At 36.8% G+C, this 144,179-nt stretch overlaps 1 protein-coding gene across 1 annotated transcript; it reads left to right on the forward strand.

Moving 5' to 3' along the window:
* The first annotated feature begins 26,848 nt into the window (after positions 1-26,848).
* On the forward strand, positions 26,849-95,706 carry GNAT3 (G protein subunit alpha transducin 3). Its single transcript, XM_060108838.1, is given in 15 exon segments — positions 26,849-26,975; positions 29,429-29,530; positions 29,957-30,036; positions 37,538-37,603; positions 37,710-37,827; positions 59,860-59,902; positions 61,587-61,711; positions 62,756-62,799; positions 79,600-79,757; positions 84,193-84,321; positions 93,308-93,354; positions 93,357-93,436; positions 93,633-93,786; positions 95,523-95,669; positions 95,672-95,706. Coding segments are annotated over 15 exon segments (1,455 nt in total).
* The last annotated feature ends 48,473 nt before the right edge of the window (positions 95,707-144,179 follow it).

The following is a 144,179-nucleotide window of genomic DNA, read 5'->3' on the forward strand; positions in this document are numbered from 1 at the left end:
TCTAACTGGGAAACACAATAGAAGAAAAGTACCAACAAAAACAAACTGAGAACAATTAGGAAAATGGTAATAGGAACATACACATCTATAATTACCTCAAACTAGAATGGATTAAATGCTCCAACAAAAAGACAGAGGCTTGCTGAATGGATACAAAAACAAGACCCATATATATGCTGTCTCAAGAGACTCACTTCAGACCTAGGGACACATACAGACTGAAAGTTGAGGGGATGGAAAAAGATATTCCATGCAAATTGAAAATCAAAAGAAAGCTGGAGTAGCAATACTCATATCAGATAAAATAGACTTTAAAATAAAGAATGTTATAAGAGACAAGGAAGGACACTACAAAATGATCAAGGGATCAATCCAAGAAGAAGACATAACAATTATAAATATATATGCATCCAACATAGAAGCACCTCAATACATAAAGAAACTGCTAACAGCTATAAATGAGGAAATTGACAGTAGCACAAAAATAGTGGGGGACTTTAACACCTCACTTACACCAATGGACAGATTATCCAAACAGAAAATTAATAAGGAAACACAAGCTTTAAATGACACAACAGACCACATAGGTTTAATTGATATTTATAGGACATTCCATCCAAAAACAGCAGATTACACATTCTTCTCAAGTGTGCATGGAACATTCTCCAGGATAGATCACATCTTGGGTCAAAAATCAAGGCTTGGTGAATTTAAGAAAATTGAAATCATATCAAGCATCCTTTCTGACCACAATGCTATGAGATTAGAAATGAATTACAGGGAAAAAAAACGTAAAACACACACAAAAAAGGAGGCTAAACAATACATTACTAAATAACCAAGAGATCACTGAAGAAATCAGAGAGGAAATCTAAAAATACCTAGAGACAAATGACAATGAAAACATGACAATCCCAAACCTATGGGATGCAGCAAAAGCAGTTATAAGAGGGAAGTTTATAGCAATATGATCCTACCCCAAGAAAGAAGAAAAATCTCAAATAAACAATCTCACCTTACACCTAAAGGAACTAGAGAAAGAAGAACAAACAAAACCCAAAGTTAGCAGAGGTAAAGAAGTCATAAAGATCAGAGCAGAAATAAATGAAATAGAAACAAAGGAAACAATAGCAAAGGTCAATAAAACTAAAAGCTGGTTCTTTGAGAAGATAAAAAAAATTGATAACCCATTAGCCAGACTCATCAAGAAAAAGAGGGAGAGGACTGAAATCAATAAAATTAGAAATGAAAAACGAGAAGTTACAACAGACACCAAAGAAATATGAAGTATCCTGAGAGACTACAAGCGTCTCTATGACAATAAAATGTACAACCTGGAAGAAATGGACAAATTCTTAGAAAAGTATACCCTTCCAAGACTGAACCATGAAGAAATAGAAAATATGAACAGACAAATCACAAGTAATGAAATTGATACTGTGATTTAAAAACTTCCAACAGGGCTTCCCTGGTGGCGCAGTGGTTGAGAGTCCGCCTGCCGATGCAGGGGACACGGGTTCGTGCCCCGATCCCGGAGGATCCCACATGCCGCGGAGCGGCTGGGCCCGCGAGCCATGACCGCGGAGCCTGTGTGTCCGGAGCCTGTGCTCCGCAACGGGAGAGGCCACAGCAGTGAGAGGCCCGCGTACAGCAAAAAAAAAAAACAAAAACAAAAACAAAAAACAAAAAAAACTTCCAACAAACAGAAGTCCAGGACCAGCTTGCTTCACAGGTGAATTCTCTCCAACATTAGAGAAGAGCTAACACCCATCCTTCTCAAATTCTTCTCAAAAAGTGCAGGGGAAGGAACACTCCCAACCTCATTCTATGAGGCCACCATCACCCTGATACCAAAACCAGACAAAGATACTCCAAAAAAAGAAAATAATAGACCAATATCACTGATGAATATAGATACAAATATCCTCAATGAAATACTAGCAAACAGAATCCAACAACACGTTAAAAGGATGATACACCATGATCAAGTGGGATTTATCCCAGGGATGCCAGGATTCTTCAATATATGCAAATCAATCAACATGATACACCATATTAACAAATTGAAGAATAAAAACCATAAGATCATCTCAGTAGATGCAGAAAAAGCTTTTGACAAAAATCAACACCCATTTATGACAAAAACTCTCCAGAAAGTGGGCATAGAGGGAGCCTACCTCAACACAATAAAGACCGTATACAACAAAACCCGCAGCAAACATCACTCTCAATGGTGAAAAACTGAAAGCATTTCCTCTAAGATCAGGAACAAGACAAGGATGGCCACTCTCACCACTATTATTCAACATAGTTTTGGAAGTCCTAGCCATGGCAATCAGAGAAGAAAAAGAAATAAAAGGAATCCAAATTGGAAAAGAATAAGAAAAACGGTCACTGTTTGCAGACAACATGATACTATACATAGATAATGCTAAAGAGGCCACCAGAAAACTATTAGATCTAATCAATGAATTTGGTAAAGTTGCAGGATCCAACATTAATGCACAGAAATCTCTTGCATTCCTATACACTAATGATGAAAAATCTTAAAGAGAAATTAAGCAAACACTTCCATTTACCATTGCAACAAACAGAATAAAATATCTAGGAATAAACTTATCTAGGGACACAAAAGACCCGAATGCAGAAAACCATAAGACACTGATGAAAGAAATTAAAAATGATACAAACAGATTGAGAGATATACCATGTTCTTGGATTGGAGGAATCCATATTGTGAAAATGACCATACTACTCAAAGCAATCTACAGATTCAATGCAATCCCTATCAAATTACCAATGGCATTTTTCACAGAACTAGGACAAAGAATTTTAAAGTTTTTATGGAGACATAAAAGACCCCGAATGGCCAAAGCAGTCTTGGGGGGAAAAAATGCAGTTGGAGGAATCAGGTTCTCTGACTTCAGACTATACCACAAAGCTACAGTAATCAAGACAATATGGTACTGGCACAAAAACAGAAATATAGATCAATGGAACATGATAGAAAGCCCAGAGAGAAAGCCACACACCTATGGTCAACTAATCTATGACAAAGGTGGTAAGGATATACAATGCAGAAAAGAGAGTCTCTTCAATAAGTGGTGCTGGGTAAACTGGACAGCTACATGTAAAAGAATGAAATTAGAACACTCCCTAACACCATACACAAAAGTAATACTCAAAATGGATTAGGGACATAAAAATGTAAGGCCAGACACTATAAAACTCTTAGAGGAAAATATAGGAAGAACACTCTTTGACATATATCACAGCAAGATCTTTTTTTAATCCACTCTAAGAGTAATGGAAATCAAAACAAAAATAAACAAATGGGACCTAGTGAAACTTAAAAGCTTTTGCAAAGCAAAGGAAACTACAAAGAAGACAAAAAAGCAACCCTCAGAATGGGAGAAAATATTTGCAAACGAATCAATGGACAAAGGATTAATCTCCAAAATATGTAAACAGCTCATGCAGCTCAATATTAAAAAAACAAACAACCCAATCCCAAAACGGGCAGAAGACCTAAATAGACATTTCTCCAAAGAAGACATACAGATGGCCAAGAAGCACATGAAAAGCTGCTCAACATCACTAATTATTAGAGAAATGCAAATCAAAACTACAATGAGGTATCACCTCACACCAGTTAGAATGGGCATCATCAGAAAATCTACAAACAACAAATGCTGGAGAGGGTTTGGAGAAAAAGGAACCCTCTTTCACTGTGGGTGGGAATGTAAACTGATACAGCCACTATGGAGAACAGTATGGAGGTTCCTTAAAAAACTAAAAATAGAATTACCATATGACTCAGCAATCCCACTACTGGACATATACCCAGAGAAAACCATAATTCAAAAAGACACATGCACCCCAATGTTCACTGCAGCCCTATTTACAATATCCAGGTCATGGAAGCAACCTCAATGCCCATCGACACATGAATGGATAAAGAAGTTGTGGTACATATATACAATGAAATATTACTCAGCCATGAGAAGGAATGAAACTGGGTCATTTGTAGAGACATGGATGAATCTAGAGACTATCATACAGAGTGAAATAAGTCAGAAAGAGAAAAACAAATATCCTATATTAACACATATATGTGGAACCTAGGAAAATGGTACAGATGAACTGGTTTGCAGGGCAGAAATTGAGACACAGATGTAGAGAACAAACGTATGGACACCAAGGGGGAAAAGTGGCAGGGGTGGTGGTGTGATGAACTGGGAGATTGGGATTGACATATATACACTAATATGTATAAAATGGGTAACTATTAAAAACCTGCTGTATAAAAAAATAAATAAAATAAAATTCAAAAATTCAAAAAAAAGAATAGATGATATTACATGCCAAACATTATTCTAAAATACTTCAATGTATTACAACTTATAAAGTTGATACTTCCATCTTTATTTTCCAGAGGCACTGAAGGTTAATAAGCCAAAGCTCATCCAGCTAATAAGTGGTGAAGCAAGGATTTGAACCCAGACTCTACACTTTTAGCCACAACATTATGCTCACTGCACATACAATTGTGGAGGAACTGCAATGAAAACTAAAACTAGAAATAGTTTAAAGAGGTCATTTCAGAGAAATGGGACTGGGGCTAGGCAGAAATGGGACATAGATTGCACTTTTTCTTTTTAGAGGTTCTATATCTTTAAACATTTGCAAATACTACTTAAAAGTAAAGAAACAAATTTTTTTTTTTTTTTTGCTGTATGCGGGCCTCTCACTGTCGTGGCCTCTCCCATTGCAGAGCACAGGCTCCAGATGCGCAGGCTCAGCGTCCATGGCTCACGGGCCCAGCCGCTCCGCGGCATGTGGGATCCTCCTGGACCGGGGCACGTACCCGTGTCCCCTGCATCAGCATGCAGACTCTCAACCACTGTGCCACCAGGGAAGCCCAAGAAACAAAATTTTTTTAAAAAGAAGTAAAACCAAGGGTTCTAAAAGCATTAAATGGTATTGAGTAATGTGAATATATTCAGAGTGCCCTAACATAGAGCACATGAAGAGTTTTCTCTGTTTTTCAGTTTCCATGCTAGGATCCTAAGGATCAACAAAAACAACAACAACTTCATATATCAAGAGACTTATATTTTCAAACTTCAAATAGTTCTATGGCCACCCCTGTAATATTTAAAAGTGTACAAGGACCTACTGTATATAGCACAGGGAAGTCTACTCAATACTATATAAGAGCCTGTATGGGAGAAGAATCTAAAAAAGAGTGGATATACATATATGTATAACAGATTCACTTTGCTGTACACCTGAAACTAACACAACATTTTAAATCAACTATAACACCAATAAATTTTTTAAAAATAAATGAATAAAAGTGTATAAGGAAGAAAAAGCCTAAGCCTAAAGAGCTATAACTTAATAATACAGAGTCGATATAATCCAAACCCTCCATAAGAGTTATTTATTTTTCCCATGTGAACTTAGATTCTAAGAGTGAAATTTGGAAAAAAGTCCATTACATAAGATAACCATCACCAGGAACTGATGATCTTACTGTGTGAAGGCCACAGAGTCTTAGAAAGAGAGACCATAATTATTTAAAAATAAGAATAATTAGTTAATTGAGATGTATATTATTTTCTTAGGTCCTAGGCCATCATCTCAATAGATATCTCATGAGCATGAGTAAAGCAGGAAAATACAATCAAAATAGAGCTTTGAAAGAGATGGTTTAAGACAAAGAGAAACTTAATTGACTTTAACAAGTTTTCAACCCAATAGAGCAAAAATCAGCTGTGGAGTTTATTAAAAGTTCAGATGGCTGGACCAGTGCTTGCAAATTCTGTTTACTTGGGTAAATGTGCAGCAGAGATACTGGAAAAAACAAAAAACAAACAAAAAAACACAACATGTCCACAGTCAGATGCTAAAAGCCCTGAGCTAGTTAATAGAATATCTATGTTTAGGATAGATTACTTCCATTTGAAATAATCTTGTGACTCAGCTGGAAACAATCTATCCTAAACATAGAAAAAATGGATTATACAGCCAAAAATAGTTAAGGATAATTGGGGCTGGGAATTCTCTTTATTTTTGTTATTCCCATCAATTCCAAGGGAAATAAAGCACCAAAGAGGACAAATGGAATACGCATTAACGAGTGTCTTCAGAATATTTCCTCAAACAAAACAAAAATATGTGGTTATTAACCTGGTCCTTCTCTACTGTCATACATTACAGCCATATTTTTCAAAAACCATATGGATGACAATGGAATACCTTGGACTTAACAAAGTGGCTCCATTTACGGCTGCAATGTGGATGTGTTATTTTTACTGGAACACGTCAACGCAACCTACGGCACTTAGTATGTATCTATTGATCTCACAAATATATTTTTTCCATCCCCATCAATAAAGAGAATTTTAAAAATCAGTCTGCCTTTACATGGTAATGGCAGCAATAAGCATTTACAGTCATGGTCCTAGGCTTTGTTAAAGTGCTTGCTCTCTGTCGTAATACAGTACATGGGATGCTTCACATTCTGCACAATGTCACTCTGGTTCTATATATAGAGAGAAAATGACATACAAATTGGAACTGGTGAATATAAAGCCCAAGTACTCTGGATGGCCTTGTTAGACACTTTTGAACTAGAGGGTGGAAGATAAACCTACCAAGATTCATGGGCCAGATCAGCAGAGAGGGTCTTAGGAGCCTAATGATTTTTAGGATACCCCCTTAAAGGAAAAGAGCAGCTTATTATACCTTGTATATGCTACCTCTAAGAAAGAAGTACATAGTTTGGTTAGTCTATTTGGATTTCGGAAGCAGCATATATGACATTTGAGAATACTGCTCCAACGAATTTATCAGGTGACTTAGAAGGCTGCCAGCGTTGAGTAGAGTCCAGGACATGAGAGAGCTCTGGAGAATGTCCAGGCTAAGAGCTGAGGAACCTGCACAGAGGTTCACAGACTAAAGACTTATCCAGAGGTCACACCTATGATTCCAAACCAATAAAAAGAGTAGACATAAAAATAATTCTGATTTCATAATTTATATAATACTATTATGTTCTATATATCAATAGTATTCTGGTTTGTGCTTATATAGATGTAGGTAATGAATACCACTATGAATCAGATTCCTGCTTTATTCAAAAAGAGCATGTAATAATATAGTTTACCGTGAATACATTCACAATTAACTAGCTTCACTGGTGCACTTTACCACTTTAGACTATCATATTAAAAATAAGAGAGTGATATAACTGGAATAGCATTTTCTTTATTTTGTGCATGTATATGAGACTGCATACAGAAGTGAAAACATTTTTAAACATTTTGTTAGAAGTGAATTATACTTAATTCAGTAAAAAAAAGAGTCAGTAAAAGCATAGTTGTTGTCCATCTGATCTTTTAGACATCTTTATAAATGTACACACACCGCTTAAGAGCATTGTCTCTGAAGTCAAATATATGTGGGTTTATACTTTGCACTACCACTAACTATTCGATATTTTATTCATATTCATTTTCCTAATAGTACAATCAATGTTTGTAGAAATTTTATAGTTTATGGAACTACGTTATTCTTAAACAGAACACTTCAGTGCCTAGCACTGTGTCTAGAACGTAATAAAAGTTTAACACATGTTAGCTATAATTATCATTACTATTATTATCTTGCATATATATACACATAAACACATTTTATATATGATCTTATATTTGTATATATATGACATATATACATATATATGAACTCTCGTAGTCTAAAATATATGCATACAAACACACACACACACACACACACACACACTCAATAGGAGAGATTCTTTTAGCATAATGTGGGATGGTCATTTAAATTCTCCACTTGTATTCATTTAATAAATAATTGCTGTCCTAAGGCTAGGAATAAACCAGACCTGGTCTCCATCTAAAGGAGCCTACCTTCTATTTCAGAACAAGGAAGAAGCATAACTATACCTATAAGCATCCTCATGATTTCATCTTTTATTGTATGTACTTTTACTTTTCCTCTTCCAAAGGATACTCGGAATGCATACAAAACATACATGCCCCAGTTTGCGATTAGTTACTAAGAATCAATCACTACTTTATGCTTAGCTCCAGAGTTCCTGCATCTAATACACCAACACTGTGTCACCTGGAATGACTGCTCCACACAGTTTCAGATGCATACCTGAGCCAAAGAGTCGAATCGTCTCAATATCTCCATTATCTCTTTACATCCAGTTAGAACGACACTTATTAGGAAATAAAAATTGAAAACCTTTTCATATTACAACCACCAGGTAACATAAATAACAGGCCAAGCACTACCTCCAAGTCCACCAAGTGCCACATTCAAAGGAACACACTCCAAAAACTCAAATCATTTAAAGCAATGCGTATCTATAACTGCATCTCCCAAAACATCAAAGGTAGATCCAATCCATAATTCCCAGCACTGAGGTGCCATTCCTTAATAATTCATTCCCCTTCCTGTTTTTGTGCTTAAACCCTTCTTTCCCACACCAAAATTATCCTTGAGTTCCAGACTACATAGACCCTTCTTCAATTATTTATCTTATATTATACATTTACCAGTTATTTAGGGAAGTAACTTGGAACAAGCCAAAGCCCCATGAGGACTAGATAGATGCTTAACAGTTCATTCTAAAGAGACACATATTTTCTTAAGGTTCCCATAATTTTCTTGGAAATCAAACATGGTCATTTGATAACCAAAAAGATGCTCCATATAAAACTCCTGACTGATTCTAGAAACATTTCTTTTTCACTGAAGGTTTTCCAACTATTACCATATTTATGCATTTATTATTAGTAGTATTTATTTGATGATGATAATAATTATATAAATAATTCTAATATTAGCATCTACGGCCTTTTAAATGTGATAAATTCATATGACTAGTTCGTAAATTTATATGACTAGGTCACCAGAGTTCAACTAAGAATCAGAATTAAGGGATACTATACGTTATGAAAATCAAATGTTCGCATTACTTTTGTATTACCTAAGTACTCTGTAAATTTTGAGAAATTGACATGCAAATTTAAGCCCTTATTCATCCAGGAACTTACTTCTCTGTGAACTCTTTTCTTTCATAAAAATTTAAATCAAAAGTTATATAAGACCACTGTAAAGCAATTATGCTCCAATAAAGATATTAAAAAAAAAGTTACATAAGGTATTCTGTTAATAGTCAACTCTCAGAGGAAAAAAGAAAAAATAGTAATAGCTCCTCAGCCTTTCTTGACCAGAGTTTTCACAATATGGTTTTGAGTTCAATACTTGGACTACATTTATCTGGGGGTTTCCATCTGTAAAACTAGAATTCACTCAACAAATATCACTCATTGTGTGCCAGGCACTGTTCATGAACTAGAGGACAACTAAGTTTTTACTTAACATTTTCTATATATTAGTTTATTTAATCTATACAGCAAATTTTGTGGCAGATATTCTTATCTTTGTTTTTACAGCTGAGAAAAATAATTTTCAGCAAGATTGAGGAATCTTTCACGAATATATAGCTAATATATGGCATAGGTGAGATTTAGCCCTAAATTATATCTGACTTCTAAGTTCTTTCCAGCTACACAAAATGTTTTCACAGAAGAAAGGAATATTAACAAAAACCACATTGCTAAAAATAACAATTCAGTGTATCTAAGATGGTAAATGAGAACAACATGTAAATAAAAATACAGGCATTTAGGCATTGAAGGTACTTATTACTTTTACACAATAGGAAAAAGGAATGTTTGAGGAAGCAACATAAATCAAAATCAGTATGTTTGTGTCTGGTAGGACAAGATTATGCTTTTCACATGGGAAAAATACTAGAGTGATCATAATTTAAACAAGTTTATTCTCCCTCTAATTTCACAGTAGCAGGGATCCAGGAGACTTCTATCTTATTACTGTTTGGTTGTGGCTTCTGGTCTCATGAAACGAACAATAAATCTCAGAATTCCTGCTGAAGCTTCAGCCATGGCCCCTGCCTTCCATCTATCGGGGTGGAGGGGTGGAAGAGGAGCATACATTTGTTCCTTAATGACATTTCTTGGAAACTAAACTTAGCATTTCATTTACTTCCTACTGTCCAGAATTTTGTCACATTTCAACACCTGTTTGCAAGAGAAGCTGGAAAATGTATTCTTTACTCTAGACAACCAGGTCATAGTTAAAAATAGGAAGGAAATTGATTGTGGAAGGAGAGGAAAATGGACATGACATCCAGAGTTTCTGCTTCAGTATCCAAACCAAACTCATTATCATTCTCCGTGGCTAGTTTTTCCTATTGTCATTCTTAATAGCATCATCCCTTTTTCCTTCATTAAGACTCAAAATCTCCTTGTAAATGCATTTTAGGGAGGTAAGGTAGAAAAGTGAGAGCTTGTAGAATCAAACTATAGGACTGGACTTGCAAGATAGTCTTCTACTTGCAAGTTCTCTTTATCCATAAAAGTGTTCTAATTTCTTTCTGCCTCAATTTCTTCTTTTTAAAAATAGGAAAACCAATGGCATGTGACTTTGAGAATCACAAACATATAATTTAAGATATTTAGCATTGTGCTTGACACAGAGTTAGTTTTCATTAAATAGCAGCTTATTATTATTCCCTTCTTAATTTTGCCTCTTCTTTCCCTTCATGATCCACACCAAGTCAGTTGCCACATCCTTGAAAGTTAACTAAAATTGTATTAGCAAATGTGCTCCTTGTCCTTCACCATGTCCTGCACTCAGTTTTCTTTCATTAGCACTCACATAGCTCTCATACCTAGCCCTCTAAACTGACCTCCATGCTTCCATTCTTTCTTCCCTGAAAGCCATTCAACCCAACATGCTAGAAATTCTTTCCAAATAGTACCTCGGAAGAAAAAAAAATCTCTGTTATCTACAGAAAAAGTTCAGAACATCTTACATAAAATAATACAGATGAGAACATGCAGCATAGGGATTTACACAAAAGAAGTTATATCCCTTCTCTCCCCAGCATCCCATTACACATGTTCTTGAGCTTGATGTTCATATGATCCAAATGCAAGTTATATGATAACCTTGGTTTCTCTTTTGTCCCTTTATCCTCTTATGTCTTCTTCTTAAGCAATCCCTGAGTGACTTTACTCCAGTGCCTTTCTTTATAAAGTTTCTTTTAATTAAAATGTCTACCCTGGCTTTTCCACCATCAAAATCTAATTTTTTTAAGCAAATATGGTAAAAGTTAATAATAGTTGAATCTAAGGGATTGGGTATGTAGGTTTCACTATACTGTCCTTTCTGACTTCCATAATTTTGAAATTTTGATAATAAATGGTAAAAAAAAAATTTTAATCTAATTTGTTCCTCAAGGGTAAAACAACTCCTCAAGCTGGAAATATTCTTTCTCTTTTCTTTTCTTTTCTTCTTTATATGGCAGATGGGATGTAGCTCTCATACTATCACTTAATTTTCAGTTTGTATTGTAGCAGCTGGTATATGTATTCTGATTTCTGCTCTAGGTTGTAAGCTCCATGTGGGCTTAGTGCACACCTCACTCATCTATGCATACAATATAAACAACTCAAAAAAAGAACACTCAGGAGATAAACCCTAATATCTTAGTCAGTTCATAATGCTATAAAAATATCATAGACTGGGTGGTTTAAACAACAATTATTTCTCACAGTTTTGGATGCTGGAAGTCAAGATCAGCATGGTCAGGTTCTTGGTGAGGCCTCTCTTCCTGGTTTATAGACAGCTCCCTTCTTGCAAGGAAAACAAGCTCTGGTCCCTCCATCTTCTTTTAAGGGTATTAATCCCATCACAGGGACTCTGCCCTCATGATCTCATCTAAACCTAATTACCTCCCCAAGGTCCCATCACTAAATACCAACACATTGGGAATTAATGTTTCTACATATTAAATTTTGGTAGGACACATTCAGTCCATAGCACCTAATGTCTCTCATACTTTAATTGAATTAAAAAGAGAGATATGTATCTAGTACATATATTTGGTGAGTAGAACTGGCTTCATAAAAAATTAGTGAAGAAAAATAAAACAAATAAACAGCAAAAGCAACAATAAAACACTATACATAAATATTTTCAACATGATAAACTAGTGAAAAATTTGGAAAAGAAAATTAAAATTCCCCATAAATTATTGACAATTTTTTAGATGATCAGAAAAATTCTGATGATTAGGATCATTCCCTATCAGATCATTTTTTACATCCAAAAAGTATCTATTAAGACTTGAACCTGAGTTTCAGTCAAGTGAAATCAACATTTATTTATCCCCACACTCCATAGCCACACATATTACATGTTCAAACTTGTGCATATCATAGGATTCTGAGTCATAAGAGGAAAATTAAAGGTCATAACATTTGGTAAATTAAGCAGAAAATGTTTTTTAGAGATGTGGAAATTGGCTAAACAGAAGAGATACTGACTCATCAAAAAAGGAATGAATTACTAAGTATATAAGAATATATTCAGTCTCATAAATAAATGTTATCATTGATGAGCACCTGGAAGTTGTTAGAACTTTCCAGTTTCTCAGCATGCATGATAAGTATTCCTAAGTTAGTTCTCAAATATCTTACTTCACACTAAATGTTTAGTCATTCTCAACAGATAATTTTGACTCCTTCAGTTATTCGCAAGTTAGACATGCTGTGACAGCTACCTTCATTCAAGGATTTGTGGCCCAGAGATAGTAAAAGCAAGAAAAACAGAAACCTTACTATATCTTCTGGATGTCTTATAAATTATAAATGTAAGTTCTATGTCCTGATAAATTACTTAGCCAGATTTAAAGCATGCAACTATTCAAAGTAACCATTTTAGAGTAGTATCTTGAGAAATATCATTATAAGTAGTCCTAATTTCCACAGCAACTCTGCAGGAGAAATTCTAATTGATTTATTCTTGCTGGAAAAACTTATAATCAGGAAAGGTTACCTCTGGGTCATTAGGATGAAGGCTAACACTGAGAGATAGGAACAGTGACGGAAGCTCTGCGTATACCACTGACTGAAAGGCAGGAAGTTGCAGGATGACTTTTCCTCTTGACTTTTATCCCAGTAATTACATGCTTATAATACATTAATTAAAGAGGCACAGGGGTCTCTTGACCTAGATAAGCAGGTATATGTATACTAGCAAAGATGAAAATAAAATCTCAAAGTAGTCCCCCCCCCCCAATTTCTTCCTGACTTATGGATTCTTGCCTAAAACATCTATTTATTTCCATCTGGTTTTGCTTTTACAAAGAACACGTGATACATCAAAAAGGGAAATGAAATTATTTTCTGTCAGACTTTTTTTTATGGAGAGATAAGCTTTCCTTCCTCACAGCAATCACGCTGTTTGGTTCTAGCATCATATTCACCAAAAAATGCATTTCTTCAATACAAATTCACACAGTCACTTAAAAGAGCCTATCTTAATCCTTTAAGAGTCATTTGAGGTATTCCTAGTCACCATTAAAAACTTCAAACTAAAATTAAGAAAGTCTTTGTGACTAATTGAGACAAATGTGCCATGCCTACTGATTACTGAGAAGCTGCAGGAGAAAAACTTTCTGGTTTTCACTAGGAAAGATTGGATGGTTTTACTTTAAACTAGAGTAACTTTCCTCCTCTTAGCATGGAGATGAAAGATGGAATCAGAGGGAGAATGGGTAGGAGAGCCAGAAAGCAACAAACCTAAGACAAAAGTAGGACTTGAAAAAAGGAGTAGCATCCAGTAAACACAAAATGGAATGAAAGACCCCATGTGTAGAGCAGAATTCAGGCAAGTGTTTCTCCCATAAACATGATAAGCATCTCTATAACTTGGCACGTGTGCTAAGGCTCAGTTCTCCCTCATATTTATATTCCATACACTGGGAACTCCACGTGGTGTGGGAAGTACTGAAGCAACTTCAGGAGAGGCAGCTTACAAACTTGGGCTTTGGAGTTCGAGATTTTGGCTTCTATACTTCATAAAATTGGGCCAGTTACTTAAACTCTTAAGCTTCAATTTTCTCAACATTTAAATATTAACCTTATGGGACAATTCTATTAGGTAACATGTAAATATAAACATTATATTTTATAGGTATTATATTAAATAATACTTAACACATATAGATATTACCATGTGGCCATCATTATTCTAAGTGCTTTCATTTACCAGCTCTTCACAACAGCACAAAGAGGTAAACACCATTACTAACCGCTGTTATACATGAGAAAATGCTAATAAATTAGGGATAACATGTGCAAATTTCTTGCCCCCATGTTTCATACACAAATGGAGCTCAATAAACAAAAATCATTGCTACTTAAAATATCACCAACGTATTTTATATTGTGGGGGAAAAAAACAGTTTCTTAAAGGATGAAGTTTTGTAATTGCTGAAACTATCAAGAAAGAGAATGTAACCCATAACAAAAATATTTGATAGAAAGGAAATATCTCAACAAATAATTAAGGAAAACTATAATGATATCTACCTGAGGAGTTAATGAATTAGAAGTCAATATAAATTTGTCAAGTCTTCCTTAAAAGAGAGAGAAAGAGAGAGAGACTCAGTTATTCAATAAAATAGTATAATCATTGTGGAAAGGTAAAACTTTAGATTTAGAATATTTTTCCCCTCTAAGGTTTAAGACTGAGAATTTTGGTTTTTAATTCTGAAGTCAATAAAATGTCAAATCATTAAGTGTGAACACTACAGGGAATAAATATCTATCTAGGCAATTCCATTTCACATATGACCAGGATGAAGCAGTTGATATGTAATACTTTTTGGTTTTCCTTTTATAAAAACAAAAATGGGTAAAATTCTTAGATCTATGGATTTTCACAAGCACTTGTTTCTTTCTTTTCCCATGAAGCAGGAGAAATAGCTCAGAAAAAGCAGTGGGTTTTTAATCATTCTCTCTATTTCCCCTTTAACTTTTTACATCTTGATAATTGTTCATAAAATATTTTGCAAAACAAGTCCCAGTTTTTTTGACAGCTACATAGTGCTGCATCAATTCTAAGTTGTCTTCTCATAATTGTTTTTTCTTTCTCAGGTGAAATGTCAAATAGTTCTTTAACACAAGATATCTTGCTCCAAAATTGAGCTGTAAGTCCTGTGAACAGTTTTGGATTGCTATTTGGCCCTTTGGCTCCAATCTTAGAAACAGTTGGCCTCCACCTGGTAGAAATACTTGCCAAACTGCTCTTTGGAGTCAACTTGATTGGAAATTCGCATGTTAAGGCTGCCATCTGGAACCTGATTATAATTGGGGAAATGGAGGAGGATATCACTCCCATTGTACAATGGAGACAAAAAGTGTTTATTTCCTCTCATGCTGACTTAATTTTAAAGGGAAAGGTTAAGGTGGAGAATATGAAAAACAGAACTTTGTTCCCATATGTTCTCATTGCCTTCTCATGTAAATTTGAAGGCACTGTGAACTGGCAGCTCCTAAGACTGCCAATAGCAGGAACTGAAACAATCTAAAATTATATGTTAATGGGAAAAGACTCTGGGGATGTTCAAAAATGTTCTTTTGTTTGTTTTCTTTTGTCTCATTAAGTAAATGTTGTAAATCATAGGTCAAAGTTTCTGGAATAATTCCAAAAGCCAACTCCCTTTTACACTGAGCACAAATACCAAGAGAATTATAGAAAAATAAGAGGAATTCACTATGAAAGAGAAAAACACTCATAGTATAACAATAAATTAGTTAAACAAAAGACAAAACCACTAATTAAGATACTCAAACTATGATAAGGATTAGATAATAAAAAACAACAGATGAGAAATTAATGAAAAAATACTTACGACATGCACCATTTTGAGGGAGAGCAAGAAAGAGAGCAAGAGCTAGAGAAAGAGAGAGAGACAGAGAGAACTAAGACCTCCAGTCAGTCCTTGCCTGTGGAGAAAATCCCTAGCCTTCAATCATAAATGCAACTTTGACTTGCCATCAATTTGATGAAGCCATTCCAAAAACTACTCCCCAATCCCAGGAGAACTAATAAACCCACCCACGGCAGTCCTACTGCATGGGTGGTATAGTTGTATTTCATATTTATGTCATTATGCCTTGTACTATAGGAAAGTGTACACATGCCATTCAACTATGGGTATCACAAATATTCATTGATCACATTCTATTTACCAGAGAAATTTCCCAAGGTCTTGGTAGATGCTGGTGAATGGTCCTGCCACTGGGGATTTTACTGGCTACTGAGGGAGACAGACAATAAACAAACAGTTAAGTAAATCTGTGAAGAAATGGTCAGAAATGTATTAATTTGACAAACTAGTGCAGCATTCTACATAGAGAGAGCAGACGGCAAAGACGTGTGACTGAGAGTGAAGAGGGTAGTACAGAGCTGGTGAAGAGTTGGTGATGGACACCACACCAAAGCTACGACCTGATTCTGGGGGACTTGAATGCCAGGCTGAGGAGTTTAGGCTTGATTTTCTAGTCCAGAATCTCAATTGGTAGGGACTCAGAAATGTAGATTTTAACAAGCTTCCAGGACGATTCTTGCTAAATCATCCAGCCTAATCAGATAAATAACCTTTAACATTATCAGAGATCATTAACATAGCTGATATATTATTTTTCCAATACTATATACAATTATTATCTTTTCATAGTCTTAGAATGATACATTATTGAATTTATGTCAGTGATTTTTCAATTGAAACACGAAATTGCTATCTCTATAGGTGAAAAATGTTCAAATATCAGGTAGTTACATATAATTCCACCTATTTACTAAAATTTCAAGAGTATTTAAGAAAATAATATCAAATATTTCAGGGCTTATATATCTTGGACCTTATTATTAACACAGAAGCTTTACCACAAACCCTTCAAAAATTGTCTTAATGAATCAATGTATTCAGTACACATTCATGTATCCCACAAATACTAGTTGAGTGCCTAATATCGACAGGCATTGTTTTTGACCGTAGAGACACCATAATGAAACAGATAAAAATCTTTGTTCTCAACGAGTTTATATTAATAACATGAATAACTTTTTTAATGGCTTCAAGCAGAAAAACCTGTATTGTAACTTTGTGTTGGCCCTGAACCGGCTGAATTACTTTGAGAAAAATATCCAGGGCTCTATTTCATGACATTAAAACTTTTTTTTTTTTTGCGGGCCTCTCACTGTTGTGGCCTCCCCCGTTGCGGAGTACAGGCTCCGGACGCGCAGGCTCCGGACGCGCAGGCTCAGCGGCCATGGCTCACGGGCCCAGCCGCTCCGCGGCATATGGGATCCTCCCAGACTGGGGCACAAACCCGTATCCCCTGCATCGGCAGGCGGACTCTCAACCACTTGCGCCACCAGGGAGGCCCTAAAACTTTTTATTATATAATCTCTACATATCACCCACCATGAAATTCCAAGTTTCTGTTTTCACCCAGATTTCATAAACTCCCATACTTTTCTCAGATTTTTATGTCAATAATTTCTTAATATCCTACTTTATAATACTCTGTATTTGCATTATGCTTACTCTCTTTGAGTTCCATTTGGTTTACTACTTCCTTTTCACTTTCTTTTTTATTTTTTGTACCTCTGACAGGTATATTTTCACTCCTTTAATTTCTTTTTATCATCACAGAGTCATAGAACTGGTATGAGACAGCAGGCAAAATAAAGCATTTGGCCCAATTGTCATTAAGGATAACAGGTTCTTGACATTACCTTTTTGAAAAGCCTTATAGGAAAAGATAAAGAACCACAAGAAAGCAGACTATATTCCCTCTGAGGAATACCTCCTTGACCTGAGCAAATTGTGTTTTCCTTGGGCTTAGTGTTTCCAAAATACAAAGAAAAGGAGAGAAAACAAGAAAAAAACAACTATATTGGTTTCAAATATTTACAAAGGCACACTAGTTTTACATGTTTTTTTGTTTTCATCTTAAATTTGAGGCCTTTAAAATAACAAGTATAGCAGGCTACAAACCAAAACAGTGTTAAGATTTATTTTTTAAAAGGCAAAATATAATGAAGAATAAGCTAATTACAATGACCGTCCTCTTAAAATAACTTGAAAGAATAGAGGAAGGGCAAGGAAGGTAGTAAAGTATCTGTATTAATAAATATGATTATTCACTGCTTTTCTTTCATTTACACAGACATTTAGTCAGTACAGCAGTCAGAAAATCAATACATAAGTTTTAAGGGTCTTCTATGCCCCAGGGACTCTAAGGGAGACAAAAATAAAAGAATAAATAAACCATGTTCCCTGCTTAGAAAGATCTTCCATGTAGGTTCCCGATTTCCATAGTTTGTCCTCCAGGAAACTGAGGAGGAAGCAGTAAACTTTTGGGGTCTATGAGGAGACAGGAGGAGGTGGGGCAGGTGAGGTTCAAATAAGGATTACAGATCCTCAGGACAACATAATAAGTTTTCAAAAATTTTAAGTCCCCAAATTTTCTACTCCATACATTTTTCTAGGTGGGACTTTAACACGAATAACTTTGTGCATGGAAACGGTTTCTCCTGAGTGCAGAAAAGGCTGAATGAGCCGCTACATTCTGTGTGTGCCTTGAAATTCCTTTTGGCTGGTTGTCAAGATGAGTCAATAGGTAGAAAGCCTCAAAATCAGGCTCTACGCAAATTGCAGATGTAATCAAGGAAGTAAATTCTTTTAGAGATTCTTATCAATCCATTGATGCCCCGTATCCTCCTCTATACTTACACTGCCTCCAAGAGAGTAAACCTTTCCTAAGCAAGATTGTGGGAATAATTATAATGGAATTCGGTGGCTTCCACTACCACTTACCTTTCAACTTAATTAGAGAAAAAAAAAATCTCTGGAAGATTTTGAAATAAGTGAATAAAATGAGGATTAAGAAATATATGCATCTGAGGCTTCCCTGGTGGCGCAGTGGTTGAGAATCTGCCTGCTAATGCAGGGGACACGGGTTTGAGCCCTAGTCTGGGAGGATCCCACATGCCGCAGAGCAACTAGGACCATGAGCCACAACTACTGAGCCTGCGCGTCTGGAGCCTGTGCTCCACAACAAGAAAGGCCACGATAGTGAGAGGCCCACACACCACGATGAAGAGTGGCCCCCACTTGCCACAACTAGAGAAAGCCCTTGCACAGAAATGAAGAACCAACACAGCAAAAATAAATTAATTAATAAACTCCTACCCCCAACATCTTCTTAAAAAAAAAAAAAGAAATATATGCATCCTCCTTAACAGAAGAAAAGATGTATTCATAAGTCACAGAAGGATAGTTTTCCTTGACCCTTTCTGATGTTGCCTTGATTAATAATTCTTATGGAAGATGGTGGAGGAGGAGGACATGCGCTCACTCCCTCTTGCGAGAGCAGCATAATCACAACAAACTCCTGAACAATCATTGACATGAAGACACTGGAACTCACCAAAAGAGATACCCCATATACAAAGACAAAGCAGAAGCCACAGTGAGATGGTAGGAGGGGCACAATCACAATAAAATCAAATGCCATAACTGCTGGGTGGGTGACTCACAAACTGGAGAACACTTATACCACCAAAGTCCACAAACTGGAGTGAAGGTTCTGAGCACCACAGCAGGCTTCCCAACCCGGGGGTCTGGCAATGGGAGGAGGAATTCCCAGAGAATCAGATTTTGAAGGCTAGTGGGATTTGACTGCAGAACTTAGACAGGACTGGGGGAAGCAGAGACTCCACCCTTGGAGGGCACACACAAAGCAGTGTGCACATCGGGACCCAGGGGAAGGAGCAGTGACCGCATAGGAGACTGAACCAGACCTACATGCTAGTGTTGGAGGGTATCCTGCAGAGACAGAGGGTGGCTGCGGGACAAGGACACTGGCAGCAGAAGTTCTGAGAAATACCCCTTGATGTGAGCCCTCCCAGAGTCCACCATTAGTCCCACCAAAGAACCTGTAGCTACCAGTGCTGGGTGACCTCAGGCCAAACAACCAACAGGGAGGGAACTCAGCCCCATCGATCAGCAGACAAGCAGATCAAAGCTTTACTAAGCTCTGTCCACCAGAGCAACAACCAGCTCTATCCACCAACAGTCCCTCCCATCAGGAAACTTGCACAAGCCTCTTAGATAGCCTCATCCACCAGAGGGCAGACTGCAGAAGCAAGAACTACAATCCTGCAGCCTGTGGAATGAAAACCACATTCACAGAATGATAGACAAAATGAAAAGGCAGAGGATTTTGTATCAGATGAAGAAACAAGATAAAACCCCAGAAAAACAACGAAATGAAGTGGAGATAGACAACCTTACAAAAAAAGAATTCAGAATAATGAGAATGAAGATGATCCAGGACCTAAGAAAAAGAATGGAAGCAAAGGTCGAGAAGATGCAAGAAATGTTTAACAAAGACCTAGAAAAATTAAAAAACAAACACCTAGAAGAATTAAAGAACAAACAAACAGATGAACAATACAATAACTGAAAGGAAAAATACACTAGAAAGGATCAATAGCAGAATAACGGAGGCAGAAGAATGTGGTTAAGTGACCTGGAAGACAGAATGATGGAATTCACTGCCATGGAATAGAATAAAGAACAAAGAATGACAAGAAATGAAGACAGCCTAAGAGGCCTCTGGGACAACATTAAACACAACAACATTCACATTATAAGGGTTCCAGAATGAGAAGAGAGAGAGAAAGGACCTGAGAAAATACCTGAAGTGATAATAGTCAAAAACTTCCCTAACATGGGAAAGGAAATAGCCACCCAAGTCCAGGAAGCGCAGAGTCCCATACAGGAAAAACCCAAGGAGAAACACAGTAATCAAACTGGCAAAAATTAAAGACAAAGAAAAGTTACTGAAAGCAGCAAGGGAGAAATGACAAATAATACACAAGGGAACTCCCATAAGGTTAACAGCTGATTTCTCAGCAGAAACTCTACACGTCAGAAGGGAGTGGCATGATATATTTGAAATGATGAAAGGGAAGAACCCAGCAAGGATCTCATTCAGATTCGATGGAGAAATCAAAAGCTTTACAGACAAGCAAAAGCAAAGAGAATTCAGCACCACCAAACCAGCTTTACAACAAATGCTAAAGGAACTTCTCTAAGTGGGAAACACAAGAGAAGAAAACAACCAACAAAAACCCAAACAAGTAAGAAACTGTTAATAGGAACATACATATCAATAATTACCCTAAATGTGAATGGATTAAATGCTCCAAACCAAAAGACACAGGCTCGATGAATGGTTACAAAAACAAGACCAGTACATATGCTGTCTACAAGAGATCCACTTCAGACCTAGGGACACATACAGACTGAAAGTGAGGGGATGGAAAAAGATATTCCATGCAAATGGAAATCAAGAGAAACCTGGAGTAACAATGCTCATATCAGATAAAATAGACTTTAAAATAAAGACTATTACAAGAGACAAAGAAGGACACTACAAAATGATAAAGGGATCAATCCAAGAATAAGATATAACAATTGTAAATATATATGCACTCAACATGGGGCACCTCAATATATAAGGGAAATGCCAACAGCTATAAAAGGGGAAATCGACTGTGACACAATCATAGTAGGGGACTTAAACACCCCACTCTCACCAATGGACAGATCATCCATAATGAAAATAAATAAGGAAACAAAGCTTTAAATGATACATTAAACAAGATGGACTTAACTGATATTTACAGGACATTCCATCCAGAAACAACAGAATACACTTTCTTCTCAAGTGCTCATGGAACATTCTCCAGGATAGATCACATCTTGGGTCACAAATCAAGCCATAGTAAATTTAAGAAAACTGAAATCATATCAAGTATCTTTTCCAACCACAATGCTATGAGACTACATATCAATTACAGGAAAAAAAACCTGTAAAAAATACAAACACATGGAGGCTAAACAATACATGACTAAATAACCAAGAGATCACTGAAGAAATCAAAGAGGAAATCAGAAAACACCTAGAAACAAATGACAATGAAAACAAGAGGACCCAAAACCTATGGGATGCAGCAAAAGCAGTTCTAAGAGGGAAGTTTATAGCAATACAATCCTACCTCAAGAAACAACAAACATCTCAAATAAACAACCTAATCTTAAACCTAAATCAATTAGAGAAGGAAGAACAAAAAAACCCCAAAGTTAACAGAAGGAAAGAAATCATAAAGATCAGATGAGAAATAAATGAAAAAGAAATGAAGGAAACGATAGCAAAGACCAATAAAACTAAAAGCTGGTTCTCTGAGAAGATAAAAAAAATTGATAAAATATTAGCCAGACTCATCAAGAAAAAAAGGGAGAAGACTCAAATCAACAGAATTAGAAATGAAAAACGTGAAGTAACAACTGACACTGCAGAAATGCAAAGGATCATGAGACATTACTACAATCAACTATATGCCAACAAAATGGACCACCTGGAAGAAATGGACAAATTCTTAGAAAAGCACAACCTTCTGAGACTGAACCAGGAAGAAATGGAAAATATAAATAGACCAATCACAAGTACCAATCACAAGAAATTGAGACTGTGATTAGAAAACTTCCAACAAACAAAAGCCCAGGAACAGATGGCTTCACAGGCAAATTCTATCAAACATTATAGAAGAGCTAACACCTATCCTTCTCAAACTCTACCAAAATATAGCAGAGGGAGGAACACTCCCAAACTCATTCTATGAGGCCACCATCACCCTGATACCAAAAGCAGACAAATATACTACGAAAAAAGAAAATTACACACCAACATCTCTGATGAATATAGATGCAAAAATCCTCAACAAAATACTAGCAAACAGAATCCAACAGCACATTAAAAGGATCATACACCATGATCAAGTGGGGTTTATCCCAGGAATGCAAGGATTCTTCAATACATGCAAATCAATCAATGTTATAAAACATATTAACAAACTGAAGGAGAAAAACCATATGATAATCTCCATAGATGCAGAAAAAGCTTCTGACAAAATTTAACACCCATTTATGGTAAAAACTCTCCAGAAAATAGGCATAGAGGGAACCTACCTCAACATAATAAAGGCCATATATGACAAACCCACAGCCAACATCGTTCTCAATGGTGAAAAACTGGAACCATTTCCTCTAAGATCAGGAACAAGATAAGGTTGTCTATTCTTGCCACTATTATTCAACATAATTTTGAAAGATTTATCCACAGAAGTCAGAGACGTAAAAGAAATAAAAGGAATCCAAATAGGAAAAGAAAAAGTAAAGCTGTCACTGTTTGCAGATGACCTGATACTATACTTAAGAGAATCCTAAAGATGCTACCAGAAAACTACCAGAGCTATCAATGAATTTGGTAAAGTAGCAGGATACAAAAGTAATGCACAGAAATTTCTTGCATTCCTATACACTAATGATGAAATATCTGAAAGAGAAATTAATGAAACACTCCCATTTCAACAAAAAGAATAAAATACCTAGGAATAAAACTGCCTCAGGAGACAAAAGACCTGTATGCAGAAAAGTATAAGACACTGATGAAAGAAATTAAAGATGATACAAACAGATGGGGAGATATACCATGTCTGGGATTGGAAGAAGCAACATTGTGAAAATGACTGCAATACCCAAAGCAATCTACAGATTCAATGCAATACCTATCAAACCATCTATGGCATTTTTCACAGAACTAGAACAAAAAAATTCACAATTTGTATGGAAATACAAAAGACCCCAAATAGCCAAAGCAATCTTGAGAAAGAAAAACGGAGCTGGTGCAATCAGGCTCCTGGACTTCAGACTATACTACAAAGCTACAGTAATCAACACAGTATGGTACTGACACAAAAACAGAAATATAGGTCAATGGAACAGGATAGAAATCCCAGAGAGAAACTCACACACATATGGTCACCTTATTGTTGATAAAGGAATCAAGAACATACAGTGGAGAAAAGACAACCTCTTCAATAAGTGGTGCTGGGAAAACTGGACAGCTACATGTAGAAGGATGAAATTAGAACACTCCCTAACACCATACACACAAATAAACTCAAAATGTATTAAAGACATAAATGTAAGGGCAGACACTACACTATCCTCTTAGAGGATAACATAGGCAGAACACTCTATGACATAAATCACAGCAAGATGCTTTTTGACCCACCTCCTAGAGAAATGGAAATAAAAACAAAAATAAACAAATGGGACCTAATGAAATTAAAAGCTTTTGCACAGCAAAGGAAACCATAAACAAGTTGAAATGACAACCCTCAGAATGGAAGAAAATACTTTCAAATGAAGCAACTGACAAAGGATTAATCTCCAAATTTACAAGCATCTTATGCAGCTCAATGTTAGAAGCACAAACAACTCAATCCAAAAATGGGCAGAACACCTCAATAGACATTTCTCCAAAGAAGATATACAGATTGCCAACAAACACATGAAAGGATGCTCAACATCACTAATCATTAGAGAAATGCAAATCAAAACTACGATGAGGTGTCACCTCATAGCAGTCAGAATGGCTATCATCAAAACATCTAGAAACAATACATGCTAGAGAGGGTGTGGAGAAAAGGGAACCCTCTTGCACTGTTGGTGGGAATGTGAATTGATACAGCCACTATGGAGAACAGTATGGAGGTTCCTTAGAAAACTAAAAATAGAATTACCATACGACCCAGCAATCCCACTACTGGGCATATACCCTGAGAAAACTATAATTCAAATAGAGTCATGTAGTACAATGTTCATTGCAGCTCTATTTGCAATAGCCAGGACATGGAAGCAAACTTAGTGTCCACTGACTGATGAATGGATAGAGAAATGTGGCACATATATACAATGGAATATTACTCAGCCATGAAAAGAAATGAAATTGAGTTATTTGTAGTGAGGTGGATGGACCTTGAGACTGTCATACAGAGTGAAGTAAGTCAGAAAGAGAAAAACAAATACTGTATGTTAACACATATATATGGAATCTAAAAAAAATGGTTTTTGAAGAACGTGGGGACAGCACAGGAATAAAGACGCAGCCGTAGAGAATGGACTTGAGGACATGGGGAGGCGTAGGGGAAGCTGGGACGAAGTGAGACAGTGGCAAGGCCATATACACACGACCAAATGTAAAACAGAGAGCTAGTGGGAAGCAGCCGCATAGCACAGGGAGATCAGCTCGGTGCTTTGTGACCATCTAGAGGGGTGGGATATGGAGGATGGAAGGGAGACGCAAGAGGGAGGAGATATGGGGATATATGTATATGTATAGCTGATTCACTTTGTTATAAAGCAGAAAATAACACACCATTGTAAAGCAATTATACTCCAATAAAGATGTTTAAAAAAAAAAACTCACAAGGTGGTGTCATCCCAGTCTTAGATTTCTTTCCCATACTTCTAAAATAACCTTCATTTTCAAAATAAAATAATTGTGTCTCTCTTGAGTACTAATCATGTATTTTCAAATGTCTATTATATGTTGCCTAAAGGAGACCCGCTGTTATAGCAAATCAGGCAAATAAAATGTTAGTCCTCTTATTTTCTCTTTCAAATACGTTGTTTTTTTCAGCTATCTTGTTCTTACTTTCTATTTCAAACCCTGTTTATTGATGCTATCATAATCTCAATTCAGAATTTAAACTGCCTTAGTACCCTGTCATATTATAATCACACAGCAAATTCAATGGTATCACTATTCTTATTTTACAGATTAACTAACTGAGGTTCATGGAGATTGGGTATATGATTAAATTGACAGAAAGAGTGAAGGCAGGTTTTTGAGCCCAACTCTCTGACTCCAAAAAAAGGTATTCCTTTCACTGCATCGAGCTTTCATTTTATGCTTCTCTTTTCATCAAGCGTCTATAAGCTTTTTCTAGATACTAGTTCCTATGTTTGTACATTATTTTAAAATTACTTTTCCACATTTAATACACTAATTCTCATCCTTATTTTCTAATGTTTTAATTACTGTAAGAGACTCCTGACTTGATCATCTATTTCTATTCCCTTTCTTCCAAGCCAGCTGACATGGTACTGGTGGGTTTACATTCTTAAGACGTCACTTCTACTTGGTTACTCCCTTACTCAAAAATATTTATTGGCTCCTTCCAATCTTTATAGTAAACTTTCTACCTTGGAATACAATTCCCTTCACCATCTTGTTTCAATCTATTTTTCTAAGTATATCTCCCATTTTTCCCAAATACACACAGTCCTTGAGCCAAACTGATCTGTTCATGGCAACCCACCACGCCGTCTCTTAAACCTACCTGTGTCTATAGGGATTCCTGCCTCTGGTTCTCAGGACATGCAATTTTCTTCATCTGGAAAAGCTATAAATGCTACTCTGTACTGAATTCCTATGATCCTCCAGGAACCATGCTTGGAGTTTTACAGATATTATTTCTAATCTTCAACAGAACACTGTAAACAAAAAACAAACAACCCAAATGAAAAATGGGCATAAGATCTAAACAGACATTTCTCCAAAGAAGAAATACAGATGGCCAATAGGCACATGAAAAAGATGTTCAACATCACTAATTATTAGAGAAATGCAAATCAAAAGTACAATGAGGTACCACCTCACACTGGTCAGAACGGCCATCATGAAAAATTCTACAAATAACAAATGCTGGAGAGGGTGTGGAGAAAAGGCAACTCTCCTACACTGTTGGTGGGAATATAAGTTGATGCAGCCACTGTGGAAAACAGTGTGGAGGTTCTTCAGAAAAGTAAAAGAATTATCATATTATCCAGCAATCCTACTCTTGGACATACATCCAGACAAAACTATAACTTAAAAAGATGCATGCACTCCTAAGTTCATAGCAGCACTATTCACAATAGCCCAAACATGGAAACATGTATCGAACTACATTAAACATAGGAAGAAAGGAAGAATCAGAAATGGCTCAGATTTCAAGTGTGAGGGATGAAGAGAATGATGCTGCTGCTCAAGGGAATGGGGGAGGGTTCATCAGGAACTACGGTGAGTTCACTTTCAAACACTTTCACTCTGAAGTGCTGTAGGACTAGCCACAAACTGAAATGGGGGTGGTCTATGTGGAGGTAAACATTTGGGGTAAACAACTTCATCTCGTGATGGTGGAACCTAAATGTCCACCGACAGATGAATGGGTAAAGAAGATGTGGTATATATGTATACAGTGGAATACTACTCAGCCATAAAAAGAATAAAATAATGCCATTTGCAGCAACAGGGATGCAACTAGAGATAATCACACTAAGTGAAGTAAGTCAGAAGGAGAAAGACAAATACCATATGATATATCACTTACATGTGGAATCTAAAATATGACACAAATGAACCTACCCATGAAACAGAAACAGACTCACGGACCTAGAGAACAGACTGGCGGTTGCCAAGGGGGAGGGGGTTGGGAGAGGAATGGAGTGGGAATTTGGGGTTAGCAGATGTAAGCTTTTACATATAGAATGGATAAACAGCAAGGTCCTACCGTACAGCACAGAGAACTATATTCAGTATCCTATGATAAATCATAATGGAAAGAATATTTTTAAAAAGAATGTATATTTATGTATAACTGAATCACTTCACTATACAGCAGAAATTAACACAATATTGTAAATCAACTATACTTCAATAAAAAAATTAAAACTGAAAAAAAAACAACACTAAGCCTCTCAGTCCTTAACTACTAAGGAATTTATACAAGATGACACAATTACTAAGAAAATGGCATGTCTGCCTACAAATCACATGTCCTTTCAGTATTCTACACTGTGTTCTGAATGCCTTTTTTATCTTAAATTTTATCTATAATTAAAAGTAGAGCTAAAATCATAACTTCTTCATATCACATTTCTTATATATAAAAGCATGTAAAAACTTTAGAGGTCTCTCCTCTGAACTCCTTAAATCTTGTGTGTGTGTATGTGTGTGTGTGTGTACAATTCTTTTGACATTAACTACAAACCTCATGTACCATAGTTCTCTTTTCATGTATAGCTGTAGTGTTGCCCTAACTATATTTTATATTCTTAAAGAGTATCATTTTTCATTGTGACTACAGTTCGGAACTTCGGTAGAAATGTAAGTAGGGCTGAATAGGCAGAGAAATCACTTGACGATTTGCCAGGGAAAGGATAATTCAATGAAGCCGTGAAATTATTCTTTAGCTAGCACAATGAAGGGCTAGATAAATGCACAGTCATTGAAACAGGTTCATTTCTCTTCCTGCTCGCACAGGCAGCCAGTAATGTCTCTCGTTAACCCATACGTGGGTAGAATATAGAAATGACAACAAACAAGAGTGAAAATACAGGGACAGGGGTTAGCGTTTTTGTGACAGCTTTCAGGCTTTCACGTGCTCCACGTGGTACGGGAAAAGGAGGAAATAACCAGATTAGGATTCACGTAGCATGAGTCATAGAAAGGGGGTCAAAGTTGGTACATACAGTGAAGTTCTGCAATGGCTGGGTGAGGTCTGAATCTTAAAGCAGCGTTCACAGCAAGGGTTTGCATGGGGTGAGTTGAATGGATTTTGCAGAAGGAAGTACCCCAGGAAATCTTAGAGTCCATATGCAGGCCGAACATGTAATATCGAAAAGCCACTTGCAGTTATTTAAATAAAAATGATTAAAATTAAATAAAATATAAAACTTAGTTCCTTAGTTGTACTAGCCATACTTCAAGTGTTCAGTAGCCACACGCAGCTAGGGGATGCTGAACTGGTCTGTGCAGATACGGAACATTTCCTTTCACTGCAGATGAGTTCTGACTAAAGTACCAATAACATATAGTATTTCAGATTTTTGTTTCCAAAGCCTACAGCGTGTCAATTAGTATGAGTAATAAGTTGGATAATTTAAGTAAATTGCAATAAGTTCAATTAGTACTATAAAAGTGGTGCCAGTAAAATTTTCTATTTTTCACAGAATATTACTTTCAAGTTAGGATGGAGTTGAAAGTACTCGATGCAGTTGCGTTTGAATTCGGCATTAACATATTTTTTAAGTTGAGAAAGGGCTACGTGGCAACAGGAATAGCCCAAGGTTAATGATGAAAGGCATGAAGTTTCACAAAATGTGTGGGAAATAGTACGTGATTCTTTTTGATTAGGATTTAGAATAAACATAGGAAAGAAATGTAAAATTTAGGAGAAAAGTGGATTGAGATCAACTAGTGTAGGCTTAAAAGTTTGTCTTAAATTTAAACAATGGATGTGTCATAAGAGACATTTGCTGCTTGGGAATATAAATCTTCCAGCCCCATGATGCCAGATTGAATAAGTGTGTCATTAAAAGAAAAGAGGAAGTAAGATTCTTTAAGGGACTGCTCCAATAATCAGGGAGAGAGAGGGAACTATGTGTCTGGATAAGGGAGTTGGCAAAGGAAGTGGAAAGGGAGAAAAGGATTTGAAAGCGCTTTTGAGTGCTATCGCACTACATTAAACATAGGAAGAAAGGAAGAATCAGAAATGGCTCAGATTTCAAGTGTGAGGGATGAAGAGAATGATGCTGCTGCTCAAGGGAATGGGGGAGGGTTCATCAGGAACTACGGTGAGTTCACTTTCAAACACTTTCACTCTGAAGTGCTGTAGGACTAGCCACAAACTGAAATGGGGGTGGTCTATGTGGAGGTAAACATTTGGGGTAAACAACTTCATCTCGTGATGGTGGAACCCTAAAGAGGAAACGAGGTTGCCTGGAGAAGGAACAGGGGATTTAAAAGACAGAAACATGAAAAAACCTGGCTTTAGAAATGAGTAAGAGAGAAAGAATTTAGTGAAGACAAGGTGTGAAGGCAGAAAAGGAGAATAGCCCTAGCATGAAAGCCCTAGTGAGAGAGGCTTCAGAGGAATGAGTGGTTAGTAATCTCCAGATTTGCAAAGAACTCAAGGACAACTCCTAAAAGAAAAAGGATTGGATGATCTCCCTTCTCAAGTACAAGTTTGAAGAATCATTCCAGTTACCGACTCCCCAAAGGATCAGTTGAAGCCGCTGTTACAACTGCATATAGTTCACCCTTTCCTACTGCCGAGTTCTGTCTCCCTCCGTCCATACAGGTATATCTGCCAAAGGTGTTCTCCACCTCTCTTCTTCATGCAAATCTGCCTCAGAGTCTGTTTCCAGGAAACTTAATCTGAGAGAGTTGGTACCAGGAGTGGTCCCTTAGAAGCAGACTGTAAATGGGATATTGGAACTAGATTACCCACCGCCCACTCTCAACCTTCAGCCAGCAGGGCAATTAGGGCCCCATTACTGGTGGTAGGTTTATGACTGATAGCCCCCGGCTTGCAATAGCAGTTAAGTTTTTTTTTAATTTCACTGGTAGTAATCTGAGATTGGAGATCAGTGAGAGACGATATATAAGTAAGAAAAATCTCAGTGTTTGAAAGAGTTAGGGCAAGTAGAAATTATAAGGACAGTAGCATCATGGCTGTTGCTGGGAGCTATTAATTCACTGAAAAATGACAATGGAAGGCCAAGGGTGATTAATCAGAAACTTAATGCAAAGTCCAAAAGTCAGAGGATCTCCTGTAGAGATGAAGGTGGGAAAAGTAATGATCAGGCATAGGACTTAATTATAAAGATAGGAGAGTCCAACAGAAGATTGAATTTTCAACCTTGGCAAGACTGTAACATCAAAGTCAAGGTCTTCATGGAAAGGAATGGGACCTAGATAATTAGAATAGGGACGCCTGAGTTGATGCATCAAAAAATCTTGAATCCTTAGATTCTACTTGGACCTTCTGAGCTGGCAAAAGTGTTACACAATTCCCTTTTAAAGATAACACCCCCTCTTGCATGAAGACAATGCAGAGTCCTTTGTCTTATAAGGTAATATTCAATCTAATGAGGATCTATATCCACTGCTTCAGGAGACCAGGTTAATAACTATAATCTACTTATGACATAACCTGACCAGGGAAGTTCTGGACCTGCTACCAGAAGAGAGAGCCCACAAACCAAAAGAGCTCCAGAAACTAACCAACATGTACTTGCAGGAGCTAGATGAGTGTATATGTATATTTATATACATACCTATATATATTTGGATTTTAAAGGTACTAGATCAAAGGAAGGTGGAACATCAAGTTGGATAAAGGCCCTTTCCTATGATATATGATGCCAACCCCCTAGGAAACAGTACCAACATATTTTCTAGGATGGCTCTTAGAAGCCTAGATAAAGTGTTGTCCCAGGGCAAATGGTAGAGGAAGGTAACAAAAGGCTCAGAGAAGTTGGCTTCCTAGACTGGAAAGATAATCAGACTTTAGGAAATGATCAAACAGATTTCCATGTATTAAAATAGTAAGGAATGCACTGGTGTGGGGAGGAATTTCAGCATTATTGAGATGGTTCTCTATAGGCAGGGGTTGATGACAGAAAATGCAATTACAGACCTCGGTTTCCTCAAAGCAATGGGAATTATAAGACCCCAAAATAATAGAAACCAGGTACCAGCATTTAATTATGAGCACCAAAGCAGGTGTAATATTATAAAGAGAGTAAAGTTCAGAGTGACAGCCAGCAGAGCCTGATATGCAGAGACCTATGGAAATAGTTAATAGAACAGAGTGTTCTTAAGACCAAAATAAGTGAACAGGCCATATGAGTACTGCTGAATTTAAACAACCCCGAGTCAAGGATAATTATTAGAGGAATAATGTCAAAAAATGTCTTGATCCCTTATCCTGTTTCCAGAACTGAGCTATTTCTCAGAGCCAGATCCCAGATACTGAAAGATCCTCATGAAGGAGAAATCTTCAACACCATGACAAATGTATAGAATGAAGATTCACTAAACATATCCTAGGAGGTCTGATTGGACTTTGATACGTGGGGACCAGCAGTAGCATTGTGACCCTCATGTTAGAGAGACATATGGGAACCAGGTAATAAGTGTATCCTGGACCACATCAATGTCACAGTGGGCCCAGTGGATTCACAGACCTAGCCAGTAGTTATTCCTCAATTCCCTGAATGTATAATTGGAATGAGTATATATCGCAGTTGGAATGAATATACATGGCAGACTCCCCATTTTGCTTTTTCTGGCTTGTACAGTAAGAGTTAGCATAGTGAGGAGCATCAGATGGGAGCCTCTGTTACTGCCCCACCCAGTCCCCAGCTGTCATGGTCCTTAAATGGAGTGGAGTGCACCAGTCTTTGTGCTCCACTTGAGTAAAAATCTGAAGGACCATCTCAGCTTTGAAGCTCCCCAGAGGGCTGGCTAAGTTCCCTGTTGCAACTCCACTGCACTCCAATTTCTCCCTTTGCCAATATTGCTTCCCTCACTCACTTACGTGGAGTATTCCAAAGAACACTTTCCAGTAAACTTTCTGCATGCCTTTTTCATATAAAAGGCAGTTTTTATGGAACTTGACCTAAAACAATTACCTTTTCAGGTTGGTCTTTCTTGGATGTATTACATAAAATTCAAATCGCTCATCCTTACCACTACCCCCATACTCCTTATGTCCATTCTCTGTTTTCTTTTTTAAACAGTTGTCACCATCTATAATTCTATATCCTTGAAATATTTAGTGTGTTTATTGTCTGTGTGAACACCCCTATGCACTCACACACTAGAATTTGAGCTCTGTGAGAGGAGGCATCTGATTTGTTTACTGCTGAATCTCCCTATGCCTGGTACGTAACAATGGTTAAATATATCAATTGTTGAATAAATGGATCCCTGCCATTCTAGAGGTAATATTTCACATTTGCAATCATTTGGGAAGGAGAATTGTACATTTCCAAGATGGAGCAAAGAGCTGTCAAATAGCATATATCTACTGATCACTCACTATTGACTGATTAGTTCAATAAACAAGATTTACTTCTATGTACTCTCAGTTTGGAGCTTACAAACAGAAGAGAGGTACAAGAGGGCATGGTCACTGCAAAATACTCTGCCTAGTTAATGAGGATGGACAAACTGATCGGCAACAGATTCCTCTTAGGGATTTGAAAAGTAAAGAATCACCTCATGGGGGATAGTAGATGTGAAGCATATTGGAGAATATACAGATTAGGTTCTCTCTTAAAGGATGATTATATGAGAAAAAGTCAGCCATGGAAGATCAAGATATTCTTAGTGAGAAAAAAAGCATGAGTGAAAGCTAAGTTGGGACACCTTATTAGGAAGGAGGTAAAAGCCCAGATCTAATAGAGAATGTGTTATGAGAAGTCATGGGAAGTACATTTGGAGAGTTGGGTGGTGCTGACTCTATCACTGAGTGCATGGTGGTAGGATTCATATAGGAGACAGTGATAAATAAGAAGTTCTTTTCCAACACGGAAAGTAGTATGATGCAACTTGAATTTGAGGTCATTTAACATGGCACAAGCAGACAGGTTAGACTGGGATAGGGTAGAGACTAGAATCAGGAAAGCTAAATAAGAGGTGGTTGCAAATCATCAGGACTGAAGTTACTGAGGAGTAAGATTAAGCGAGTATGTAGTGGAAATGTTGCATTAAAGAAGTATAAAAGTTTTTTTTTTTAAGAGACAGAATTTGGGACAGGAAGAGCTCCCACAGGAAATAATTATCTACTTTGTCAGTTAGGCTTGTAACATTTTTTATTTCCAATAATCATTGTATATAATTACAACCTAATCCATAAAGAGGAGTATGTAGAAAAATAAAGGTAGAAATCAACTGCAATGAATAAAAATATGTATTTGCACTACCTCTTAAGATATAAGAGCTGCTTAAGGCTGGCACTGTAAACTTATTGCACCATCTGAATGTGCTAACTTGAAACACCAAGTTTTGCCCTATTCTCTCAAGATGGAAAGACTGCTCTCAGGAAGTCCCCAAAGACATGAGATATCTGGAGGAAATACCATGCACAGAGCTCCCAGAAGTGCACATCTGAGTACAATTAGCAAAGAAGAGATAGTTTGCCTCAAATATCATGGGAATACACAAGGATAGAGGTCATTGCTAAGGGAGCCAGGACTCAAACCACCCAGGGACCCAATGCCTGAAGTCAACACCTCCTATTAGATATGGAAACAAAATAAATAATACAGATGGCAACCTGGTTTGACAATTTTCAGAAGGAGCTGAGCCACTGAAGCCACTTATTGAAGTCAGCCACATGTCACAATCTCAGGGGAAATCCATCTTGATGACTATTTTAGATCCGGCAATACCGGCAAAAGAGACATCTCTAAAAACGTAGGTTGACATCTCAATACTAAAAGCAAATGGTAAATAATCGCACATTATCTCAAGCTAGATGTTGAAATATAAATGTAAAATGGTGATTATTCAAACTGTTTAAAGGCTAATGTCCCAGTCTGAAGATTCAGAGAACCTGACCAAAAACAGACAGAGGAAAAATTATGACACCATATAAGCTTGCAGTATTTCAGTGACCTTTAGCGCTGAGGACTCACTCTCTGTATTTTACCTCCTCAATTTTCTTTCTTGCACAGCCTGTTGCCCAAAGAAGATGTTGCCAATCAGGTTTGTGATTTTTTTTTTATAAAGGCAACAATGTTCTTAGAAGTCATTTTTGAATGACTATTTTAAAAGACCATGAGGCTCCAACAGTGTGTTTTGCTTTGTGTGTGTGTTTGGGTTGTGCATGCACATAGGTGTGTATCTATGTGTGTACACAAAGTAATCTGCCTTTTTTAGCTGGTCAATACATAAAACTCTAACATGATATGGTCTTGAATAGCTTTATGTTTCTGTTTTAAAGAACAAAATTTATGGCCACATTTTTCCTTGAACAAAAACATCAAATTTAGTTACCTTTTCCTATTGTCATTGTCTATCAATTTTCCCTCACTATGGAGCAGGGTTTAACAATAGAAAGGAAGTGTGCTGGTGTTATTTTTAAGGCTGAGAAAAAAAAAAGGGGGGGTAAATATTGAGTTAACAGTTGTCATTGTATCAATAGATACTGACATAATTTGTGACTAAAATTGGGCTTTTATGTTGATTTTTTGAGTCACTCTAAAATTTCTAGGGTGTTGAGATAGACCCACTATGATGTTGAACCTTGGAAAGAAATGCTAAACATACTGTCACCTCAGCAGAGCACACACAAAAAAAGGCCCCGGGTCTCTATCAATTTTTTAAAAAGAAATAATTTTTGAACATTTCCTCTGGTTAGCACTGTGCCAAATACTGTGGAGGACATCCAAGCTAATAATATGCTGTGCTCACTCTAGCAGAATTTACTGTTTTATTGTCGTCATTTTCTTGGGTCCAGAAAGCCATAATCCCAAGTGAAGCAACATGGATTAATAGCTGTATTAACCTCAGCTCATTTTTGAAGTTGTGTCCCAGGCACCCAGGGGAGAGGGATGGGAAAGAAGTCTTTCTCTTTTCTCTGGCTTTCTCCAGCCTCCCTCCCTTAAATATAGACACATCCTGAATTTTATGTCGAGATTATTTTAGTCACTGATGAAAAAAATCACATAATAATCTCATAAAGTTGATGACCAAACATTCTGGGTTACACAGAAAAGTGGAAATTCATAATTTTATACAGTGCAGAAAATGCACAACTCTATTCCTGAAAGAGCTGGTCCGTTTTTGTCAGTAACCCACTTAGGAAGTCCTACTAAAATGCATACCCTTTCAAAGCCAGGGTATGTCCCCACCAAAAAGCTATGAGGTATATTTACCTGAATGCAATTATACAAAGTACCTTATCCGTTCATAATTGCTATGGAACATACAAGAGTCTTTTATATTCAAGGTCCTTTACATTCAATTTTTATGTAAAAACAAAAGGCAAAAAGATTTTAACTGGGGCTTCCCTGGTGGCACAGTGGTTGAGAATCCGCCTGCCAGTGCAAGGGACATGGGTTCGAGCCCTGGTCCGAGAAGACCCCACATGCCGCAGAGCAACTAAGCCCGTGCACCACAACTACTGAGCCTGTGCTCTAGAGCCCGCGAGTCACAACTACTGAGCCCACGTGCTCCAACTACTGAAGCCCATGCACCTAGAACCCATGCTCCGCAACAAGAGAAGCCACCACAGTGAGAAGCCCGCACACTGCAACTAGGAGTAGCCCCCACCCACCGCAACTAGAGAAAACCTGCACGCAGCAAGGAAGACCCAATGCAGCCAAAAATAAATAAATAAAATAAATTTATAAGAAAAATAAATAAAAGATCTTAACGTTTGTGATCTTGTGTTGCGGTTAGCATCGACTCTGTGTTCGTGGGTGAGTATAAATAAAGCAGTCATTGTAAATCTTGTTCCCTTGGGGCAGGCCCTTTGCATTGCAGAAGCAACACCACATGATTTGCATGGACCCTCACATACCTACCTTTCCACATCCTTACACTATCATACAATGGCTTTGGATGGATGAAATCCAGAAAGTTTTGACTACACTTATGTATTGACAGCCTAATATTTTATGTGACAAAGTAAACAAAGCAGGACTATGTATTGAATTTGACAGCCTATTTTCTTGTTCTATGAATATGCAAAACTCCACCTGTTCAGACTTTGCCCATGGTCCCACAAGAACAGCACCAACATGCTGATGGACTGACTATATTCTAACGTTTCCCAGTTAGGCTGTTCACAAGTCTCAAAATGTGCACTGAGAGATTTACCTGCTGCCAAAGGTAGCCAACTCTGTTTATAAGGAAAGCATCACTTGACTACCTAAGCACTTTATGCTTCATATGACCAAAAAATTATACAACAGAATTTCTGTCCCCAAGCTTGCAGCTCGTCAAGAAGGACATGGCATCTATTGGGGTAGTCAAAAGGCATGGAACATATTTAGGTGTATTTACTCTTCTTACTTTTCAGGAGAAACCAAATGACCTACTGTTACAAAGAATACTGCTTTTTATTCCCTCAGTACCAAATCAATCAAAGTCCTTCCAGCACAGCAGCTGTTGCTTAATGGCCCCAAAGAGTTAATGTATTGCTTGAATCAAACACATTTCAGTGTCTCCACCAAGCGGATCCTCAATTAATGTTGATGGGTTGACTTTCTCACAAGCAGTAAAAGCTCAATTTATAGAAATCGATCCTAAGAGATGAAAATAAATAATTTAAGAGCACTGTGTGTTGAATTCTATGTTTGGCAACACAGTGATGTGTATAGATGTAAGAATTACATGTATTTATTTCCATTTTTTTAAATAAAAAGCTGTTTTCTAGTTGGCTGACAGATACTAAGTCTCGGTTATTTTGAGTCATAATCTAAGCATAGCAAGGCTATAAATTTGGGTGATTCAATATAAATATTCTGATAGTGGTATTAGAGTGATTATGAAGAATTTCAAGACGTATATCTAAAGACAAGACACAAGCTTGTTCATTAGTAATTATAATTTTAAATCATGTAATAAAGATTGCTTATTAGTGAGAAACATTCTATTTGAACTGTTCATTTCAGGTTATCTTTAGTGTACAGATTTTGACAACTTTCTACATTATTGTATGCTATTCTTTAAGGAAGAAGAGCAGGTTTGAAGATGTGTCAGAAGTAACCATTTAATCTGAAAGCATAAAGAATTTTCTCTTTAGCTTCCATAGGGTTGTATGGTTTTTACCCTTTGATCAGGTGACAGCTCGAAAGCATCTCCTTAGTCAAAACAGAGTCTTAGAAAATGAGGGAATGGGCAATTGGGTATTTCAGCAGAGCATTGCTTTTACATCCTATGTCCAAACCAGAGCTGTGCTCTACATTTCAAAAAGTTTGAGCAAATAAACTGACAAGTATCAAACACTACAAGATAGGAAGTGGAATTAGTTCAGAGAGCAAGGAGTCAGCCAAAAGATCAAAAGAACTGGAGAAAAAGCTTCAGGAAGATGCTGAGCGAGATGCAAGAACTGTAAAGTTGCTGTTATTAGGTAATACCTTTTTTTTTTTTTGCTTTTGCTTTTAAAACCCTGATTTTTTTTCAATTGTGATTTATTTATTTTTCTCAAACTTTAATTTCAAGGGTATTACCATATGGGAGATTTATTTTCAAAATGTGTTTGGAACTTGACTTTGTGTGCTCTATAAATATTTACTTATTTGTTTAGCATTTTATTACATGTCTTTTGTTAAGCACAGAGACAAATATTTACTAGATGGTTCAATTTCTCTACGTCAATAATCTTTTATTATTTTTTAAAAAACTTTATATTTTTTAAAAAATGGACATTTATTATGTTATTGTAGCCTAGTCATTTCTTGAATACCAACTTCTTATATGGAAAACAACCCTTTAATTACAAGTTATAAAGATTTATGTCATTTTGTTTGAAAATATGTTGAGTTGTTTGATATCAACACTAATATGTTATTTAATTACTTGTACTGTTAAAACCAATTAGTCTCAAGTTATTTGGAGAGTAATGATAAAGTACTTTAAATTATACTAATAATATTTAGGCTTCTGAATACTGCCTGTAATATTGTCTGTATGGTTGAAAAATACTCCATTTAAATCCTTTTAGGATATTTAAATATTCATTCAGGTCAGGAGTTACATCTCTTCTATCTTTTATTCCCTCAAAATTCAGCACAATATTTTACCACAACTATAAACTTCATAAATGTTTAATGAATTGAAAGAATGAAAATAATCTAGATGTCACACATTTTTCTAAAAATTTTTAACATGTCACTAGAAGATAAATATATTTTTGAAATAAAATAAAGACCTATGAAAAGAATACAAAACAGCTTTAATTTAATCATAGCTGTATGTTTCTCCTACTCCTAGTTATACACAAAAGGACTTCATTTTATTTCAGAATTGTGAATCTTTCACACAACAAAATGCTATCATTTGTGTGTATGTGTGTGTGTCTGCATGTCCCTTTACTGTGTCTAATTTGCTCCTAGTAGCAAGAGTATCTCAGAAACGAACTACAGCATTCCCAGCACTTGCTCCTCCAAGGAAAGGAAACGTTTTCTCCCTTTATGCCCAAGTCCTGAGGCCTCACACTTGCCCACAGCACTTGCAAGTAACCACCAAGGTAGGCTGATAAGTTGGAAAGATGTAGGGGTCAGCTCTTATGAAACCAGAAAAGAGACCTTCCCTAACACTCCAGAGTATTCTCCGAGGCTTTGATCAAGAGTCAAAGTAATAAGTGGACATAGAGAAAACAAAAGATGAGAGGGAAAACCAAGCATTCCTGCAAATGCATCCTGTGTCCTTCTTATACTAAGAACAGTGGCATAGGAATAGGGATACAGAACATTAAAAATCCCTATGTTTGAAGAAAATTTCAAAAGAATAGACATTTTCAATATACCAATTATTTTTAGATTAAAGTGGTGGGCTAGATAAAGAGGAAAGGGTAACATTTTAAAAGAAATATAAGAGTAGCCCCCGCTCGCCACAACTAGAGAGAGCCCACGTGCAGCAATGAAGACCCAACACAGCCAAAAATAAATTAAATAAAGAAATACATTTAAAAAAAGAGATATCGAAGAATCTTAGTGGTATTATTACATCTTTCACTTTCCTAAAACAATCACAATTGCACAAATTCATTTCCAATGTTACCATACAATAAGCTTGGATTCATCTGGTTCCAACAATATGTCACCAAATTTTTCTGTCACATCTTATTTACACAAAATGAATCAAATTCTCTTTAGCTTTTCACATTTCAATGTCCAAACACTTGACTAAATTTTCCCTTCTGGACTCTATATGAGTTCTATATCTAATGATTAAGTTGTCAAAGTTCAAAACAATAAAGTTTTGTAACAACTCTGCTTCAATTCTCATGTTTTGAATTGAAAGCAAATTCTCTAACCTACAATCTTTATATTCAATTTGGCGTCATTCAAATATCATAAAAGCATTCAGTGGAACTAAACAAAACCTTCCCACCCTCAAATCCCCTAACTAATGAAATCTATCTAATTTCTCCCATCATTGAGACAATGTTTCTCACTCATCAGTCTGGTCTGAACAACTGTTTTTAAGTTTATCAGTGAGCAGACATCATGTGGGACTAACCAGGTAAGCGTTGGGAGTAATCAGTCCCTGAGTCTAGCTCTATTTTTATAAAAATTAAAAATCTGAAAAACATTTTCAACAGAATTCATTCTTTATGTTGATCCTCTTGTTATCCAATGAATTTCTAGGTGCTTTAACACAACTTTCCAGATTTAACAGGTGCTGTAAAGTAGATGTACCATTTGGTATTACTGAATACAAGGTTTCACTTAATCTGAAGACCTATCTATATCAAAGTGCACTTTACAACTAAAGGATCGCCTTGCAGACAGATTCCCTTTTATTGTACCTTTCAGACATTCAGTAAAATTATAGAAGAGATGCAAAATCTGTTCCTAGAAGCAGGCTTCTAGGAAACACTGGAGATGACATACATTCCTGGCTCATTTGATGACTGCTATCAAGACAATAATGTCACATACTTTAAAAAAAAAATTAGCCTGTAAAGGTGCCCCAGGAAGAGTGCATTTTAATAAGAAAAACAAATGTTAATGAATAAGCTGTTCTCTTTTGTAAACTTCCTGTTACTTTTTTTTAAATCTTAATTTACAAATGTTTGATTAAACTTGTATTCTATTCAAAAGAAATACATGTCATTTGATTGTGAAATCAATGTGGATCATGTTTCTGTTTATCCTGTCCCCTTTCTTTATATTTATTATTTCAAATTTCAGTTCAAATTTATTTATTTACCACATTACTTTTTTTTTTTTTTTTTTTACTTTTACAAATTTCTATCACAGAGCTAGTTAGATTCAAAGCTGCGAAGTACAGGGAAAAAATTAGTTTCGTTCTTTCTTCATATCTGAAACCTTGCCTCATTCACTCTACAATTTTTAGTTATGATATTGTAATGAGCTTTTAGCCAGTGATTCCCAACATTGTCATGGACTGTTCATCACTGGTGTTCTATTCCTTTAGTTCTAAAACCATTTATTTTTTATTTTTTTATATGCTATCTTGTAAGCATCACACTATCATTTTTTTAATGGTGCCATCTGAGTTTTATCATTTTAAAATATTATTCTAGTCACCTGGCTCTTAGAAACATGAACCTGGATGGAGTCTAAAATTTCTTAATCTACTTTAACTATGTTTATATTTACTTACTAATCAACATCAAATTTTCCAAATTGGTCCACTTATTCAACAAGTGGATGTTTTAGAAGATGTTCCATTGTTTTAGTATGACAGTAGGAGAATTATAATAATTCTGACACCGTGTAAAAGCCTGTTAGAAATTAATTGATAAAATAAAACTTGCAAAGCAGAATTAGCTAAATAGGTTTATCCACCTGGGAGAGTGGAGAGAATACAATTTACAATTCTGGTAGAAGAGAATGCGTTTTAAAGCCATTTGAGGTAAAACTGATTTGTTAATATTTTCATCAAGTGTTATGCTTTTTTCACTTCTCTGAATGACCTCAGCTAGACACATAACCTCAGAGAAATGATGGGTATCAAAGCATTTGGTGAATTGTAAAAATCCAGACAAACGTGGTTTACTCTTACTGTATAACAGATTACTAGATCTGAAATAAATTGAATGTCAGTAAATGTATACAGGTTTTCTTCCTCTTATGTACATCAGAAGGAAAGAGGACATAAGATTCATATCAAAGTTGTTATTTTATTGTATTTGTTTAAATAGGTCTTTATTTTTAAAAAGTATTTCTATATATGAATGGGAGTGGATGCAGAAAACTGGAGGTGTCCCTGAGTCACTGGCTAGAGTATAAATTCAACAAGTGTAAGAAGTTCTGTTTTGAATTTCTATTACACCAACAGAGTCAATGCCTGTCTGTGGATGTGATCACATACACAGATCCCCTGGAATAATTATGCTACACTTAAAACTTGCAAAGCAGAATTAGAAAGAAAAAAAATTCTTTCTCATCACTAGGGATAAGAATCTTGTGAACAACATGTAGAACTTATTTCTGAATAAGGTTTCCATTTTTTTAATTGAAGTCATTCTTTCCTTTCTGTAATATCAATACATTTTTGTTTCAAAATATTTTACAATATTTTATTTTGTTTCTAAAGATATCAATCTTGAGAGTGCACAAATATTTTTAATACAAATGTTTAAAATGGCTTTTCAGTAAATGGAGAGAAAACAGGCAGAAAAGGTCTACTTGGAGAATTTCAAATCGTCTCAAAGCAATGAACTATTTGCCCCATAACAATTTGAAAGTTCCAGAGGAAAAGCCAAATATTTGCAGTTGTATTCATTTATAAAGAATGGCAGTTGGCAGCATCTAATAGCTTTGTACAATGTCCCTTTTTTCTAATAGGAAAAAAGCACTTAGATGAATGTTTTGCATATATTTGGTTGTTTGTTTTAGATTAATTTATCTCAAATAATCAGGACACATTAACCATAGGCTCGTAAGTCTCTCACATAAAAGATGCAAACCATTCATTAAGGCATTCCATATTTACCCAAATGATGGTATTTGTTAATGAGATTAAATATCCTGTCTTGCTGAGAATAGCTCCCGTTAACTATAATTTAACAGAACCTCTCTAGTTATATCACAGAGCATTTTTATATTCATTTGTTTTATTCAAACCTGAATTATTGACTCAAGAGCAATACTGTACCTTTAAAAACATTCATATAAGCAACATGGGCAGTTAACAAAAATCGTTTACCCCTCCACTGTGTTAGAAAGGAATGAGGGTAGTGAAACATTTGATGGTGTAAAGGCTCCGTGATATATTTTACATAAAATAAAATATACTTCCAGTTAAGATTTAGATTCAAATTCAGAATCCATCTCCTTATTTAAGTTTCCTCCAAATACATCAATGTAGAATTTGCACCTAAGGAGGCAGAATTCAAGGAGAAACTGAGGGTGAAATTAATCAAGATATGAAAATCTCCATTCTGTTTACTAGATTCTGATGCTAATAAAGTAGAACTCGAGGGTTTAATTCCTGCCTCAATATTTTATATTCAAATAGAACAAATTTGCTATTTAGAATTGTTCCTCTTTTAAGATATCTGGAAATTTCACTCTCTGACCAGCATGCGATTCTTTACTATCTCATACTTGTTCACAGTTACTGAATGTCCTTTAATTTCATATATTTTCCTTCAAAGTCAGCCATTATACCTGTGCTCCTCCTAAAACTCTGAAATATTCTGTCTCCTTATCTTCTACCTTAACTGGCATTCACAACCTCAAACCTGGATAATTCCTCAAAGTTCTCCATTTATTATTGTTTTAATACACTGTTCCCAACCGATTTCCTCCAAAGTGATGTTATTTAACATCTTTTCAGCCCTCAGTGCTCATCCTGGTCCCCATGTAAACTTCTAATTTCCTTCATTCCCAGATGTTTTAGAATAAAACGATTTATCATTGTCAGTTTCCTGGCTGACAACTTCCTGGTTTTAACTTTGGCTGGGCTAATAATTGTTTTACTTATTCCTACTTTTCTACTAAAATATTCCAAAAGGCAGCTCTTTCTACATATCCAACATCATTTTCTTCTAGAACCTCCTCTCTTCCCACCTCACCCTAGATGACCACCCCTGTGTAAGACAGTCATCACTCATCATCTCCAAACTCATTAACTTTCATTTATTCTCTTCTACTTCAACTAGTTTTAAGGAATTGGTGGTATTCCATTTTCATTTAAGGCTAACTTCAGCCTTTGTGCTACAGATTCCATCCCCTTCAGTATCTTAAGAATTTTGCTTTATGAATTATTTTATCTCTTTGCCATTTTCAAAATTCTTCTCTGCTAGCTCCTTCCACTTGGCATATAATATTTCTCTCCATTTGCCTAAAAAGCTTTTACTCTTTTCTTTGACTCCCTTTGAATTCACCTTACAGAGTTATCTTTTAAAATGTTATTATATTGAAATGCTTATAGAAATAGTCTATGGTCACTGCTTCTATTTCTATAACCTCTACATTCTCTTCAGTTAATTGCAAAATAACTTGTATATCCTTCTCTCTACTAAAAAATGATCTCTCAAGATCCCTGATAACCTGCAAATTCACAAAACTGAGACCTCAATAACTGAATCTCTCTTCTTTTTTAACTCCTGTAACACTGAAATACCTTCTCATTTTTTATATCCCTTTACTCCCCACTTCACTGAAGCTTGCTTCTTTTCTCTCCATTTGTAAGTGGTTTCACTCACCAAAATTTGTCCTTGGGCCTTTGTGTTTTTCAGTCTGTACTCTCTCAGGGACCTCATATCAGGACTTAAATATCACTTCTAGAAGAATGACTATGATTTGTCCAATTTCTTGATCCATATTTGCAAATTTCTGTTATTTATCAATAACCTGATTGTACTTTGGGAGACGTCAAAATTATTTTCCAAGTTTACCTTGTTTCCAATCATCTTCAAACTTTATTTTTTAAATGAGATCCCTCATTATATTCTTTCCCATTAGATCAACTTGATATTTCAATCTTCTTTAGCTCCTTTCTTTGTAATCATTCTCTATCCATTGTCCAAAGCCTGTTACAAAGTTTAGTTTTAGCTCTTCTCTGATAGAATGGGTCTCACATTTCTCTTTTTTCCACTACTTCTGTTACTGTTTTCAATCTACGAGGAACCCCTATGAAAAAGTATTTTCATTATATAGAGAAGAAAATGAGAACTTATTAAGGTAATTCAATTTCTAGGATGACAAATGAGTTTACAGGAGAACAGAGCCTTTTCTTTCTATAAACATCTTTATTGGAGTATAATTGCTTTACAATGGTGTGTTAGTTTCTGCTATATAACAAAGTGAATCAGCTATACATATACATATATCCCCATATCCCCTCCCTCTTGCGTCTCCCTCCCACCCTCCCTATCCCACCCATCTAGATGGACACAAAGCACTGAGCTGATCTCCCTATGCAATGCGGCTCCTTCCCATTAGCTATTTAGTTTACATTTGGTAGTGTATATATGTCCATGTCCCTCTCTCACTTCGTCCCAGCTTACCCATCCCCCTCCCGGGGCCTTAAGTCCATTCTCTACGTCTGTGTCTTTATTCCTGTCCTTCCCCTAGATTCTTAAGAACTTTTTTTTTTTTTAGATTCCATATACATGTGTTAGCATATGGTATTTGTTTTTCTCTTTCTGACTTACTTCACTCTGTATGACAGTCTCTAGGTCCATTCACCTCACTGCAAATAACTCAATTTCATTTCTTTTTATGGCTGAGTAATATTCCTTTGTATATATGTGCCACATCTTCTTTATCCATTAATCTGTTGATGGACACTTAGGTTGCTTCCATGTCTTGGTCATCGTAAATAGTGCTGCAAAGAACATTTTGGGACATGACTCTTTTTGAATTACGGTTTTCTCAGGGTATATGCCCAGTAGTGGGATTGCTGGGTCATATGGTAGTCCCATTTTTAGTTTTTTAAGGAACCTCCATACTGTTCTCCATAGTGGCTGCATCAATTTACATTCCCACCAACAGTGCAAGAGGGTTCCCTTTTCTCCACACCCTCTCCAGCATTTGTTGTTTGTAGATTTTCTGATGAAGCCCATTCTAACTGGTGTGAGGTAATACTTCCTTGTAGTTTTGATTTGCATTTCTCTAATAATTAGTGATGTTGAGCAGCTTTTCATGTGCTTCTTGGCCATTTGTATGCCTTCTTTGGAGAAATATCTATTTAGGTCCTCTGCCCATTTTTGGATTGGGTTGTTTGTTTTTTTAATATTGAGCTGCATGAGCTGTTTATATATTTTGGAGATTAATCCTTTGTCTGATGATTCATTTGCAAATACTTTCTCCCATTCTGAAGGTTGTCTTTTCATCTTGTTTATGGTTTTCTTTGCTGTGCAAAAGGTTTTAAGTTTCATTAGGTCCCATTTGTTTATTTTTATTTTTATTTCCATTACTCTAGGAGCTGGATCAAAAAATACCTTGTGGTCAAAGAGTGTTCTTCCTATGTTTTCCTCTAAGAGTTTTACAGTTCCTGGTCTTACATTTAGGTCTCTAATCCACTTTGAGTTTATTTTTGTGTATGGTGTTAGGGGGTGCTCTAATTTAATTTTTTTACATGTAGCTGTCCAGTTATCTCAGCAACACTTACTGAAGAGGCTGTCTTTTCTCCACTGTATAGCCTTGCTTCCTTTGTCATAGGTTAGTTGACCATAGGTGCATGGGTTTATCTCTGGGATTTCTATCCTGTTCCATTGCTCTATATTTCTGTTTTTGTTCCAGAACCATATTGTATTGACTACTGTAGCTTTATAGTATAGTCTGTAGTCAGGGAGTCTAATTCCTCCAGCTGCATTTTTTTCCTCCAAGACTGCTTTTGCTATTCGGGGTCTTTTGTGTCTCCATACAAATTTTAAGATTTTTTTGTGCTAGTTCTGTAAAAAATGGCATTGGTAATTTGAAAGGGATTGCATTGAATCTGTAGATTGCTTTGGGTAGTATAGTCATTTTCACAATATTGATTCTTCCAATCCAGAACATGGTATATCTCTGCATCTGCTGGTATCTTCTTTGATTTCTTTCATCAGCATCTTATAGTTTTCTGCATACAGGCCTTCTGTCTCCCTAGGTAGGTTTATTCCTAGGCATTTTATTCTTTTTGTTGCAGTGGTAAATGGGAGTGTTTCCTTAATTTCTCTTTCAGATTTTTCATCATTAGTGTATAGGAATGCAAGAGATTTGTGTGCATTAATTTTGTATCCTGCAACTTTACCAAATTCATTGATTAACTCTAGTAGTTTTCTGGTGACCTCTTTAGGATTCTCTATGTATAGTATCATGTCATCTGCAAACAGTGACAGTTTTACTTCTTCTTTTCCAATTTGGATTCCTTTTATTTCTTTTTCTTCTCTGATTGCCAAGGCTAGGACTTCAAAAACTATGTTGAATAATAGTGGTGAGAGTTGCCATTCTTGTCTTGTTCCTTATCTTAGAGGAAATGCTTTCAGTTTTTCACCATTGAGAATGATGTTTCATATATGGCCTTTATTATGTTGAGGTAGGTTCCCTCTATGCCCACTTTCTGGAGAGTTTTTATCATAAATGGATGTTGAATTTTGTCAAAAGCTTTTTCTGCATCTATTGAGATGATCACATGGTTTTTATTCTTCAGTTTGTTAATATGGTGTATCACATTGATTGATTTGAGTATACTGAAGAATCCTTGCATCCCTGGGATAAATCCCACTTGATCATGGTGTATGATCATTTTAATGTGTTGTTGCATTCTGTTTGCTAGTATTTTGTTGAGGATTTTTGCATCTATATTCATCAGTGATATTGGTCTGTTATTTTCTTTTTTTGGAGTATCTTTGTCTGATTTTCGTATCAGGGTGATGATGGCCTCATAGAAGGAGGTTGGGTGTGTTCCTTCCTGTGCAATTTACTGGAAGAGTTTGAGAAGGTTGGGTGTTAGCTCTTCTCTAAATGTTTGATAGAATTCACCTTTGAAGCCATCTGGACCTGGACTTTTGTTTGTTGGAAGATTTTTAATCACAGTTTCAATTTCATTATTTGTGATTGGTCTGTTCATATTTTCTATTTCTTCCTAATTCAGTCTTAGAAGGTTATACCTTTCTAAGAATTTGTCCATTTCTTCCAGGTTGTCCATTTTATTGGCATAGATATGCTTGTAGTAGTCTCTTAGAATACTTTGTATTTCTGTGGTGCCTGTTGTAACATCTCCTTTTCATTTCTCATTTTATTGATTTGAGTCCTCTTCTTCTTTTTCTTCATGAGTCTGGCTAATGGTTTATCAATTTTGTTTATCTTCTCAAAGAACTAGCTTTTAGCTTTATTGATCTTTGCTATTGTTTTCTTTGTTTCTATTTCATTTATTTCTGCTCTGATCTTTATGATTTCTTGCCTTCTGCTAAGTTTGGGTTTTGTTTGTTCTTCTTTCTCTAGTTCCTTTATGTGTAACGTTACATTGTTTGAGATATTTCTTGTTCCTGAGGTAGGCTTGTATAGCTATAATCTTCCCTCTTAGAACCGCTTTTGTTGCATCCCATAGGTTTTGGATCATCGTGTTTTCATTGTCATTTGTCTCTAGGTATTTTTTGATTTCCTCTTTGATTTCTTAAGTGATCTCTTGGTTATTTAGTAATGTATTGTTTAGCCTCCATGTGTTTGTGTTTTTTATGTTTTTTTCCCTGTAATTCATTTCTAATCTCATAGTGTTGTGGTCAGAAAAGATGCTTGATCTGATTTCAATTTTCTTAAATGTCCTGGGATTTGACTTGTGACCCAAGATGTGACCTTCCTGGAGAATGTTCTGTGTGCACTGGAGAAGAAAGTGTAATCTGCTGTTTTTGATGGAATGTCCTATAAATATCAATTAAATCTATCTGGTCTACTGTACGTTTTAAAGCTTGTTTTTCCTTGTTTGGATGATCTGTCCATTGGTGTAAGTGAGGTGTTAAACTCTCCCACTATTATTGTGTTACTGTTGATTTCCTCTTTTATAGCTGTTAGCAGTTGCCTTATATATTGAGGTGCTCCTATGTTGGGCGCATATATATCTATAATTATTGTATCTACTTTTTGGATTGATCCCTTGATCATTATGTAGTTTTCTTCCTTGTCTCTTGTAACATTTTTTATTTTAAAGTCTATTTTATCTGATATGAGTATTGCTACTCCAGCTTTCTTTTGATTTCCATTTGCATGGAATATATTTTTCCATCCCCTCACTTTCAGTCTGTATGTGTCCCTAGGTCTGAAGTGGGTCTCTTGTCGACAGCATATATATGGGTCTTGTTTTTGGATCAATTTAGCAAGCCTCTGTCTTTTCGTTGGAGCATTTAATCCATTCATGTTTAAGGTAATTATTGATATGTATGTTCCTATTACCATTTTCTTAATTGTTTTGGGTTTGTTTTTGTAGGCTCTTTTCTTCTCTTGTGTTTCCCATTTAGAGAAGTTCCTTTAGTATTTGTTGTAGAGCTGGTTTGGTGGTAGTGCTGAATTCTCTTAGCTTTTGCTTGTCTATAAAGCTTTTGATTTCTCCATCAAATCTGAATGAGATACTTGATGAGTAGAGTAATCTTGGCTGTAGGTTCTTCCCTTTCATCACTTTAAGTATATCATGCCACTCCTGGTTTGTAGAGTTACTGCTAAGAAATCTGCTGTTAACCTTATGGGAGTTCCCTTGTGTGTTATTTGTCGTTTTTCCCTTACTGCTTTCAATAATTTTTCTTTGTCTTTAATTTGTGCCAATTTGATTACTATGTGTCTCAGCATGTTTCTCCTTGGGTTTATCCTGTATGGGACTCGCTGTGTTTCTTTGACTTGGGTGGCTATTTCCTTTCCCATGTTAGGGAAGTTTTCGACTACAATCTCTTCAAACATTTTCTCGGGTCCTTTCTCTCTCTCTTCTCATTCTGGGACCCCTGTAATGCGAATGTTATTGCATTTAATGTTGTCCCAGAAGTCTCTTAGGCTGTCTTCATTTCTTTTCATTCTTTTTTCTTTATTCTGTTCTGCAGCAGTGAATTCCACCATTGTTTCTTCCAGTTCACTTATCTGTTCTTCTGCCTCAGTTTTTCTTCTAGTGTATTTTTCATTTCAGTTATTGTATTGTTCATCTCTTTTTGCTCTTTAATTCTTCTAGATCTTTCTTAAACATTTCTTGCATCTTCTCTATCTTTGCCTCCATTCTTTTTCCAAGGTCCTGGATCATCTTCACTATCATTATTCTGAGTTCTTTTTCTGGAAGGTTGCCTATCTCCACTTCATTTAGTTGTTTTTCTTGGGTTTTATCTTGTTCCTTCATCTGGTATATTGCCCTCTGCCTTTTCATGTCTATCTTTCTGTTAATGTGGTTTTTGTTCCACAGGCTGCAGGACTGTAGTTCTTCTTGTTTTTGCTGTCTGCCCTCTGGTGGATGACAGGAGTTTGTTTTTTAAGTCAATGAAGATTTTGATAGGTTTTATTAATGTAAATGAGAATAATAATACTTGGATTTTTTGTCAAAGACTATCTTGGCTCTATTATGAGACAAAGATTTCATGAGGGTGGTTAAGGTAGGTAGGCCATTTAGGAAATTGTCACTTCCTTGCAAACACTTGATGAGGTTGTAAATTAAGGCAGAAATTATAAGTTTGAAAGTGAGATTTGAAGGACATTAAGAGACAAAAATCAATAGAACTTAGTGACTTGACTGCTTGTGATTGTTTAATAAGAGCAATGATTAAGAGCAGAATTGGGAATAGTGATTATTTTATTCATCAGTATGTGAAAGAGAGGACAAAGTTTAGGTTAGGGAAGAAATGAAAGGAGTGATAATTTGAGACATTCAAATTTGTAATGTTTCTAGAACAATCAAGTTGAGATATCTATTAAATAGATGAATATATGGGTCTGGAAAGCAGGAGGGATAAACTCAAGTGAGAGCTGTCAATTTGATATATTCAATCCTCTGTTCTCCCTTTCCCAGATATACAGTGTGTAAAGGCCAAACTTTACACACTGTATAATTAACCAAGGCCTTTTTCTGAAGCATTAATTTATAAAAATGTGTGTGCATAAACGCTCCCACAATTAAGGAACACTTAGATAAATTCTATCAATCCATGTTTCTATCTATCTATCATCGATGTTTCTATTTAAAGCAGGCCTGTGTGGGAAAAAAAATCACAGAATTCTATATTTCAGGGTTTTCTCCCCCTTTTTTAGCCTAAGAAGTATATTAAAAAGATACGAAAGATCACATATCTGTTAAAATACTTCAAAATCTAAGAAGGCTTATGTAAATAATGTTTTAAATATAATATTATCAGATATTTTTAGAACAACTATAAAATTGAAAGTATTTAAATAAAATTGCATTAGAAAGAAAAGATTACACAGCCACAACATTCTTTCTCACAAATGGAATATGCTTGTTTGGGTGATGACATATTTTATAGTTTCATAATGCTTATCATTACTGTATTACAGAAATAGGTACTTGGACATACTAATAGTAATAGAAATATATCTGACACCATATGACTACTGATGTGATTCATTAAAAAAAGACAATATTACTTACATCATATTTATGCTAAAATATTTACATTGGATCTAACCATCAAATATAGAATATTGGACATTTTATAATAAATTGTCCTAGGCTTTAGAAAAATGCCAATGTCACGAAAACAAAATAACAACAACAATATAACAAGGGAAATATTCTAAATTAAGAGTTTAAATATTATAGCATAATATACAAAGGAAAAGTGTAAGCGTTGATTGGATCTTGGGGCCAAGTCATATGAAATGCATGAAAAACATAAGTTGGAACAATCAGATAAATTTGAATATGGAGTATATATTAGATAACATTTTGGATTTATACATCTCAATCGTGAAAATAGTATTCTGATTTTCTGGGAAAATGGCCTATTCTTATGAGATGCATTCTGAAGTATTATGGGTGAAGTGTCTGATTGCTTTCAAGAGGTTCAGCAAATCAAAGCATAAATATGTGTATATATATATCTATATACATACACACACATGTGTAAATTTATATATATATATAAATTTATATTATATATATATATATGAAACAAGACAAATGACAAAGTGGTAAGGTGAAGGGTATAAAAGGTATAAAATATAGGTTTCTAATGTATTATTTTCTCAAATTTCCATAGGTTTATAAGATTATTAAAACTAAAATTTGGGAAAAATAAGTGCATTTTTTTGGCAAAAGAATATATACAAATGTATATGTAAATTCATGTACATTTCCTTACAAATGAATTCTATATGATATCTCATGAGCATATCACTTTAAAATCACATAAACTTTTTAAGGAAATTCTTCTCAATGCATTATTTGATAAGCTTGACAACAAAATTTGGCCAATCTCCTTGACAAACAGAGATCCAAAAACCAAACCAAAATATTAGCAAACTGATTCCAACAATGTATAAAATGTACTAAAAAAAAAAAAGAGCCAGAGGTGGGAAGGGTGTTATCTCAAGAATGCCTTGTTGAAATACTATTAGAAGATTAATATATTCACATTATCAAAGGAGAAAGATCATGCTTATGACAGGAGATACACGCATGCGTGCATGTATGCATGCGCACACACAATAAACTTCTTTTTATCCATTCCAGATAAAAATTTTTATCACACTAGGAATAGAAGGCAATTCCTTAAACAGGATAAATAGTATGTACAAAAACCTGCAGTAATTGTCATATTTAATGGGGAACATTTAGCATCATTAACTACAGACAGTGAATAAGGACTTATGATGATGAATGAGCCTGACAGCTTCCTGTCCTTGACCTTCTCCTCTTCAATGCTCTTATCAGGGATTTGGGTAAAGATAGATAAGGCAACATTTCACACTTGAGTAAGATTCAGAATTTGGAAGGATATAGTGACAGGAAAATCAATATTCCAAGTGATCTCAACTAGCAGAAATGCTTGGCCCAAATGAGCAAAATGGAATTTAAAAGCTATCTTCAACTGAGGCTCAAAATCAACTATAGTCATGCAGTATACACATGTAGTATGAGGGAGAATCTGTTTGCTAAGAGGTGATGTGAAAAGAGTAGCAACAAATTAACTGCTACAAGCTCAATACAGGTAAAAAAAAAAAAAAAAAAGAAAGAAAAGTAGTAAAGCTACAAAAAAAACCCAACAAACAAAAAAGAAAAGAAGAAGAAAAGAGACAAACTAATCATGGTCTCTATTAAGAAAAATGTTCTATTTAGAAATAAGTACCAGGATTGAGGGAGTCCTATGTTGCACCCCTATCTTACTACATCAGAATATCAGTGCTCTCAATAAAATCACCCGATATCTATGGCACCATTTTCAGTAGGACAGTGTTTCAAAAGGACATTGGCTCTTGCATGGAGTGTGGTTCAGAGGGTAAGGAATCTAAAACTCATGTTCCATGAGGAAGGGTTAAAGGAGTGGAACATATTATACTTGAAAAGTCTCTTGGAAAAAAGGTGGGGCATGCTTAAAATAATAGAGAATGTTGAGAGCTCACTGTAAGTTAGAGTATGCACCAGGTACTTTATATATTAATCTACCCAAACCCTAAGAGGTAGATATTAATAAGTCAATTTTATGAAAGAGGATACTCTCAGAAATTAATTTTGATCAAGACACCCAAAGTCAGCAATGAGTACACACTCACTTTTATTTAATTCCAAAGCATGAGTTTGCTTATTACATTGTTCTACCCCGTCTAGCCTATTTGAAGGGTTGTAATGTGAAAGAGACAGGTAAGTTTGTTGTTGCTCAATGAGAAAGAGGAATAGTGAGTGTAATAAAATCAAGTCACTTCAAAAAGTGTTACCCTAAAAATCTTTTATGCCAACAGTCCACCAACAGATGACAAGCAGACACTGCAAACCCATATGTCTATGAAAGTTCACTTCTTCCATATTAACTTAAAATAAGTGATTTTAAAATAACTTATGTCTTGACATCATTTTGATATTGACATTACCAGTGCATACCTAAAAAGAAAGCAACAGGGCTTTCCTGGTGGTGCAGTGGTTAAGAATCCACCTGCCAATGCAGGGGACATGGGTTCGAGCCCTGGTCCAGGAAGATCCCACACACTGTGGAGCAACTAAGCCCATGCACCACAACTACTGAGCCTGCGTTCTAGAGCCCGCAAGCCACAACTACTGAGCCCACATGTCACAACTACCGAAGCCCACATGCCTAGAGCCCGTGCTCCGCAACAAGAGAAGCCACTGCAATGAGAAGCCCACGCACCACAACGAAGACTAGTCCCTGCTCGCCACAACTAGAGAAAGCCCGCGTGCAGCAGTGAAGACCCAACACAGCCAAAAATAAATAAATAAAATAATTTTTTTTAAAAAGAAAGCAACATTATAGCATTAATATGCGAGTCAGGAGACTTAATCTCTTTGTTTTAAAGTAGGTCTGGGACTTTGGATGAGTATCATAATCTCTACTAGACTCATTTTTCTCATGCATAGAAGGAAGACAAGTGCACAGCTGGTTGATTTCTAACGTTTCATTCTTCTGCACAATTATGTGATTTTAAGACCACCTACAAAAAAGCTTCTGCATGATTGATTATAAGTCACAGTTTATTTTCATTTTGCCTGTTTTAACAAGTTGTATGAAATGAGTGAGCAGGCCTCAAGTGTGTTCAGGTGAAATTCAGTTACAGGTATAAATATCATGTAGCTTTAAAAATTTTTTGGTATTTGCAAATGAAAATGTGGAATAAAATCTCTAATTTATACCTATTAAGAATAAAATAATTTGTATCAAAGTATGAATTAAGTATAAATTTAAATATTTAATTATTTGAAACCCTTTCTACTTCTAAGAAATAAATGCATATCTCGTTAAAATTCCCTTGATACCCCTTGACCCCTTACTGACGACCACAAATAGGAAGGAAGAGATTATTTCAGGATGCCCTTGGCCTGTGTAAACACGCTATTGTTATGTCTATATTTGGCTCTCTAACACGGTCTAATCTTACAAGAATGGAATGATTATTGTGAACTAAGACGTAGAAACGTTGTGAGAATGGTACTCAATAATTTATTAACTTTGCAGTGGGGTTCCAAATAATAGATGAGATTTTGGACAGATGGGCTTTTCTTCAGGAATTTTCTGGTTAATGTTGTAGTTGCCTATACTGGACCTTCATATGGAAGACTGAAGTCGCCATATAGAGGAAGAAATGATCCAGGTGCCTTTTTTTAAAGTTTTCCAAAATAAAATATTAATGTTTCATACGGAGTTTCATTGGTGAGTACATACTATTTTTCAAAAGTGATTATTTGACACACATCATGAAAGATTAGTTACCAACAATCTTTGGATAATACCATACCCACTAGTGTCAGAAATAATTCTGGAAACTTGCCAGGTCTTAGTGTCATCAGTATGATTACCAACTGGCCATATTTATGAAGTATAAAAGACCATTTTAAATGTATATTAACTCTCTCAGTCTAAAAATCACTTTTTTTCCAAATTTGTAATAATTTTTTGACTAAGTAATACAGAGTTAATATAATGAAATTTGGTTGTGATTATTTAAAAATTTTGTGTGTGTCCAATAGTGGTTCTTAATTGATACTGTATTTGTCCATGATACATATGCTGGTACAATTCTGAAAAATTCTTTACACACTTTTTATATTATTCTCATGGTAGATAACTAAAATTAAATGAAAATTATCTAAACTATTTTTACTTCATTGTAGAAATCATAGATATTATAGCATTATGTAAGGAAATGTAATTGATAGTCAGAAATGAGACATTCTTTTCTCATTCTCACATTTTCTCCAAAGTGTTTTCCCCAATATTTCCACTCTAGTTGAAGAAAATGCAGTATTAAATACACCTGAATGGACAAGTACCGGAATTCCTATTGGGCCTATTGGTTTTCCTCCCACTTCGCCATAACTCTGAAATTTTCCATACAGAAAAATTAAAAACATATATTTAGAGAAGATATTCTACAAATCTTTCAGCTGTGTAGGATGATGCTACAATTTCTAATGTCCACTTCTACTGTTGGAGTTTTTTAAAAAAGTACCAAGAACAGTTTTGTAATCTTATTGGCCAACTTTTCTTTCAAAGTGATGCACAGCCTGGAGCAAAATAGCAAATTATATAAAGCCAGCAAACCAAGATACTGTGCAAAGCTCCTTGATTTACTCTTGTCACTGTCACAAACAAATAACGCTCAGCCACTCAAAATAATATAGCCAGTTGTCTTCCAAAAACATGAAGTGAGATTTTAATATGATTTTCATTTTAATCTCAAATGTTTCATTCTTGGACATGGCAGCCTCTGTTAAATGAAACAGTTATGCCCAATCTGTGAGTTCCTGTTTGATTACATTAAAAGTCTATGAAGAAAGATTAGCAAATTGCTGAGACTGATTTTGCATTTATCAACTTTGTTGCCGAATTTCACACTGTGTGGTGTGGACCACACTAGCCTAAAACCATGAAGCCAAGTATGCTGGAGGTTTACCCAAGAGGAGGAATCGATAAATCATCACTGGCAATAAAATCTTATTTTCCATAGCTTCACCATTCTGATTCCCTCAATATCCTGTAAGGTGGGCAGCTCTTTCAGATAAGTGCAGAAACTGGACATATTTAAATATGCCTAAGAAAAAAAAATTTGCTGTGAAGTATAATTAGATTGAGGGGTTGTTATATCTGTTCATCACAGCTTAAGAAAACATGGAGTCAGGCAGAAATGATTCTATGTGAAGAAACTGATACAAAACACAGGGGACAAAATTTTATTTTTCAAGCATTCAATATGAGTTTAAAGAACGTATTTATTTCATTGAGATTCTACTATTAGGCACTGTTCTAGGTGCTTCAGATATGTAAGTGAACAAAACAGGCTAATTTCCCTGCCCTTGTTGAATTTACCTTGCAGTTTTGGAAGATAGACAGGAAAAGTTAAAAACAACATGTGAATAATTTGTAACTTTGTAGAATGAGGTAAGTACTAGGAAAAAAGTGGGGTAAGGAAAGGAAGATAATGGGTGACAGTGGGGTTAGAAGTTTAAATAGGGTAGTCAGGGTCCTCTGATTCAATATGGATTTTCATGTAATTTGAATAAAATTCTGAGATTCAGGGTTACCAGAAGTCATATTATTTTTGCTTTCATAAAGTCATACTAGGGGCTTCCCTGGTGGTGCAGTGGTTGAGAATCTGTCTGCTAATGCAGGGGACACGGGTTTGAGCCCTGGTCTGGGAAGATCCCACATGCCGCGGAGCAACTAGGCCCGTGAGCCACAACTACTGAGCCTGCGCATCTGGAGCCTGTGCTCCACAAGAGAGGCCGCGATAGTGAGAGGCCCATGCATCGCGATGAAGAGTGGCCCCCCTTGCCACAACTAGAGAAAGCCCTCGCGCAGAAACAAAGACCCAACACAGCCAAAAATTAATTAATTAATTAATTAATTAATTAAAGTCATACTAGTTTTGGTAAAACAAGGCAGTTGATTGCCATGCTGGTAAGGGATATGTTTATGTCTGTTAATTAGTTTTCCTGAATTTGGGTTTCTCCTGGAAATTCTTTAAATTGCTTTAGTTGTGCTACTTTGAAATTTGTCCAAAATTAACAAGCATACAGACTTTGAAGATGTCCTGTAACCCAATTTCACAATAATATTTCAAGGCCTTTGCTTCTCTTAAGGATACAGAAATTAGTATAAGACTAAAAATTTACTCATTGGCATGTTATATCAGGTCCTTGGTCAATATCATATTTCAATGATATTCACATATTTCACATATTTCATTGATGAATGGTAATTATAACCTGAGGATACATTTTAAAAGATATGATTTCATATCAATTATAAAACACTGAGTTTTCCTCAATGCTTCAGAGTTTAGTGATTCTATATAAAACTTTTATGAACACATTTGTATTATCAGGTTTTACCAATTCTTGGTGACTCCCTGATTTTCTCCCATCTATAAAACCAGAACATACAAACTTCAAGAAACTGCCTGACATCACTAAAAAGTCTACAAATAACAAATGCTGGAGAGGGTGTGGAGAAAAGGGAGCCCTTCTACACTGTAGGTGTAGTTGGTGCAGCCACGGTGGAAAACAGCATGAAGGTTCCTCGGAAAACTAAAAATAGAATTACCATATGATCCAGCAATCCCATTCCTGGGCATATATTCAGACAAAACTCTAATTCCAAAAGATACATGTACCCTTATGTTCATAGCAGCACTGTTCACAGTAGCCAAGACATGGAAACAACGTAACTGTCCATCGACAGATGAATGGATAAAGAAGATGTGGCACATATATACAATGGATATTACTCAGCCATAAAAGAGAATGAAATAATGCCATTTGCAGCAACATGGATGCAACTAGAGATGATCATACTAAGTGAAGTAAGTCAGAAAGAGAAAGACAAATACCATATGATATCACTTATGTGTGGAATCTAAAATACGACACAAATGAACCTATCTATGAAACAGAAACAGAATCAGGGACATAGGGAACAGACTGGTGGCTACCAAGGGGATGGGGGTGGGAGAGGGATGGATTGGGAGTTTGGGATTAGCAGATGCAAACTATTATATTTAGAATGGATAAACAACAAGGTCCTACCGTATAGCACAGGGAACTATATTCAGTATCCTGTGATAAACCATAATGGAAAAGAATATGTAAAAGGATGTGTGTGTGTATATATGTGTGTGTGTGTGTGTGTGTGTGTATATATATATATATAAATGAGTCACTTTGTTCTACAAAAATAATTAACACAACACTGTAAATCAACTATACTTCAATAAAAAAAAAAAGTTGCCTGAATTTGCTCCTTCCCCACCCACATCCCTTACATGTTTAGGACTCATAGATGAGTAAAAAAATTGAAAGACTGTTTTTACAGTCTATCCATACCCTACATATTATAGTAGTTTTAATCAAATTCTCTCATCATTTCCACTCTCAAGAGTCATATTCCTTTTTAGTCTCTTTTCATACAGTTGTCATTTTTATTCTATTAATCATTTTGAACATCCTTATATGAATTCTCCTGAGTCCCATTGCATTTATCCTTACAAATCACTTCAAATTAATTTTGGCTTGTTGTCATTTCAGAGTCAATGTTCTTTTTCCACATGGACATTCAGTTGCTCCCACATCATTTGTGTAATACATGTAGGGTGTCTTCAGACTGTTTTGTTTTACAAAACACTGCAATGTTTCTTATGACCTTGATTCTCAAATAACATCACTTTATGTTTTATTTTGTGTTGTAGTTTGCAAACGATTTCATGCGTATTATGTCATCATGGTCTTCTAATAATCTTGAGGTAAGTATTCTCAGTTTATAGATGAGGAAACTAAGAGGTTAAAGGATTTACTGAAGATCTCTCTCACACACGCACACATGTACGTACACACACACACACACACACAAGCACACATACAAGCACAGAGCCAAATCCTCAAATCTAAGTCATCACACTTTATTTCAGTACTTCTTGGTCTTCACTTCCCAAATAAATACGCCTTACAGGTAAAGGAGACTCAAGAAATATTCTCAAAAGGCCTTGAGGCATAGCCTGAAATAATCACTGATCTTTTCATTAAAGGTTCATGTTTTAAATTTTTTAAATCATGTGAATTTTGTATCCTTCTACATGTTTGCCAACTATACCAAAATAAAGTTGTACATTGCATATCATCAACTAAATAGATGTCCCAGATAAATGCAACTGGTTCTCTATGACATTACCACCACCCCGCCCCTCCCCCAGGAATGTGTAATCCATTTTGAGACATTCCTATATCACTGTTATCCCACATGCTCTTTAGGTTTGCTTAGTATTATTAACAACTTTCCTATGCTTAAATCAAAGAGAAAGTGCCTGTATAACAAGGTAAACATGATGACAAAAACAAGAGCCCCTCCTTCAATCAAAATAGTCTTTGAACTCTTCTGGAAATAAAAGATTATTGTCTCAGGTTTTTATTTTCCTTGCTGTTTAATCAAATAGGATATAGGAGGAGACATTCTGGGAGAATGAGTGTGATCTAGAGACTATGAAGTTGGGACCATTTTGGGGGAGAGTTGCAAACACAGGAGATAGAAGCGTTCCAAATTATGTTCGAATGCAATAGAATTTTTTCCTGATGGTATACACTTCTTGTTTTAGAAAATACTCTCTACCTTGGAGCCAGACCTATATCTGAATCTAATATCAAAACAGAGGGGTTGCTACTATCATTGAAAGTAAACAACTAATAATACCTTTCAAAACTTGCCAGATTACTCTCCTTCTTTACATTGGAGAGGTGTCTGTAAAAGATTTACCCACAAGAAAGTGATAGTCACAGGTTTTAATATCTATATGAACTTGGTGTATCAGTTGATAACACTCCCATCTTTCTGTTGCAGGAGGAGGAGAATCTGGAAAAAGTACCATTGTGAAAGAAATGAAGTAGGTATTTTAAACGTTGAATATTTGATTTCTGTCTGTCCGTGTATTTGCCCATTACTAAAATAAATACTTTTGGAAAATCTGATGGATAGTCTCTAAATCACACGTAGTGGTAGAGCTGTCACATTTCCTGTGCAAATATTCCTCCTATACTTTAGCAGAAAGCATAACAAGTGAGTAATATTGTAATTTCCATTTTTCTTTTGCATTTTGCCTCTCAAACTTAGTAGCAATTATGTTTCAAATATATTAGTATAGGTATGATTTATGGTCAATATTGTGAACATAAGCCATAAACATTTCAAAATATGTCAGTGATCCATTTGAATTTAGGAGGAAACAATATTTTTAACCTAATTGGCAGTTTGTATACCTGGGAATGAAATGCATATTTAAAGTTTTTACCATCACGGATTTCAATTTATTTTTCATTTATTTTCTCTACATTTTTTTTCTCTTTCTAATAAAATACACAGACCTGAATTTCTTAATAAGGACATAACACAAAAATGCTGTAATTCAAGAATGTGATGTCTAAATGAGTAAAATGGCATTGATAAGGGGAGATGAATACATGAAATCTCATGGCTCTGTCACTGCTGGAGAATTTTAAAGGAACATTATTGATATAGGAGAAGAAGATAATGAAAAGCTCAACTTCATTGATTAGCTCTAGTAGTTTTCTGGTAGCATCTTTAGGATTCTCTATGTATAGTATCATGTCATCTGCAAACAGTGACAGCATTACTTCTCCTTTTCCGATTTGGATTCCTTTTATTTCCTTTTCTTCTCTGATTGCTGTGGCTAAAACTTCTAAAACTATGTTGAATAAGCATGGTGAGAGAGGGCAAGCTTGTCTTGTTCCTTATCTTAGTGGAAATGCTTTCATTTTTTCAAATGGAATATTACTCAGCCATAAAAAGAAACGAAATTGAGCTATTTGTAATGAGGTGGATAGACCTAGAGTCTGTCATACAGAGTGAAGTAAGTCAGAAAGAGAAAGACAAATACAGTATGCTAACACATATATACGGAATTTAAGGAAAAAAATGTCATGAAGAACCTAGGGGTAAGACAGGAATAAAGACAAAGACCTACTAGAGAATGGACTTGAGGATATGGGGAGCAGGAAGGGTAAGCTGTGACAAAGCGAGAGAGAGGCATGGACATATGTACACTACCAAACGTAAGGTAGATAGCTAGTGGGAAGCAGCCGCATAGCACTGGGAGATCAGCTCGGTGCTTTGTGACCGCCTGGAGGGGTGGGATAGGGAGGGTGGGAGGGAGGGAGACACAAGAGGGAAGAGATATGGGAACATATGTTTATGTATAACTGATTCACTTTGTTATAAAGCAGAAACTAACACACCATTGTAAAGCAATATACTCCAATAAAGATGTAAAAAAAATAAAGTAAAATAAAAAAAATGTATGAATGATAAAAAAAAAGAAAAGTAAGCTCAAAAATGATTATGTTTGAGGATCTTGTTCTTTGGAACATATCCTGTGAGGGGATGATCCTAGTTAATGATGAAATTATCTGTTTGTAATCTAAACCAGGTTTTTTTTGTTCTTCCTAGGTAATAATGTAAGTTCCATAACAACCAGTATCTAAGTCCCACTTTTGAAATCTTCTGTCACCTCTATCTGCAACAAATTTTTGACTTTTTTCCTGTCTTTGAAGAACAGGACTTCTTGATCATGGTCCCCGATCACACTGCTTTGGGGGCTTCAGCTCCATCCTGCCCCCAGGTCATCTCACATTCTCTTATAACATCACGGCTGTGTTCACCTGTTCTTTTCCTTCAGGTTGTAATCATGCTTGGATCCCTCTTACCCTTCTTACCTCTCTATTCTCTATGGGGTTAAATGCAGTTAAAACAACAACCACAACTATTTAGCTATAAAAAAATTAAAACAAAGAAAAAATAGAAAACTAGAAAAATATCTATAATAGATATGATAAATGATGAATATACAGATTAAGAACAACAATAAGCTGCCCAATATATAGAAATAGGATGAGGCTATGAATGAATAGTTCAAAGACAAAATTTCAAATATCTATTAAATATATATATTTTTTTAGTTGAACTTCACTAATAAAAAATGAATAAAAATTAAAGCAATAACAATTTATTTTTCATCTTAGTAAATCAGTGAATAATTTAAAAATAATATTACCCAATAGGGTGAAGTTTTGAGAAGTGAATATTTCTCATGACTACCTGTAAAATTATATGCTACAGAAAAGTTGTAGAAATAATTTTTCTAATATACAAAGTAAGCTGGGAAAATAATTATTGATCTTCCAAATATATTTCTGATCATTTTAATAATGAAATAATTTAAATGTTAAAATGTATAAAAATAAAAGAATGTAAATATGAAAATATGGAAATTTATGTACAAAGATATTTATATCAGTCTTATTTAAAATAATTAAATATGGGAAAGAATAAAGTACCTTAAAATAAAACACAACAAATAGATTGTGAAATTATAGGACTATTTACCCTTCAATTAATATTTTACATTCATTACAAGCTATATGTCGGTGAGAAACTCCTAATAAAAGAAAATACTTACGTTAAGTGAAAAACCAAGATACAAGATTGCATAGAAATCTTTATCTTATCTATTTATGATCAAATAGATAATTTTTTAAAGTGGGAAAACACATACCGATATTGAAAAAATTTTCTGTCAGTAGTAGGATTTAAAGTAACATTTCACTTTTATTTTGAATATTGCTGAGCTTTTCACATTTTCTACAATGAGCAAATATTACTTCTATTATTAAAAAAAGCATCATTCTCCTCATTCTGCCCCATCCCTCTTTTCTTTTCTCAGCAGAGCCTCCATTAAGAATAGTCAACACGGAAGATGGCGGAAGAGTAAGACACGGAGGTCACCCTCCTCCCCACAGATACATCAGAAATACATCTACACGTGGAACTGCTCCTACAGAACACCTACTGAACGCTGACAGAAGACCTCAGACACGCCAAAAGACAAAAAAGTCCCCACGTACCTGGGTAGGGCAAAAGAAAAAAGAATAAACAGAGACAAAAGAATAGGGACGGGACCTGTACCAGTGGGAGGGAGGTTTGAAGGAAAAAAGGTTTCCACACACTAGGAAGCCCCTTCGTGGGCAGAGACTGTGGGTGGTGGAGAGGGAAAGCTTTAGAGGTGTGGAGGAGAGCACAACAGGGGTGTGGAGGGCAAAGCGGAGAGATTCCTGCACAGAGGATCAGTGCCAACCAGCACTCACCAGCCCAAGAGGCTTGTCTGCTCACCCGCCGGGGCAGGCGGGGCTGGGAGCTCAGGCTCGGGCTTCAGAGGTCAGATCCCAGGGAGAGGACTGGGGTTGGCGGCGTGAACACAGCCTGCAGGGGGCTAGTGCACCACGGCTGGCCGGAAGGGAGTCCGGGAAAAAGTCTGGAGCTGCCAAAGAGGCAAGAGACTTTTTCCTGTCTCTTTGTTTCCTGGTGCGCAAGGAGAGGGGATTAAGAGCACTGCTTAAAGGAGCTCCAGAGACGGGCACGAGCCGCGGCTATCAGCACGGACCCCAGAGACGGGCATGAGATGCTAAGGCTGCTGCTGGCGCCACCAAGAAGCCTGTGAGTGAGCTCAGGTCACTCTCCACAACTCCCCTCCCGAGAGCATATGCAGCCCGCCACTGCCAGGGTCCCAGGATTCAGGGCCAACTTCCCCAGGAGAACACACGGAGCGCCTCAGGCTGCTGCAACATCACACTGGCCTCTGCCGCTGCAGGCTTGCCCCGCATTCTGTACCCCTCCCTCTCCCGGCCCGAGTGAGCCAGGGCCCCCTAGTCAGCTGCTCCTTTAACCCCGTCCTGTCTGAGCGAAGAACAGACGCCCTCAGGTGACCTACACACAGAGGCGGAGCCAAATCTAAAGCTGAGCCCCGGGAGCTGCGCGAACAAAGAAGAGAAAGGGACATCTCTCCCAGAAGCCTCAGAAGCAGCAGATTAAAGCTCCACAATCAACTTAATGTACCCTGCATTTGTGGAATACTTGAATAGACAACGAATCATCCCAAATTAAGGAGGTGGATTTTGGGAGCACGATATACTATTTTTACCCCTTTTCCTCTTTTTGTGAGTGTGTATGAGTATGCTTCTGTGTGAGATTTTGTCTGTATAGTTTTGCTTTCACTATTTGTCCTAGGATCTGTCCGTCCATTCTTTTTTCTTTTTTTTTTTACTATAAAAATTTTTTCATGATAATTATTTTTTATTTTAATAAATTTATTTTATCTTACTTTATTTTATTTTTTCCTCTTTCTTTCTATTTTCTCTCCATTTTATTCTGAGCTGTGTGGCTGAAAGGCTCTTGGTGCTCCAGCCAGGAGTCAGTGCTGTGCCTCTGAGGTGGGAGAGCCAACTTCAGGACACTGGTCCACAAGAGACCTCCCAGCTCCACATAATAGCAAATGGCGAAAATCTCCCAGAGATCTCCATCTCAACACCAACACCCAGCTTCACTCAATGACCAGCAAGCTACAGTGCTGGATACCCTATGCCAAACAACTAGCAGAACAGGAAAACAGACCCACCCATTAGCAGAGAGGCTGCATAAAATCAAAATAAGGTCACAGACACCCTAAAACACACCACCAGATGTGGAACTGCCCACCAGAAAGACAAGAACCACCCTCATCCACCAGAACACAGGCACTAGTCCCCTCCACCAGGAAGCCTACACAACCCACTGAATCAACCTTAGCCACTGGGGACAGATACCAAAAACAACGGGAACTACGAACCTGCAGCTTGAGAAAAGGAGACCACAAACACAGTACGATAAGCAAAATGGGAAGACAGAAAAACACACAGCAGATGAAGGAGCAAGCTTAAAAGCCAACAGACCTAACAAATGAAGAGGAAATAGACAGTCTACCTTAAAAAGAATTCAGAATAATGTTAGTAAAGATGATCCAAAATCTTGGAAATAGAATAGAGAAAATGCAAGAAACAGTTAACAAGGACCTAGAAGAACTAAAGATGAATCAAGCAACGATGAGCAACACAATAAATGAAATTAAAAATACTCTAGATGGATCAATAGCAGAATAACTGAGGCAGAAGAACGGAGAAGTGACCTGGAAGACAAAACAGTGGAAATAACTACTGCAGAGCAGAATTTTAAAAAAAGAATGAAAGAACTGAGGACAGTCTCAGAGACCTCTGGGACAACATTAAACGCACCAATATTCAAATTTTAGAGGTTCCAGAAGAAGAAGACAAAAAGAAAGGGACTGAGAAAATATTTGAAGAGATTAGAGTTGAAAACTTCCCTAATATGGGAAAGGAAATAGTTAATCAAGTACAGGAGGCACAGAGAGTCCCACACAGGATAAATCCAAGGAGAAACACGGCAAGACACATATTAATCAAACTGTCAAAAATTAAATACAAAGAAAACATATTAAAAGCAGCAAGGGAAAAACAACAAATAACACACAAGGGAATCCCCATAAGGTTAAGAGCTGATCTTTCAGCAGAAACTCTGCAAGCCAGAAGGGATTGGCAGGATATATTTAAAGTGATGAAGGAGTAAAACCTACAACCAAGATTACTCTAACCAGCAAGGATCTCATTCAGATTTGATGGAGAAATTAAAGCCTTTACAGACAAACAAAAGGTGAAGTTCAGCAACACCAAACCAGCTTTACAACAAATGCTAAAGGAACTTTGCTAGGCAAGAAACACAAGAGAAAGAAAAGACCTACAATAACAAACTGAAAACAATTAAGAAAATTGGAATAGGAACATACACTTCGATAATTACCTTAAATGTAAATGGATTAAATGCTTCCAGGAAAAGACACAGACTGGCTGAATGGATACAAAAACAAGACCCATATATATGCTGTCTACAAGACACCCACTTCAGACCTAGGGACACATACAGACTGAAAGTGAGGGGATGGAAAAAGATATTCCATGCAAATGGAAACCAAAAGAAAGCTGAAGTAGCAATCCTCATATGAGACAAAACAGACTTTTAAATAAGGACTGTTACAAGAGACAAAGAAGGACACTACATAATGATCAAGGGATCGAGCCAAAAGAAGATATAACAATTGTAAATATTTATGCACCCAACATAGGAGCAACTCAATACATAAGGAAAATACTGACAGCCATAAAAGGGGAAATCGACAGTAACACACTCATAGTAGGGGACTTTAACACGCCACTTTCACCAATGGACAGATCATCCAAAATGAAAATAAATAAGGAAACACAAGCTTTAAATGATACATTAAACAAGATGGACTTGATTGATATTTATAGGACATACCATCCAAAAACAACAGAATACACAATTTTCTCAAGTGCCCATGGAATATTCTCCAGGATAGACCATATCTTGGGTCACAAATCAAGCCTTGGTAAATGTAAGAAAATTGAAATTGTTTCAAGTATCTTTTCCGATCACAATGCTATGAGACTAGATATGAATTATAGGGAAAGATCCATAAAAAATACAAATGCATGGAGGCTAAACAATACACTACTTAATAACCAAGAGATAACTGAAGAAGTCAAAGAGGAAATAAAAAAAATACCTTGGAATAAATGACAATGAAAACACAATGAACCAAAACCTGTGGGATGCAGCAAAAGCAGTTCTAAGAGGGAAGTTTATAGCAATACAATCCTACCTTAAGAAACAGGAAACATTTTGAATAAACAACCTAACCTTGCACCTAAAGGAATTAGAGAAAGAAGAAAAAAAAAAAAACCCCAAAGTTAGCAGAGGGAACGAAATCATAAAGATCAGATCAGAAATAAATGAAAAAGAAATGAAGGAAATAAGAGCAAAGATCAATAAAACTAAAAGCTGGTTCTCTGAGAAGATAAACAAAATTGATAAACCATTAGCCCGACTCATCAAAAAAAAAAAAGGGAGAACACTCAAATCACTAGAACTAGAATTGAAAAAGGAGCAATAACAACTGACACTGCAGAAATACAAAGGATCATGAGAGATTACTACAAGCAACTCTATGCCAATAAAATGGACAACCTGGAAGAAATGGACAAATTCTTAGAAATGCACAACCTGCCAAGACTGACTCAGGAAGAAATAGAAAATATAAATAGACCAATCACAAGCACTGAAATTGAAACTGTGATTAAAAATCTTCCAACAAACAAAAGCCCAGGACCAGATGGGTTCACAGGCGAATTCTATCAAACATTTAGAGAAGAGCTAACACCTATCCTTCTCAAACTCTTCCAAAATATAGCAGAGGGAGGAACACTCCCAAACTCATTCTACGAGGCCACCATCACCCTGACACCAAAACCAGACAAGGATGTTGCAAAGGCAGAAAACTACAGGCCAATATCACTGATGAACATAGATGCAAAAATCCTCAACAAAATACTAGCAAACAGAATCCAACAGCACATTAAAAGGATCATACACCATGATCAAGTGGGGTTTATTCCAGGAATGCAAGGATTCTTCAGTATACACAAATCAATCAATGTTTTACACCATATTAACAAATTGAAGGAGAAAAACCATATGATGATCTCAATAGATGCAGAAAATTAGTTCAACAATATTAAACATCGATTTATGAAAAAAACCCTGCAGAAAGTAGGCATAGAGGGAACTTTCCTCAACGTAATAAAGGCCATATATTACAAACCCACAGCCAGCATCGTCCTGAATTGTGAAAAACTGAAACCATTTCCACTAAGATCAGGAACAAGACAAGGCTGCCCACTCTCACCACTCTTATTCAACATAGTTTTGGAAGCTTTAGCCACAGCAATCAGAGAAGAAAAGGAAATAAAAGGAATCCAAATTGGAAAAGAATAAGTAAAGCTGTCATTGTTTGCAGATGACATGGTACTACACATAGAGAATCCTAAAGATGCTACCAGAAAACTACTAGAGTTAATCAATGAATTTGGTAAAGTAGCAGGATACAAAATTAATGCACAGAAATCTCTGGCATTCCTATACACTAACGATGAAAAATCTGAAAGAGAAATTAAGAAAACACTCCCATTTACCATTGCAATGAAAAGAATAAAATATCTAGAAATAAACCTGCCTAAGGAGACAGAAAACCTGTATGTAGCAAATTATAAGACACTGATGAAAGAAATTAAAGATGATACCAATAGATGGAGAGATATACCATGTTCTTGGATTGGAAGAATCAACATTGTGAAAATGACTCTACTACCCAAAGCAATCTACAGATTCAACGCAATCCCTATCAAACTACCACTGGCATTTTTCACAGAACTAGTTCAAAAAATTTCACAATTTGTATGGAAACACAAATAGCTGAATAGCCAAAGCAATCTTGAGAATGAACAATGGAGCTGGAGGAATCAGGCTCTCTGACTTCAGACTATACTACAAAGCTACAGTAATCAAGACAGTATGGTACTAACACAAAAACAGAAATGTAGATCAATGGAACAGGATAGAAAGCCCAGAGATAAACCCATCCACATATGCTTACATTATATTTGATAAAGGAGGCAAGAATATACAGTGGAGAAAAGACAGCCTCTTCAATAAGTGGTGCCGGGAAAATGGGACAGGTACATGTAAAAGTATGAAATTAGAACAGTCCCTAACACCATACACAAAAATAAACTCAAAATGGATTAAAGACTTAAATGTAAGGCCAGACATTATCAAACTCTTAGAGGAAAACATAGGAAGAACACTCTTTGACATAAATCACAGCGAGATCCTTTTTGACCCACCTCCTAGAGAAATGAAAATAAAAACAAAAATAAACAAATCAGACCTAATGAAACTTAAAAGCTTTTGCACAGCAAAGAAAACTATAAACAAGACCAAAAGACAACCCTCAGAATGGGAGAAAATATTTGCAGATGAAACAACTGACAAAAGATTATTCTCCAAAATTTACAAGCAGCTCATGCAGCTCAATAACAAAAAAACAAACAACCCAATCCAAAAATGGGCAGAAGACCTAAACAGACATTTCTCCAAAGAAGATATACAGATTGCCAACAAACTCATGAAAGAATGCTCAACATCACTAATCATTAGAGAAATGCAAATCAAAAGTACAATGAGATATCATCTCACACTGGTCAGAATGGCCATCATCAAAAAATCTAGAAACAATAAATGCTGGAGAGCGTGTGGAGAAAAGGGAACCCTCTTGCACTGTTGGTGGGAATGTAAATTGATACAGCCACTATGGAGAACAGTATGGAGGTTCCTTAAAAAACTAAAAATAGAATTACCACATGACCCAGCAATCCCACTACTGGGCATAAATCCTGAGAAAACCATAATTCAAAAAGAGTCATGTACCAAAATGTTCATTGCAGCTCTATTTACAAGAGCCAGGACATGGAAGCTACCTAAGTGTCCATCAACAGATGAATGGATAAAGAAGATGTGGCACATATATACAATGGAATATTACTCAGCCATAAAAAGAAATGAAACTGAGTGATTTGTAGTGAGGTGGATGGACCTAGAGTCTGTCATACAGAGTGAAGTAAGTCAGAAAGAGAAAAACAAATACCGTATGCTAGCACATATATATGGAATCTAAGGGAAAAAAAGGTCATGAAGAACCTAGGGGTAAGATGGGAATAAATACACAGACCTACTAGAGAATGGACTTGAGGATATGGGGAGGGGGAAGGGTAAGCTGTTACAAAGTGAGAGAGAGGCATGGACATATATACACTACCAAACGTAAAATAGATAGCTAATGGTAGCAGCCACATAGCACAGGGAGATCAGCTCGGTGCTTTATGACCACCTAGAGGGGTGGGATAGGGAGGGTGGGAGGGAGACGCAACAGGGAGGAGATATGGGGATATATGTATATGTATAACTGATTCACTTTGTTATAAAGCAGAAACTAACACACCATTTTAAAGCAATTATACTCCAATAAAAATGTTAAAAAAAAAACCAAAACAGTGAGCACTAGCTCTCTTCTTCCACTTTCCATCTGTCCTTCAACCATTTCCATTGCTCTTGCCTCTGGCATGTCACAGAAATTGCCCTTATAAATGTCAGTTATAATTTCCTAATTGCCATTTTTTAGGAATTAATCATGAGTCCTTATTTTAATTCCACTTGACTTCATTGAGCTTTTCCCTCCTAAAACTTTACCCTGGCTTCTAGGATCACTCCCTTTCCCAGTTCACCTCCAAACTCTACTATCCTCCCCGATTCTTTGACTACATCTTCACTGTTGGTGTCTCTACTGTATCAGGTCCTCTTCTCTGCTTACTCTATGCCTCCATCACATGAAAATCGCTTAAGTCCACCGATTTTCACAATCATCTTCACGGGGACTGTACCAGAATATTTCTTCCAAACTCAGACACTTTGTCTGAACTAGGGAAGCAGATAATATCTACCTCTATATTCTGTGGATAGGTCTACATCAGAATAAACAACATTAAACTTATCTGTCCATCTGGGCTGTAGTCCCCTACAATGAATCACAGCAACAGCAGCCTCTAAAGAAATAAATCTAGGTGTAGTTATACTGACCCCTCACTCTCTTACCAAGTTATGCTACATCTACGTAAGGTATGTTTCCCAACATGTCACTTAACTCTACTGTCACTGCCTTAGTTCAAAACCTCAGCATTTCTGACCTGGATTAATAACGGCATCTTGCTGTGTTGTTTCTACTTCCCCCTCTCTTCCTTCCACTGCATTATCCACACTGCCACCAACTGATCTCTGAAAAAATGATTGTATCTCCTTTATAAATTGAATGCTTCACCTATGCTATCAAGATGAAACTCCGAGACGTGGTAAATCAACAGTTCAGAATGCAGCTCTTGCCTATCTCTTCATCCTAACATCCCATAATTTCCCCCTTCCTACTTCCTGCTTCAGAAATGCAGGACTAAAACAGTTCTGTGGACTACCATGCTATGGGTGGCAATACAGCTTAGTGGCTAAGATCACAGGCTCTAAAAGCAAACTGTGTTTGTTGAACAGCTGTACTACACACTAACATTTTAAGTCAGGGATAGTGTCTTAATGTATCTATGCCTATGTTTCTTACCTGTAAAATGTAGGTGATAATTTTACCTACTTTAAATTAAGGCTTATTGTAAGAAATAAGACATAGAAAGCACTTAAAACAATGTTTGGCACATACTGAAAGCTTGATGATTGTCAGCATCTATTTGGTCACACAGATCCTTCTGCCTAAAATGTTCTTTTTCCTTTTGACTCTGGAAATAACTATTTATCCTTGAAAAAATCAGCTGATCATCACTGCTGCCAGGCAGTCTCCCTGATCCCTTACAACCACTCCCAATAGAGTTGATCACTTTTTCTAGTTCATCATACCACCTGCCAGGATTTTTGCTAAACATAATCACACTGTACAAAAACAGGATTTCATGCCCTACCTTCCTGTAATCTACTACTCTCCAATAGAACTTTCTGGGGGTGACAGGAACGTTACATCTGTGCTCTCCATATGTGGCTAGTGTGATTGAGGAACTAAACTTTTAATTTTACTTAATTAACATGTCTGGTGGCTACTGTATGGGGCAATGGAGCACTAGTCTGTTTCTAGGGAGGAGGGACTTTTATAATTCATTCTCTTCAGTGCATGAAATATGTTACTGAAAATGCCCAGTAAATGCTTTTTAATTTGAACAGATCTAGGAATGAACTTCCAGGCAGAGAGCTGTCTCGCATCAATTGCAGCCCTTAAAAAGCAATATTGCTTAAGTCCCACTACAGCTGGATTTTGTTAACTGTGCTTTTGTCAATTTGCTTGGTGAAAGATATTTCCTCATCCTATGAGAAAAGTATAGCAATCAGAATCTGTTCCAGGAAGAAAACTTAAATGCCCCCAAGTTTATTTATAATTGCCATTTAAATATAATAATTAAAGTAATATTCTAATTTCAATTTTTGACAGAGAACTGGGATTTCTTTAATGAACTTATTCCTGATCTATCCATAAAGACATTTTACTGTTTTTTTTCTACAGCCTTTAATTGACTATTTTATTCACTTATTTAAGTTATTTAATTGCTTGCTACAGCAGGACAAACATAGCCATTTTTGAAGTAGAAATACAGCCATTATTGGCAATCAAATATTGAAAACAATAAATAATAGGTATTCGTACTGCCTTTACTCCTTTCACTAAGAGTCCTTGTATTTGAAGGTTCTAATATCTTGGGAGGCATTTGTGTTGTTTTTTCCCCCTATGCTAAAGCCTCTATGTGTATGGATGCAACACAAATCCTTAGTAATATGTCATTCAAATGATGCCTGATGAACACACAAGCACTTTTAAAAGCAATAAGAAAAAAGAAAAAAAACAGAAAGGAACAAGAACATATTATGCAAAAAAGTGATTAGCATACACAAAGACCTTAACTTTCAATAGGTGTATATTCCAAAACTAGTAGTAAAACTTTGATCTCTGATTGAATGAGTGCAAGGGAAAGAAGAGCTCAGCCAAATTAAATGTCTAGGCATTTCAACTTTAAGAACTCAGTGGCAGGTACACACCATGGAACAGTGACAATGGATTTAACAGAGGGTAATTACCGCCATTAAAGAGAATGCCTTTGTTACTGTTATAAATAGAAAGTAGGCACTCCTATTTTCTAGTGTGTTTTAAGTAATAGGACAAGACGTGAATGTTTTGCTAAATTACTTCATTTCCTCTAGACATCATGTTATAAACACTACAAAAAGTTTCAGAACTCTGTGTGTATCTTTGTCCTCAGAATATTGAAATCTTTCTCTTGAAAAGAAATAACCTTGCTAAGTAAAAAGCTAATGACTGACCCTTAAGAGACAACCAGTATAATCCCCTTATTTAAAGATGTAAAAAAAAAAAAAAAGAAGGGCCAGAGAGGATTAGCAAGTTGACCTGCATTAAATAGCCAGAGTTTAGGGGAAAACCCACTTCTCCTGGCTTCCATTATAGTGCTTTTCCCCTATACAAGGATTTTTGTAAAAATATTTTTAACAATTAGCATTATTTCTTTTATTTTCTTCCTTCTAAGCAATAATAGTTCCTCAGACAGGTTTGCCTTCTGCAATCCTTTGAGGATGATTTAGCAATGTTTGAATTTGCATGTGTAATATTCCATTTATTTGCATCACAACCTTGCCCACTGCTACTTAAATGTATTTTTTGTTTCATGCAGCCCAATGTTTGCAAATTAGTGATGCCAGTCGTCACTAAATACCTGAAATGTGTTGGTTAAGAGTCTTAATGATCTGGCATGCAGGTGGAGTGAAAACAGACTGTACATTGCTACCATTATGCTAACTACAAAATAGAAATAAATGTTATTTATTCAAACCCTACATTAAATGGTGTAAACAGAGTAACTTAAGCGGCACTAAGCAATTGACATAACTTCTTAGGAGTACTTATGTCCTCAAGTATCAAGCATCAGAGTTGTCAGGTACTATATAGCTCACATTTTGATTTCGATTAATGTAGATTATAGCAGTTTTAATCACATTCTTCAGTATTTGATTTTAAGATTAATACACTCTCTACCTGGCTTAAACTGTTTATTCAACAGATAATTGCTAAGCATTTTGCTTATGTGTGGCTTTCAGAGATCTGGTGTCCTATGGCTTTCAATTTATCTTTCAATTTACTTATACAGTTTACATGTTTCGATTTATTTTATACAGTTTGTACATCATCACACAGATTGCCATTCAAAGAGAGAAAGTATCCTAACTGAAAATATACATGAGCTTTATTAGTCACTGGTTCGGTAAGTCTGGACAAGTTACTTAGGTTTCAGATTTTTCATCCACTCAGTGTTAGTGCTTTCATCATTAAATTACAATGACTATTACAGGAGGAAGCAAAACCATAAGAAACCCACATAAACACAAAGTATTGAAGAACGTAAGCCCCCAGTAAATATTAGGTATTTTTACTTTCCAATAATCGCATTGAATGTAGGCTCATTAACACTTATGTATGGAAGTCTACATATCCAATACCATTTGAAAAAGTTTTTTTTCATTACACTATTATTTATATGGCAGACATCTGACTGGACACTAGGAATATACTGAGGAATCAGCAGTAAATGAGATGGAAATAGTATTTGCCCTCTAGAGAAGAAAGATTGGTGTTGAATAAATAATTACAAAGCATGAGCTATTTCAAAAGAGCAGCATAGCTAGATATGGAACTAAATCCTCCTCATGTGTAGAGAGAATTACTGAGAAAGGGAAGACTATCACTAATGAGGATGGGGCGGAACTAATAAATTTCCCTTTGGAAATGCTGAGTTTGTAATTCTGTGAGCCATCCACATGTATGAACAGTTGAAAATGTGCATTTGAAGTTCAAAGGGGATATTTGGTTAGAGACTTAAGTCTCAGTGTTACTGCCATACCCTTACACTAAGGCATATAACTGACATTAAGGAAGGGGATGGGATGGAAGAGATCAAGTGCTTAGATTGAGAAGAGAAGGGCACTAAGGAGAATGGAGATGTAGGTAACAATGTTGAAAAACTCCAACGTTTTCCGGTCATTTGAGAGGAATTGGAAACTTTGGAGAAAATGATGGAACAGTAAGAGGAAAACCAGGAGAATATGGAATCATGGAATTTGAGTGAAGTGTTCCAAAGCAAGGTGATCTAAATTGAAAGGTCTTAAGAGGTCAAGAAGGTAGTATATTTCAAAGAATCTAATGGATTTAATAATGTAGAGATTATGGGAGAGGATTCAGAAAAGTTGTGAATGCAGAATCCAAAGAAGTGTGTTCAGAAATGAGTAGAACAGAGAACAGAGTTTAAAGAACTATCGCTGAGGAGTATGAGAGAGAGAGAGAATCTGTAGTTGAAGGGGAATACAGCTAAAGGGGAGTCATTCTTGTTTCTTTTGGTTTAATGTTTGATAAACTAATTTCATGAGTATATAACTTTTAAAGAGGGTAAAGTTGAAGAAACACGAGGGGGAAATAATAAAGGCATTCACTCTCTCTGAATATTCCTATATTCCATTTTAGAGCATCTAAAGCAATCACTAGACCAACATAAAAGAATGCTGAAAATTAACACTTTAATTACACATTTTGGGTGTTGTGACCATCTTTGACATAGCACCCTATGAAGTGAATCCTATAATTTCAACTAAAGAACACTGATTCCTCAAGATGTTCTATGATAAAAGTTCTGTAATCAAATAAGTTTGGGATACATATGTACTATAACAACTTATTGGAAATTTACCAACAGTATTTGTAAGCAAAGGCTCTGAAAATCCTATAGTTAAAACGTGGTATTCTGAACCTGACAGTTCTGCAAATTATTAGGCTATGATATCCTTTCCTTCCATTGATAAATCAATATTTTTTTCCACAACCTTTTGAAATATGATTCTAGGGTTCAGAATGAGTTCCACAAGGTTCTAGGATCATCTGAGGTCCCTAATATTGATGAAAAAAGTCTGAGTAACTTGTTGAGGAAACATATATTTAAGTTTCTATGCAACATAATTCTAGAACTATCCAACATTAAGAAAATGAGCTATTCTAGAACCACCATAATTCCCAAGCTTTTCCAAATACATGATAGGGAAAAAAAATTTCTTTAGGATGCCACTCATACCCACTGTGAATTATTTGAAACTTTTGGAAAATTATTACACATCCCTTAAAATTTCTCTAGAACATGAGGTCTGAGCTAATTAGTATATTCATTTTACTGATTCATCCATTCAACAATATTTCAGGGACATGTACTATGTGTTAGGTTCTGTTCTTGGTTTTAAGGATGTAGAAATGAACAAAACAATAAAATCTCTGCCTTCATATGCTTATAGTCTAATATAAAAGATATAAAGAACTGTGTACTATATAGGTAGCAGTAAGTGCTATGAAGAAAAATCAAGGAGGTTAAGGGGCTAGAAAGTGATGAAAGAATGAAAAAAAGGGTGGTAGGGAAGGCATTCTCGAGGAGGTGGTATTTGGGAAGAGATGAAGATTTGGGAAGATTTCAATGAAGTAGGAAGTGAGCCACAGTAAACACACGAAGAGATCAGCCATTCTCAAAAGCTCTGAAATGGGGGCTTGGAGAGTTCAAGGAATAGTAAGGAGTCCAGTGTGTCTTGAGGAAAGAGGGACAAAAGTGCAGGGGTAGGGGGGAGGCAGGAAATAAAATTAGAAAGGAAGACGTGGCTAAAACTGTAGAGCCTTGTGAGTCACAGTAAGGAATTTGGAATTTTATTGGAGTTTGATGGGAAATTACTGGAGTTTTTCTTTTTTTTTTTTAATCTGGAAGATAATAGGTAGGAGTTTGATGTTCAATCAATTTGGCTGTTATATAGAAGACTGTTCATAATAGCTGCTAATTTTGGTGTGATGTATTTCAAAAATTCAAATTTCATTGGTGGGCCCAATCCCTTAAACAATATCAATTTGGACTCTAATTATCATCAACCCTTTGATAACTGTAGAAGAACTTCAAGAATTGAATTGCAGTATGTCTAATACGATATTATTTATGGTTAAAAAAAAATATGTTGCCAGTTTTCTCAACTCAGGCTGCACATTTGAGACACCTGGGAGATTTTTAAAACTACCTTTGCAGACCGTGACACCTAGAGATTCAGACTCATTTTGTTTGGGTTGGGGTCCTGGTATCGATATATTTTTTAAAAGTACCCCACATGTTTACAATGTGCAGCCTGGTTTGAAAATCACCACCATCAACTTTACCTCTGCATGCAGTACACTAAAATATAAAAGGTCTTGAAAGACAAAACCAAACTGATAGGATGGCTTGCCCTTGGGGAAGCTAATAATAAATGATGATCAAAGAGGACTTCATGGGCTTCCCTGGTGGCGCAGTGGTTGAGAGTCCGCCTGCCGATGCAGGGGACACGGGTTCGTGCCCCGGTCCGGGAAGATCTCACATGCCGCGGAGCGGCTGGGCCCGTGAGCCATGGCCGCTGAGCCTGTGCGTCCGGAGCCTGTGCTCCGCAACGGGAGAGGCCACAACAGTGAGAGGCCCGTGTACCGCAAAAAGAAAAAAAAAAGAGGACTTCATGACATTTAAATGCTCAAGGTGAGACTATATTCTTGATACCTCTACAAATAAAGTATATGTAAATTTAAAATGGTAACTATTTAAAAGAATGAAAGAGTATATAATAGCTTGTTTTGTAAAGCTTACAAGGCATGTGATTTTTTTCCCTTTAGGGACAACACTGTTTGAGCAGCTGTTGTACTGCATCATTTGTCCTAAATGGCACTTTAGTGTGGAAGGAAGCAAATAGGATGATGCCAGCAAAGTGATCGGATCATATTTCACTAATTTGTATTTCCTATCACATCAAACTAATCGGGAAGAAGGATTTTAAAGTTCACCTTTTGTTGATGCAATAAAATAGGATCAAAGCCCTTGATTTGGGCCAGTTAAAGTTTGTTGCCTAGTGGTCATCTGATCAGTTTGGTTTGGCAATAAAATCCGATTGTAAAGAAAGATGAAATAAGGTTTTTAGTCTCAACAGAGCCTCTCTTTAACAATGAGAGTTATACCCTAGGTTCTTCATGCAAAGAGCAGATTTTTAGTAAAATGGTGACAGAAGCCTGTCATAGATTTCAAATAATAATAAATTGAATTATATCAGAAAGTCATCAGGTTCTTATTGGACATACTTCACTGGTATCTACCTGATTTTGCAGAAAATACGTTTGGGTTTGACTCTTTAATGCTTATTGTCTTCATTGATTTGGTAAATTTACCTCTAAGTTTTAGATTCATCATTTGTAAGACAGAGAAAATATTGTGTCTATGTGACTACTGTTGTCAGGACTATGTAAAATATTACAAGTGCTAAATGTCATGTGAGTTGTTATAATAATACACACTCAAAAGAGTTTGAGCAAGAAAGAGAATGAGATTTGGAGTCTGACAACCAAGATTTGGGCCCAGATTTCTTCATTTGCTTGGTCTAGCATCATGGTCAATAACGGAATTAGTCTGAAATCCACATTCTTTGTTTTGTTTGTTTGTTTCTTGTGGTACGCGGGCCTCTCACTGTTGTGGCCTCTCCCGTTGCGGAGCACAGGCTCCAGACGCGCAGGCTCAGCGGCCATAGCTCACGGGCCCAGCCGCTCCACAGCATGTGGGATCTTCCCGGACCGGGGCACGAACCCGTGTCCCCTGCATCGGCAGGAGGATTCTCAACCACTGCGCCACCAGGGAAGCCCTGAAATCCACATTGTTAATCAAAAATTTTTTGTCATAAACCAGTTGTTGAGTATTAGTTTAAGTAAACTGTGGACTACATTATTGACTCAAACTTTTATTGCCTTCTGCTCTTGTCACTTCCAAATATCCCATCAGGAGTAACACAATGCTTGCTTTTTCTTTTCTCCTTTTCCTCTTTTTACTTTACTTCCTTCCCATCTCTTTTCCTAATGAAGTCTCAACTCTGCCCTATCGATTTGCCCCAAAGGCACGTAAGTGACAACACCTACAAGGATGTTCAAAAACTGGGTGGATCAAAATGTTTACCATTGCTGGGCTTCCCTGGTGGCACAGTGGTTGAGAATCCACCTGCCAATGCAGGTGCAGGGGACACAGCTTGGAGCCCTGGTCTGGGAAGATCCCACATGTCACAGAGCAACTAAGCCCATGCACCACAACTTCTGAGCCCGTGTGCTGCAACTACTGAAGCCTGCTCACCTAGAGGCTGTGCTCTGCAACAGAAGAAGCCACCGCAATGAGAAGCCCACGCACCACAACGAAGAGTAGCCCCCACTCGCTGAAACTAGAGAAAGCCCGCTTGCAGCATGAAGATGCAACGCAGCCAAAAATAAAATTAACTAATTAAATAAAAAAGTTTACCATTGCTAATTTTTATGATTACAAAGAGGTATGTGATGGCAAATAATACTGTATATCAATACATTTTTTTTTTTTTTTTTTTTTTTTTGCGGTATGCGGGCCTCTCACTGTTGTGGCCTCCCCCGTTGCGGAGCACAGGCTCCGGACGCGCAGGCTCCGGACGCGCAGGCTCAGCGGCCATGGCTCACGGGCCCAGCCGCTCCGCGGCATATGGGATCCTCCCAGACCGGGGCACGAACCCGTATCCCCTGCATCAGCAGGCGGACTCTCAACCACTTGCGCCACCAGGGAGGCCCTATCAATACATTTTTAAACTATAATTTTAGAGTACTCAGTTTTAATTTCCTTTTTTACTCTAATTCTTACTTGGTATTTTTGTTTCCTGGAAAATATATGGCCATAATCAAAGGAAGACAATGTGTCTGACTAGATCAGGTTCATTATCCTTTGACACTAGCATTTTGGTTGTCTAGAAGCTCAGTGGACTCACACTAAAATACTGTTATCCCTTTTTACATCACATTTAGAAGTCAGTGATATATACCAAAATATCCTAATTTCTCCATGTAACAGTTCACAGTTTTTGCAATGAAAAACTTTTCTGGACATGAGCCAATCATTATAAGGAACTTGAGTTCTAATGTGTTAACCTAAAAATATAGTGACTAGATGCTCAATGAAATTATTACTGAATGAAATAAGAATCACCAAATTGAAATGCTCTATTGGAAAAAAAAGAATATGTGGTCCCAAATAACAATGTATTTTTATCCTTCTCACAAAAACAATGCTATAGGAAGACCAAAGACAACTTTATGCGATAACAAATACCTTGGAAGATGGCAGCATGATGCCTGAATTGGCTGAGGTAATAAAACGACTGTGGAGAGATCCAGGAATTCAGGCCTGCTTTAAAAGGGCATCTGAATATCAGCTCAAAGACTCAGCAGCTTAGTAAGTGAATGCATTTTGACAGGAACTGTAGCTGAAATATTTACATTTAAGAATTGTAACTCTGTATGCTCTACATTTGTAATCACAAATGATGAAAGTAAATGGCTTTACATTTTATCATACTAAAAAGCAAGTGAAGAGAAAGAAAAAAAAGATCAAGATGCTGTAAAGAAGATGCAAAAAACATAACCACAGGAGCATTTTAAATAACTAATTTTGAACCTATATGTCTGAGACGATATATATGTTGTAAATATTTTCTCCCAATTAAAAAGATTTAATCCTTACACACTAAGTTCAACATGAACACAGACTGGTAACATGCACACTGAGGTCTTGGGCTATTCACTTCATCTCTATTCAAGTTACCAAAATCATCTTCTAAAATAACCTTATTAATGATACATGCTTTGGCTCCATTGGTTTGATGGGCATGATATAGCATTTTAGAAGAAAGTTATGTATTGATCTGAAAAACATTTGTATATTGTGGGATTCTTTTTGAGTCTCAAGCAAGATTACATAATTTTCACAACTAACATCAACCAGTTAGCAATGTTTAGCCATAAGGAAATTAGGATGTTGTAACAATGTTTATAATTTCATTATCAAAATGATTTTAAATTTCCATTTTAGTAAGTGTTCCTTGACCTATCCCATGGTTAAATGCTTATAAGCATGTGTGCACATGCATGTAAATATAATGTAAATACTTATTCTATATTGCTGTCCATGCATATGAATGTGTAAAAGGGTATAAATAGCAGTTCTTCTGAGGCTCCCAACAGAACATGCTAGCAGTACTTTAAAAAACGGTTAAGTAAAAGTTAAACAAATGAAAGATTATTTGAGGACAGAACAGTAAGACTTGCATGATTCTTCAGATTTTTAAGCATAACGAGTAGGAGGATTATGGAGAGAAAACAAACCATACAAATTCTAGGAAAACATAACAACAGTCTTCTGTGATTGCTCATTCGTTTTCATTTTAAATTCCAAAATCCAATGGACATATTGCCCTTGGAGGAAAGTCCTGCTCTTATCTCTCTGATGACCTAGAGAATGGATATCATCCTGTGATTACATCAACAATGTTTTAATACTACGCTATAGTATAAACATTGCTTTTTCAGCCGCATAGCACAGGGAGATCGGCTCGGTGCTTTGTGACCGCCTGGAGGGGTGGGATAGGGAGGGTGGGAGGGAGGGAGACACAAGAGGGAAGAGATATGGGGATATATGTATATGTATAACTGATTCACTTTGTTACAAAGCAGAAACTAACACACCACTGTAAAGCAATTATACTCCAATAAAGATGTAAAAAAAAAAAAAAGGAAAACATTGCTTTTTGATATGAATCATTGATAAAGGCAGTCACAATCAGAAACTGAATTATGGAATATTCTCATAAAATGTTGCTTAGCAATGTTCTGGGGAGAGAAGAGAAGGATAGTTCAATACTCGTAATGCATACATTTAGTTTCAGATACACATTACTGGTTAAACGTTTTCCCTTAAAATAATGTAACTTGTATTTGCAATTATATTATCATTATGTTTACCAAATTCTTTGCTCTTTGATAACAAAAAAATTTTACAGATTGTATACCCCAAATGGGCAAATAGAATGACATTTTATTGTTTTTCCTAGACTTTCTAACCTTTAATTTTAGCTTTTTTCTTTGTTTTGACACATAAAATATATTTTATACTGGGACTATCACATTTCAGATTCATATTAAAAGCATTTGTCTGTTCTTCAAGTTTAACAAAGGTACACAATATCTATTTGCATCCATTTTTGTGAACCTCGCCAGTAATGTAATGATTTTTAACCACCCACATCGATTTGCAAAGAGCCGTAGAATAACGACAGGAAAAAGAAAGTTTTCGTTTAAAATTTAAAAATTTAAATGTTAACTTTCTTTTCCCTTAGGGATTCTTAAAGGGAAGATTAAGCAAAAGCTTGCTAAGAAAAATAGTTGAATGGCCTTTGCTTTCTTCCAAAAATTAACAGCCGATTTTTTTCTTTCAAATACTTAATTACATTCACGTTTTAAAACTAAATACACTATCAGATTGATAACACATCCATTTTATTTCATATGCATTATATAGGGCAGGGGTCTTTCTTTTCCTTCTCCTCTCTTCCTCTCTACCTCCCCTCCTTCTTTTCCTTTCCTTCCTTCCTTCTGTCTATTTATTCATCCACCCGTCCATCCATCCATTTTTTTGTGTGAAAGTGAGATATTTGTTATTCTCTCAAACCTAGAAACCCTTTAAGTTGAGGCCAGCAAAGAGGTGAGTCCTAATCAGAGAATGTTGTTTGTTGGCAACATAACACGTCTCCCCTAATCAGTACTAGCAAACTGAAAGAAAAGGGTCATGACAGTGGGAAAAATTTTAACTAATACTTCATGGTTTGCTGATTGGACTGTCCAGTGTGTGACTTAAACTCCAGGTTTTAAGATTCAACATGGACTTTACTAGGAGAATACTATTTTTATATGATTAGAAAAAGAATCAGATATTTTTTAAGTGATTTGAGCTATATGTATTCAGGGCCTCTGGTTTAAGTTTTAGACCACAGGCTTGAGCACCCAAATTCTATATTTGTTTATTAAAATGAACATCTTAAATGCAAATTTTTCACTCTGCTACTGCTTCTGCTTTGCTTGAGATCACTTATGCATGCAAATAAAAGTACATTAAAATGTGTCCTTACCAAAGCATTCATTTAGCTATCATTAAAATGAATTTAATCTCTATCATGGCAGGTATGTTTTTGTTTGGTTCGGTTTGGTTTGGTTTTTGCTCCTGCATGAGCTGACCAGTAGTATACTACCACATATGCAGCCTGAGTTAACAGGAAATTCACCAAGGACCTGCCTTCAAAAATCAAAAATACATAAACTAGAACATTTTTCCAATACTTTCTTCTGATATTTCTATCTTGATTTGTCTTTTTTAATAAAATTAAACTTTATTAGAATAAAACATGGTGATAAATTTTCCCATTATACATATATGTGTTTCTGAGTGTGATTGTCTATTGGTCCTTGGCCAAAATCCCTTTGAGGCACTTGGCAATTCTTAGTTTATTTCAGCTTAAAATCAGAAAGTTCCTCCAAGAATAAATTATCTATATTGCTGTTGAATTTATTAAAAAAATAAAATAAAATAGCATTGGCTTTCAAGGCATTGTGTTAGGCGCTAACACATAACAGCTCTTTAGCTTATTCCCTGAAAACTTCAACTGTTGAGTAATAACTAATATTCAGTTAGATTATACCTCTCAAATTCTGTCTAGATGGATACATGCCCATCATGATATTTCTATTTAGGTTATATGTATAAACTTGGTTCAACATAATGGGCAATTTTGTCATAAAAACCTTACCAGGCTATTACTATCTCTATTTAACAATTTTATAGAAATAGCCATATTGCTAAGCTCCTAAAGCCTTAATATCAAAAGTGTATAATAAGTGATTTTCAACTGTTTTTAAAGCAGTGATACAGTTTGTTTTAGTCCAAAGACATGATCTGGTTTGAAGGATGAAGCTAAGAACAGTTTGTTTCCTCTAATCGAACAGACTCTTCTAGAGCACACAGCTTAATCAGATTCACTCCTGCCTCTCACCACCTGTGAGAGATCCTGTGGGCAGCAGAAGGACAGTATTTCTCCTGGTAACAGTAGGGTTTTTAAATATGGCCTCCGGTGAAGAGTGAAGGACACACTGAGGCACTGATGGAAGCAAAGAGGAGGTTGGAGAGGATACAGTGTGGAAACTCAGCTTTCTATCCCCAGGAGTGTGATTCGGGAGTGGGTCAGCAATTTCATGAACTAGTTCCAGCATGAACCAGCAAGAAAGTCAAAAGTTTCTCCTGTTACTGAGCTAACCAGATATAGTCATGGTTCTTAATGAAAACGATTCCGATTCTTAAACTAAACAATCCAGGAGAAACAACACAACCACCATCAAATTATGATATTAAAACCAGTCTCTCTCTTAAACTTTGAAGTGCCTACATACAAACAACAGCCTTTTGAGACTAGTCTAGTGACCATCATTACAAGGTAGCATTTTTGGGGAAGATCTAAGTCCTATAAGGAGAGCTTTCTTCTCAAATGTCTATTCAGATGCCAGTGAATCCATCACATCATCCTTATCAAATACAAGCTAAGGCAGCATTCATCCAGTTGCCTTTAAAAAAAGGTCCCACAGGTCAGCTGTGTGTCACACTCAGTGCTCTGTAACATCCCAGCCGCCATGTTCTTGTAATTCTGGGAGCAGAGTGTGAAAAGCACCAGTGTGGAGTTTAATAATTTTAATGGACTCTAAAGTAAACATTCATTTGTACTCAATACTGATATCTTCTAGTACAAAGTTAAAATTATATATGCTATTTTGTTTGTTTTTCTTATTAGCTACCTGAACGATTTGGACAGAATAGCAGCTCCTGGCTACGTCCCAAATGAGCAAGATGTTCTACATTCTTGAGTGAAAACAACTAGAATCACTGAAACTCAATTCTCCTTTAAAGACTTGCATTTCAGGTATGATCCAATGTCTTTTTGAACTCTCAACAGAAATATGCATCAGACACAATATTTCTTCATGGAGAAGACCTCTAACCCATGGTCAAGTGCAGTGAGTCCTTGGGCATGCTCACTAGGCCTCAGGTACTTTCAGTACCACTGTCTTTCATTGCCCTCCTGTAGCTCTACATGCCAACCCTCATGCTGAGCCTCATCCTTTCCCTCCAGTAAAAATGCCTCTGTCTTGAGTAGGTGGGAGCTAGATTTTATTTTCCTCATAGTTGAAACTGATATCCTACATTGAAAAAAAAAAAAAAAGGAAATATATTTAAATAACATTTAACCAACAGGTGCCAGGGATCATATTTCCTGTGCCTTCCTACTCTCTCATTTGCTTGAAATATTCTTAATTTGTTTTCTTAGTTTAAAAAAAATGAAAATAATTGAGAATTATTTGAATGTGACGCTATTTACTGGAATAACAAAGCCTATTTAATAAGCATGGTTTGTGTATAAAAATGAGTCCATTATTTTCATTGCTGTTGCATTATCAAGACACTCCTAGAAATTCTATTGTAAAATTACTCATTGACTATACTGAGAAAGAGAAATCCATACCACAGTGTTAGAAAATGTCCCTTGACACTTAAGTACTTCTCCCTATGATTGCGGATGAGGTGGAGTATTCAACATTAAAACCATGTCCTAGGGCTTCCCTGGTGGCGCAGTAGTTGAGAGTCCGCCTGCCGATGCAGGGGACACGGGTTCGTGCCCCGATCCCGGAAGATCCCACATGCCGCGGAGCGGCTGGGCCCGCGAGCCATGGCCGTGGAGCCTGTGTGTCCGGAGCCTGTGCTCTGCAACGGGAGAGGCCACAGCAGTGAGAGGCCCGCGTACAGCAAAAAAAAAAAAAAAAAAAACATGTCCTAGATGTCCCCCTTGGTAATAAAAAAACGTCAGTAAAAACATAGTTCAGTCATTCATGTATGCGATAACGGGAATATTTTTTAAAAGTATAAAAAATGAAAAAAAAATGTGACATGACTTGTATCCATTTATGAGGAAAATTTGTTTCAGTGGGATCAAAGTTTAATATTTTTTAAGTATTAAAACTACTGACACATAATATCTCATTAGAATAGTTATTACATGGATGGCCAGGATACTTTCAAGTTAATATGGAAGAAAGCCCTTCAAAATTTACCCTGTATTTTCAGGCCCACAAATAGTTAATTTTCTGAAAGATGAACCAATGATCAAACCAGGATAAAGGAACTGCAAAGACTGGGACGGACATCTCTCTTGGCAAATGTAAGCTGTTTGTCTTCAGGCTTGTCATCACTGTGGTATAGTTCCTCTTTAGCAACTACTTTCTCCAGACTCCTGATCTTTGGTCCAGTTTTCAGAGTTTTCCTTTGAGAACCCAAGTCCAATTCCTCCTCTCTGCCCCTCCTAAGCCTGTCCATGCATTTGTGGCACACTCACTTTTCTCTCTTACTCTCCTTTCTCCTCTCCAAATTTCTCACTGAAACACAGACTAGAAGCTGAGTGTAGGCCTTGGGGCTAATCCTACCAAGGTCCCAATCCCAGGTTCTCCATTAATTAGCAGCAGTTTTTGAGGAATAAAGCTACTTTTTCTTTACTTGCCTCATGAGGTTGTTGTGAAGATTATTTGAAATGAAGTACCAGCACAGAGTTATAACTTGGTGTTCGCTTACCTTACATAAGCAAATGGAATTTTCTGGATCCTAGACTGTCTGGATCATAATAAGCCAATTTTAACACTTAATGCCGCACATTGAACACCCAGAATGACCCAATCCTGGTCATTCTCTACAACATCAACCAATTTAGTATTTTGTCAGAAATAGTCACTAGCATGAATTATCTTTTTAATATATCTGTTCCTTGAACATTCCAAGCCTTAGAGTCTTCACACTTACTGTTCTCCTTGCCTAAAATGCTCTGATCCTGGATCGAGAAATGGAGGCTAAAACAAAGTAAAAGGTTTCCCCAAGATCATACACAGAAGTGCTAGAAATGTGATTAAAATGCATATCTTCCTAACTTCAAATATCACACTTCTTACACTGCTTATCATTGATGGGCTATAAGGTAAATTGGGCTGGAAACTATTCTTTTCCTGTACAGTAAGTGCTTCCTCCAGTGTTGTTGGTCATTCACAATTCCCTTCAAAGAGAAGAGGGAAGGGGGAATAAAATGACAGTCTATTGGGGAGGTGTATCTTTCAGTTGTCAGGGCTCTGTGGTACTTCCCCAGTTGTGTTTCTAAAATGAGGCTAGATGCGACAATTGCCAATGAACACACAAAACCTCAGAAAATCACGTTCATTTCCTGAAACATCAAGTTCACTCAGTACCAAGTAGTATCATATTCACACATTTTTTAAAATAATTTTTTGAATATTATACAGCATTTGCATTAGGACGCTAGACTTTCATTGGTGTATCATCATTTTTCTGTCCTTTTATAATTCTTTGGTTGATTTTGTAAACCATTTTAAGTTGTATAAGTGATCTATTCTACTTTCATATATCACCGGCCCTTATGAAGGAATGTGAAAGGACTTGCTAATTCTCTATTACAGTATTGATGCTAAAATGTAAGATGCTTGTGAATTGGATTGTGAAGCTCAGTTAAGACTTATTTTGACATAACATTTTCTATACTATGCAACTATTACCTCTTTCGCACCCACTAAAACAGGTTTTGAGCTCTTTTGTTTTCTTAATAGGTTTTGCTTTCTCTCTGGCTTAAGAGGGTGTGTTATTAAAGGCACTGCCTATGAGGAAGAGAATGTGGAGGATTTCTCTAAAAACAAATATTTAAACAATAAAATTTTGAAAATACTTAAATTTTACTATGAAACATAAAAAACACAGCTATACATACTTTTAAGCAACTATTTTAATCATTTAAACACATTTTTAAATTTAGTCACAGCAATTGAGATATATTAATCCCTTAATAAATTCTCACAGCTAAATCACTTTTTTTCAAGTGCTAAATAAGATTATCCTAAAGCACATAGGCTTTTGCAATGTAACATTTCATAGTATTTCAAAATAGGAATTGTAAAAAAAATAAGGTACCTTCCAACTTCGTTTCAGTAAGTGCCCAGGTACTCACATTAGCATTGATTTGTATTCACATAGCATAAATCATCCTAAGACTATTTAAAACTAAAGACTTAATTTACATATTAAATTCAAGAACTGTAGAATTTTAAACAGGAATATCAAAATGAAAAAATTCTCTCTATCAAAATATTGTATCATCCTCATGTATCACCTAATTTAATGCAAATTTCCTTAGAGCTCTTATCAAACCAGAACTCCAACTGTCAAACTGGTAAAATTCATTCTCTTTACAGAAGTTACTAATTAAACAGAAAATGCAATGCAAATGTGAGCCCTTTTATTGCTAAAAAATAATTCCGCAGGGCAAAGAACTTACATATTTACAAGGATTTATCAGTTATAGAGAAGTCCTTTCTTCCTAATTGCTTTATGATTAAAAAATAGAACTGAAAGGACATAAAACTATATGGAAACTAGGGAAAAGAGGTCAGCAACCATTACAACATAGAGCTTTAGATTTTGTACCTGTTACATAACTATTTGCAACAGTGTTTAGTGGATCCATGATATGAAATAAATTATAATTGTTCTGAATTTAAAGTTGAATCATGTGCACTATGTTCATTTCTGTGGGAGTATGAGACAGCTTAGCAGTGAGTCTGGTTGTCTACCCAGCAGCTATATCCCAACTTAGCTCTGTTAGTTTTGTTATTCTCTATTAGATCTCACAGAGCAGTAACTCATGTATAACTATACCTTTGTTTCAGGTATGCTCATGGTTAATGTTACCAAAATTATAAGCTATATAAGATGATGTCTAATTTATTCTCATGATAGAATTTACTTTAATGACTTTAAAAATTATATTATTCAATAATCAGAGAATTATCTAGTGGGCATTTTAAGTTACACACACACATTTAGTAGGAAATATATGATGGTATTAACAATTATGGGAGTCTAGAGACCCAGCTTCCTTTGTGGTTGTAAATCCTTTTGATTCTGTTTTTAATAACAAGCAATTAAGGGATTTAGAATGACCTCTGTGCATATACTTTTTATCTGCAAGCATCTGCCCTAATCTATTTTCAGAACTGGGTACCAGGGAAAGACTTGGTTAAGCCATTTTGCTGTGACTGTGTAGTGGTGACACAGATCTACCTGTTGGCCCTGACATACGTAGCCACCTTAGGATTTTATACCTAGACTTATTGTGCTGACCAATTTATAATGCATATAAATGTCGAATCACTGAGCTGTACACCTGAAATAATAAAATTTTATATGTCAACTATACTTCAATAAAAAAATAAAAAGTTATACCATTTCTGATATAGTCAAATATGTTGAATAAATCCCATTCAACAGAATAGTTTAAAATAAATTTCTACTCAGATTAGATCCTATTTTTCTGTGGTCAAATATATAAATGATGTCAGAAATTGTTATTTTTCCAAGAGAGTCACATGCTTATAGGATGAGCAAAGACATCTCACAAATAAATTAGCTGCAGTAACATTATTAATTTTTAGCTATCCTAGACTATTCAATGAGTTTGCAAACACTATAAAGGGCATATTATTCCATAATAGTCTATTCTGATATGAAATGTAAATAATCTTGTGTGGCCAAATATTTAGCCAACTGTTTAACATAAACTAATAAAACTCAATAACTTTCCCAACTGTTTAAAATGGACTATAAAACTCAACTGTTTAGTCAACTGTTTAATATAAAGCCATAAAACTCTGATGGCTTGCAATATATTAATATCATGGGCAGTTTAACAAATAATTGATGTTCACTTGTCGCTTAAAAGCCTAGCCTGTGAATTTTTAGTTACGTCGTACATTTCAGGCATTTAAACCCATTTTCTTTACTATTTAAGAATCCTTACTTAAATATCAGACTTAAGGAAACATGTATTACATACATACATACATACATAAGTAAACAAATAAATAAAACCTTTCCAAAATGAGAATTCCAAGTTCCATTTAAAGTCTCTAAAGCTCTAGTTATCTTAACTGTCCAGGGAATTAAGGTTATTCAAGCTATATCACATATCCATTCACCTCATTAATTATCCCAGTAGATTTGACCAATCCAGATATTCAGTCAGCAAGTATACAGGTTTTCCTCTGATTTCTATTACTGTTTTTCTCAGAATAGTTATGATGGAGTGTATATTTACATTTCTTCCATGCTCCACTTTGGGCATCTCCACATTTTTTCAGTGGTTATAATGCCTTACACCTCTAAAATAAGCCTCAAATGAAAATTTAGATGAAGAGCTATACATGAAAAGAGAAGTGTAAAGAACAAATTACTACAACAGCAGCAAGACAAAAACGTACCCTTTCTTAGAGCTAATGTAATATCCAGGAGAATCAATATAAAAGCAAAACTCCAGCCACTGGTCTGATTTGGTAATGAGCATTTCAGTTCAATAATAGCAGATGACACTTAGAGAAACGGTCAGTGCTCCCTGGACCTAGAATATGAGAGGATTATTAGCATGCAATCTAAGGTAGACTTTCAGAAGCCATTTTACCAACATGAATAAAACCCGAAGACTGAGTAATCTTTGTCCTCCCTTCCTTGGGAGAGAGCTAAGCATATTTAAACATGTTTATTAGAGGCTGTAAGATGTGTTAAGAGAACAGTGGGCTAAAGGTCATATTACATAACTTATACCCCTTACCAACTGTGTATATTTGACTGAAGAGGAGAATAGCTATCTCTTACACACAGGTGTTACTATCCACAGCAGGCTACAGAGAAGCTGAATTGTCAAACTCAGGAGATAGCCAGATGGCCCATTTAAAGAATGCAACAAAACCACTGGGAAGGGGAAAGTTTTAAAGTTTTGCCCAGTCACCTGTTCGATAACACAAAGAATTACTGTCTGACCTGGGGAAAGAAGACTCCCCAACAAAGATAATTCCAATCTACTTGGTGAGGGTTTGAGAGCTAACAGTAGACACTATATAGTACTAGTTAGACACCTCTAGTCTAATTAAGTAGACTTAACGAGCTTCACAACAAAGCTTAACAACGTTCACAGCGTCACTATCATACACGAAGAACCTATCACGGCGCCTGGTACACAGCAGCCTCAAGGATCAGTTGAACGAATAAACCTCGGGCAAGTTGCTTAAAGGGCTCATGAAAAAACAGGAATAATAATTGTACCTATCTTATAAGTTTATGGTGAAGTTTAAATCATTGTTGGCTAAAAGTTTAAAAGTCTGAATGCATATTTATTATCCTTGCTTCCAAAAGAATGCTTACTGAATTTTAAAAATGAAATTTGTTGGCTAATTTTTACATAATATAACCTAAAGTCAATACCGTCCCTTTCCTCCACTTTTATCACAAGTCTGAAACTGCAGAGGATTGGGTAATTAGCAGCACTTATAATAGTCTTCATTGTCACTGAATTTAAATTTCCAAACCACACAGCGATTGAATTCCTCAAGGTTGTCTTCAATATTGTAAGCAACTGCTCTTTCAATCTACTACGAAATGGAGTGATTTTGCATTGGTACATATATATTTTTGAGGAATTTTAGTTCTATATATCTGTTCTCCACTTGCTTACGTGAAAGGTAAAGTACTAGCACTACGGTGTGCTGTACTTTTGATTATCTTCAGTAAATCAGCTGGTTGACATTTAATACCCCAATATAGTTATTACCTTTGAAATCTCTGTACAGCTAGGATGCTCCCTGGTACTTAATATCTTAGGATTAAGCTATTATGAAAGCCCCATACATTTTCCTTTGCCTGTGGTCTCTTCCTCATCAAATCTATCTTCTGAACTCAGATCAAAGTGACTTACCATAACAATAAGCAAACAAAAACAAACAAATGTTAATTCCCTACCCCCAAATCTCCTATAGATCCCCATTGACTACAATATAAAAACTAATCTTCTCATGTAATGTAAAAGACACAGTAAATCTATTTCTGGCCTAACACCTCAGGCTTCCTCCTGACTGCTCAAAACTTTTCCTCTTGCTGCCTCTATTCTTTTTACACATCTATCATCTTCTAGCAGTTTCTGATCACTCCATTTCAAATTACAACCCACCCTCTACACTTCCTATCAGACACTGATATCCTAAGTGTATTCACACACCCACACACAAACACACACACACATAAACACCACCATCATCCACTTACAAGGTTCTCAAGACTGAATCATCTCTGTTACCTGAAATGTAATAAATCCTCAATAAATAAATATTTGCTGAATAAATGAATAAGTATCAGGCCATATACCTCAATGTTTTTACCTTAATCTTCCCATTTCCAAAAATATAATTATTTGCCCCAAGCATGCCACGTTCTCTCATTCCTTGATGACTTGTACATGCACTTTATGTAAAACTCCTCCCTCCATTCCATTAACATGGATTCTATTCATTTATTTGCAAGTATTTATTGCATGTCTATTATGTGTCAGGCACAGTGCCTGGTACTGGGAATATAGCCATCACTAATATAGATAAGGTCCCTGCCCTCATGAGGCTACTATTCTATTAGGGAGATGATAGCTATTAAACATGTGAAAAAATAAACCACTTATTTACTGATTGTGACAGTTACTATAAAAGAAATAAAGAGAGTGATACAATAGAAAGTAAATGGGCAATGAAAAGAGTTAAGAATTTACATGGACACTCAAGGTGGTTACTTGTGAAGGAGACATTGACATTAAGACCTGAAAGCTGAGAAAGAAGCAGCCTTATGGAAGGAAGAAAGGAACTGTGTCACGTGGAAAGGAGATGGACTACACAAAAGTCCTGAGATAGCAAAAAGTTAGATTTATATTAAAGGAACTGTTACATGGTCCCTCAGGCTGATTTAAATCTTCCTCTGGGCTCACATTTTACCATATATATTAGAATATTACATAATATTATAATAATGTATTTTTCTCTTTACAAGACAGCAAGCTCTTTGAAGATAGTGACCAGTCCTTTTTTTTTTTAAAGTGGGAAAGGCAATTTTAGTAACACTTCAAAATTCAGAAGCCATAAAGGAGAAAAGAACATTTATAAATAAAATTATATAAAAGTATATGGAAAAAACCACATACACAACAGCAAGTGACAACACACAGGGAACACATAGATAAATTGTGAAAACATGGACAAAAAGTTAATTCCCTTATTTTATGTTAGGAAAAGTCCAAGAACCTTACAGAAAGGAGTTCAAATGATGTTATAAGCTTTTAACACTTATGAGACAAATGCTGTATTTACTCAATCATTAAAGCAACCTCACAATATAGGTACTGTTATTATCATTTATTCATCAGGAACCTAAGGTGCAGAGAGGTTAAGTAACTTGCCCAAGGTTACCCAGCTTATAGGGGACAGAGTGACCATGTCCTTTTATCCTTGTGTCGGTAGGCCTAGCACAGTGTCTAGTATGTAGAACACAAATGATAATTGAATGAATGAATGGAGGTAAGAGGAGCTAAGAGAAGAGGGAAGAATCGTAGTATCAGAACTATGGTAGCTTCCAATCTTCTTGTGGGCTCTGGATATATAAGAATACGCATAGACTTTGATCAAAATCCCTAAGACCAATAGATGTCTTATTAAAACTCTAAACTGCTGTAAATTTTCCAGTTGCTCAAAGTCAGTATGTGAATTATTTTGCTCCAGGCTGCATGAATACCAAAAAAATAAATAAATGTTCTCTTTTTCTCTAGTTCTTGAGCTGTAAATTGGCCAAACAAGTCTTACTTTATAATCAGCAAAAACTGAAAGACTACCTTTTAAACAGATGGGAACATTCAATTATAAGTCCAAATGTTCATCTTAATGTAAATTTTGGACGATATTTGTATGGTTCTTTATTCTGTTATTTTTGTTTTTTTAAAGAATGTTTGATGTAGGTGGACAGAGATCTGAGAGAAAGAAATGGATTCACTACTTGAAGGAGTTACATGAATTATATTTTGTGCTGCACTCAGTGCCTATGACATGGTCTTGGTGGAAGATGAAGAAGTGGTAAGTCTAAAAGGAAAACACGGTCAAGGTAAAAAATAAGCAGTTGTGCTTTCCAATATGAATACCCCATTTCCCAACTCAGTTAAGACCTTCCAAAGACAGATGTTACTTCTACATCCTTGTTCATAATGCCCACCATTAATATCTTGCAAATAATAATCCAACACATTTTTATCTTTTGTACCTAACAGAACAGAACAGAATGCATGAAAGCCTTCACCTGTTCAACAGTATCTGTAATCACAAGCACTTTGCAACCACCTCCATAGTCCTGTTTCTCAGTAAAAAAGATCTCTTTCAAGAAAAAGTAACCAAAGTGCATCTTGGTAGCTGCTTTCCAGAGTACACTGGTAAGATACTTTTCTTTTAATTCCATAGTACTAAAATTTTGTATAGAGGTACATTTTTTCTATCTGGATTTTGATATGTAATATTTAGGAGGTTGAGGCTTATGATACTTTTTTGAGTCATGTATATGATCCAACCTGGGAAGAATCTGAGGAAACCCTCTCTACACTGCCTGCATTAAAGCAAAGCTCTAATGAATAAAGGGGAGGTGGACAGACCAGGGTTGCTACTCTGTGTAATGTATAATGGCATTGCAAACTACATTATCTTAAACATTATAATAGGAGTGTAAATTATATTCCAAATTGGCATTTTTTTTAATATATTTCCTAATGAAACCTTGTAATGTTGTACTAGACCTCAGTGGCTCTTCAAAGTCAGAATTAAGTTTCCGGAGGAATAGCTTGAATCAATGAGAAGGGTGACATCTATTTTTCCAATTTTCCTAGCTCCTAGAGTTTTAGTACTGACCCTCTTAGCCGATGAATATAAATGTCAGTTTCTCTAAAAGCGTTGTGTTTCTTTTGGAGACTTTTTTTTTTTTTTTTTTTGGTAAATAGTTATATGCCCTGTTGTTAATGAAATTGTGTAAGATGGAAATATTTATGATTTAAACACAAATAAAAACCCAATTTCACCAGTTAGATATGTGGGTAGCCCAGATGTGCCAGGGGTGTTGAATTGTGTCAAAGTAGCTGTTTGTGCTCATCTATAATGAGTACTTATATTTTTCTTATTTGTAAACATTATGTTTACATAGTTATCATATGATTGAATATAATCATGCTTCTGTACTGAATGTTATCAATTAAATATACAATCATAATTCAGAGCTGTATGTTTTCTTTTAAGTAATCATCTTTATTTCTTAGAGCAATTTTTACTTTATGAAAAAAATAAACAGAAAAAAGTTTCTACATACTCCCTCTCTGGCCAGCTCCCACAATTTCCCCTATTATAAACATCTGGAAGGGGTGTGGTACATTTGCTACAATTGATGAACAGGTATTGATACATTATTAACTGAAGTCCGTATTTCAGGTTAGGGTTAACTCTTTGTGTTGCACGGTTCAATGGGTTATGCCAAAGTCATGTCAATGTACCCACCATTACAGCACTATTCAAAATAGTTTCACTGCCCTAAAAATGCCTGTGCTCCATGTCTTCGCTGCCCTCAACCCTTGAAACCATTCATCTTTTTTACTGTTTCTGTAGTTTTGCCCTTCCCAGAATGTCAAAGAGCTGAAATCATACAGTAAGTGCCTTTTTGGCTTTCATTCACACAGTTTTTCGTCTCCCCTAGCTAACCCTCAAGGTCCAGCTCAAATAACACCTCATTATGTAGTCCACTCATCTATAATTTCCATTCTTTTCTTCTTTTAGTTCATATTAATACCCATGCACACATTTACATGCATAATCTTTAACATATATACAGGCTTTTTTACTCACTCACTTTGTTATATAAATATATTAGTGTTTCTACTCTACTGTGAGCTTTCTGACGCAGAGGTTACATTTTAGCCACCTGAAGCCCCCAGGGAGGTAAGCATAGTTCCCAGCACAAAGTAGATATTGTATAAACCTCTGATAATTAACCACTGCCGTTTTGATTTTTCAATCCTGAGAGCATCCAATAGCACACAAAGTAAAATCCTAAAAAACTTATTGATATTACTTATAATTTGATGCTTTTTAAATGCAGTTAAAGTTTACTTCTTTCATTTTTTTTAACAAGGTCCAAATACATTTGAAGATGCAAGGAACTACATCAAGAACCAGTTTCTAGACCTGAATTTTAAAAAAGATAAGGAAATTTATTCCCACATGACCTGTGCTACAGATACTCAAAGTGTCAAGTTTGTGTTTGACGCCGTTACAGATATAATAAAGAGAATCTGAAAGACTGTGGGCTCTTCTAATCAATCCTTTTTTCTTCTTGCTCACGTACACTTTTCAACACACAAAAGGTGCTGTGTGATGTGTTTAGTTTTAATAGATATTAACTTGTATAACTAGTGTTGTAAGGTGAAATTTTTCACACAAAAATTTTAATGTATTGTCACCTGCATGTGGATGAGTTTTGATTTCTCTGAGATACTGAGGATTGGGGTGTCTTTGATGTCCTCAGTTCTGAAAACTGATACATTTTGGTAACACTATAACTGTACATATCAGTGACACTGAATTTGCTTGGAAGTAAATTCTGCACTGTGGCCTATTTTTAATGACAGAGCAATGGAAAAAAAGCAAGGTATTCCATATTACTTCCACTGGCCAGACTTTGAGAGGCATCCATTTTTGCTGATAATGTAACCATGCCTGTAACTGTAGAAACTATTCAAAGATGATACATGTGGTGTTTTACTGGTGTTTATTGAATACTCCTATTCAGCCACCTGCAAATGCAATGTTCACTATACATGTATCTGTTGATGGAAATTACATATGCAAAAGAAATGCATCCAATTTTTATTTGCTACTTTTACTTAGAAAAAAATCGTTAATGCTGAATTTACCTTTAGAATTGAGGATTTCAATGATATATTTTTGTACCAATCTGACTGAAAACAGGGGACCACGTGTGGTCAAGAACACAGTGTAAGGCTGCTTAGGCTGAACAAAGTCCTCAATGGAGTACTCGTTTCCTACATTTCATTCCAGAGCAGCATGGAACATTACTGTAATTGATGGTTTGGGGACAATAAATTGAGACCTCAAGAGAAAAAAATAATTCAATGTCTTAGCACTAGCGTGTTTTAGCTTTGTGAATAAGAAGTAGGAAGTAAGAGTGAGTAATTAGGAGACTTTTTTAAAAGAGAAACATTGAACTTCTTGTTAGTAGTGTATTGTGCTGTCTAAACGTTACACCGGATGCTAGTGGTCAAAGCCTACTCTTTAAAAGCTAATTTGGTGCTTTACAAACAAAGTCATTACTTATAAACAGAAAAGATGACTTTTTCTTTTTTAAAGTGTGCACTATTTACAACATATACTTGTTAAGCATGTCTGATATCATTTACCCTCTCCACTTGCAGAAGGTGATATATAGATCAGAATAGGAGATCAGTGCTTAAGATCTATAACTTCTTTGAAAAGAGAGCTAATTAGGTTAGTGTAACTAGATGAGATGAAAGGAACATAAATCAAGCAATTTGCGAATCTGTAGCTCAGGCAGACTTAGGTAGCCCTGTCTCAGTGTTACTACTTCACTGTTCTGTAACACATTTCCATTCTAAACATGCAAGAATGATCACTATTCGATCAGTAACCTTGACTAGAGTGTTTCTGGCTTTATTTTCAGAAACACAAGGAGTTATTAACAAATACAGTCAAATAAAAACGTTACTATAGTATGAACAATTAATTTGAAATTTCTTTGCAAAATGTAAGTTATTAAGGAGCCTAAGATACCAAAGACAAAAAGTGTACGAGAATATATTTAGTTCAGGTATTCAATAAATTTTTCTGGCTAAGACCCATTATCTATATCACCACAACCCAACATTTTGCTAGGAGCTAGTCAATGCTTTGAGATCTTAAATTAAGATTAGAAATTCTGTCATTTCATCCATTGCTTTTTGTTCTCCTGCTTTACTTTAATCTGTTTTCCTCTAACAGTGTGAAAAGAATGTACGAGAAAAGAATATTTTTTGAAATACTACTATTATAATTTAGATTTTGGCTCTGACTTACCTTTAGGGTTCCTCTTTTAGATAACGTAGGTAGAAAGGGTGAGGTCAGAAATGATCTTCTAAAAATACATAACTCATTTCAATCTTTGCAAAAATTAACAAGCATCAGTATGTATTTATGAATATTGTTCTCTGAGAACTTTAAACAATGTTAAATTACCAAACTAAAATTAGAGGTCAGTTTGGATTATTTATAAAAAGAAAACCTGTTCAGTTCCTTCCAATCCTAGAACTGAACTTTAAAAAACTTTCTTCACAATCAAAAATAGTTGCTATGCTAAATGACAACTTTAATTAAGAGAAATTTTTAGTTGGAAAATATAAAATAAATATTTCCATTATTTCTTTAATGATTGTACTCCTTAAAAACTGAGTCTATTCCTGATTTTACTTTTTAAATTTTTTAATAAAAAAGGGGGTGGAGTGGATACACAGCATTTTGGGTTAATTAAAGAAAGCAGCAAAATGGGAAATATGGGAAGATACACTTCAGCTGGAAGAAACTCACCCTGAGACCAGAAATGTTAAAGTTGGTTAGAATCAAAGCATCTGTTTCTGGGAGTGGAGTCAAGATGGCGTACTAGGAGGATGCAGAATGTGCGTCTCCTCACAACTAGGGCGTCTGAGGGGATGGGAGAGACCCCCAGTGACCGGATAGGATGTGGGGCGTGGGGAGTGACGGGGGAGGAGAAGTGGAGGCGGCACAGGAGTGGTGCTCCTGAGGGGCAGCTGGGGGAGGGGGAGGGGAAGGGATCCCACCCCCAAAGGGGGATGGTGGGGGGGACCACTGGGAGGGCAGAGGATCAAACGGGAGCGTGGCCAGGTTTCTCCTGCCCACTTGGACCCCCAGGAACCTGTTGAGATCCCAGGCCTGACCCTCTGCCCACCTAGGCCCCCTCCAGCCAGCAGGTCCTGAGGGAGTGGGAGAGAGGGAAGGGGGAGCAAAAGTAAAGGCCGGACCTCCGGGACCAGCACCCCTGAGGGGCAGCTGGGGGAGGGGAGGTGTTCCTACACCCAGCGGGACCCATCCACGGTCAGTGGTCCAGAGGCAGCGATGGGGGAGACAGTGGGGGAGGGGCATGAAGGAACGGAAGGGAACAGGGCCAGTGCTTGCCCTGTCCACATAGGCATCAGGGAGCCTGTTGGGCTCCTGGGCCTAATCCTCTGCCCTCAAGGATTGGAGTGGTGCACAGAACTGAAGCCTCGCCCCTACACCCCCACCCAGGGCCCTACCTCTACACTCAGAGACCCCCTCTGAGACCCCCTCCAACGAGCTGGGCCTAAACCACTCCAACATGCTGGGCCTAAACCCCACCCACACACCCTCATTCAGGGCCCTACCTGCAAACTCCAGAACCCTACACTCCAGAGGCCCTCCTTTCCCCTTCTGTGCAGGTCCTAAGCAGAGGCGCCACCCCACACTTGCACGTGGTCCCGCTAGGTCCCCGCACTATGCTCAAACATCACACCCCCAACCCGCCTAGGTCCCGCCCCACATTAAACCTGCTCCGGCCTAAGTTACAACACCCCTCCGCCTAAACTCCACCCCCATAGCCAAGGCTTTTTTTTTTCTTTTTTCCTCTTTTAGATTGGGGGTCTCTTTTACTTTGTGGATTCATCGTTGCTGATTCTTCTATATTTTTATTTTTCCTAACAAATCTTTTATTTTTCTAATTTTATTTTATTCTTTATACTTTGTTAGTGATCTCTCCTTTTGGCTTGCTCTCTCCCCACACTTTTTTTCTTTTCTTTTTTCTGTCGTGGTTTTATTTGACCTTGTTGCAGTTGTTTCAATTATAGTTTTATTTTTCCTAATATATACTTTATCTTTCTAATTTTATTTTGTTTTTTATTCTTTAATACTGTACTACTCCTTCTTCTTCTTCTTCTTCTTTTTTTTTTTTTTTTTACCATGCCACAAAGTTTATAGGATCTTGTTTCCCAGGCCGGAGGTCAGGCCCAAGCTCCTGTGGTGGGAACTCTGAGTCCAAACCACTGGACTAACAAAACCTCAGAACCCAGGGAATATCAATCAGAGTGAGGCCTCCCAGAGGTCCTCATCTCAGCACCAAGGACCCAGCTCTATCCAACTGCCTGCAAACTCCAGTGATGCATATCTCAGGCCAAACAATCAGTAAGACAGAAATACAGCACCACCCACCAAAAAAAAACAATGAAACAAAAAAAATTTTTACAGATGAAGGAGCAAGGTAAAAACCTACAAGCCTGAATAAATGAAGATGTGAAGATGAAACAGGCAACCGACCTGAAAAAGAATTCAGAGCAATGACAGTAAAGATGATCTAAAATCTTAGAAAGAGAATGCAGAAAATACAAGAAGCATTTAACAAGGATCTACAAGAACTAAAGAGCAAACAAACAGTGATGAACAACACAATTACTGAAATTAAGAATACTCTGGAAGGAATCAATAACAGAATAACTCAGGCAGAAGAACAGATAAGTGACCTGGAAGATAAAATGTTGGAAATAACTGCCAGGGAGCAGAAAAAAGAAAAAAGAATGAAAAGAATTGAGGACAGTCTCAGAGACCTCTGGGACACATTAAATACACCAATATTCGAATTATAGGTGTCCCAGAAGAAGAAGAGAAAAAGAAAGGGCCTGGGAATATATTTGAAGAGATTATAGTTGAAAACTTCCCTAACATGGGAAAGGAAATAGTCAATCAGCCCAGGAAGGACAGAGAGTCCCATAGAGGATAAACCCAAAGAGAAACATGCTGAGACACATATTAATCAAACTATCAAAAATTAAATACAAAGAAAAAATATTAAAAGCAGCAAGAGAAAAGAAACAAATAACATACAAGGGAATCCCATAAGGTTAACAGCTGCTCTTTCAGCAGAAACTCTGCAAGCCAGAAGGGACTGGCAGGACATATTTAAAGTGATGAAAGGGGAAAACTTAAAACCAAGATTACTCTACCCAGCAAGGATCTTATTCAGATTCGATAGAGAAATTAAAACCTTTACAGACAAGCAAAAGCTAAGAGAATTCAGCACCACCAAACCAGCTTTACAACAAATGCTAAAGGGACTTCTCTAGGCAGGAAACACAAGAGAAGGAAAAGACTTACAACAACAAACCCAAAACAATTAAGAAAATGGTAATAGAAACATACATATCAATAACTACCTTAAATGTAAATGGATTAAATGCTCCAACCAAAAGACACAGACTGGCTGAATGGATACAGAAACAAGACCCATACATATGCTATCTACAAGAGAACCACTTCAGACCTAGGGACACATACAGACTGAAAGTGAGGGGAAGGAAAAAGATATTCCATGCAAATGGAAATCAAAAGAAAGCTGGAGTAGCAATACTCATATCAGATAAAATAGACTTTAAGATAGAGACTATTACAAGAGACAAAGAAGGACACTATATAATGACCAAGGGATCAATCCAAGAAGAAGATATGACAACTGTAAGTATGCACCCAACATAGGAGCACCTCAAAACATAAGGCAAATGCTAACAGCAACAAAAGGGGGAATCGACAGTAACACAATCATAGTAGGGAACTTTAACACCCCACTTTCACCAATGGACAGATCATCCAAAATGAAAACAAATAAGAAAACACAAGCTTTAAATGACACATTAAACAAGATGGACTTAATTGATATTTAGAGGACAGAATACACTTTCTTCACAAGTGCTCATGGAACATTCTACAGGATAGACCATATCTCAGGTCACAAGTCAAGCCTCAGTAAATTTAACAAAATTGAAATCATATCAAGTATCTTTTCCGACCACAATGCTGTGAGACTAGGTATCAATTACAGGAAAAAAAAACTGTACAAAATACAAACACATGGAGGCTAAACAATATGCTACTAGATAACCAAGAGATCACTGAATAAATCAAAGAGGAAATCAAAAATAACCTAGAAACAAATGACAATGAAAACATGACAATCCAAAACCTATGGGATGAAGCAAGAGCAGTTCTAATGGGAAGTTTATAGCAATACAATCCTACCACAAGAAACAAGAAACATCTCAAATAAAAAAGCTAATCTTACACCTAAAGCAATTAGAGAAAGAACAAAAAAACCCCAAAGTTAGCAGAAGGAAAGAAATCATAAAGATCAGATAAGAAATAAATGAAAAAGTAATGAAAGAAACAGTAGCAAAGATCAATATAAAACTAAAAACTGGTTCTTTGAGAAGATAAACCAAACTGATAAACCATTAGTCAGACTCATCAAGAAAAAAAGGGAGAAGACTCAAAACAACAGATTAGAAATGAAAAAGGAGAAGTAACTGACACTGCAGAAATACAAAGCATCATGAGAGATTACTACAGGCAACTCTATGCCAATAAAATGGACAACCTGAAAGAAATGGACAAATTCTTAGAAAGGTATAACCTTCCAAGACTGACCCAGGAAGAAATAGAAAATATGAACAGACCAATCACAAATAATGAAATTGAAAGTATGATTAAAAATCTTTCCAACAGAAGTCCAGGACCAGATGGCTTCACAGGTGAATTCCAAAAAACATTTAGAGAAGAGCTAACACCCATCCTTCTCAAACTCTTCCAAAAAATTACAGAGGAAAGAACATTCCCAAACTCATTCTATGAGGTCACCGTCACCCTGATACCAAAACCAGACAACTATACTACAGAAAAAAGAAAATTAGAGACCAGTATCACTGATGAATACAGATGCAAAAATCCTCAACAAAATACTAGCAAACAGAATCCAACAGCACATTAAAAGGAACATATACCATGATCAAGTGGGGTTTATTCCAGGAATGCAAGGATTCTTCAATATATGCAAATCAATCAATGTGATAAACCATATTAACAAACTGAAGGAGAAAAACCATATAATAATCTCAATAGATGCAAAAAAAGCTTTTGACAAAATTCAACAAGCATTTATGATAAAAACTCTCCACAAAATAGGCATAGAGGGAACCTACCTCAACATAATAAAGGCCATATATGACAAACCCACAGTCAACATCATGCTCAATGGTGAAAAACTGAAACCATTTCCTCTAAGGTCAGGAAAAAGACAAGGTTGCCCACTCTCACCCCTATTGTTAAACATAGTTGTGGAAGTTTTAGCCACAGCAATCACAGAAGAAAAAGAAATAAAAGGAATCCAAATCAGAAAAGAATTAAAACTTTCACTGTTTGCAGATGACACGATACTATACAAAGAGAATACTAAAGACGCTACCAGAAAACTACTAGATATAATCAACAAATTTCGTAGATAGCAGGATATAAAAATTAATGCACATAAATCTTTTGCATTCCTATACACTAATGATGAAAATCTGAAAGAGAAATTAAGGAAACACTCCCATTTACCACTGCAAATAAGAGAATAAAATACCTAGGAATAAACCTACCCAGGAGACAAAAGAGCTGTATGCAGAAAATTATAAGACACTGATGAAAGAAATTAAACATGATACAAGCAGATGGAGAGATATACCATGTTCTTGGATTGGAAGAATCAACATTGTGAAAATGACTACAGCACACAAAGCAATCTACAGATTCAATGCAATCCCTATCAAATTACCAATGACATTTTTCACAGAATTAAAACAAAAAATTTCACAGTTTGTATGGAAACACAAAAGATCCCAAATAACCAAAGCAAACTTGGGAAAGAAAAATGGAGGTGGAGGAGTCAGGCTCCTGGACTTCAGACTATACTACAAAGCTACAGTAAACCAGACAGTATGGTACTGGCACAAAAACAGAAATATAGATCAGTGGTACAGGATAGAAAGCCCAGAGATAAACCCATGCACATATGGTCACCTTATCTTTGACAAAGGAGGCAAGAGTATACAATGGAGAAAAAACAGCCTCTTCAATAAGTGGTGCTGGGAAAACTGGACAGCTACATGTAAAAGAATGAAATTAAAACACTACCTAAAACCATACACAAAAAATGGATTAAAAACCTAAATGTTAGGCCAGACACTAAAAACTCTTAGAGGAAAACATTGGTAGAACACTCTGTGACATAAATCACAGCAAGATCCTTTTTGACCCACCTCCTAGAGAAATGGAAATAAAAACAAAAATAAACAAATGGGACCTAATGAAACTTAATAGCTTTTGCACAGCAAAGGAAACCATAAAAAAGATGAAGACAACCCTCAGAATGGGAGAAAATATTTGCCAATGAAGCAACTGACAAAGGATTAATCTCCAAAATATACAAGCAGCTCATGCAGCTCAATATCAAAAAAACAAACAACCCAATCCAAAAATGGCCAGAAGACCTGAATAGACATTTCTCCAAAGCAGATATACAGATTGCCAACAAACACAGGAAGGATGCTCAACATCACTAATCATTAGAGAAATGCAAATCAAAACTACAATGAGGTATCACCTCACATCGGTCAGAATGGCCATCATCAAAAACTCCAAAAACAATAAATGCTGGAGAGGGTGTGGAGAAAAGGGAACCCTCTTGCCCTGTTGGTGGGAATGTAAATTGTTGCAGTCACTATGGAGAACAGTATGGAGGTTCCTTAAGAAACTAAAAATAGAATTACCATATGACCCAGCAATCCCTGTACTGGGCATATACCCTAAGAATACCATAATTCAAAAAGAATTATGTACCACAGTGTTCATTGCAGCATTATTTACAATAGCCAGGATATGGAAGCAACTTAAGTGTCCATCAACAGATGAATGGATAAAGAAGATGTAGCACATATATACAATGGAATATACTTAGCCATAAAAAGAAACGAAATTGAGTTATTTGTAGTGAGGTGGATCGACCTTGAGTCTGTCATAGAGTGAAGTAAGTCAGAAAGAGAAAAATGAATACTGTATGCTAACACATACATATGGAAACAAACAAAAAAGGTTCTGATGAACTTCGGGGCAGGACAGGAATAAAGACACAGACGTAGAGAATGGACTTGAGGACATGGGGAGGGGAAAGGTAAGCTGTGACAAAGTAAGAGAGTGGCATGGCCATATATACACTACCAAATGTAAAATAGATAGCTAGTGGGAAGCAGCTGCATGGCACAGGGAGATCAGCTAGGTGCTTTGTGACCACCTAGAGGGGTGGGATAAGGAGGGTGGGAGGGAGACTCAAGAGGGAGGGGACATGGGGATATACGTATGCATAGAGCTGATTCACTTTGTTATACAGCAGAAAGTAACACAACAGTGTAAAGAAATTATACTCCAATAAGGATGTTTAAAAAAATCTGTTTCAATTGAAAATTCAACCTTTTTACTATACAGTTAGTGGTGTTCTTTCATAGTATCTCAAGGAAATAGTCTTTGCCATTCAAAGGTCAAATGTGATGATACTGACATTTTCCTTTTCTCTTATTTGAAGCTTCTCTTCCTGACTGAGAATGTTTCACAATCCTGCTTGCCTTAGATTTTTAATCCTCCTAACTCATTATTTTCTAAGATTTGCCCAATTGTAGACACAATGCACTACCTCAGAGATCTGATGCAGACTTACATCTAATGGGGTCACTAACAACTAGTTCTTGCAGAGTTTTTCCAGAAGCATGAACTGATCAAGTTAAGTGTTTGCATCTTGGGACTAGTGGCTAGAGTTAAATGAAGAAGAGTATTAACTGGGCAATGTCTTTGTGTCAAAATACAAAAAGTTGGCAACTCTATGAAGAAGCTCTATGGAAAGGGGGTTTCAAATTCTGAGGAATCTACAACATACCTTATAGATATCTAATATCCTACTAATTAATAACTTTTATAAACAAATAGTTTTCATGTGTATCACACAAATGGGCAAACGACTTTTTCAGGCTATGAGCCTGTCCTAATACACATCTTCTTGCTTCATCCAATATCCTATTTTAAACACAAAACGTATTTTTAAATACTTGCAGAGAATTAGTCAGGCTTAACATAATCAAACACTATGTATATGAGGAAAAAATAAATCTTTTGTGTTGATTTATGTGTTTTCACTGTGTTACATCAGAATCAGAGGTAGAAGCATTGGTTAACATGTGTATCTGCTAAAACTAAATTCTTTGTAAAAAACTATAGGAGAAATTGTGAATCCTCTAATTTGGAATAACTTTAAAAATAGGAGAGAGAACCCTCTGCCTGAGATAGAGCCAGGATTCACTGGTGAATATAACCAGCTAAGGCCCTTATTTGAAACATTCGGGTCTTTTCTATATTTTTACAAACTAGTCTATAGCCGTTGGGGGCACACTTACAACATGTGTTTTTTCCTACACAAATGTTGCAAACATAATGAATTTGGATGATCGATAACGTTAATGAAACAGATAATAAAATCCTATTAAGAATCATAGTTCATTTTGTGCTTCCAGCTCAGTAGAACATGATAATTTTCTGATAATTATAATATGCACTATCTTAGTCAAATTTGTGAGTAACCACTACTAAAACAGCTCCAAATTTGTTTGATATTATACAGATATTTAGTCTCTGTGTGCTTTTATTTTCTGCCATTTTCAAACTGTTATTGAAATCTAAGTAACCATTTTGTAAAGTGTGTGTTTGCCATTAATCTGAATTGTGTCTAAAATCTTGATTAGCTTACAGTGAAAGAATAATTTGATGCCTAACGTTTATGTTCTGTGAATAGGTATCAATTAGATGCCTATTAATGTGTATCTTTTCAGTAAATCAGAGTAAAATTCCATTCTGCTATAATATTAGCCATTCCATTATTCTGTTTATTCCAACTTTTTCTGTAACCACCACTCCACCACATCAAGAGGAAAATGAGTGCTCTGTGACATTTTGCTATTACCAGCACTGCCACTGCCAACACGTCTTTCGCTAGTAATAGTACAATATTTTTTTTTTTTCGGTACGCGGGCCTCTCACTGCTGTGGCCTCTCCCGTTGAGGAGCACAGGCTCCGGAAGCGCAGGCTCAGTGGTCATGGCTCACGGGCCCAGCTGTTCCGCCGCATGTGGGATCTTCCCGGACCGGGGCACGAACCCATGTCCCCTGCACCGGCAGGCAGACTCTCAACCACTGCGCCACCAGGAAAGCCCTACAATTGTTTTTTAAGCCATATTTGTCACACTAGTTAAGAAATAGAGTCACAAGAAAGAAAAAAGAAATAAAAAGACCCTAATTTACTTCACAGGAACAGTAATAGCCCTTAATTATTATACCTTTCAGATAAAGAAAAATAAAGAATATATGTGACACACAAACACAGTGATTATTTGCAGGACATTCATATTTTCTAAATTGGTCAGATTAAAACAAACCTAGCACATATATGTAATGGAAAATTATATTTTTCAATGTATATTACTGTGAGTTTTCTTTTCTGAAAAACAAATGGTCAAACATGAAATATTAGTATAATATCAAAACCAATGGAAACTGTTTCTCTTTTAACATATTAAAAGCCTTACATTGGAGAAAATACTAGATGATTGTACTTATAGTTAGCATATAAAAGTTTAGCACGAAAAGCACCCCATGCAGAATACTGAAGAAAAAGACGATCTATGCTATGATGATCTTATCCAGTTAAAATCTGAATATTTAATTACATTTTAAAAATACTAATGTACAAGTGTACATTTATATATAGCACAAATTAGGTGAGATAGTTTACCAGCACAAGAAACAATTTCATTTCCATTAGAGATACAGTCAAGTTATTCATCATCGTGAGTCCACAAGTGTTTACTCAGTGTCTACTACATCCGAGAAAGAACCACTTCACGTTGTTATTCACATATATGATGTGCTCCCCAATAATGCGTGCATAGTCATCTACACTTTTTGAACCAAAAGGTAGAAAATTTTATAAAAAATATACAAACCATATATATTACATCTAAAACAGACACGAATGCATATTCGTTTTTCATAATTCTATACTTTGGTAAATATAAAAAGAAGTACTGCTTCATAATCTAAAGCAATAGCCATAGTGTTTGGCTCTAAAGCAATAGAGGAAGTATCCGGGCAATTGTATTCTGGACTACCACACATGGAAGGCTTCATTAAACTCAGAGATTCCAACAGCAAATTACTCGTCAGGTATTTCACTGTGAATCTGTGGCACGAGTCCCCCTGAACTACATTTTCCCCCAAGACAGGTGACATGGTCCCTGTAAGAAATCCTGGGCTGTGCTTGAGAACTTGCATTTATATCTCAGTTCTATCACCAATTGTCCCCGTGTGCGACATCGAACACTTAATTTTTTCCAGGTGGCTACTTTTCTTATCTATAGAGGAACAGAGTAAACAATCCCCACAAACCAATCCAGCCTGAGCTTCTGAGTCAGCCATATCTTTGAATACTGATACCAGAGTAAGCTTGTCTTAATTGAGAATTAAAAGAAAATGAAAACAGGAAGAGGAATGATGTGAAAAGGATTTTTAATTAACACTTAAAATGTGACTTAGTAAAACTTGTGACTTCTTTCTCTTTTCAGTGTTCAATTGAGGGCTAGAAGTGTTATTTATTCCTGGGAAGCAGAGTCCAGCACCTAGCATTGCCCCTAGTTAAGGATTCACAAGGAGAACATTTCCTAGTGCAGTCAGGTAGATCATCCCTTGCCATCCAAGGGAGGAAAACTGCACTGATTAATGTAAAATAATTATTAAAGACTAATGTAACAACTTATAAAGTTACCAAACATTGAATTACATACTTGAAATGGATGAACATATAAATTATACCTCAAATCAAAACAATAATAATGATAAAGATAATTTTTAACAATAATATGGGGCCTCCCTGGTGGCGCAGTGGTTAAGAGTCCGCCTGCCGATGCAGGGGATACGGGTTCGTGCCCCGGTCTGGGAGGATCCCATATGCCGCGGAGCGGCTGGGCCCGTGAGCCATGGCCGCTGGGCCTGCGCATCCGGAGCCTGTGCTCCGCAACGGGAGAGGCCACAACAGTGAGAGGCCTGCATACCGCAAAAAAAAAAAAAAAAAAAAAACAATAATATGGCACCCATCCTTCCCAGTAGTATCTCACACATGAAATGGAATTGATTAGTATTTAATAAATTAATAAGCAATAAGGTCACATTCCCCATAATGACCTCTTTGCCTGAAACAGACAAGTTCTAAACTCCAATACTGCTGTCTAGCTAGGTCTGCCCTCCCTGCATGGTTGGTTGCCTGAGAGTAATAAATTAGTTTTATTTCTTTAAAATTCCTAAAAGCTTAGATCATTCTCACGCTAAAATATCGTTTCAGGATAAGTCCTAGTGCTCCGCGCACGTGGCCCTGGTCCCTGACTCAGCAGGTCCTTTGCTCTTGCTGTTTTATTGTCAGGACCGCCCCTCTCCCACTCCAGGCTCTACTGGCTCCTACTTATTCTTCAAATGTTAAGTCTGTGTTCACGTCTTGAGACAGGGGTTCCCAGACCTCATAGATACAAGATCACAGGCTACATCCTTTTATCGCTGTTTATAATAAATTTACTCTTTATAACTTACTGACATTTACAATGGAATATTTATGTGTGTGCTTGTTCGATGTGTATTTGTTTCTCCACTTTACTGTTAGTTCCCTGAGGGTGGACCCAATATGTGGGTTTTCCACAGGTGTGTTTGATGCAAATTGGGAACTTAAAGAATATTTGTGAATTCAACCAATACACCAATGATCGTTCACCAGGTTCTCCTGGAAAGTTGCTTTTCTTTTAGCTTCCAGAATGCCATATTTCCCTGATCTTTCTCCTGTCTCTCTTGCTTCTTCTCAAACTCCTCTGATTTTCCTGTAAGTGTTACTTTTACTGAAGATACTTATCTAGACTGTCTTGTCTTCTTACTCCACATATTCTCTATTAGAAATCCGAAGTACTTACACACCTTTATTTTTCTTTAGGCAGCTTCAGTCTCCTGATGCCTGGATGTACATTTTAACTGCCTTTGGGCACATATACAGACTAATAAAATAACATTAAAAAATTAAACTCATGATTTAATAAGTTGAATTAATCTCCAAAAATCTATCCCTCCTCCTGTGATCTCTCAGTTGTTTAGTCCAGACCTCAGGTTTTACCCTCCTTTTCTTTCACCTGTTACCCATCTCAAATTATTCAACAAGGCCTAGTGGGCTACGTCCTAAATATTTCTTTAACTATTTGCTTTTTTTCCATCATCACTACCCCTTGTCTACTTCAAGTCTCTGTCTTGCAGAGATTCCTGGCACAGATCCTTAACCTGTCCGCCCACCATCCATTCTTGCCACTTCCCATCTATTTTCCATCCAACTGACAGGATGACCTTTCTGAAATGCAGAACAATTACATTACTTGACTTCAAAGGCAGCCATGGCTCTCCAGTGTCAAAAGTCCACCTGCCACGTTTACATGTTCTCCATGATCTGGTAACTGTTTACCTCTCTAGCCCATCTTTTGCCATTCTTCTATCTAAATCCACTTGCAAACGTGCTCCCTCTTAGAACATTCTTCCTTCTGATTCACTGATTAAATCAACCTTTAGACTTTGATTCTTTTCAGAAACTCTCTCCTCACCTGCCACATCTTGGTTACCTGTCTGTCCTACTGACCACCCTGCATCTCCTTCTTTGTAAACCTTATCATGATAAGGAAGTCAAGTAAATTCATTTCAGTCCCTGTGAAGACTACAGAAAGCAGACAATCTACTTTAGGATAGGGATAGTTGTGTGTATGCTCTATTACTCTGTGTGTATGTGTGTGTGCATGTGTGTGTGTTTTAAAGTTTCCAACTCTATCTTAATGTTCCTAGTAGGATAGAAAGAAATAATAAAAATGTTTAAAGAAAATGATGTAACACGAGTAAAAGGACATCATTTGTTTCTACTCAATTCAGACTTGCAAAAAATCTTGAATACATTTGGCAAAATTTCCAATTGGTAAATCTTATACACTAATATTATATTCCAAATAAGGCTACATAAATATGTCAGCAATCTGTTTCCCCAAAGCCATTTACCACATCCTATTAGTATCAATAGAAATAAACAAGCTTCTCAAGAAGAAGTCAAACCCACCACTATTCAAAGAAGTTATAGCTAGTCCAACCCTAAAGACATTTGAAAGAAGGCAACACCAGTCTTGGATTTGCTGCTAGCCTGATGCCTCTGTAAACAGAGACACATCTAAATGTCCTAGAGGTTTGAAATGAGATTTTTGATCCAGAGCAGACATACAAGCCATATGGATTTTTTTGAGGTTTTGGATAATGAACAGCAGCACATCACAAAGGCATGTAATAATTAGTCCATTTGTATATTAAAAAATAAGCCTTAAAATGTGAGCATTTATTTTATCTAATTGTTTGTAAAGGTAGAATTACATCATACAAAGCACTATCCTTAGAAGAGCAAAACCCAACAATAAAAGGATTAAGCTTCAGAATCTTTAAACATTTTGCTTCATAACTTTTTATTATTTTTTACAATAATTAGAAGGTTTAAATTTACTGCTATTTTGATATTCTTTTTTGTTGTTAAGTCTCTTCAAGTCTTTCAAAAGCAACTTTTATCCCGTTAACAGGACAGACTCTGAACTTTCTCTCTACACTACCACATCACCAACAAATCATATTTTCATCCAAGTATCAGTACCTTTTAAAGCTAGTTCCCTCTGTACTACAAATAACCCCTACCTGGAACACTCCAGAAGATTACAAAACATACTTGATCAAAGTTCTATTACAGCTCTTCAAAATGCTTACACTTCAAAACTTGCAATGTAACTTGGAGAATTAGTCAATAGATTAATGACCCTTTAATGTCTATAAATATAAGTAGATAATAGTGGAACTCTTATTTGTATGCTTTCCATAATCTGAATATATTGTTTTCTTTAAAAATTTCTCACATTTTAAAATATGTTTAAATAAAAAATACTACCTTCACTGAGATGTATAAGAATATTGGTGATAGATTTCAGTGGGAAGGCAATAAACACAATCTTGATGAGGTAACTGTGATCTTTGATACAGATTTAGGTGTTAGGTAATTTCCATTAACCACATGGGTATAATACGTGTGTATGTATAACAGGGAAAAATCACAAAGTTTTTAGATTTCTTCTAATAACCTTCCTTAAATGTATAAACCCAACAAAATCCAGCAAATCTCAAATCTTTTTTTTTTTTTTTTGGCTGTAAATTATGGAGCCAAGTTGCTGAATACAATTGCCCTCAACACCTGATGCTTCATGAAGAGCTAACATACCTTTACTAAATATAGTTTTTGTTTCTTTTTATAAATTTATTTATTTTATTTTTGGCTGCATTGGTCTTTGTTGCTGTGCGTGGGCTTTCTCTAGTTGCAGTGAGAGGGGGCTACTATTCATTGCAGTGCACGGGCTGCTCATTGTGGTGGCTTCTCTTGTGGAGCGTGGGCTCTAGGCGCACGGGCTTCAGTAGTTGTGGCACATGGGCTCAGTAGTTGTGGCTCATGGGCTCTAGAGCGCAGGGTCAGTAGTTGTGGCGCACGGGCTTAGTTGCTACGCAGCATGTGGGATCTTCCCGGGCCAGGGCTTGAACCCGTGTCCCCTGCGTTGGCAGGCATATTCTTAACCACTGCTCCACCAGGGAAGCCCTAAATACAGGTTTTAAAGTGTTTTTTAAATTAATGAAACCTACCAGTCCTTCTTGAACTCAGAAATTTAAGTCCACCAGATGGGGATTAGTAAATATTTCCTATACAATTCATGGGACTATTTTTTGATGACAACATTGAAAAAGCTTAAAGATTCAATGAATTTCTACTGTCCATGGACCAGTCTGTTCTATCTCTCAGTTGTGTTTCAATTCTAAAAATATAACTAGCAACAGTGTCAATTTTTAAAAAGATTTGAAAAGGCAAATTTTCCCTCATGCATAATGACCAGATGAAATTACAACCAGCTTGCAATCTATTAAACTCACACCATGTGAATGGTGAATGCACACAATTTTTCTGATGATCATGTAACAGTGTACAAAATGTGTTGTGATACTTATGTTCTGAAAATAATATTTTCACGTTGAAAGTCTTTTTTCTTTTCTAAGTTAAACCAAGTCTTACTCCATGAGACGCCTACCTTCAAACCCCATCTCAGCAGAGGCCCATCAGACGTCTGTTTATATTACCTTTGTGAGCTCTGACAACAAAATGCCCAGCTGAGCCCACAGCATTTTACAAGTGTTCTAAACCCAGGAGGTTGGCATATCAAACATCCACATACTAATTGTGACATTAATCTCCAGCCATCAGCTGACTAAGGATGTTAGAGCTGTATTAAAAACGTTTCAGTTCTAAATCACTTCATCAAGTAACCCACGGGGTGCCATATCTTATTACTATACCAACAAGGAGTGGCAAGAAGCAATAGTATAGCTGAGCATGAATTTTGAAAGAAAATGTTCTGTTCTGTTATCTAAGTTGTGTAAGCAGTATATGATAAAACTGTGCAATCTATAACTCAAAAGGCATTTATTTTTGATCATCTGTCTAAACGGGAGACTTCTTCCTAAATAGGATGCTTTCCAACTAGTAGAGGATTTGCTCTTTTCAAACCCTGGTATTTTAAACCATAATGAATAGTTCAACTGTATTATAAACTATCTGTCTTCTGAGGTAGACTATACTCAACATATTTTACCCTTTCCTTAATGTCCCATAACCTTTATGATGAACAGTGATTACTATATTGTAATGCAATGATACTCTGAGTTACACTGTAGGTATGTGGGTTTCATTTTATTCATTGCCGTAGGGACTCATGTATGTGAGAAGATGATATGAGTCACCAGGATAAAAAGTGCTTGTTTAAAGAAAAACATGCAAGAGAAGCTCTCTAGTGTGGGCAGAATATAAACAGAGAAGAACAATGCTGCCTAAGGGTTCTTAGTCATCTGGGCTGATATCTTGGTTCTGCCACTGATTAGCTGCACAGCTGGAGTAAGGTCGTTAGCTCCTCAGTATCCACATCCATACAGTGAGGAAAATAACAACAGCTACAGGCCAGATCCCAGGAATAAATGAGATAATATGTGTGGAGTGCTTAGAAGAGTGCCTGATAGATGTTAGAGATGACTGGTTATTAGCAGAGGGGGCAGAAAAGTTAACACGCAGTTGTGAAGTCGTATAGAGAAATATAAAGAGAATTCACGGGGGTTTTCCTGGTGGCACAGTGGTTGAGAGTCCACCTGCCGAGGCAGGGGACACGGGTTCGTGCCCCGGTCCGGGAAGATCCCACATGCCGTGGAGCGGCTGGGCCCGTGAGCCAAGGCCGCTGAGCCTGCGTGTCCGGAGCCTGTGCTCCACAACGGGAGAGGCCACAACAGTGAGAGGCCCGCATACCACAAAAAAAACAAAACAAAACAAAACAAAAACAAAAATAACAACTATTTTTAATAATTGCATTCATTGTGTTAGGCCTAAGAATTATTTTTATTAATTTACTTACTTGTTCATCCTTCCATCTATTTCCATCTATATGTCCATCCCTACACTCACCTATACATTTATTTATTCAATTTTTCAACAAACAGCTACCATGCATAGGAAATTTGAAAGTTACTGCAGAATCTTTAAAGTTCAATATGAGGCCTCTGTCACCAAGATACTTTCAAATTAATAGAACAGAATTTCCCACACTGGACAACTTCAGCAAAAGTGAGGGATTAGCTTTGTCAAACACATTTTTGACATACAAGGTGTAAACAAAAAGCACATAGAGTGTCACTCGTCATCCAGCTACACAAGGGTTAAGCTGCAACCCACTGCAGATTTCAGGATGAAGAAAATAGGAGGAAGCACCGTGTGCTTTGGATAAAAGGGCCCCCCAGATAGTTAAGATGCGTATCTCCAGAAGTATTTCAATGACCCTGGATTCTTCCATCTTCCCATACATCACAGAAAAGCACTAAAATTATTAAGCTATCTGTTCTTTGTGATTGGCAGTCATTTTTTTAACCAAGATGTATGCTTGACTGCATGTATTTCCTAGCCAAAAATTTAATCAGGTATTGGACCCTCTCTTATCTCTTCTGAGCAGTTCATCAGAGCTATCCGAGAGACTGTTTCCCCAGCTATAGTCCTCAGTAAGATTCCTGAATAAAACTGACATTCAAAACACAGCTCTGACATTGTGTGTTTTCCTTTCAGTCGACCAAAGTTAAATTAAGTTAAGCATTTCTTTAACGCTGTGTATCTTTGAGATGGAGACACAGTATAAGAACTCCTTTTTGGGACCCTTATTTTTGCAGCTAGTGTTTTGGGAAATATTGGGCTATAAATTTACAGCAATAGCATTACTGCACAGACTTTGTGAGAGGTTTTTGGGACAAAAGCCTTTTCTACTTACTTCCTCGTTTTCGGTTGTGTTCAGCATATGGTGATGAGGCTACACTTTCAGTTTCAATGAAATAAGGGTGCTATTTGTATTCCTTTAGATCATGCACATGGAAAACAGAATTCAGCACAGTAAAAGGCAGTTTTGATGACTGACAAAGTCCAGGTTGCAGGAGAGGGAGCAATGTCCTGTGCCTGGTGAGGTCATCTTGTGGACAATGGTTTTATGCTAGGAGCCAGCGCTGCTTTTTTCTGAATGGAGCTCAGATACTATTTGGTGCAGCAATTTTCTTTAAAAAACAAAAAGCCCTGGATAAGGAGAAGCCCTGGGAGTTCTCCAGGGACTTGACTTTCATCCTGACTCTCCAAAGTGAATTGAGCACCATCTTTAAGTTATGAAATTGTAATGCTGAAACACAAATCCTACCCTGGCAGAAATCTTAATTGTTCCCAAACTGGAGCCATTAGAATGTCATTAATCTGATTTGTTTTCATTGTAAAATGATGAATCAAGATCCTCTCTCTCTTCCCTAGAAAACCACTTGTTCCTTTGCATAAAATCAATAATGAGGTCATTCATCTGAATACAACTCGTCCTTGATACTAATTTTTCACTAAAACACTGTTGAAATAATCTTAACATGGCTTTCTCAACCTAGCTATTTTTTAGATGATTTAGCCCACACAGTTGAACCTAGAAAAATGTTAACAGTTAGGTTGAGACTTCCCAATACACAGTAAAATGTATGAGACATCTTTGTAAATTAGGATAAAGTACACATTATTGGGTACAACCATATGCTCAGCATCTAACTTTAACTAGCCCATCTCTGACCCCAAGATACAAGTAACAATTCTTTTATCACACAGGACAAAGATGTTCCTGCCCTTAGCAAAACATTGCTCAGATGAAATCCAAAGTGCACTTATGAGGCAGGAAAAGAAAAAAGCAAAGATTTGTAAGTCTATTGTAAATAAACTTGACTCTGATTTTGGACTTCATCAATATTAACCTACAGATGGAAGAAAGAAAGCGAAGTAGGAAGAATATAGTTTTTCCTTAAGACATGTCTGCATGATGTCATTGGGTTTTCCTTATCACTTTGTCTATTATAAATATAAATATATTACCTGTATTAAATTAATATTTCACAAACTTTTCTTGCTAACACCAGACTTGATTCTTTAAAAATATAGATTCATGTATTCATATTCTGATTCTGTTGCTTTGAAAAACACCCAAGCGGGCTTCCCTGGTGGCGCAGTGGTTGAGAGTCCGCCTGCCGATGCGGGGGACACGGGTTCGTGCCCCGGTCCCGGAGGATCCCACATGCCGCGGAGCGGCTGGGCCCGCGAGCCATGGCCGCGGAGCCTGTGTGTCCGGAGCCTGTGCTCCGCAACGGGAGAGGCCACAGCAGTGAGAGGCCCGCGTACAGCAAAAAAAAAAAAAAAAGAAAAACACCCAAGCATTTGTGATAGTTATGAATAGGCAGTAGGGGAAACATGGCTTAAAACATCAAAAATAAAACACTGATTTGAATTTAGTTTTATTTTCACTTGTATTTTTTCAATTTAAATGTTAATGAAGCACTTACTATATTCCAACTTAGACATATGAGGGAAGTGTGAGTGGATAAGATTAGTGTCCACTTTCAAATAGGCTATTCTAGTAAGGCAGATAAGCTATGTATCTCAAGAAGAATCATATAACAAAGGTAGGATCTCCAATCTTGCATTTATTAATTCATTTACTTACTCAATAATTTACTTAGTAAATATATATTATCCACCTATTAAAGAATAGGCAGTGTGTCAAATTAGAGAGCTACAATAGTGAGCAAAAACAAGCACAAGTCCTCCCTTCATGGAACTTCTAGTTTAGGAGGGAGAATGCCACTACACAAACTAATAACATTTTAAGTATAAAATGCAGCATATGTTATGAAAGCAGTGAATAAGACCTCATTGGCACATAGCATGCAAATAGTGATCCAGTCAGAGGGGCCGGGAAGTTTTTGCTTACTAAATAAACTTGAACTGAGGATAAGGAAGCAGTGATGAGACGAAGGGAGGAAGAAAACTCTTCCAGGCCACAGTAAGTACATGTGCAAAGGCCCTGGGGTAAGAGAAATCAAGTGCATGTAAAAGACTGTGGTGGCTGAAGGTCTAAGAGGAAGGGAGGAAAAGGCTAAAAAGATCAGACTACATAGGATGTTAAGATACATCAAGGATTTTTGTCTTTATTTTAAATACAAGTGTTCAGAAATAGAATGGCATGATAAGATTTTCAATTTGAAAAGGTCACCTTGGCTGTGCTCTGGAAAAATGACTAGAGGAAGGAAGACTAGATTTGTACAGATGAGCGGGCAGCTATTCAAAATGTTCCAAAAGGAGATAATAACAACCTAAACTCGGACAACAGAGATGGAGAATAAAAGGGCAGACACAGTTATAATGTATTCTGGAGGCCAAACCAACAGATCTTGGTGATTAATTCATCACCAACAGATATGGTAGGGGCTAGTGGGTAGGAAAGGGGAGGAAACTTCAGGGATGGTGGTGACTCACTGAGGTAGCGAACAGTAGAAGACCACCAGGTTTGAGGAAGGAAGAGGGAATAGATGAACATGATTTTGAACATGATGAATTTGAGGGGCCCTGAAGATATCCCTGTAGAGTAGGTAATTAGAAATTCTGATCCAGAGGATACAGGAGAAGTATGGACTAGAGATAGTCATTTGTGAATCATCAAGGAAAAGATAGTAATAGAAACTGTGGGTATGAATGAGATTAAGAATACGGAGTAGCCAGAAAAAAGAGCTTGGGATATAGCCTTCAAGAACTGTAGAAGCTTTTCAGCAAAGAGGAGGAGATTGTGAAGGACACTGAAAAGGAAAGGAAAATAAAAGAAGTAGGATTCAGACCAGGGAGTGTGCAGGAATAAGACAACGTGGGACAATTTTTCAAAAATGGAAAAAAACAATCAATAGTTTTAAGTATCCATTGCATTTAGGGATGCTGGTGTGACTGATGACATTTTGGCAAAGTGACATTTGGCAAAGTCAGATAGTTATGCGTTAGGGAATGCAAGGATAAATGGTGACAATAAGTAATGACAGTCTTTATTTTTTTTTTAGAAGTTGGACCATAAAGAGGAAAGATAAGGCAATGCCGATTTCAAATACAATATTGCCCAGTAAAAACATGTTTACTTTCTTACTCACTCTTTTAATTTCCTTTCACATTTTGTTTCTATTAAATAAACCATGCACCTTTCTATCACCGAAGCTAGTAATGTTGTTCTAACACACACCCTCTACCAAGACTTCAGTGATCCCATCTCATGCTTCAGCAGGTTGAAACGGTCTCTAGTACTCTGAACTTCTTTCCCCTCTGCCCAGATGAGCACGTGACTTAATTTCATGAGAAGATCCACCCTAGTTCTATTATTTAGCTAATCTAAACTTCAGTAAATAACATAACCTTTTAAAACTTAGTTTGCTCAACTGAAAGGGAAGACTCATCCTTATGTCAAGGTGTCGATGAAAGTGGAATGAGATAGTGAGTCCAAGTTGCTTATTACATTTCCTGATCACTGTAGATCTCAATGATTATCAGCTGAATTTGACTCATGTTCATGATGTCTTTTATCCAGTGTTAAAAAGAAGACTATAGGCTCAAAATGGAGTCACTTATGTTAAGCCCCATTTCACCAAACTGGAACTTAACTTAGTTACAGTTTCAGCTTCCCCAGAAATGGAACCTTAAACCAGTCAATCAGAAATCACCTGGCTTGGGCTTCCCTGGTGGCACAGTGGTTGGGAGTCTGCCTGCCGATACAGGGGACACGGGTTCATGCCCCGGTCTGGGAAGATCCCACATGCCGCAGAGCGGCTAGGCCTGTGAGCCATGGCTGCTGAGCCTGCGCGTCCGGAGCCTGTGCTCCGCAACGGGAGAGGCCACAACAGTGAGAGGCCCGCGTACCGAGAAAAGAAAAAAAAAAGAAATCACCTGGCTAGCACTAGTGAAGTCATCTGCCTGGTACACCCAACCATACCCTAAGGGAAATTAATCTTGCAATAAGCAACCTGCTTTTTGCCTACTATAACTCCCTTGTTCCTGCTCCTTTCTGCCTGTGAAAGTCTTTCATTTTGTACAGCTTTCTATGTGCTAGATTGAATGCTGCCTGATTCATGAATCACTGAATAAAACTAAAAAGATCTTTAAAATTTACTCAGTTGAATTTTATTTTTAACACCAATTTTCACTCAGAAACTACATGTAAAAATGAACAAGAATCTTACAAAATATTGCTGAGAAAATTAACATTTAAATAGCAATTCAGATTAGGTTGAATCATGAAGACATATTCCTCTAAAGTTCATAATCATTATCATCACATTACTTTAAATAGACACTTAGGGCTTCCCTGGTGGCGCAGTGGTTGAGAGTCCACCTGTCGATGCAGGGGACATAGGTTCATGCCCCCGTCCAGGAAGATCCCACATGCTGCAGAGTGGCTGGGCCCTTGAGCCATGGCTGTTGAACCTGCTTGTCCGGAGCCTGTGCTCCACAATGGGAGAGGCCACAACAGTGAGAGGCCCGTGTACCACAAAAATAAAAAAATAAAAATAAAATAATAAAATAAAATTTAAAAGATACTTAATGTGTTACTTCATTCCAAGCATTTAAAAAAACCTACAAACTGAAGGTAAGTTAGTTCAAGTAATGTACAACATCCCTATCATTATTTACTGAGAGATTAAAAGGTTGGTTTTTAGAAAATTTTTCTCATACTGTACTTTATAATCTTTTTAACTTAAGGAGAATTTCTTTATAAATTTATACATGTGAAAAAAATCAACATTTACAACTTACTTTCATGACTTTCCATTTTAATAGTAGGGATGGGCAAACATATTCTACATGTGGGAGTGGAGATATAATTTCCACTCACTCCCTTGAGTTTGTAAATCAAAAAGGAAAAATAAGCATACGTATCTCAAGGAGGAGGAGAAGAATGGCAAGGGAGAAAAAAATCTGAGAGCCAAGTTACGGAAGGATGATGGAGAATCATGGATTTAACATGCAGGCATTTGTTTTCCTTCGTGTGAGTAATACATCTTTGACGTATTCGTTTGATGTCTCAAACAAACCTCAACTAGAAGCGGGTGATCTAACAAAGTGCGTAGGAGCAAAAGGAATGTCTCTACACACTCTCATTTATTTTCTGATATAAAATTAGAAAGTTTCTAAGGTGGAAGCAATGATTCCAGAAGAAAAAAATTGACAGCAGCACTATAAAGGCACATTGATTAATAGAACATGACATAAATAAGAAAAGGAGAAAAACTTAGGAGATTGTGCTTCCAGTGAATAAATCACAACTTTCTGCAGGAGAGGCACCTACATCCAGTGGAACGCTGAGAGGGAACCATAGACACCTGCGGTCTGGGAGTGACAGAAACCCTGTTACCTACTCCCTCCCTCACACTCCCAGACCGCAGCTTTTGAAGGCAACGTGCCAAGTGACTGTAGTCAACTCAGCCTAGTGCTTAGGACTGTAAGAGCTCAAGTTCAAATGAAAGACTCAACATCTGAGTTCAAACTCCAACTCTGCTATTTGCTGACTATGTGACTTCAACTCTGAGCTTCAGATTCTCTGTCTTTAATGTGTTCGTCCTTTCATGCTTCTATAGAAGAATACCACAAATTGGGTGGCTTATAAGGAACAGAATTTATTCTTATAGTCCTGGAGGCTGGGACATCCAGGATCAAGGTGCCAGCAAACTTGGTGTCCCATGAGAGCAAATTTCCTAGTTCCTAGAAGCTTGTCTCCTCACTGAGTCCTCACACGTCAGCAGAAGCAGTGCTAATCCCAGTCTTGAGTGCTGCACCCTCATGACCTAATCACCTACCAAACACCTAACCTCCTACTACCATCACATTGGGGGATCGGATTTCAACATGTGGATTTTAGGCAGACACAAGCATTTAGTCTATAAAGGTGGTGATGATAATGATTTCCTAATTCAATGAGTTGATGTAAGAAGTAAGTAATGTATATAAAGCACATAGCACAGTGCCTAGGGAACATTGAACCAATAAATTCTGGTTGTTACTATTCTGATTGTAGCCTTCTAAGAAACACGGAAGTGATGACCTTGTTAATCAAAAGAAAGTATCCAAGTTGTATCAGAGGCCACCAAGACCTATATCTACTTCAGCTAATTCACAAGGAAAAAGTAATATCAGATTTTTTCAATTGTATCAATATAAAAGTACAATGGACATGACCTAGAGGATTCATACATAAAAACCACATTGAAAAGCCTCTGAAATGACACAAGGTGATGGGTGGAAGACAGAAGGGACTCCATATACATGCAGCATAATGAGAAGTGGTAGGAATTGATATGGGTAATAAGCTGGAGTCAAAGGGATGCTATTAGAGAAAAAGTGAATGAATGTGCTGGCAGAGGACAGTGGCAGGGGAGCAATGGGGATAGTAGGTGAGGATGAACATCCTGAGCAAGTCATCCAGGCAAGAGTCAGGGAAGTCAGGAAGACAAGGTGGAGAGGCCTGGGGTTGACATTAGGAGGAATTCTCTTTTTTTTGTTTTTTCTCATTTTTCTAAAGTTTTTACAATGTTGCTATTGCTCTTATACTTTAAGTTGTACTTTAAAGTAATTATCTGGACAAGCATGTCTAACATCAATATGGTTTTCAGTGAATGAAAATGGGTAGTTCTTTGGCAACTTTTATTCAACATTTTAAGACATTTCAAATTTATGTGAAAAATAAGGCAATTATCCTTAACATTCATGTAACAGGCTGGAATGTTTCTTTGCTTATTTTTAATATAATTCTGTTTGTCTTCCACTTTACTTGAAACATTAATCTACTGACCTAGGTATTGTGCCTAGTCAATACATTATTTTATATCCCAAAGTTAGCTCAGTGTAGTAGGTGGAAATCTAAGATGGCCTCAAGATTCCTGCCCACTGGTGTACACATCTTGTAAAATCTCCTCCCTTCAAGTGTGAGCAAGACTGTGAGTATGATGGGCTATCACTCCTGTGATTAGATTTTGAGTTAATCAAAAGGGATAGTATACTGGGTGGGCCTGTCCTCATCAGGTGAGCCCTCCTGTGGGCCCCAAAGATGAAGTGAATTACAGTGTTGTGAGGGGACCTATGGGTGGGTCAGGGATCTATGGTCTCTAGGAGCTGACAGCCAGCAAGAAATCAAGGACCTCAGTCACACAGCCATTAGGGACTGAATTCTGCCAAAAACTATCTGAGTTTGCAAGAGAACACCCCAAGCCTTAGATGAGATTGGAATCCTGGCTGATACCTTGATTTCAACCTGGTGAGACACTGAGTAGCAAAGCCATCTCACCAATACCTGGACTCCTGATCCAGAGAAATTTTAAGATAATAAAATTGTATTGTTTCAAGTCACTAATTTTGTTGTTATTTTTAGGAATAAGGAGCTAATACAATGAGGAAAGTCAAAATTTTTTTCTGGTGTTAAAAACAAAATTCAAAGGTGTGAAATGTAAAGCAACAAGGTATAATATGTCAAGAATTAGTATCAGCTGTTAATTCAACACAATTTAAAAATAACTCCTAACACTAATACAAGTATGGTAAAGTGTGCTAGTATAAAGACTAGAAGGCTATATCTAACAATTTAGGAGATCTGGTAAGGTGGTTCCATTTCTGCACCAGCTGAAATCTCACTCATGTCATTACAATATTACTTGTATAATAAATTAAATGTTAAGGAATCAGTATTTTTTGAACCACCTGACATTTGACTCACATTTTGAGAAAAAGCAGGAGAATGGCAGAGACTGAATCTGGTGGCCTTGAGTTTGTTGGGATTCAACTAATTGAATTTATGGAGTTCCTACAAACTAGCTTATATTGTAATCACTAGCAATTCTACCTCCTAGCATTTACATTTTAGGCAAATAGCTATTAAACTCTATTATCTGCTAACACTAATACTGACATTTACATCATTGGCTATGCACCACCCCTCCTCACATCTCTTGGCCTTCTCTCTTACTTCAGCCAGTGTTTCAACAGCGTTACTCCGGTGATTCTCTACAGTGCCTAGTCTAGGCCATGCAGCATGCTTTCCCCGACCAGGGCCTCCTCCAATCCTGTGGCGTGGGGACACCCTCAGGAGCCCAGTGGGCATTCAGACAAGTGCAACCAGGAAGTCGGGGTACTTAACACACCCACAGGGCTAAGTACCATCAAAGGAGATCAGCGGCTTATTGATAATGCTTTCTGCTTTTGTCCTCTCTAGAGAGAGAGTGCCTCAAAAATCCCAAGGGATGGAGCACCTCGTAACAATCAACTCAAAGGTGCATCCTTGCATTGAGTTTCTCTAGTGCCAGTTCTCACTTCTCCTATCTCTCATCCCTGCTCCCCAGGACAACTTCCCGAATTCATCACCTATAATGAATCCTTTCTTTGAGGCTCTGCTTTCTGAGAAACTCAGTTTAAGACAAACTGTATGTGAAACATATTTAAATTCTTTAATCCGAAGTACATTTGATTTGATTACAGATATTTAAAAACTTAATGATTATGTTTTGAACTCTAAATTACAATTTTGTGGGAGGGTATGTTTGAACAGAAGTAAACAGTCTCAATCAGATTAAAAATGTTTACCATATTAAAAAGAATGCAGGATGTAATTATATTCCTAACAATTGGAAAGTTTCTGAAGTTGTCTATTTTCCCTTTACTTTTAGTAAAAATTTCACAGTTACTAACATGCCTTTCAGTTTGTGACAGGTGCAGGCCAATCAAGGCTTTACGAATCATCCACCTTCTCTAAGTTTGGATGAAGATTTGATCCCGTTGTTATCTAGGAGACTTTCCCCTATCATATATTGGCATAGCTGATCCTAGTAGAAGATTGCTTTCAATTAATATGATGGGGTCTTCTCTGTGTAAGAGAGGATGAGAGCAATTACAAAACCAGAGAAAAGAAAAATGTAGAAACTGGACACGTAGGATGCACGCAAATGTGACAAATCAGTTTGAAGCAAAGTGACCCTGGCCAGGGTCATGTATAGAGACGTGGGATTCACTGAATATGTACCATTCTAACAGCTTGAGAAATAAGCATATGGTCTGTCTACTGGAACAAAGCAAAAGAAATTAAAGGGTAAAGAAAAAACTAAGCTTTTTTAACAGCTCTAATTGAAAACCTAACAGAGGAGTAGGGGATTACTCTTAAGGAGAACAAATAAATGTCCAGTACCCATGAGCCAATTGGAAGCCTCTAGACAAACAGGCCATACTAAAATCCACAATGAAGAATTCTTCATAACATAGAAAGCAGCCATTTGATTCAATATGAATAATACAAAGGGAGCTTATGGCTGAATACATAGTAAGAGGTTATCAAATGAGAAGAGCTTTATGAACGGCTGACAAACTATAAAATAAATTAGGCTATGGGGAAGTAAGAGTTTTAAAAGGAATAGAGGGCTTCCCTGGTGGCACAGTGGTTGGGAGTCCACCTGCCGATGCAGGGGACATGGGTTCGTGCCCCGGTCCGGGAAGATCCCACATGCCGCAGAGTGGCTGGGCCCGTGAGCCATGGCCGCTGAGCCTGCGCGTCCGGAGCTTGTGCTCCGCAACAGGAGAGGCCACAGCAGTGAGAGGCCCGTGTACTGCTAAAAAAAATTTTTTAAAAAGGAGGAGAGTGATTGTGCTAACCTCTTAAATAGCTCATATTATGTTTTAACTCATGATGTGCTTCTTCAAAGTAGAACAAATCTGAAGTAGTATTACTCAAATAAAAGGCACCCTTGCTCTCAGGATTTTGCTGAGTCTTTACCTGAGCCTTGGAAACTCAAGTAGATCTAAATGCTCCAGAGGCTTTCCTTATATGTCTGTCATTCCTCATAAACCTGTGTTTTTTGAGGGGAAAGCTTTAAAATGACAGATATTTTCACACTGTTGATAATGAAGTTAACTCTGCCTGAGAAAATCTGAGGCTATGTAGTTTGACTAAGAAGTTTGCCAAGAAAGTTCAATACTATTATCATGGTTGAAATTTCCCTGAAAAACAGAGACAGGGGAGACAGGAAAAGGGGTCGCTAAGATTTTAAATTCTCTTCCATTCGCCACCTTGAACCCCACACCTTGTCTGATACAATCCAAGGAAGCTATCTCATGTGGCTATTTAAGGGGAAAAAAAAAATCTTCAGATGATTAAATTAAGGCCAGATCTCCCTTCTCCCTTTCTCTCTTCTTTACTGAGAATCCCTCAAAGGCAGACAGTGCCTTCAAAAATGTAACCCCATATAAATGCCATGTTGTTGCATGTATCAATAGTTCATTCTTTTTATTGCCAAGTGATACTCCATTGTATAAATATACCATAATTTGTTTATCCACCCACATAGTGAAGAACCTTTGAGTTGTTTTTCAAGTCTGGGGCTGTTACAAATAAAGCTGCTGTGAGTGAACATGTACAAGTCTTGCTGTGGACATATGCCTTCAGTTCTCTTGGGTAAATACCTAGAGGTAGAATGGCTGGATCATATAGTTCAACGTTAAGAAATTGTCAAGCTGCTTTTCCAGCGTGGTTGTACCATTTTACATCCTCATGCCAGTATAAAGAGTTCCAGTTGCTTTACATCCTTGCCAACCCTTGAAAATATTAATCTTATTCACTTTAGCCAAATAAATATGTATCAGTATACCACTGTAGTTTTCATTTACTTTTCCCTGATGAAGAAAGGTTGAACATCTTTTCATAGTTTTATTGATCATTCATATAGTATCTACAATAGTATAATTCCATTAATATAAATTCAAGATCTTGTAAACAAATCTATATTGACCAAAAGTAAATCAATGGTTGCCTGGGGACAGGAATGGAATAACAGATGGATTGCAAGGGTGTAAAAAAACAACTCCTGTTTTCTGTCTACTACTCTATTACTGTTCTCAATACTTCACTTCTGACACCAGATGTGAGTTTTTTGCCACACTAAGCAACTCTCTGGTTCTCTGGACACCAGCTGAGTGTCCTATAACTTAAGTCAATTCTGACAATAACTATCTGAAGATAGCATCAGATCCCACAGGTTAAGGGCTCAGTCCCACAAGACTCCCCCCACTTCAGACACTAATTGAAATTCCCAGGCTGTGGTCTATGCTTCTGACCAACCCAGTATAAACCAGAGGCTCCTGATCCCCTTTTCCTCCAGTTCCATCATTTGCTAGAATGGCTCACGTAGCTCAGGAAAACAGTTTACTTATCAGCTTATTATAAAAGGATACAACTCAGGAACAGCCATATGGAAGAGATGCCTAGGGCAAGGGATGTGGGAAGGGGTACGGAGCTTCCATGCCCTCTCCACACATACCATCCTCCCCTCACCTCCACATGTTCACCAACCCAGAATCTCTCTCCATCTCATCCTTTTGGGTTTTTATGAAGGCTTTGTTCCATAGTAATAATTAATTGAATCACTGACCCCTGGTATTAATGGTCAACCTCCAGGCCCTCTCCTCACCTTGAAGGTAGGGACAGGGTTGAAAGTTTCAACCCTCTGATTACACAGTTGCTTCCCTTGATAACCAGCCCTTATCCTGTAGTTACCTAGAGGCTTTCAAAAAAAAAATCACTGGGACATAAACTCAGGTGATAAACTCAGGTGATTGGAATGGCTTGTTATGAATAACAAAAGACGTCTTTATAGTTCTTATCAGTTAGTAAATGCCAAGGATTTTAGGAGCTCAGTGTCAGAAACAGGGACAAAGGTCAAATGTTTCTTATTATAAATCACAATATCACAAAGGGGCATAAGGCAACATTTTGAAGTTATGGAAATATCTATTACCTTCACTAAAGTGATAGTGTTACAGGTATATACGAATATCAAAACTAACCAAATTGTTTACTGTAAACATGTGCAGTTGATTGTGTGCAATTAAGCCACAATTAAGCTATAAAAAATGCAAAGACATTATTTCAAGGTGCAGCCATTATTAAACGTACTTTACAGATTTGTTCTCAATCCCCACGGCAGAACCAGCTTCACAGACTAGTTATTAACCTCCGCGGCAGAACCTTGTATTTTGATGCAGGTTGTCCAGAAGGTTAGGAATGGACCACAAGTCAGAGAAGGAAGCGAAGCCCAGCCCAGCACATGGAAGGGAGAAGAGAATGGAAGGAAACTGGCTACCGCAGCAGGAGGCAGAGGAAAAAGAGGAGGACGGTTCCAAGGAAGAGACACACGGGAATTAAAAGAGGAGATTTTGGGCTTCCCTGGTGGCACAGTGGTTGAGAGTCTGCCTGCCGATGCAGGGGACACGGGTTCGTGCCCCGGTCCGGGAAGATCCCACATGCCGCAGAGCAGCTGGGCCGCTGAGCCTGCGCGTCCGGAGCCTGTGCTCTGCAACGGGGGAGGCCACAGGAGTGAGAGGCCCGCGTACCGCAAAAAAAAAAAAAAAAAGTTGCTTTTTCCTTCAGGACAGGGCTCTTTCAGCATTTTTCTGGGTGATATTTACTGTCTGTATATAGACCTCCTCCTACTCCATCCTCACTTGTAGATTTGGGGAATGTTTTCTGAAGTAAACTTAAACAAGAGTAGAAAAGGAAACTCTGGGAAGGCAATCTACTTTGTTACTGCTTCTTTTGAGCCATCTTGGTCTCAATTCTTTTTAGGATCCATAAACTCATGAGATATCAGTCTATACGGTGGATTCAAACACTTTTATTTGTGGGATCCTGGGAATGAGGTAGGTGGTGTTTGGAAAGATCATGAGATATAGAGTTAGGCCTGTGTTCGAAGCCTAGCTTTACCAGCTATATGACACTGGGTAAAGTACATAATCTATTAAAGCCTCTTTTTTTTTTTCAGCTGTAAAATAATATTACTTAAATGATATAATGTACACAAAGTTCCTGTTAGGTTGCTCAGAAATTTTTAGTTTATTTCCTACAGGTAGCTCTCTGAACACTCAAAAGCTAGAATTAATGTATTTTAAAATTCTGTGGACTTCCCTGCTGGTGCAGTGGTTGGGAATCCACCTGCCTAAGCAGGGGACACAGGTTTGAGCCCTGGTCCGGGAAGATCCCACATGCCACAGAGCAACTAAACCCATGCACCACAACTACTGAGCCTGTGCTCTAGAGCCTGCGAGCCACAACTACTGAGCCCTCCTGCCACAACTACTGAAGCCCGCACGCCTAGAACCCGTGCTCCACAAGAGAAGCCACCACAATAAGCCCAGGAACCGCAACAAAGAGTAGCCCCTGCTCACCACAACTAGAGAAAGCCCGCACACAGCAACAAAGACCCAACACAGCCAAAAAAACAAAAAAATAATAAAATAAAATTTTGTGTTTATTAAGGTAAATATAAAAGATTGCCTTGAAACATTATATTTCTTTACCTTTAACCAAAAAGCTTACTCACTAGGTGGTTTGAATTTCTCTTCTATTTCTAAAATTCCTGTCTCCTCAGCAAACAATCACGATCTTTCTTCTGTACATTTAATAATTATACCATGAAACTCAAAAAACAATTTTTTAAAACAAAGCCTCTGATGACATAGCAGATTTGAACCCAATTAATAAAATAGCAAAGGATATGTCATACTTATAACAAAACCCCAACTATTCAAGTGGCCTTCTAAATACAGAAGTAAATTCCATCTTGTAGTAGTATCATGTTCTCTTTCTTATAGGCAGTAACTGATATTACTTTCTTACTCTTACCCCAAAATTTTAGGTGCTGGAAAATCTTAAATGCATCACTTTCCAAGCATTTATTTTGTAAAATTTCTCTTATTATTCTGATTTAAGAATTTATGTTTATGCTCGATATTAAATTAAAAATTTTTTGATCTTGAGATTATTTATAATCAGTTCTTTCTAAGAAGCTTTTTCATGACTCTCAAACAGAATTGACAACACAACTCTTTTAACTAATGAGTATATAATATAATAAGGAGCAAAACGCTAATCTATGTATGTCACAAACTGCCTTCTCAAGGTAGGACCTTATTGTTATAGGTTCAGTTTTTCACTACCTTTGTACAGTGGGCTCTTCAAAGGTCTTTCTTTGTCTTACTTGTAATGTTTGCTTGCCAGGACAGTGAATGTCTGTGTGTGTTGCTGTGTGCTGCCCCCTACCGGAGAAGGGCAAAGCTGTGTATTCAGGAATGGGGTATTGCCTCAAGAAGCCTACATATCATTGTTTTCTCACCTCTGATAAAGACAGTGAAAGCTGCTCTTTTGCTCCTTTCCTGTTTGCCCATTTCTGTTTCCCTCTAACTTTAAAAGAACCTAATTATAGGAATGAGGTCACTAAGCAATTGAAACTAACTCCTGACTTACGCTCCCCTGTATGCACACCATGCTTTGCCTAACCTGTTGATCCTTTTCCTAGATAAAAAGAACAATGAAGAATTAAGCAGTTAAAAAATGACTAGCTCTCTACTCCCAACAGCTCCTTTAGCAATCCTGAAGGCAGATCATGTGGGCAATATAACATCTGAATAAAGAGTCAGCCCATGTGCACTCACTGGAGAATGATGCAGAACCCAACCTCCTGCCTTGATGATTCACTGAGATTCTCTGCCACCCCAACACCCATTTTTCCCTTTAAAAACTGTCATGGTTGAGCAGAATCTTTGGAGTTGGCCTCTGGACATGAGTCCACCTTCTCCCAGATTGCTAGCTTTCCTAACTAAAGCAACTTCTTCTTTTTCTACTGACACTTGCCTCTCCAATTACTGGTTTATGAGCAACAAACAGCCAAACCTGGGTTCAGTAACAATAGACATTTAGGAATCAGAACACTTACTTAAGCTTTCATGTTTCATGCCCACTCTAGATTTATATTCCTAGTCATTAAAACAGGCCATGTATCTAGTCAAACACACATCACACTCAAAACGCCAGCAATTGATAGCCTCTTCCAATTTATGGAAAAGATTAAGGCCAACATAATAGATATACTGATATACTTGTTAGAAGCAGAGTTATACAAGCCTGGGTCTAAATCATACCTTCATTGTTCTGTGACCTGATCCTACATGCTAAAACTCAGTTTTATCATCTGTAAATTGTGGTTAATAATGTTACTCCATAACATCGCTGTGAGAATTAAATTCCACGCATAAAGCACCTAACAGAGTTTCTGAGAAAAAATACATGCTTAATAAATGCCAAAGAATGACAATCATTTAATGAGCTATGCATTTTCTGCAACTAAAAAATTTCTCCAAAAGCAACTTCCCTCCCTACCTCAACATCTATCAATTAGAAAGGTGTTTCCTTCTGTCAGAGGTTCCACCCTACACTCGTATTCTTTGTCTTATGCTCTATCACCTCACTTGCTGCTTTTCTCCATTAACGATTCCCTCTCCTAGAGTTTCTTTTCTTTGTACTGAGTTTTCTTCTCCGATTATAAACATGCTTTCCTACTTTGACCTATAACCTTATCACAGTCTTCCCTTTCAAATCAAAATTACTAAATATTACTCTACATTGGCCACCTCCCTGTTACTCCTTCAACCTTCGTTGTACAAAACTACTTTTCACAACTTACCAAAACTCTTCTCTGAAAGGTCACCAATGTTTGATCTCCTTTTTGCCGCATTTAGTATCCAAGTATCCATATCCCTATTCTTGCTCTGCATGAACTATTTGTAGCACTGACACGGTTTCTTCTTCAGTTGCAGAACACAGCTCTGTTTTACTCCCTTCTTCAATTTCGCCAACCCACTGACTGCTGAATTCTGGACATGCCCTTGAATCAGCATTTTGCCTCTTTCCTTTTTGCTCTGTAATGTGAATGATCTTATCTTTATTTTCATATTCTCTTATCACTCATCATTCCTCTGTGAATGAGTCTCAAATCCACCATTCCCAGCAATATTTCATCACACATACCATATAACTCAACAATTCTACTCCTACTTGTACACGCAAGAGAAAACATGCATCCACACAAAAACTGGAATGTATATGGTCACAGCAGCATTATTCATAACAGCCAAAAAGTATAAACAACTCAAATATCCAACAACTGATGAATGGATAAATAAAATATGATACCACATAATGGTAATATGAAAATAAAATATGAAATCCATACATTGGAGTATTATTTCACAATAAAGAGAACTGAAGTATTGATACATGCAACAATATAGACAAACATTGAAAACATTACACTAAGTGAAAGAAGTCAGTCACAAAAGGCCACATATCATTCCTTACGTATGACATATTTAGACTCGGCAAATCTATGGAGACAGAATGCACATTAACAGTTGATCAGAGTTAGGGAATGCAAGAGCTAATTAACTGCTAATGAGTCCATAGCTTCTTTTAGGAGAGAATATACTAAAATTAGATCATGGCAATGGCTGCACAATCATGTGAATATTCTAAAAATACCATAGTGTATTCTTTACATGGGTGACTTGTTTGGTATGTGAATTATGTCTCAATAAAGCTACTGAAGTTAAATACACACACAAGTAAATCACTAATAAGCATCCAAGTGACCTTTTAGAAACTTGTTTTTCCTTAGAATAAAGCATTTTCATTTTGAAAGTGTTTCTGAATTAATCCCATTATCACATCTTCCTGTATTTTATGTATCTATTTCTTATCTAGTTAATTAGGCAGTCTTTGAACCTAGAGAGAGAATTCTATCTTTATTTACTGTTTTCTAAAAAAGCACAGACTAAGGAAACTAATAGAATACCAGATTCATTCTACTTAATGTTGAAACAGTGCATAATTTTTTTCAATCTACTGTGACAACTCAAAGCCTGTAATCGTGAGTTTTCTTCATTGCTAAATTTTCAGTGCTTCTAATTTGCAAATGGAAAATATGACTTTTTGGATGTCTATGACTACATACATATGAGTATCCATATGTCTTCCAACAAGGTGATGTATCTAGTTGTTGAGAAAAAGATGATACCAAGGACAGATTATTTTTAGCTGTGGATGCCAGTTTTTCTGCAGAAAATTTGTCCTCTAAGGAAGCAATGTCAGGGTTGTTTGGTGGTTTGTTTTTTTTTTTTTTTTTTTTGTGGTACGCAGGCCCCTCACTGCTGTGGCCTTTCCTGTTGCAGAGCACAGGCTCTGGACACACAGGCTCAGCAGCCACGGCTCACAGGCCCAGCCGCTCCACGGCATGTGGGATCCTCCTGGACCAGGACACAAACCCATGTCCCCTGCATCGGTAGGCAGGCTCTCAACCACTGCACCACCAGGGAAGCCCAGGGTTTTTTTGTTTTTTAATGCCATGTATGACCTTTGTTTCACCAAGCTTTTTACTCCTGCAATAAAATGAAGGTAAGTGACAGGAAACTGGGGCCACTTTTTTCAGAGTGAATTATCTGTCAAACACACAGTGAAGCTGATCAACATCAAACTCAGCTTGTTTTTAATATCTTACTATACCCACTGCTCAAGTTAATTCAGCATCACTCAAGATAGAGAGGACAGGTCTGGGGTTTTTTGGATTTTTTTAATGCACATATTACTTTTCATAGGAAAATCCAGAGTACTGTTTTCTGTTACTTGATCCTATTGAACTATTGAATGTGATGAGGATTCACAGATCCTGATTAATCTAATCAGATTAGAACTAAGAATGTTAACTCTGTTTCTTGAAATACACATTCAAAGACTGAAGTGCAGAGAGATTCAAAAGGGGAAAGTAAGACAAGCTTAGCAGACAGAGAATAACTTACCTAAAAAAAAAAAAAAAAGAAGATTAACAATAAGATGGCAGAGTACAAGGACATGCTCTCACTCCCTCTTGCGAGAACATCAGCATCACAACTAGGTGCTGAACAGTCATCAACAGGAAGACACTGGAACTCACCAAAAAACATACCCCACATCCAAAGACAAAGGAGGAGCCACAATGAGATGGTAGGAGGGGCACAATCACAGTAAAATCAAACCCCATAACTGCTGGATGGGTGACTCACAGACTGGAGAACACTTATACCACAGAAGTCCACCCACTGGAGTGAAGGTTCTAAGCCCCACGTCAGGCTTCCCAACCTGGGGGTCTGGCAACTGGAGGAGAAATTCTTAGAGAATCAGATGTTGAAGCCTAGTGGGATTTGATTGCAGGATTTTGACTGGACTGGGGGAAACAGAGACTCCACTCTTGGAGGGCACACAGAAAGTAGTATGCACATCGGGCAGGGGAAAGAGCAGTGAACCCAGGGGAGACTGAACCAGACCCACCTGCTGGTGTTGGAGGACCTTCTGCAGAGGCGGGGAGGGGGGGGGCTGGAGCTCACCATGGGGATGGGGACACTGGCAGCGGAGGTTCCGGGATGTACCCCTTGGCATGAGCCCTCCCAGAGTCTGTCATTAGCCTCACCAAAGAGCCCAGGTAGGCTCCAGTGTTGGGTTGCCTCAGGCCAAACAACCAGCAGGGAGGGAAACCAGCCCCATCCATCAGCAAAGAAGCAGATTAAAGTTTTACTGAGGTCTACGTACCAGAGAAACAGTAACCTCTACCCACCACCAGTCCCTCCCAACAGGAAACTTCCACAAGCTTCTTAGACAGCTTCATCCACCAGAGGGCAGACAGCAGAAGCAAGAAGAACTACAATCCTGCAGCCTGTGGAACAAAAACCACATTCACAGAAAGATAGACAAGATGAAAAGGCAGAGGGCTATGTACCAGATGAAGGAACAGGATAAAACCTGTTAAATGAATTAAATTAAGGAAATTAATTAATGAAGTGGAGATGGGCAATTAATGAAGTGGAGATAGGCAACCTTCCAGAAAAAGAATTCAGAATAATGATAGTGAAGATGATCCAGGACCTCGGAAAAAGAATGGCAGTAAAGATCGAGAAGATGCAAGAAAGACCTAGAAGAATTAAAGAACAAACAAACAGAGATAAACAATACAATAACTGAAATGAAAACTACACTAGAAGGAAACAACAGCAGAATAACTGAGGCAGAAGAACGGAAAAGTGACCTGAAAGGCAGAATGGTGGCATTCACTGCTGCAGAACAGAATTTAAAAAAAAGAATGAAAAGAAATGAAGACAGCCTAAGAGACATCTGGGACAACATTAAATGCAACAACATGTGCATTTTTGGGGTCCCAGAAGGAGAAGAGAGAAAGGACCCAAGAAAATATTTGAAGAGATTATAGTCGACAACTTCCCTAGCATGGGAAAGGAAATAGCCACCCAAGTCCAGGAAATGCAGCGAGTCCCATACAGGATAAACACAAGGAGAAACACTCTGAGACACATAGTAATCAAATTGGCAAAAATTAAAGACAAAGAAAAATTATTGAAAGCAGCAAGGGAAAAATGACAAATAATATACAAGGAAACACCCATAGGGTTAACAGCTGATTTCTCAGCAGAAACTCTACAAGCCAGAAGGGAGTGGCATGATATACTTAAAGTGATGAAAGGGAAGAACCTACAACCAAGATTACCCTACCCGGCAAGGATCTCATTCAGATTCGATGGAGAAATCAAAACCTTTACAGACAAGCAAAAGCTAAGAGAATTCAGCACCACCAAACCAGCTCTACAACAAATGTTAAAGGAAACTCTCTAAGTGGGAAACACAAGAGAAGAAAAGGACCAACAAAAATAAACCCAAAATAATTAAGAAAATGGTCATAGGAACATACATATCGATAATTACCTTAAATGTGAATGGATTAAATGCTCCAACCAAAAGACACAGGCTTGGTGAATGGATACAAAAACAAGACCCATATACATGCTGTCTACAAGACACCCACTTCAGACCTAGGGACACATACAGACTGAAAGTGAGGAGATGGAAAGAGATATTCCTTGCAAAATGGAAATCAAAAGAAAGCTGGAGTAGCAATACTCATATCAGATAAAATAGACTTTAAAATAAAGAATGTTGCAAGAGACATGGAAGAACACTACATAATGATCAAGGGATCAATCCAAGAAGAAGATATAACAATTGTAAATATATATATGCACCCAATATAGGAGCAGCTCAACACATAAGGCAACTGCTAACAGCTATAAAAGGAGAAATCGACAGTAACACAATCATAGTGGGGGACTTTAACACCTCACTTACACCAATGGACAGGTCATCCAGACAGAAAATTAATAGGGAAACACAAGCTTTAAATGACACAATAGACCAGATAGACAACTGATATTTAAAGGACATTCCATCCAAAAACAGTAGATTACACTTTCTTCTCAAGCACACACGGAACATTCTCCAGGATAGATCACATCTTGGTTCACAAATCAAGCCTCAGTAAATCTAAGAAAACTGAAATCATATCCAGCATCTTTTCTGACCACAACACTATGAGATTAGAAATCAATTACAGGGAGAAAAATGTAAAAACACAAACACATAGAGCCACAACAATACATTACTAAATAACCAAGAGATCATTGAAGAAATCAAAGAGGAAATCAAAAAATACCTAGAGACAAATGACAAAGAAAACACAATGATCCAAAACCCGTGGGATGCAGCAAAAGCAGTTCTAAGAGGGAAGTTTATAGCAATGTAAGCCTATCTCAAGAAACAAGACAAATCTCAAATAAACAATGTAATATTACACCTAAAGGAACTACAGAAAGAACAAACAAAACCCAAAGTTAGAAGAAGGAGAGAAATCATAAAGATCAGAGCAGAAATAAATTAAATAGAAACAAAGAAAACAGTAGCAAAGATCAATAAAACTAAAAGCTGGTTCTTTGAGAAGATAAACAAAATTGATAAACCATTAGCCAGCCTCACCAAGGAAAAGAGGGAGAGGACTCAAATCAACAAAATTAGAAATGAAAAAGGAGAAGTTACAACAGACACCACTGAAATACAAAGCATCCTAAGAGACTACTACAAGCAACATTATGCCAATAAAATGGACAGCCTGGAAGCAATGGACAAATTCTTAGAAAGGTATAGCCTTCCAACACTGAACCAGGCAAAAATAGAAAATATGAACAGACCAATCATAAGTAATGAAATTCAAACTGCGATTAAAAATCTTCCAACAAACAAAAATCCAGGACCAGATGGCTTCACAGGTGAATTCCATCAAACATTTAGAGAAGAGCTAATACCCATCCTTCTCAAACTCTTCCAAAAAATTGCACAGGAAGGAACACTCCCAGACTCATTCTATGATGCCACCATCACCCTGATACCAAAACCAGACAAAGATACTACGTATTACAGAGCAATATCACTGATGAATATAGATGCAAAAATCCTCAACAAAATACTAGCAAACAAAATCCAACCACACATTAAAAGGATCATACACCGAGATCAAGTGGGATTTATCCCAGGAATACAAGGATTCTTCAACATACACAAATCAATGTGATACACCATATTAACAAATTGAAGAATAAAAACCATATGGATCATCTCAATAGATGCAGAAAAAGCTTTTGACCAAATTCAACACCAATTTATGATAAAAACTCTCCAGAAAGTGGGCATAGAGGGAACCTACCTCAACATAACAAAGACCATATATGACAAACCCACAGCAAACATCATTCTCAATGGTGAAAAACTGAAAGCATTTCCTCTAAGATCAGGAAGAAGACAAGGATGTCCACTCTCACCACTATTATTCAACATAGTTTTGGAAGTCCTAACCACAGCAATCAGAGAAGGAAAAAGAAATAAAAGGAATACAAATTGGAGAAGAAGAAGTAAAACTGTCACTGTTTTCAGATGACATGATACTATACATAGAGAATCCTAAAAATTCCACCAGAAAAGTACTATAGCTAATCAATGAATTTGGTAAAGTTGAGGATACAAAATTAATGCACACAAATCTCCTGCATTCCTGTGCACTAATGATGAAAAACCTGAAGGAGAAATTAAGGAAACACTCATACTTACCACTGCAACAAAAAGAATAAAATACCTAGGAATAAACCTACCTAGGGAGACAAAAGACCTGTATGCAGAAAACTATAAGATACTGATGAAAGAAATTAAAGATGATACAAACAGATGGAGAGATATACCATGTTCTTGGATGGGAAGAATCAACATTGTGAAAATGACTCTACTACCCAAAGCAATCTACAGATGCAATGCAATCCTATCAAATTACCAATGGCATTTTTTATGGAACTAGAACAAATCATCTTAAAATTTGTATGGAGACACAAAAGACCCCAAATAGCCAAAGCACTCTTGAGGGAATAAAACGGAGCTGGAGGAATCAGACTCCCTGACTTCAGACTATACTATAAAGCTACAGTAATCAAGACAATATGATACTGGCACAAAAACAGTAACATAGAGCAATGGAATAAGATGGAAAGTCCAGAGATAAACCCACGCACCTATGGTCAACTAATCTATGACAAAGGAGGCAAAGATATACAATGGAGAAAAGACAGTCTCTTCAGTAAGTGGTGCTGGGAAAACTGGACAGCTACATGTAAAAGAATGAAATTAGAACACTCCCTAACACCATACACAAAAGTAAACTCAAAATGGATTAGAGACCTAAATGTAAGACCGGACACTATAAAACTCTTAGAGGAAAACATAGGAAGAACACTCTTTGACATAAATCACAGCGAGATCTTTTTTGATCCACCTCCTAGAGTAATGGAAATAAAAACATAAATAAACAAATGGGGCCTAATGAAACTTAAAAGCTTTTGCACAGCAAAGGAAACCATAAACAGGATGAAAAGACAGCCTTCAGAATGGGAGTAAATATTCGCAAACAAATCAACAAAGGATTAATCTCCAAAACATATAAACAGCTCATGCAGCTCAACATTAAAGAAACAAACAACCCAATCCAAAATGGGCAGAAGACCTAAATAGACATTTCTGCAAAGAAGACATACAGATGGCCAAAAAACATGAAAAGCTGCTCAACATCACTAATTATTAGAGAAATGCAAATCAAAACCATGATGAGGTATCACTTCACACCAGTTAGAATGGGCGTCATCAGAAAATCTACAAACAACAAATGCTGGAGAGGGTGTGGAGAAAAGGGAACCCTCTTGCACTGTTGGTGGGAATGTAAATTGATACAGCCACTATGGAGAACAGTATGGAGGTTCCTTAAAAAACTAAAAATAGAATTACCATATGATCCAGCCATCCCACTACTGGGCATATACCCAGAGAAAACCATAATTCAAAAAGACACATGCACCCTTATGTTCATTGCAGTACTATTTACAATAGCCAGGTCATGGAAGCAACCTCAATGCCCATCAACAGATGAATGGATAAAGAAGATGTGGTACATATATGCAATGGAATATTACTCAGCCATAAAAAGGAACGAAACTGAGTCATCTGTTGAGAAGTGGATGGATCTAGAGACTGTCATACAGAATGAAGTAAGTCAGAAAGAGAAAAACAAATATCGTATATTAATGCATATATGTGGAACCTAGAAAAACGGTACAGATGAACCGGTTTGCAGGGCAGAAGTTGAGATATGTAGAGAAAAAACATATGGACACCAAGGGTGGGAAGTGGCTGGGGGGTGGTCGGGGTGTGCTGAATTGGGCAATTGCGATTGACATGTATACACTGATGTGTATGAAATGGATGACTAATAAGAACCTGCTGTATAAAAAAATAAATAAAATTCCAAAATTAAAAAAAAAAAAGATAGGAACCATATCACTGGAAATATGTGACATCTCAGAGTAACAGGAAAAGTGCTCTTTTTTTCCCATATATGGTTGTTGATGGTAACAGTTTCAATTTTCACTCCCTTTTATATGATTAACTTTTTTTAAAAAGCAACTTTGTATATTCCTAATTCTTAAAGTTATGTCTAAATATTTTTCTTTCCTTCTTATTCATAAATATATTTTCTTAATGTATATAATGACAAAGTTACTTATGATGTACTGTGCATACGAAAAGTATTTTTATGGTTTCCCAAAGTTTTCCTATGCTTTATCTCCATTTTCCCCCTACAAAATTTCCAGATCTTGGGTAGGGCAAACATTGCTATACATAGTTTACAAACGAAGGGATTGAGGTTTAGAAAGCTTGAGTAAGCAGAAAGCTTGCCTAAGGTTTGTGCTTAATAAGTAACATGATCAGGAATAATATCAGTCCTTTTGATGCTAAACTCAAGTGTTCCTCCTAAAATTTTTTTTTTTTTTTTTTCAGTACGCGGGCCTCTCACTGTTGTGGCCTCTCCCATTGCGGAGCACAGGCTCCGGATGCGCAGGCTCAGCGGCCATGGCTCACGGGCCCAGCCGCTCCACGGCATGTGGGATCTTCCCAGACCGGGGCACGAACCCGTGTCCCCTGCATCGGCAGGCGGACTCTCAACCACTGCGCCACCAGGGAAGCCCCCTCCTAATAATTTAATTATTATTTACTTTTTAGATAAAAGAATCTTTGTTTTTCTTTCTTCAAATCACAAGTATAATACACACACATTAGATAACGGTCAGATAATGTACAAATTTATACAGTGAAACATGAGAGGCCCCAAATTTTAAATTCCAGTGCTTACGACTGTGAAGTGTTTGCTGCCTCCTCTTTCATTTTCTTCCCTTATACACATATTAGGATTTTTAACAAAATAGGTTTATATAACTATCTTAGCTCAGGCTGCCATAACGAAACACCATGGACTGGGTGGCTTCAACAACAGAAATTTATTTTTCACATCTGGAGGATGGGAAGTCTAAGATCAAGATGGCTGCAAGTTAGGTTTTGTTCTGAGGCCTCTTCTCTTGGCTTACAGGCAGCCATCATCTCCCTATGGGCTCCTCATGACCTCTTCTTCGGGCACCCATGGGGAGAGAGAGAACAAGCTCTCTGACGTCTCTTCTTAAAGGACACGAATCCCCTCATGAGGACCCCACCCACCCTCATGACCTCATCTAACCCTGATTACCTCCCAAAGACCCCATCTCCAAATTCCACCACATTGGGGGTTAGGGCTTCAACATATGAATTTGGGGGGGACACATTCAGTCCATAATGACAACATATATTTTTCTGCAAACTATTTTTATAAATTATGTTTGTAAAATACTCCTTGTTAGCATGCTATTTCATTAACTGAATGGCCATATATTAATCTACCAAGTGGATTCAGTAAATCATATTTACTGAATTATTACTAAAATGAATATTCTATTATGTATCATTTGTGCTTGAGTTGGCAGCTCCTATTGATATAGAAAACTATACTGTCAAGTATGAACATTTATTAATTTAAGTATTATTGTTATTAAAATTTGTTTCTTGAGAGAAATTCTATGAAGGAATGACAACCTTGGTCTTAAATAAGTTAACAGCATAAAGAAGTTTCACATCTACTATCTTTTTGATTCTTCCAGAGACAAATTAAAATTAACAGAGTAGACATATTTAACCCTATTTTTACACATTAGGAAATCAAGCCATAGAGAGTTAAAAATTACTCATCCAAATTCACATTTGAATAAGGACCAGAATTAGAATTCAGGCCCAAGTCTGTCGGAGTCAGCGATTCATCTTCTTTATTTTCTCTGATATACTCACAGAAACAAAGAACCACGTGGGAAATGTGTACTGTTCACTTTGACTCTACAGCTCTCTGCTGCTGGGATTCTCTTCAGACTACTTCCATTATCTGTTTGCCCAGTCTCACTTTTTTTCTACAGGGCTCTTTTTCCCAGATGCACTTCAAACTCAGAAGATGGCAACTTCCCAATTTTTTGTCACTTTCCTTGGACTTGACACTCTAGACTGTGCCTTTACAGACAGCAAAAGGAGAGAAACTTGGAGAACAAAAAATGCCAGCAAAAAACATACAAAGCTCCATAGCACAGTTCTGCTACCTACACACAGCTTCTTCATAACTTAATGGGAGACGTTCAAGGTCATGGAAAAGACAAGGAATAAATACGTGTATTAAATACCTGTACGTCAAAACCTCTAGTCAATGGAAGACATATAAGCAGATCTCTTTCTGACTGCGCTGGTAGCTCTGTTGATTTTTGGTTTTTTATCTACAGAGGTCATTTCGCCTCTGTTTATAGCTGTCCTTTCAACAAAATAGAACGTGTTCTACCAAAAACAAAAACTCACTACTCTAATGAACAGAAATTCAATTATCATGGCCTGGAAAGAAACTGGAGCATGACAAGGATTATGCTTATAATTTGTGTTGCCAATAAACACCAGACATTTCATCAAGTAAATAACCAAGACAAATCTTGTGCCTAAAACATTACATGAATTAATATATGCAAAAGTGGGCACCATCACAGGAAACGTGATCAGGCACTAATTAGCAAATACCAGTGTTTCAAGAATGGTTATGTACTTTATGTCCAAACCCCAAATTATATTGTGAGCCTTACAGAAGTCATTACATATGCCCCCTCCCCCACAAAGCTTCTCACCGTCCCCTTTATTTCCTTCCCTTTCTTCACTTTCTCATAGTGACTGAATTATCATCAACTGAATATTTATTGAGGTTAAAGTGTCTTATTTTAAAATTCAAATTTTTCTCAAAGGACTTGGAAGTGGGTGTGGGTTATCAGCTATTCATACTTTGGGTATCAGATAGTATAATCTAATTGATTTCTTTTCAGATCCAGCTGGCATCAGATTCAATATGAGATTGCCAATCTGAACGGAGCTAAAAGGTTTAGCACAGGGTGCTTTAAAGGGAGCAGAGAAGGTGGTCATGTGTGGATTCTTGGTGCCTCAAGGGTGCTGGACAGTAAGAGGACACTGAGCCAGGAGCACAGGAGAGAGCATGCCCTCCGCTGACCTGAGCCAGGGGAAACAGGGATGATGCCGAAGCCAAACTCGGTCCTCACTGATGTCTCTCTAAGGGACTTGTCTTTGAGGGGACAAGTAAGGTGTAAGAAAAAGCATCTTAATCTACAACCTTTCTACTTTTATAGGACAGTATTAAAGTTTCCCAATTACAGTTCTTAGATCTATGCATCTCATCTTTCAGACATCTTCTCATCCTCTGCCCGTCACAATATCCCTAAGCTGCTTCCCCTGTGACTCAACCTACTGTTCCCCTTGCTTTCTCTCTGGTTTCAACTCTCTTTTGTATGGACAAACTAATGTAGGCATCACTAGCTCACGCAGTCTCATTACCCTACCGTCTCTGGGTTATTTGCCACATCATGCCGCACTAGTGAACTCCAAACCAAAGGAAGGCTAAATATGGAATTCAAAAATTACCAAGCAGGTCTATTTATTCTTTATCCACAAAAGGGCATCACACCAGTATCAACACCAAACAGACGTTAAAAGGCCACCGCTTAGTAACATTGCTGAACTATCTGATTCATAGAGTTCATTATTCTCTTTCTTAAAGGTTATTCTTGGATTCCAAAACAGATTCACAAAGAAATATGCCCAACCTAAGAGCTTATCTTGACATGGACAATCATACATATGAATGTCAGCTTATACTAAAATGGAAATGTTTTCCCTTCCACCTATTAAAAACAGTTTATAATGTTTTTTCTATGTAGTCCAAAATGCTAATCTCTCAAATATAGACTGCTAAATGTATTGAGACAGGTGTAGACTTGTCTCTTTCTTCATAGGCTGATTAATTTCTGCTGTGAGTAATTTTTTGACTGCCAAACTAAACTCATGCCATTGTGTTTGTTGATCCATATCAGAACATCGGCAAGGCTTCACACTTTGCTGGAATTTAGATTAATACCTTGATATGCTTTTTGTTATTGTCTTGATTTATGACATTTCATTTGGTTTTTGTACAACTTTTAAATTTCATTATCTAGTTGTCTAATCATCAACTTTTTTCTTGCAGTCTTTCTTGGCCATGTTTATTGTCCTAATTTACGTATTGTAACCTACACTCAATATTTTTAGGTCTTAATTTTTACTCTCAGTCTACAGTCCAAACTATCTGTATGTTTCTAACATTCTGTGAGATGTTTTATTTTTATACATTATAAACTTTTTATCTTCCAGCATTCTTTATATTGTATTAATGTATTTCTATTCTTTACAAATAAATTTTTATTTTTCTGATTCCAGTTCTTTCATTTTTAAATCACATATTACTTCTTTAAATATGCTTTTATTATTTGTACCTATTTCTCAGTTTTTATCCTTTTTTACTATCTGCTTTCCATTTGTTAATTTACTTCAACTTTCCGTATTTATTTTTTCTCCCAATGTTTTAAATAAATTGTTTTATGATAGTCACAGTGATTACGGCCATGCGTTAGGCATATGGATAAAGTCCACACCACAAGTCAGGGAACTGGGAAGCCTCCTCTGACTCAGCTGTCCATGCAGCTACTGCTCTAAATCTCTAAATGGATATCCTAAACCTTTCAAGGAATGGTTTCCACAAGTACTTGTAATAACCAGCCCTTAACAATAACAGGTTTTTTCTCATAGGGGAAATTATTCCCTCGACGTAGATGTTTTATCATTGGATGCTATACATCTATTTCCTTATATAATGAGCTTTTGTTTTTATTTGTTTAATGTCTGTTCTATGACATACATAAATATTAGACTTGGAGAAATGTGTTAACAGCCTGTTTTGGTTAAGACACTGATGTCTGTATACAGAGGGACCAGGTGGTACTGATCTTCCTAGTAGATGTTCATGGCAGGAAGCACAGGAAAGTGCTACCATTTCAACATTTGTTACCTGCTAATGTATTTATTAGCAAGTTGGTCCTCCTTTTTCTTGGGTCCATGGGAAAATTTTCTTGGTGCGTGACTCATCTCCCTCCCTTCATTTTGATGGTCTAGGGGAAGCTGGATAGACAGGAGGTTATCCTGATAAGCATTTCTATAGGTCATTGGCGTACCTATTCAGTGGCTTCCATAACTTTTCAGAAACTTTCTGTGGGCCTGGACCAATGGAGAAAGATAGAATCTAAGAAAAGGGGAAATATTTGATTCATTCTGTATATTGCCTGAAATAGGGAGACACAGATGGACCTCTCCCTGGGTTTTTTTTAATTATTATTTTTGCTTTTTCTCTATAGGTAAAGAATAAGGTACTTTCAAAACTGAAAATATGGTTACTCTGAGAATAAATTATAGAAAGATTCAACATGTAAAAAGTAGGTTTAGCCTTTTCAAGAGATGACATAAGAATTCAGTAAAACTTATCCTGAGTATAAGCTCAAGGATGCAAGACTGAAAAGTGATTGTAAATGAAGAAGCTCTTATCTTGGTCAATTTTTTTCTCTGTCTGAATTAAGAAATGTGTTCATGAAAGGAAATTTTTCTAAAAAGCATATACAAAAAGAGAAAAGAAAGAGAAAACTGGCATGATACTGCCAGCATCTTTTC

This window comes from Mesoplodon densirostris, chromosome 9 (assembly GCF_025265405.1).
Source record: "Mesoplodon densirostris isolate mMesDen1 chromosome 9, mMesDen1 primary haplotype, whole genome shotgun sequence".
Lineage (NCBI taxonomy): Eukaryota > Metazoa > Chordata > Mammalia > Artiodactyla > Ziphiidae > Mesoplodon > Mesoplodon densirostris.